The 140,328-nt window shown below is 36.7% G+C and overlaps 18 protein-coding genes, 2 long non-coding RNA genes and 1 other non-coding gene across 28 annotated transcripts in view; 9 read left to right on the top strand and 12 right to left on the bottom strand.

Moving 5' to 3' along the window:
• The window catches only part of LOC125471762 (mannan endo-1,4-beta-mannosidase 4-like), an 8,506-nt gene extending 7,932 nt beyond the window's left edge, over positions 1-574 (top strand). Inside the window, exons 4-5 of the mRNA XM_048572478.1 lie at positions 1-49; positions 223-574. The exon at positions 1-49 is cut by the window's left edge and continues 157 nt beyond it. Of these exons, the coding sequence (XP_048428435.1) occupies positions 1-49; positions 223-574 (401 nt within the window). The remainder of the gene's footprint in view (positions 50-222) is intronic.
• Positions 575-7,201: 6,627 nt separating this feature from the next.
• Positions 7,202-7,942, bottom strand: LOC125471761 (agamous-like MADS-box protein AGL62). Its single transcript, XM_048572477.1, has one exon. The coding sequence runs from the start codon at positions 7,940-7,942 to the stop codon at positions 7,202-7,204; it is 741 nt and encodes a 246-aa protein (XP_048428434.1).
• Positions 7,943-12,599: 4,657 nt separating this feature from the next.
• LOC125471760 (auxin-responsive protein SAUR40-like) lies at positions 12,600-12,908 on the top strand. The gene has a single exon (XM_048572476.1). It carries the CDS (start codon positions 12,600-12,602, stop codon positions 12,906-12,908), a length of 309 nt encoding a protein of 102 aa, XP_048428433.1.
• Positions 12,909-16,812: 3,904 nt separating this feature from the next.
• On the top strand, positions 16,813-17,133 carry LOC125471759 (auxin-responsive protein SAUR72-like). The gene has a single exon (XM_048572475.1). It carries the CDS (start codon positions 16,813-16,815, stop codon positions 17,131-17,133), a length of 321 nt encoding a protein of 106 aa, XP_048428432.1.
• Positions 17,134-17,756: 623 nt separating this feature from the next.
• LOC125471806 lies at positions 17,757-17,858 on the bottom strand. The gene has a single exon (XR_007253887.1). It is a non-coding gene; the product is annotated as a U6 spliceosomal RNA (small nuclear RNA).
• Positions 17,859-19,781: 1,923 nt separating this feature from the next.
• On the bottom strand, positions 19,782-28,900 carry LOC125471772 (homeobox-DDT domain protein RLT3-like). 2 transcript variants are annotated; one of them, XM_048572513.1, is made up of 17 exons: positions 28,564-28,900; positions 27,809-28,171; positions 27,365-27,423; positions 26,886-27,257; positions 26,704-26,766; positions 26,414-26,624; positions 26,199-26,299; positions 25,100-25,186; positions 24,884-25,015; positions 24,278-24,418; positions 23,598-23,720; positions 23,020-23,478; positions 22,158-22,571; positions 21,442-22,053; positions 20,743-20,847; positions 20,436-20,655; positions 19,782-20,255 (listed from the first exon to the last, which is right to left on the bottom strand). In XM_048572513.1, the coding sequence occupies exons 1-17, from the start codon at positions 28,637-28,639 to the stop codon at positions 20,251-20,253; spliced, it is 3,543 nt and encodes a 1,180-aa protein (XP_048428470.1). In that variant the 5' UTR covers positions 28,640-28,900; the 3' UTR covers positions 19,782-20,250. The 2 variants fall into 2 exon arrangements, with proteins under 2 accessions (XP_048428470.1, XP_048428469.1); XM_048572512.1 differs by having other exon boundaries at positions 19,782-20,331; positions 28,564-28,898.
• A 7,598-nt stretch (positions 28,901-36,498) lies between these two features.
• LOC125471774 (tyrosine-sulfated glycopeptide receptor 1-like) lies at positions 36,499-40,803 on the top strand. The gene has a single exon (XM_048572517.1). It carries the CDS (start codon positions 37,427-37,429, stop codon positions 40,643-40,645), a length of 3,219 nt encoding a protein of 1,072 aa, XP_048428474.1. The 5' UTR covers positions 36,499-37,426; the 3' UTR covers positions 40,646-40,803.
• Positions 40,804-42,462: 1,659 nt separating this feature from the next.
• LOC125471758 (uncharacterized protein C630.12) lies at positions 42,463-47,438 on the top strand. The gene is given in 12 exon segments (XM_048572473.1): positions 42,463-42,501; positions 42,503-42,819; positions 43,105-43,240; positions 43,792-43,888; positions 44,519-44,578; positions 44,664-44,764; positions 44,945-44,979; positions 45,093-45,150; positions 45,727-45,801; positions 45,872-46,029; positions 46,124-46,384; positions 46,935-47,438. Coding segments are annotated over 12 exon segments (1,590 nt in total). The 3' UTR covers positions 47,188-47,438.
• A 16,884-nt stretch (positions 47,439-64,322) lies between these two features.
• On the top strand, positions 64,323-70,571 carry LOC125471770 (ATPase 10, plasma membrane-type-like). Its single transcript, XM_048572510.1, has 21 exons — positions 64,323-64,564; positions 65,114-65,197; positions 65,287-65,406; positions 65,501-65,599; positions 65,694-65,831; positions 65,917-66,051; positions 66,177-66,356; positions 66,441-66,647; positions 66,799-66,918; positions 67,037-67,156; positions 67,254-67,376; positions 67,577-67,681; positions 67,785-67,929; positions 68,056-68,217; positions 68,303-68,541; positions 68,639-68,671; positions 68,788-68,869; positions 69,079-69,239; positions 69,364-69,537; positions 69,627-69,809; positions 69,903-70,571. Exons 2-21 carry the CDS (start codon positions 65,132-65,134, stop codon positions 70,161-70,163), a joined length of 2,853 nt encoding a protein of 950 aa, XP_048428467.1. The 5' UTR covers positions 64,323-64,564; positions 65,114-65,131; the 3' UTR covers positions 70,164-70,571.
• Positions 70,409-71,562, bottom strand: LOC125471771. The gene is made up of 2 exons (XR_007253873.1): positions 71,007-71,562; positions 70,409-70,848 (listed from the first exon to the last, which is right to left on the bottom strand). It is a non-coding gene; the product is annotated as an uncharacterized LOC125471771 (long non-coding RNA).
• Positions 71,563-72,956: 1,394 nt separating this feature from the next.
• On the bottom strand, positions 72,957-76,390 carry LOC125471732 (triacylglycerol lipase OBL1). The gene is made up of 5 exons (XM_048572425.1): positions 75,688-76,390; positions 74,884-75,128; positions 74,752-74,785; positions 73,877-74,625; positions 72,957-73,546 (listed from the first exon to the last, which is right to left on the bottom strand). Exons 1-5 carry the CDS (start codon positions 76,052-76,054, stop codon positions 73,289-73,291), a joined length of 1,653 nt encoding a protein of 550 aa, XP_048428382.1. The 5' UTR covers positions 76,055-76,390; the 3' UTR covers positions 72,957-73,288.
• Positions 76,391-85,560: 9,170 nt separating this feature from the next.
• LOC125471781 (protein STRUBBELIG-RECEPTOR FAMILY 6) lies at positions 85,561-92,592 on the top strand. The gene is given in 17 exon segments (XM_048572533.1): positions 85,561-86,089; positions 87,272-87,404; positions 87,497-87,568; positions 87,664-87,729; positions 87,811-87,882; positions 87,973-88,044; positions 88,356-88,427; positions 88,510-88,575; positions 88,678-88,740; positions 88,824-89,119; positions 89,652-89,935; positions 90,381-90,652; positions 90,767-90,860; positions 90,862-90,900; positions 91,527-91,663; positions 91,758-91,914; positions 92,071-92,592. Coding segments are annotated over 17 exon segments (2,145 nt in total). The 5' UTR covers positions 85,561-85,992; the 3' UTR covers positions 92,224-92,592.
• Positions 92,593-93,662: 1,070 nt separating this feature from the next.
• LOC125471782 (26S proteasome regulatory subunit 7) lies at positions 93,663-97,991 on the bottom strand. Its single transcript, XM_048572534.1, has 10 exons — positions 97,830-97,991; positions 97,614-97,695; positions 97,419-97,510; positions 97,253-97,330; positions 97,065-97,126; positions 95,692-95,836; positions 95,346-95,564; positions 94,688-94,869; positions 94,414-94,589; positions 93,663-94,139 (listed from the first exon to the last, which is right to left on the bottom strand). Exons 1-10 carry the CDS (start codon positions 97,911-97,913, stop codon positions 93,982-93,984), a joined length of 1,278 nt encoding a protein of 425 aa, XP_048428491.1. The 5' UTR covers positions 97,914-97,991; the 3' UTR covers positions 93,663-93,981.
• A 777-nt stretch (positions 97,992-98,768) lies between these two features.
• Positions 98,769-102,229, bottom strand: LOC125471783. The gene is made up of 9 exons (XM_048572535.1): positions 102,034-102,229; positions 101,383-101,634; positions 101,209-101,273; positions 101,003-101,101; positions 100,454-100,501; positions 100,185-100,254; positions 99,961-100,032; positions 99,631-99,756; positions 98,769-99,047 (listed from the first exon to the last, which is right to left on the bottom strand). Exons 2-9 carry the CDS (start codon positions 101,602-101,604, stop codon positions 98,904-98,906), a joined length of 846 nt encoding a protein of 281 aa, XP_048428492.1. The 5' UTR covers positions 101,605-101,634; positions 102,034-102,229; the 3' UTR covers positions 98,769-98,903.
• A 1,029-nt stretch (positions 102,230-103,258) lies between these two features.
• On the bottom strand, positions 103,259-106,200 carry LOC125471785 (O-fucosyltransferase 36-like). Its single transcript, XM_048572536.1, has 3 exons — positions 104,680-106,200; positions 103,728-103,977; positions 103,259-103,607 (listed from the first exon to the last, which is right to left on the bottom strand). The coding sequence occupies exons 1-3, from the start codon at positions 106,008-106,010 to the stop codon at positions 103,431-103,433; spliced, it is 1,758 nt and encodes a 585-aa protein (XP_048428493.1). The 5' UTR covers positions 106,011-106,200; the 3' UTR covers positions 103,259-103,430.
• Positions 106,201-109,592: 3,392 nt separating this feature from the next.
• LOC125471777 lies at positions 109,593-111,041 on the top strand. The gene is made up of 2 exons (XR_007253875.1): positions 109,593-109,975; positions 110,773-111,041. It is a non-coding gene; the product is annotated as an uncharacterized LOC125471777 (long non-coding RNA).
• Positions 111,042-111,238: 197 nt separating this feature from the next.
• LOC125471776 lies at positions 111,239-115,559 on the bottom strand. Of its 2 annotated transcripts, none has more exons than XM_048572524.1 (7): positions 115,264-115,559; positions 114,147-114,581; positions 114,003-114,055; positions 113,461-113,498; positions 112,993-113,311; positions 112,464-112,777; positions 111,239-112,335 (listed from the first exon to the last, which is right to left on the bottom strand). In XM_048572524.1, the coding sequence occupies exons 1-7, from the start codon at positions 115,274-115,276 to the stop codon at positions 111,528-111,530; spliced, it is 1,980 nt and encodes a 659-aa protein (XP_048428481.1). In that variant the 5' UTR covers positions 115,277-115,559; the 3' UTR covers positions 111,239-111,527. The 2 variants fall into 2 exon arrangements, with proteins under 2 accessions (XP_048428481.1, XP_048428482.1); XM_048572525.1 differs by having other exon boundaries at positions 114,147-114,578.
• A 6,088-nt stretch (positions 115,560-121,647) lies between these two features.
• Positions 121,648-123,074, top strand: LOC125471731 (RING-H2 finger protein ATL3-like). The gene has a single exon (XM_048572421.1). It carries the CDS (start codon positions 121,715-121,717, stop codon positions 122,657-122,659), a length of 945 nt encoding a protein of 314 aa, XP_048428378.1. The 5' UTR covers positions 121,648-121,714; the 3' UTR covers positions 122,660-123,074.
• Positions 123,075-124,188: 1,114 nt separating this feature from the next.
• LOC125471800 lies at positions 124,189-125,695 on the bottom strand. Of its 2 annotated transcripts, XM_048572570.1 has the most exons (3): positions 125,430-125,695; positions 125,184-125,273; positions 124,189-124,979 (listed from the first exon to the last, which is right to left on the bottom strand). In XM_048572570.1, the coding sequence occupies exons 2-3, from the start codon at positions 125,265-125,267 to the stop codon at positions 124,587-124,589; spliced, it is 477 nt and encodes a 158-aa protein (XP_048428527.1). In that variant the 5' UTR covers positions 125,268-125,273; positions 125,430-125,695; the 3' UTR covers positions 124,189-124,586. The 2 variants fall into 2 exon arrangements, with proteins under 2 accessions (XP_048428527.1, XP_048428528.1); XM_048572571.1 differs by lacking the exon at positions 125,430-125,695 and having other exon boundaries at positions 125,184-125,422.
• Positions 125,696-128,078: 2,383 nt separating this feature from the next.
• Positions 128,079-132,019, bottom strand: LOC125471793 (ubiquitin-conjugating enzyme E2 34-like). Its single transcript, XM_048572557.1, has 10 exons — positions 131,862-132,019; positions 131,316-131,447; positions 130,879-130,933; positions 130,252-130,290; positions 130,025-130,088; positions 129,825-129,886; positions 129,705-129,744; positions 129,529-129,556; positions 129,085-129,176; positions 128,079-128,624 (listed from the first exon to the last, which is right to left on the bottom strand). Exons 2-10 carry the CDS (start codon positions 131,370-131,372, stop codon positions 128,345-128,347), a joined length of 717 nt encoding a protein of 238 aa, XP_048428514.1. The 5' UTR covers positions 131,373-131,447; positions 131,862-132,019; the 3' UTR covers positions 128,079-128,344.
• Positions 132,020-136,962: 4,943 nt separating this feature from the next.
• The window catches only part of LOC125471787 (pumilio homolog 23), a 5,749-nt gene continuing 2,383 nt past the window's right edge, over positions 136,963-140,328 (bottom strand). For all 5 annotated transcript variants that reach the window (XM_048572540.1, XM_048572544.1, XM_048572541.1 and 2 more), the window contains exons 5-11: positions 140,130-140,297; positions 139,664-139,807; positions 139,275-139,394; positions 138,696-138,881; positions 138,145-138,293; positions 137,820-138,002; positions 136,963-137,536 (exon numbers count right to left, since the gene is read on the bottom strand). In XM_048572540.1, the coding sequence (XP_048428497.1) occupies positions 137,107-137,536; positions 137,820-138,002; positions 138,145-138,293; positions 138,696-138,881; positions 139,275-139,394; positions 139,664-139,807; positions 140,130-140,297 (1,380 nt within the window). In that variant the 3' untranslated portion in view covers positions 136,963-137,106. The remainder of the gene's footprint in view (positions 137,537-137,819; positions 138,003-138,144; positions 138,294-138,695; positions 138,882-139,274; positions 139,395-139,663; positions 139,808-140,129; positions 140,298-140,328) is intronic.

Raw genomic sequence — 140,328 nt, 5'->3', positions numbered from 1 at the left:
TGCTTCCCCAGATCGATTTCGCCACTATACATATCTATGCTGAGCAATGGTACGTACAAAATCGCTAAAATGGACAGTTCACGCTTTAAATTATTCAAATTGTTGTGACTCATTCATTGATTCCAATAATGTGGACTGTCAAGTTTATAAAATCTTTTTACGTACCATGCATATATACAATAATATTAAGAGTCACCAACTATACGAGAACCGCAACTGCAGGTTATTGGGGTCAAGCGAAGAGGCTCAAGATGCTTTTGTAGACAAATGGGTGCAGGAACACATTCAAGACTGCAATACAGTAGTTAAGAAACCACTGATTTTGGGAGAATTTGGCAAGTCTTATAAATTACCAGGGTACAGCCTAGAAAAGAGGAACTCCTACTTTGCTAAACTATACAATGACATATACAACAGTGCCAGTACCGGGGGCTCATGTGTGGGTGGGCTTTTCTGGCAGCTGATGGCTCAAGGAATGGAGAATTTTGGGGATGGATACGAAGTCGTTTTGGAGGAGAGCCCTACTACTGCCAATGTCATTGATCAGCAGTCCAGGAAGCTTGGTGGGTTATAGACTAGTATTCTTGCAATTAATGTCTCAATAATTGACATTGTGTATTAATAATCACTATGATTTTAGCTTTCTTAATTAAAGAAGCTTGGATGTAATGGTGGTGGGTTTTTCATCAGCAATATATAAACTGCTTCGTAGATGAGTTAATTTTTAGGTGGTGAAAATGAATAATTTTATTTAGCATGAAAAAGCAATGTTCTAAAAAACGGCCTAGGCGGCCGCCTAGGCGCTAAGTGTAGGTGTGCCGATCCGATTAGGTCCCAATTGTTAAGAAAAATCAGGGAGCTGTTAGGTGTCCGCCTAGGCGCTCGTAGGCGGCTTGGGTGGTCTAGGTGGCTGTTTAGGCGGCGGTCTAGGCAGAGTGAAATGGTTTCCTGGGAAGAAATTCCAAACACATATTCTTGCCACTTCGACTCCCTCTATCTGTGCACCCCGACTTTCTTAACTATTGCAACTCCCTCTCTTTGAAATCCATCGAAGAAGAGGAACTTACAGTGCAAAACAGAAGAAGAGGAAACAAATTACAAAAAGGAGACTTTACAGAAGGAAAATGGTACCAAAAAAAAAAAGAAGAAGAAGAAGAAGAAGAAGAGGAAACGGAAAGAAATCAAAGACGATGAGCAAAAGGAAAGAATGAAAAAGAAGAAAGGTTTCCGGTTTTCAAGGCATGGTGCTTTATGAAATGGGGAAGGAATGATGCATGCACCTCTTCATAATTGTCTCTTTATGATTTCTGGCCTCAACAGGCTCAACTTCCATTGCTATATAAGTTGCTGGCCGGTTTTGGTGCTCCAAAGTTCAAAGTGGGACACCAACTTGTTTCTGAACGAAGTTGTTTCTGAACGAAGTTGTTTCAAAAAATCATATACAACCAAGTTGTTTCAAAAAATATTAACCTATATAGCAATTGCTATATAGGTTTCTGAACGAAGTTAGAATACAATGGTCAATTATTTCATAAATAAAAGAGAGAAGATTTTGGGGATGATACCAATGTGCGTGGTTTGGTTAAGGAATGCCTGACATGGCTTCCTAGTAATTTTATTATGAACCACACAACCCGAACCACCCAACCCACTATGTGGGATTTTTACTTTTGTTTTTCAAAAATTAGATATAATCATTTAAAATGTCTTAAGTTATATGACATATATGTTTAATGTGTTTTTAATTTTGAACTTGTTAGATACTCTTTTTGTAGTTTATCATTCTTTTATTATCTTATTCATGGATTTCATTCAAGTATAATTTTTCACGTGTACTTATTTACAAGATATACAAGAAATTTACCTAAATCTGTCTAGGCCACCTAGGCATCAATGACAATTGATAACATTACTCGGAGAAAATTGTCAAATTTTACACAAGCACTCCAATATTTTTGCCAAGAAATTGTATTAAAACAAAATAAATCTTTTGAGAAATTTTTACATGTATGGGAACTTTCTACTATCATTCATATGTTATAATATAGGTGAAAAACATAGTTAACTTAAAGTATATAATAAAAACTAATAAATATAGAAGCTTTAATTAACACTCTAAAAATTTTATTTTGCACTCCTCACAAGTGTATTTTTCTCTCTAATTATAGAAATTTTGGAATGCAAAATGGATTTTGAGAGTGTTAATAATAATTTTCGTGAAAATTATATGTATCAATATTATTATATCAGTATAATAGTAAAACCAGAGCTTTTATTTTCTATCAAAAAAAAAAAAGTAAAACCACATGTTGACTCTAAAAACTACCAAGCCTACGTAGCCCTCAGGCGCAGTAATTAATGAACTAACTACATCATTTTAGTAGATCTGGGCATGCCAACTTACGACCGAGCTTAGTCGATGAGCAGGATGGTTGTGGTGGTGGTGTCTAATGCACTACTAACTTCTGTACTCGAGCGATCACAATCGAGGAAGGAACGCGTCTCGACCTTAGGTTCTAGAACCTGAAAGCAAGGTTTCTTAAATCACTGCAAAGTTTAGGATCTCCTGCACTAAGTTTGGCTGCCTCTGATATATTCGTGAGAATATAGGTGCGCCAAATTGTTATCAGGCTGTAAGGACACAAGTACTCAAAATACACAATTGTCTTTATGGTAAATTTTGTTTGGTTGTCTGAATACTGAACTCTGAAGTGCAGCTAGGGAAGCTAATTGAAATGGCCTCGTTCGGTGAAAGAATCAAAGACTCATCGTCAGCTGAGACTGGGATAGATGATCAACTGAGTTTGAAGTAGTGATGTTAATCGAAACTAAAGATATTTCGTGATCGCTTGATTCTACGCCTACAGTGTTGTTAGTCTAAACTGAAGATGTCACTGGTTGTCAATGTTGTGTTGTTACCCCAAACTGAAGATGTGTTGACAGAATTAAGGCGGTTGGTAATTTCTCAGAGTGTGAGAAAGGTCCGCGTAGAGCAAGGTTTTATACAGAGCATTTGTGTGTTGAGTTAAATGTCCTCTCCTCGTTGCAGAAGAACTTCTATTTAGAAAGGTGAGTTTCGTGGTGACCAAGCATGCTGAAGTAGAATCCCAACAGAACTATACTTCTTCAATTCTTTCCTGGATATCTACAATATTATCCTTTCATTAAACAAAACCAATCCGCACATGATCTCGGCCACTTGAACCTAGTCCTCTTAGTGTTCGATTCACGTCTTATTTAATCGATCATAAGTCTTGATTCTTGAAATAATTCGAATCTTATCAAAACCTATTCTGATCCTTGGCTATTTCCTTTCAATTAGGACTTAGTCGAATCATTCCTTAATTTGATCTTTAAGAATCTTACCTCTATTGGGACTGAGCCGAATTCTTCCATAGGATGAAAATTATCTATCATGAGATTGCAAGACGAATTATCCATTTCATTGTGCTAAGCTTTCTTGCACGACGAAAACCTTTGTCGCCTAACGTTTTCACTTTTACCGCCCTGACGTTTTCACGTGCCGATACTTTTATTTTGTCGGTCAAAGAACCCTTGAACGATGAAATTGCTTGGTCGTCTAAAGTTTGGTCGCTCAAGTAGTTTTTTTTCTACTAGTGTTTCCTAATAAATTGTCATACGTACGTTGCCTAAAATATAGACACTTTCTTGGTCCCATGATCATCACCTTCATTAATTAATCCTATCTTATCCCCCACAATCCTCCTCTTCTCATTATTTGACTACTCTAGAGAGACCAAGTAGAGCCATTTGTAACTAGGTTTTGAAGATCAAATGGGCATATCTAAGACATTTGCATTTTGCATTGTTCTCTTGTGGTGTGCTCACTCTGCATCGAAATTACGAGTGGCAATTACATCACCTTCCATCCAAGTCTGCCACATGTCCCTTCTTCCTCCCCATATCAGAAGCCATGGCTGCTTCATACCATCATCCTCTTCGTCTTCTCCGAACCTTAGTTAAGATATTACATTTAATTTGGTAAATTACAGTAATAGCGATCTATGTGGCAAACTCCTTATTGTCCTCCTCCACGTCATTTTCATCTTTCTTCTTAGCCAGTGCTCCTCTGTCTGGTGATGCCATAGCCACGGGTATCGGTTTGTCGCAATTCTCCTTCTACTTCTCTTCCTGCTGCTCCTCTTAGAATTGTGGCTCATTGTAGTTTGAGCTTTATTCTCGTTGGCAAAAATTTTGACTTTGACCAAAAGGGGATTGGGATGTTTATAACTAAAAATTTGGTCCAGAGCAGCAGCCTGAGGCGGGACCGGGGAAGAAAAAAGAAAGCCTGAGATGGGACGGGGGAAGAAGAAAGAAACCCTGAGGTGGCTACCGCGGGCAGTCGTTTTTTGGGTTCGGCTGATATTTTTAAATTCATAAAGGTTTTATTTAACTATGATTAAGAAAAAAAACAAGTGGCAGCCTTTTTGTGGGGGTGGGGGGGTGGGGTGGTTCGGGGTGGTTATTTTTAAAATTCATCAAGGTTTTATTTAATTATGATTAAGAAAAAACACAAGTGGGGGGGAGGGGGGGGGGGGGGGTGGCGGGGGTGGTGGTGTTGTGGTGGCGCTGGTTGAGTATCCACCAAAGTTAATTGCTGGTTGAGTATCCACCAAAGTTAATTGTGGTGAATAAAATGCTCCCTTGCATTAGTAATCTAGTGATGGGACGCGACCAACTGCTTGGTTGCAGAGGATCACACTGCATGCCTCCGTTGTCCTACCCTTAGTACAGAGGTTGTGAGGAGAACAGGTGCAGAAGCAGTGGTCGTAAATTAAAATAAGTGTACTCAGATTAGGGCCACCGTTATATATGGAGTAAGCTTACAAGAAAGAGCCAGATAATGGTCTTCTATTTACTCCCATGTTGGAAATATGGTGTAATAAATATGAACAATTCTTTGGTTCTTTGATTTAGTAAATGAAAATTCGTTGTTCTCTCTCAGAAGAGCCATTTGAAGGGATAATACTTGGGACTCACTGCGGAAAACCCAAATTACTAACCAAATTACATGGACCAATAAAAATTTAACATGTGTAATTAAAAACAAAAAAAGTAACCAGACCTACTTCACGCTTAGAAGCTTAGAGGTTAACGGAGTGTTCTGTAGAACTCCAAACGTCTCCCTTCCTCACGCTCATACTACCTCTTGGTCAGACTAGCTCTCCCTCTCCCCCTCCTTCTCGCTCAGACCACCATCACTTAGAGCAGCAACAGCAAACTCTAAGCGACACCGGTGAACTCCGCGCTCATACCACCATCCATTCTGTTGTATTCTTTGATGGTATGTTTTCAGTCTTTGTATATAATATCAGTTTGCATTTAAAATTTTTTTCTTTGTATATAATATCAATTTGCATTTAAAATTTTGGGTGGTTGTTATGTTTGAAAATGTTTGTGGATTTTGATCTGAAAAGGGGAACGAAATGACAACAGGAAAGGGGTTGTTATTTTTGAATAAGTTTGAGTAGGCTCTGTTTGTCTCATATTGAGATGCAACAGAATAAAAGCAAAGAAATAATGGATAGTATATTTTATGTCACTATATTGATATTATGTTGCAGGTTATGGAGAACAAAGAAACTACAAGATTAGATAGCGAGTTACAAGGTGCAAATCGTTCACCTATTCTTTGGAACCTTCTAAGAGCCATGATGGCTTTGAGATTGACATATAGGTGAAGTAAATCATCTTCGTCATTAGATAATGACTCGCTATCTAATCTTGTAGTTCTTGTTCTCCATAACCTGCAACATAATATCAATACAGAGACATGAAATATGATATCCATCATTTCTTTGCTTTTATTTTGTTGCATCTCAATATGAGACAAACATAGCCTACTCAAACTTTTTCAAAAATAACAACCCCTTCCCTGTTGTCATTTCGTTCCCCTTTCAGACCAAAATCCACAAATTTTTTCAAACATAAAAACAACCCAAAATTTTAAATGCAAATTCATATTATATATAAAAACTGAAACCATACCATCAAAGAGAACAGCAGAGAATGGATGGTGGTCTAAGCGTGGAGTTCACCGGTATCGCTCAGAGTTCGCTGTCGCTGCTCTAGGTGATGGTGGTCTGAGCGAGAAGGAGAGGTAGTCTGAGCGAGAAGAAGAGAGACGCTTGGAGTTCTACAGAACATGCCGTTAACGTTTAAGCTTCTAAGCATGAACTAGGTCTGGTTCCTTTTTTCTTTTTTTCTTTTTTAATTAAACATGTTAAATTTTTATCGGTCCATGTAATTTAATCAGTAATTTGGGTACTCCCCAGTGAGTACCCAAGTATTATCCCATTTGAAATTACTTCTCTTTTTTATTTTGATAGGATTTGAGATTGCTTCTCTAAAAAGCACTTTTGCACATAATATTTTTTATAGAACTTAAAGATTTGTTGAAATTTTAATGTGCTACTTGCAAAAGCATATGACAATTGAGTTTTTGGTCAATTTGAGTCAATCAAGTTTTTTTTTCCTTAAATTTTCCTTAAGACAAATATTTAAACTTAAATTTATATAATCAATAATTAACCATGTGCAAATAACTTGGTAAATAATGTAATGTTAGTTAATATGAAAGAAAAAGATCCCCAGTACTAAATGTAGTATGCAATAGATCAGTTGTACGTGTACATGGGTTGTAGGTAAGAATAAGTTTCCTCTTGTAGAATTGTCCATGAAAAAAAATTTGTTCACTTAATTTAAGAAAAATATTAGGTAGACCACATCTGTTAAATCACGTTGTTGTACAATCTGATGTGTCAAAATATGCCCTACCACATGATTTTTGACGCATGATAAATGATATGATTTTAACGCATGATATGATATTTATAAAGAATGATGAAACTCATCATAAACCCTAATCAGCTAAAACCTAATAGAACATGATGAAACTCGTCATAAAAACTAATAGATGAAACTCACACATACCTGTGCACCCTCAAGGCTAGCCCTTACCGTGAGATCATAAGTATTCATAAAAGATTGAGAAACTAAATATATACATTTATTTAAAATAAAATTTCAAGATAAATGAACGAAACAACTATGAGTACATTTGATGAAACTTTTGATTAATGTGTGTGTAACCTGTTCGGTCATGATCCCTAATCAACTAAAACCCTCCACCAAAAGCCATGACTACTAGAGAAGTACATTCTGATACAAGCACTTCTTATCACAAGAAATAATAAAATTCATGTCCCATGCACCCTGTGCACCCTTGACCCTGGCTTAATTTTGGAGGACTCCATGTTTCATCCATAGACAAAAGAGAGGAGAAGTGATCGGAAGGAGTAGTTTCCCGAATCAGCTGATTGGTTCGAACCTCCACATTGTGCTTTAACTTGTACAAGGCTTCCCTGTACTCTTCTAACTCCTCCAAACTACTCATCATTCCAATCGGTCTCTCCCACCACCCATAAGAACAACCTCCTTCATCTTCTTCATTGTTGTTACTATTACTTTTCTTCCCACCCTTCAATATTTTCTCTTCCTTCAAGAGTCTCGAAGCTTTCTCATAATCTTGTATTTGCTTCTTACTACTACTCGTATTAACATTGGAAGAATTAGTAGAACGATGAGTGTTGTTGATTTGAGGATGATAATTATCTGGTTGACCTGCAGATAATGAAGCATTGTGACCAACGTAGCGTTCGATGACGGCGTCAGGGGAGGGACTTCCGAAGCAGAACACCTTGCCACTGTTTGACACAACGATTGCTGCCGTCTCAGCACCGGTCAAAACGCTGAGCTCTGCTGTTTTGTTGAAGAGACCCCTTTTGCGCTTGGAGAAGGTCACGTGACGCTTGTTCTTGTCTTCAACTTTCTTTATTTCAACCCTTCTTCGACTTTTGCTCTCCTTTTTCCCATTCTCAGCATCTTTGTTTGTGATCCTATTATCAGGACTCTTAGCCATTAATTGTTAGTAATAGTACTTGTGATATCAATGGCAACCCAGTGGGAGAAGGGAAATTAATGGCAAACCCTAGAGAGAAGGAAAGTGATGTCAAACCCTGCTAGATGTAAAACTAATGTAAAACCCTAGAATATTGTTAAGCAATCTTGGAGAGAATATGGAAAACCCTAGAGGGAAGGAAAGTGATGGCACACCCTAGAATATTGTTAAGCAATCTTCAAGAGAATGTGGCAAGCTATCTGAATTTTGGTATGCTTTGTTGTGAATAAGGTAACTAGTATTTATAATGGTAAGAACCGGTGACTTGTTTGCGAAGCATAAGATTATTAAGAGGATTCCTATTAAGAGATGTGAATGGGTAGGTAATCTCTAATATGTAGGCTAAAAATATGGACACGGAGATACTACAGATAATTACCTTTTTTTATCTGAATCTACCCCATTAAATCTTAGTCCTTTTCCTATAAATTTCTAAACTTTCTAGCCGATTAACCTAATCCTAATCCGTTTCTTATAATTACAAACTTATACTTTTATTAATTAATTAAAATATTCCAAATTATTACTTGGCGTTTTGAAGGGAGTTTTAACACTCGATTTATTTATGGAGCTTTGAATATCCTTAAATAGAATATTTTTAGCCATGCAAGTTAGGCTAAAAGATGTGCAAGTTAGGCTAAAAGATGCTGATTTAGGAATTCAGAGCTCAAAGATGACGATTGATGAAAACCAGATTCGTGTTTGTTTACATCATCACTTAAAACCAATAACTTCATCACTGGTAACGCCATCGCTAACGTTAGTGATTGAAGAAATTGTTATTAGTACTTCAAAATCCAAATCATCATTTAAGCACAATATCTCTATTAAGCACAATAAAAGAAATTATTATTAGCACTTAAAAACCCAAATGTACACCCAAACTTTCTGTTTTTAGAAATAAAAAAAATTATTGTGGAGATAGTTCTCATTATAAATTTTATTTTTAGTGCACAAATCAAACAGCCACACACATTGAAAGAAACAACACAATTTCACTTTTATAAACTTATCACGGATATAATAAAGTTCTTCATCCTCAAGGGAGGCACACCCAACCAACATGAAATATGATAGTCGTGGGGACTTAAACCTTGTTAAACATAGAACTATTATATAAGTACCACAAGAAAAAGACCGCACTACCGTATGATGAGGTTGTAAAGAAACATTGCTTTAAGAGCCAATTTAAGATTGATTTGATCTAAAAAGAAAAAGCTTATGCTATGTTTTAAGAAAAATTAACTATAGAATAAAGTAATTTAGCGTTTGATAAAATATATATATTTAAAACGTTGTGAGTATAAAAGGCAGTATAAAGTAATATAGTCATGTATAGTCATTCAGTACTACGGTCCAGTAATATTTATCTTAACTTGTAAGTAAGAAGTCTTACGTTCGAATCACTTGGATGTCAATTCGATACCAAATTAGATTGCCCATTGTATGGCTTAGCCGAACTCCCGCCTCCCTCTAATGTAACATATATCATTGTACTCAAAAAAAATATAATCATGTATATATATTTGTAGGGCTGGTAGCAACAATACGGTGATGATGGTGTTAAGAGCTAGCATCTCCACCGGTAGATGGAGGACAATGGCAATTGGAGGGCAAGAACAATGGAAATTGCCCTCACATTCACTCTAAAGAGTAATTGCCTTTGTGCAACTCTACCCATTTGGAATGAGCAAGGGCAAGGGCAATTACTATTCAAAAATATGTTTTTTTTTTTTGACCTTTTTAATGTTTTCTTCATCTTATAATCATCACATATTATTATCGCCTTAGATTTTTGAGTAATTTTAATTGTTTAATTTGCAAGTATGTTGAACTTTGTAAGATTTTTAAAGTGCAAACTTTGTAAGTTTTTAGAATTTTTCAATAATTTTTTAAAATTTTTATGATTTTTTCATTTTTTAGAATGGAATTAATCCTAACTGTTGAATTGGCAATTTTTTGAAATCAGGGGCTCACAACGAACCACATTTCGGGTTGCAACATCAACAGTTTTGCTGGGCTTCACGCGAGGGGTCCACCCCTTGTCCGCTTTCACTGGGGCGCAAGCTCTTGCAATTGTTGAAGGGGCAGCTGCTAGCCTGCAATGACAGCTACCTTTTGGCCAATTGCCTCCCACTTTTTCCACCGGTGGAGCACATTTGTTGGGGCAGATGGTAATTGCATCCAATTAACCTGTGGATTGAAGAGCCGCTGGAGATGCTCTAAGGGTAGTGACAATGGCCGTTTCTTATCCGTGTGTCCCTCGAGGAAGAAGAGAAAAGGAGAGGACAGAGAGGCCGGGGTCCTCACCCGGTGCGCGAGAGAGCTGCAGGAATTAAGAAAAAGGAACGTGGGTCCCTGGTGGCACAAGACCAACATGACAGACAAAACATCCGTGGTGTAAAATTACTAAAATACCCCCACCATTAATGCTCTGCAGAATATTCGTTTGAACTCTAAATTTCATTTTGTCTGTGCTCACGTATTTGTATGGACAAACAGTACAAAACTATAGTAATTAATATGTCATCCATGCCACAGACACCAGGTCAACAAAAGTCAACTTGTATCCTTCTATGGGCATTTGGGTCATTTTACAATAACAAGGGTAATGTACACAAAAATTTTGGGACGGTTCATAACAGCCTTAGTCAACTCCAATAAATTTGGAGTTTCTTCATTATAGTCTTTTGTCATGTGCACAACCATAAGAAGAGCAAATTAGCACCTCTGCTCTGGGTAACAATCCTTTGCTTAAAGATCCGATTTGAGTGCTAAGCCATAACTGCTACAAAGCCTCCACTTAACAGAGCGAATGAGCAACCACATCCACAACCACAAAGACTACTATCTTCGAAACGAAAGAGCAAGATAATTGGGGGATGGAGATGGTTAAAAGATAGAAGAAGCATGAAGGAAAAAAGAAGAAAGAGATCAAGAGAGATTGCCACCGACTCAAAAAATAAAGAAAGATACAATGGGAAAAGATATTTTCTCTATTTTTCTCGAAGTTCTAAATTTATTCCTTATTCTTTGTTCTTCCTTTTATTTGTGGAAAACAGAGGGTAAATGTTTTAAGTTACAACTTCTTGCATTTAGTAAATAGATCAGACCCAGAACGATGACATAAAAAATTTGCATCTTCTCATCTCCCTACCATTTTTAAAAATACAACTCATGAACCTCACTTTTATTTAATTACTATAATTATAAGCAGATCCAAGTTCTCTTAATTCTTCAATGTGGGATTCACAATGTCATTACTCAAAAGTAGTGTAGCCAATGAAAAACTTACACTAATTTCAGAATTTATACGTTGAGGGTCTGCAAGGTTGAATTAACTCTTCATCTTAGGCTTTGTTTGGCACACCGTCTAAAGCATTGGATAGAATTAATAATACGAAGTTGGTTGTTTAGTGCCTTCACCGGATAAATAGTAACCCGATTAATATTGCGGTCATCCTTTTTTAATACAGTCGACACCCGCTGGTTAATACACTCCAAAAGCTTGGTACTAATTAGTCGGGGTTAGAAACGCACTGAGGTTCTTTCTTCTTCGCGCATCTACTCTTATGGCGGATCAATTCATCTTCTTCTTTCTCTGTCCCAAATATCTTTTCTCTTCTCTCTCTTGCTCCCTACCTCCTTCTCTCTCCACGGTCGCTCCCCAGTCGTCAATACATATTCAGCGATATCTCTCATCGACACTTTTACAGTTTCAATCCTGGTGCACCGATGACTTGTAGGAAAAAATAAAATAGAAAAACTCAGATCTATTCTTCTACGATGTTGCTGCAACAAATTAAGGTCCAATGTCACAACTCAAATTCATCAAAAGCTTCATTAATATAATCAATTTCATGGGTTTTGCATCTTTGCATATTGGGGAGCCTAAACCCCAGCTAGCACCCACACCCCAGATCACCACCGACAAAAAATAACATTATACTAAACAAATTTCATATGAAAGTTGAAGATTCTGAGCAGTTTCAACGAAATGAACAGCACTGATGCAGCCACTGGCCCTCCTCTATTATTTTTTTTATTTTATGGTTTTTTTTTATTTTTTTAAATAGTCAGTTTTTTAATTTAGTACATCACCAAACGTCTGACTAATTTAATCAGTACTATCCGATAACTGTTTATCCTACCCTACTAAAATAGCCAGTACAGTCCTAACTGTGAAACGAGACCTTAATGAGTTATATAGGATTGCAGGTAAACCCAAATGACAGATAAGATATTCTAATCTGGTAGATTATAAATATATGTGGCAATTACAGAGTAAAATAATAACACGTCCCTGGAGAAATATAACTATTAAAACTATATTGTTCAACATTGTACGATCACGGCATGTTTTGCCTCCGCATATAAGACAATGAACTCAACTTTGACCAATATATTAAATACAATCAAGATGCATGTCACAATCATCAACTTAAGACCAACGAGATAATGCAGCGAGGACGCAGAACACGACCTTAAATTTGTACTGTTAGAGAGTGTAATGCATAATATATCTGAAATTAATTGATGTACTAATCATAACCAAAAAAGTAAATTGAAGTACTTGTCCGGAACTCAAGATATGAAGAGAGTACTTAGTTATTTGTTAATGGGGATTAGAAACAGCAAGTTGTTAAGCCAGTTGATTGAAGCTCAAGGAGTGAAAAGACTGAGAAGCCCTTCAATGACACCAAAAGGTTATGTGCCTGTTTGTGTTGGTGTAGATGGTGATACGAAGCGTTTCATGGTTCATACCACGTTGCTTCACCATGCGGATTTCTTGGAGCTGTTGCATAAGTCAGCGGAGGAATATGGTTTGTGCAATGACGGGGTTTTGAGGATTCCATATGAAGCCAAGGATTTTGAGGAGCACTGGATGATAAGAAGGTCCAAGATTTACAAGGTTGAAGCAGTTTAATTAATCATGGATTTTTCAGTATATTGTTTGATGTAATCATTGAGAAAATATGCTTTTATTTATTAGTTATGTACTTTCATTGCTAACATACGCCTTAGCTAGGGGATTTAATATGCTGGTGTCAATTTGCAGCGTAATCTTCTGGTTTTTCAAATGAAAATCATGTGCATTGTTTGATGTATCATCGTGTTATTAAGAAGTTTGATAGACAATTGGTAAGTCATGTTTTCTATGGATTAGCGTGCACTTATATGCAAACGCCTTTTGCAGTTTGAGGAATGATCGATACTAATTATATTGTGAGATGTGAATGTAAAAGAGTTATATATCGGTGAATGAGAAACCTTGTATGGGGTTGTACGAGGTCGGACTATTTTCCATATTGCTAATTGATTTTTATAATGGTAGAACCCCAACTTCCTTCATATATATCATGTTTATGCTTGAAGATAGGGAGAACTATTTTTGTTTCAGTTACCAAAGAATCAGTGGCATGATGAAGACACCTATGCTTACCACAAGTGCTCAAGGTTACAAAACCGTAGTGTCACATTTAGGTCAAAATCAGCTATAACAATATTTCTAGTTCAATCTGTTACATCTCTAAAATGTGGCAATGACCATTACATTAAATAGGGATTTCTCAATCGTATGATCATCACCTCTTCCAATATTTGGAGCTATCTGATTTCCCGTAGTCCTTATTATATACCTAATTAGTCGGTAGAGACAAAGTAGATCCATTTGCAATCAATTTGATGTCCATGTCCAAGACATTGACAGTCTGCATTGTTGCTCTCTTGGTGTGCTCACTTTGCTTCGAATCGCGAAAGTCAAATTTCTGAAATATCCACCGCAGAGGTACGACCAGCCGTTTCGCTGTAGGTTTTCACGTTGCATGCCTCCACCATCCAACCCATATAGAAGAGGTTGCGAGAAGAAGGAAAGGTGCGATCAGGTCGTAAATTAAAACAAGCCTTCAGAGGTGGAAAGGTTAAGGGCCACAAGGTGCAATGGAGCTTATTGCAACAAATTCGAGAGAATATCAACTTATATGTTTACCATATAGCTCTTGATCTACCCTATTGCAACATGATGTATTAAATAAGAACAATTCTTTCACGAGGGTTGATCCTAAAAACTACCAAGCATACGTGGCGCGCAGGCCGAGTCATTAATAAGCTAATTACATCCTTTGGTTGTTTGCGAGGCGTGCCAACTCGTCGGCCGAGTTCGGCCGAGGAGTAAAATATGTTGATGTGGCGTTGGGCATGCCACTGACTTCTTGATCTTGCGACTGCGGCTGAGGAAGAACACATCTCGGCCTTCGGGTTTTAGAGCCGGAAGACAAGGCTGCTAGTTCTGCGAAGTTCAATATCAAATTTAGCTTTCAATGTGCCGAATGTAGTAACTTGTAACACCTCACTTCACCGAGAAGGCTAATGAGATGAGCTCTGCCAATAAGAATTCAAAAATCCTTCTCGACCGAGACTTGGATAGATAACTAATCGGCCTTGATGCAGTGCTATTTATCCAAACTAAAGGTGCTCCGCGATCGGCTGATTCTACGGCAACAGTGCTATTTATCCAAACTGAAGATGTCACCGGTTGCCTTCACAGTGCTGTTTATCCAAACTAAAGATGTGTTGATGGAAAAAAAAAAAAAAAATCTCAAGGTTGTCGAGAGGTTTCGCGTAGAGCGAGAGTTTGTGCAAGGCAGTTTGTGTGTTGAATTGGAGGGGGTTTAGAATGATGCACCCCCTTCTTATATATAGCAGCCAATCTCATCATGGCCGAACCAAAACTACACTCAGATTAGGATTCTTTAACCTAATCTAACCAGGTCTCGGCCAATCCTACCTCCATTAGGACTTCAAACCAACCTCTTTATCCGGCCATGTTCACCTCTCGAATCTCAGCATCCTCATTCCATTGAGACTCCTTATTATACTAGGATTCGACTTACCCCATCAATCCGCCTCATGCTAGGACTCGGCCGATCTTAACCAAGCAGCCTATAACAACTAGAATTCGCGATGGTTCTAGAAACATATTGCCGGGCCGAGAACAACTCCTAACTAGGCCCACACCAATATTTTGGGCCCAAACAACGAGTAATGCTATTTATACAATGTTTTTTTACCACAGTTTCATAACATTAGGTGGCATTTGATGTGGACAACCACATCATTTGAATTAATCAAAATTTTAAATTTAGTTTATTATTTAATAAACTAATAATTAAGAAAAACTAGTTAATTAAATAATGATTGTGTTATACGATGAGTCTTTCTTATTCATTTCCTTGGGTTTTACAAATTTTTCAAATAATATAGTTGTCCACATCAGATTATGCCACCTAAGATGGTATAGAAATATGATATAAAAACATTACTCGTCTTTCACTAATAAATATGTTGTCGTTTCTTTTTGTGTGACTAGGTTTTAAGAGGGACAGTACTTGCGTTCAGTCTTTATGAGTGCATTTCCATGTCTACTTATGTATAATTAATTAACCAATATATATTCACTATCTAAATATCAAAATCGAATCGTTTATTTTTTACAATTATCATCTAAAGATCTTTACAAAAGATGCGGTTCTATCGAAGGACACATTATTGACATATACCTTAGAATGGTAAAAAGAAAATGAATATTTCAATTACAATTCCATTCACCCTCGTCTCACCCCCGTCCACCCACCCTCGTCTCACCACCCCGTTCCCCCACCCTCTCCACACCCACCACCACCGTACCCAGCCTCCTACACCCTGTCCACCCACCCTCGGCCCACCCACATCCCCCACCTCCACCGTACCCACGCTTGACTCTTTCGACTGCCTCACTGTTAGCTACTAATTAATATCACCAGAAAAAATTTCACACCTTTTAATGGATAATTAAGTTGGGAATAATATTGATAATGTTAATGGTGAACCATACTGGACCTTTAAACTTTATCATAGTATCAAAGTGGGGATTTACTGAGCTCAAATTTTGTTTCGTAAGTTAAGTTTTTGAAAACGTACGATAGCTCCAACTTAAGAGCACTGAATGAAAGTTTGGGCCTTCATATAGATGAATTGACTCTAGTGAATGAATAATGGCCAGACTGTCGAAATGATTTGTTACCTTAACTAGTTTTTCATATGGGAATTAGTTTCTTGAGTGACATTGTGTGGGGTCACTCGTAACTGGTCAAGTTAGAGATAGAGTCGCACATTAGAAATACAACAAAATAATATATATTATATAATTTATATGTGAAAGGTTACTACTAATATCACCGAACTTTTATGATAAATTTATGCACTTAGTAAAAAGTAAATAAAGAAAAGATTGTTTATATTGGTGATGAGTCATACCAAACCTAATAAAAAAACCTTAAGCTTTGTTGTTTGTACCAAAGCAATTTTCACTCGGTACAAATAAGGTTCAACTTAGCATTCGTGAACTCATTTGTTTAATGTACCCTTATAGTTAGTTTTAGTCACATACATGATGTGACACGTTGGAAAATTATTAGCCTAACTAGCTTTGGAAATTTCCAGATTGAGGGTCGTCACCAAAGTTGAATTAATTGTTATAACCTAATCACAGGCTGCAGTCAACGCCATCGAGGAGATGTGCCTCGACATTTACCAAGTAATTTAAATACATGCATGTCGCAATCATCAAGTTAATGACCAAATTATTATCGTTAATCAGACTTAAATATACTAGCTTGTTACGATATTGTAGCAAGGACGCAGAGTGTGCACGGCCTTAAATTTGTACTGCTAAGGAGTGTACCATTATATATCTGAAATTAATTGAAGTACTAATCACAAGCCAAGAAAAGAAAATTGAAGTAGCAAGTAACCCGAAAAGATAGATGAAAAGAGTACTTTGCTATTTGCTAATGGGGTTGAGAAGCAGCAAGTTGTTGAGCCAGTTGATCGGAGCTCAAGGACTGAAAAGACAGAAAAGCTCACTTTCAATGACACCAAAAGGTTATGTACCTGTTTGTGTTGGTGGAGATGGTAATACAAAGCGTTTCATGGTTCATACGACGTTGCTTCGCCATGCAAAGTTCTTGGAGCTGTTGTATAAGTCGGCGGAGGAATATGGGTTTTCTAATGATGGGGTTTTGAGGATTCCATATGAGGCCAGCGATTTTGAAGAGTATTGGATGATCAAAAGTTCTAAACCCAAGATTTACAAGGTTGAACCGTTTAATTAGTCTTTTTTTTTTTTTTTTTTTCTTTTGGTGAGAATTAGTCGTGCGTTTTTCAATACATTGCTTGATGTAATTATTTAAAAAATTGGTTTTATTTGTTGTTTATTTTCATTGCTAACTAATGTCTTAGTTAAGGGATTTAATATGCTGATGTCCATTTGCATTGTTCTTCTGGGCTTGTGAAATGAAAATTATGCGCATCCTTTTTCATTGTGAGGACTGTTTTGTATTTTAGTTTGTGATTTTTTTAAAAAGTAATACTATTTATAGACACAAAATTGGTCTCACTGTTGACAGACTCTCTAATATAAGTGGGTTGCACATACAATAACAGGGTCCACTTCCATATGACATTACATTTTGATGTACATTACCTAGCTTCTAATTGTATAAAACTGTAGCCAAACCGGATTGATTTTGATTTCCGATTCACTTGTGTTATAGCCTTATCCAAAGATTCATATAACAAGCAAACCAAACCAGTTTGAAAAGAAATAAAATAACTGAACAAGCCAAATTTAAGCATATCTATATTCAGTTCGACTCAACTTGTTTACAGCTCCACCCATAGATTAGTTTCTCTGGGGCTTGGGCATTTCGCCAAGTGCCATGTCTCTTAAGGTACAAGTCATTGTTTATATTTCTCGATTATGCGTGTCATATTTGCTGAAAGACCATGCTAATCTTCTCCGTATCATTCCAGTTTTATAGGATGTCCCGGAAGGGACAAGCCACTATTTATAGATTGTTGACCTGTTTCGCCATGGTCATTAACTATTTCGCTTCCTTAATTTACAACAATACTGCTTTAGCTTTCTCTTTGACTTCCTTTTTAGCCCGTGTATCGTCGGTGGCATGAATTCAACATTTTACAAACGATGCCTGCTTATCACAAATGTTTTTTTCGTAATGCTCACCTTTTGTCGACCCTTCAGACATATTAGCTTCTTAAGTTATAAACCTCGCAATATAAAACTTGCATAACATCTTCCAATATATCCTAATGAATCCACGTTAAGTGATTCATTTATGTACTCTTCCTAAATTGCTTGAAAATATACTATTTACAGTAATATACGCTAACTTGCACAATTATTGAATTTTTGTTTCTGGTTTCCTTGATGTTCATTCACAAAAGAAATGAGCTTTGGAAGACTTCATCATGGACTACTGCAAAGGGTTAAAGATATGTAATTTTTTGGCATTCCACTTCTAAAGTTACCTGATGCACAGACCCTAAGAACCTGTTTTAATATTGTTTGCAATTGTTGGAATGACAACAAGCCTTGCAGGACATGTATTTTTTAGGTTTCATGCACAAACAAAATATATGTGAACTACATGGTGCTTCTGTTTCTGATGCAAAAACACTATATTTTGTCATCGCAACTTTTGTTAACATAAACTTCCAGACACGCTATTCTGATTGTATATTTGCTCTTGATGTCAACTTAATAGAATGTCAATGCAAATTGAACTACTTATTTTATTGCATGGATTCACCTATCTCTTAGTTTTTCATTTGTTTGGAGATGAATGTGTTAATTTGTGGTTTTGTAGGTATTACTTAAATGCAATTGTGTTGTTGTAGTCTTTTAAGTTAATTTTTCTGTGGATATTATTTATGGTTGTTGTCAATTATAGTTTGAAAACCCACAGCACAGCGTGGACAATTATTCTACTATAGTACTAAACTGTATCGAGCGTAAGAACTTAGCAACGTATTTTACTCGTTGGAATACATTCATGAGATGGTCGAAACGTGTGCATGAAAATTATTGTAACAACGATTTGTTGGAACATGATTTTCTACTGTAGAACAGGTAAACATGTAATTGTCTAATGAACTAATTAATTACTGAAAACAAAGTTTCATTTGATTATGGAGGATATGGAGCTTATTAGAACAAAGAGAGGATATCAACTTATATATTTATTATATAGCTCTTGACCTAGCCTATTGTTATTATGATGTAGTAAATAAAAAACAATTCTTTTATTAATAAACTCATTGTTCTTTCTTATGTGTGACGGGTTTTTATGATGGACAATACTTGCGTTCAATTTGTGGATATATGTTTTTGTCCACTCAATTGTGATGAACGTATTTTCGTTGTATAATTGTCATAATCAGGATAGTTGGTTTTAATATTTATCAATTAATCATCATCTATAAAGGATCATTCGAGTTTGAGAAAATTTAGTCATTTATCATATGCAACAAATAAATAAACAGTTCATTCTACGAAGTGAATAGCTAAACGATGTACGATTTTATTGACTTTTTGCTGAAATATATTTTATTATAATAAAAAACAATCCACAATTATGATTACATCATACGGTAAAAATATGTTGATCACAACTAAGCAAACAAGGCGCACCCCTGGATACTTCTCCATGGCATTACCCTTCTACAAATAGTATGCAAAAATGATAAGGATACCATTCAACTACAGTAACCATTGTAACCATTGATCTCTTTCTTCACATTTTATTTTATTTTTACTCAACTCAAGTAAATCCAACAGAAGTATACCGATTCTGATTCGTATTGAACACGATAGACGTGTTAGATCCGATGATCTGAGTATGATCCAAATTCAACAGTTGGACTAGCTATTTACGAGTCTAATCTACACAAATTTCAGTAGACCAACAAGCTTTTGGCAATTGCTGAGGATACTATTCAACTAAAGTATCCATTGATCCGCATACAAAAGAATATCACTAAGCTGACTTTCAACTCTTCTAAACTTCCACCATAAAGTAACAAGTATTTTGTTTCCTTTACAGCAATGTGCATTGGTCACATTTTATTCCTCTTTTCATTAACTAGAACAAGCACGCACAAAGACGGCTGCAACATTCTTCGGAAGAGAGCAGGATGAAGGTTTGCTCTGGAGCAGACTTCCATGATGTAAAAACTCGTATGGATTCAACGTGCAACTTTATGTAATGCTGTACATCTAATCACTCGATATAGCCGTGTATGGCAACAAAAGAGAAGATTTAAAAGCCTAGTTTCGTCCAAAGTACCACGATTTCAAGGCCTGCAACGATTTCACTGGTCTTGCAGTGGCTGTCTTAGGGCAAGTACAATGGATACATAAACGCTCCTCAATCTGTCAAAAAAATGCGGGATTGAATTCGCATTATCTCCTAAAAAAAGGTAGGGCTATTGCTTCGAAGCTTGCTTCCCTGGAGTACAAATAAGCTTCTTAGAGGACGGAAATTTCAATGCATAAACAATTAAGCAGTCATTAACGAGTCAAGCACCAATCTGCTATATATTCATAAGTTACCTCGGATACTAATTTCGTTCCTTTTCTCAGAATGGGCTCTTTCCAAGTACGGAGAAATTAAGGCATCCAGTTTCACCAACCAAAGTGCAACTGAAGATGTTGTGTGGGGAATACATGCAAATGATGCAATGAGTTCTTCAGTAAAATTATAAGAACCATGCACAATATTGCCTTCATACAGACGGTCCTCATTGATGGCGCCAACAAAATCCGCAAGAACCTGCACGTACAAACAATAAAGAAGCTCATGGTTCAGACTAAATAATAGACAAAGATATATAATGTTGAAAAGTGAAGGATACGAAACCTGTAAAAGCTCAGCCAAAGATGAGGTACGTCTAAGCCGTTTCACCCATAGCTTATGAGCAGATTTTTTCCAAGCACCCAACAAAGCATCTTCAGGCATGACTGACTGCACGAAGCAGAGGGAGGTGAAGATCAGCAAAGCATGGAAAATAATTTAAAAGATTTGGGGCGTCTATAAATGTCTTCATTATACAATCCACAAAACATGTTGTGAGCATCAGACAATCAATATTTCAGGGCCAAAACCCACCAAAGAATAACCCCATTATTATTTGTGGGTTAGCTACCAGAGGCCCAAACAAACCAGAGTGGGCAGGAAGATACTATTTGATCATTCCGCTCCATTAGAGTGGTATACATCTTCCTCAGTTGCTTCTCAGTAACGCATGCTAAATTACTATTTTGGACTGTTTCCCTGCCATCCCTTCACATAAAATCTTATTGCACTTTAGCGAAGAAGTAATCAGATTTTGTCTTTTCTTTTCAAAGAAAAGCTATTGGATTAGATTGCACAAAAAATCTGAAGAGTCACATTCTAATTATCCAAGCCATATTCCTCGCTTGACCATCAAATGAAGTCTTATTTTCCTCCTGTCTAGGAATTAGCTTCAAATCTTCTTAACTCAAGGACATTTTCATTTCTCGACTACAACAACCATATATCAGAAAATGCAAAGCTAAAATCCAAATGACAGATTACCTCAATTGCATGCATTGCAGCTTTTAGTGATTGAATCTGTGATGAGAGGACCTTATGCTTAGGAAAAGTATCACTTGCTTCTTTCTCCTTACAAGTGGCTACATGTATGGCATACCTTTCTTCCAGATCAAAATGAAGTTCAAATGTTGTATGGCAAATCCTGCAGTGCTTCTCATCTTTCCAGTACAAATCATGACAACTTTCACATCTATGAAGTGTATCAAAATAGGATCGTTTACCAAGTTTAACAGCATTAAGTTCTAGGTAAAAGAAATTCCATAACCATGAATCAAATGCTTGGATCCGTTTCCATTTCTGTTTCTGTTCTTCTCCCTTTTTTGTAACTTCAAGAACCACAGCTCCAGATGAAGGTGGAGAACCATTCACAGTTCCAGATAAGTTGTCTACTTCAGATACTGGTGAATAAGTGTCTTCTCTAACATTATCCGGCTTAGATTGATCAGACTGTGCTAAGTTGTCAATTCTATCACTAGTTACCATTCTACTTGACATTGCCTGGCAAAGAAACGCTATCCGTTTCTCCACAGATTTGATAAGAAGGGCCTCTCGTTTACCCCTATCATCCAAAACTGACAATAAGGCATACAAAGCCTGCATTCGGTTTAACCAAAAGAAGTAAACATTAGAACTTATACAAGGTCAACCAACATGTACTAAAATCACATTGACCGTATAACAAAAGTTAAGGAGAGTACCTCTTCAGTATCAATAACTTCCCAGTGACCATCTTCTGAAGATTCAAAGTAAACCCTTCTATGGCCTGGGTCATATGCATTACAAGGGCCCAAGAAAAGCCAGTATCTATTGTATCTACGATCAGAACCCAAAAACACAGATTGCATTGGGTGTACGTCAAACTGCACATCTTTTTCTTTCCCATTTTTTCCTTTTGTAGAGAATCTCTCATCAGAAAACTTTGAGATTGTTGCTGAAGAATCTAGCGGGTGAAACTTTAATGTACTATCTTCTTTTGCACCACCCATATGTCCTGCATGGACCCAGGTTGACCTTGGATCACTATGTTGTTTAGCAGATAACCTCTTAATTTTTGCTCCTGAACCACAATGAAGGCTGCTAAGAGTACATTCAGCAACAGCATTTGTAGGATCCTATAAAGAATAAGCACACTATAGTTAGAATACTCGATTAGAAGAAAAATGAGGACAAGATTAATCTGTGGAAAATTACTAAAATGCCCTGCAAAACTATAGTTACAATTGAAGCGTGTTTAAGAACAGAGTGGGGAAACACATGGTACATAACAAAAGCCAAAGACAAAATGAAGCTAGAAATTTCTTTTTTTCTTTTTTTTCTTTTTTTCTTTTTAGGGATAAGCTTAAGAAGCTAGCACTAATGACCCATCAACATTTCTTTCAAAATTCAAATAATATTTATTGTCCAACAACTGTAAATCTACGGTAGTTTCCACCATCAGATAATATAATCTTACGAAGGCCAGCACAAGTTTCATTTAATAGGGTAACTTCATTGCAGGGGGGGAAAGAAATGAAAACAAAGAAAATACTTCAATATCAATTCCAAGATTCTGTACATTACCTCAATCCTGCAACTGGATCCTGCATGAAGAAGATCAATTAAAGCCACAAGTGCGTTCAACTTTTCTTCAATGCTTAAATCTGAATATTCGCCTTCCATCAGTCCTAACAACCATACTTCGCCTGGATGACTCTCATCAATTTCAGTGTGTACTGTCAGCACGTTATCTTTACTTCTACCATTGCTCGTATAAGTCAGTTTCCTAATTCTGGAATTTCTTGAATTCCACCCAGAATCATCATCACTGCTGCATGTACCACTGTCACCAAGCTCATCATCAACTGCTCCAGAGTCTTCAGTATCTGATTGGGATTCCTCAATTTCCTTTTTGGAAGAATTAATACGGACACGATATGTGGATGATGAAATTTTCTCAAATAATGTAATATCACTTGAAAGAGTTGAACAAATCAAAGACTCTAGTTCCTCTATTCCGCTGGAGAGGTTCAATTCAGAAATCTTCAAAACAAAAACAAAGTCCATCAACTAATTCAAGTGGCATGATGTGCTTGCTTGTTATCAACTTAAAGATTAAAACATGAGAGAGGTTAAGATAACAACATGTTTAACAAACTTACCTGTAATGACTTTGCCAAGTCAGAAACTTTCAACCCATGAATTCCTTGCTCTAGCAGAACTCTAAACAATTCGCCCTTCAAAGTACCAGGACGTAAACCATACGTCACCATAAGGCCCATTTCCTAGATAACAGAAGATTAAATTTCAAAATCCTTAGATAACAGAAGATTAAATTTCAAAATCCTTAGATAACAGAAGAATAAATTTCAAAATCCAAATTTCACATGTATAGATAGATTATGGGACAAATGATAAAACTTATTAACAGTATAACATAAAACCAACACATGGAAGAAAATAAAACCTCCATGGCATTTGTAAACATAATAACAAATGCGGAGACAAGAGGAGGCAAATAAAAAATATGCTCAATGAATGTTATTAAGAAGCATACTATAAGAAACTATTTCCTTTTCCATTATTATATGTAAAACCTGAAATTTGGCCCTTCAGTGTGACAATTGACTCTCTAACTAGGACTCTGGGTCAAGGTAAAAGGAAATTTTCTTGGGTAATGACAGATATTAAATGACTATTGCCACTATGGTTTTGAACCCTCAAGGATTTTAGTAATAAACACATATTGTCGCATCCATAGCACCTATCTTGTAGAACATATGTACTCATAATAAATACATATTAGTTAAGTCAACTATGGTAGTTAAATAATTTCAAAAACCTTGCTAAGGGCGTCCCTTCGCATTGCACCTTGCTTTGAACCAAAACCAGCTGCAATTAGTACTTGACGCAGTATTTCTGTCCATGTTAAAGGGTTTAGAGATCTCTTCCAGAATTCCAGAGTGGATTCTTGGTTTTCAACCTGCCAAATCATTTGATAACTATGAGTTGTTGAGTACTTGAATTCCATTAAATTGGAAATAACAATTAGTTTAAGAGATCTAAAGAGCTTGACAAAAATTATCTCTGATATACCACAAAGAGCAGGTGGATCTTCTAAAAGTGCATGTGGCTGGAATATTAATAGTTGATTATGGTTTTGTCCAGAAATTTTATTTTTTAATAGGACGAATAAACGTCTGCTGAAAAGGCAAGTAAATTACAATCAAGGACAGTAGTCCATCTATGCTTAAACATTCATAACAGAAAAAGTACAAGAAAACCAGTATCATGAGGTCCTGCCCTATCATATAACAACTATCATGACAAATTTCACATTGTTGGCATGCGGTGGCATGTACATACCCAAATAAAATGCATATGACATTAACGTAAATCAAATGATACATCTGGAATTTGGACCAATATACTGTTTTTTGTAACTCACTGAGTGCATAAATGCAAGAAAATTGCATGATTTGCCCAAATGAGGTATGGATCCACAGAAAAGCTCCTCTTCAACATTAGTTAGAAAAAGCTTCAGAAGGGCGACATGAATTTTTCCGAGTAGCATAGAATCCTGAAAAGCATGGACGAAAGAAAGAAGTTGAGCAAGTGGAAGACACAATATAAATCTGATGTTAGATCAAAGATCAGATATAACCTTGTCATGAAATGCTTGAGCAAGCTCATCAATAGTGAAGGAGCTTATATCCACCATAACGGCAAAAGTGTAAAGGAAATGGAAAACCTGCCCAAGAAAGTCAATCCAGAATATATATTAGTAAATAATTCATCAAAATCTACTAAACTGAATTCATGGCCCCTGGACTCATCTACTAATAAACCCAACAAAAAACAACAGCAACGAACTAGAGTAGAGCTTTAACACACCAGTTTCCAAAAAGAAAAATAAATTAGCATATCTCCATAATTTAACACAAATTTACTAGTCATGCTGATTACTTGAGAAAAAAATGCTAATTAACCACACTTTTAAGACATCTTATTTCAAAGTGACAAGACTTGCAAATAGAGGTTAAGAAAAGAATAGGAGTCATCCAAGCAGGATGTCTGAAAACATAAGTTGAAAGACAAATTAACCACTCGCTCCAACACATAACAATGGCAGCTTAGTAATATTGTGTTGTGAACTGAATGAAGGGCAACACTCTCTAATAACATTCTTAGATCTTGGCAACCTATAAAGATGGGACGAAAGAGAAAGAATGCTTTAAGACCATATTTATTAGTATTTATCTCAAGCCAAAAGACCAAGAATCCCAAAAACTAAGAAATGGTTATTTGCTATCACAACTTCACTCCAAAGAATATAGGGGAGGTAAATACTGACAAGTCAGAAAATTCTCTCCTTTCTGCCCACCCCAGCCCTTCACAAAGACGTGTTCGCAAGAAGTTTTGTTCACTAGCGCCATAACCAGTATCTAAAAGTCAAATGCACGAAAGATAGATGTTAAATATGTCTCGCTCATTTACATCTAAACCATTTAAACTAAACCTAATTCTCTACAAGCATGATAGAATAAGAGGAAAATCCTTTCACAAAATGATTTAAGTGTTGTTTAGAAATTGTAGAAAACAGACCCCTGAAACATCATTCTGAATAAAAAAGAAACTAAAGTGTGACAACATGCTATAAATTCCAACAGATGAAATGTATGACATCTTTCACATACAATGTAACCTGTGTTTGTGAAAGGACTCAACAGGATCAAGTTGCAAGCAGTTTGCCATTTATGTACCTTGAACAGTTTCTTGACAATCTCTGGAGAAGAATCCCAAGGTTGCATATCAAATGGCAGCTTCATCTTCACAGAATTTGGAGGAAACTTGGCCAGCAAATCTGAAATTACAGAAACTTCTTATTTGCAGCTCAAAATACTATACATGCACACATGTATTATACAGCATTCCATTTTAGAGTGGAAAATTTGTTCAATTTTTCCTTCAAACCAACCTTTGCAAAGTGAACATGCATGATCTCCATCAGTAAAATGATATGAGCACCCCAGTGAATTTGGTCTTGCTTGCAATTCTCTTTGCTCCAGCTCTTCATCATCCACAAGCATTGCAATCTTATCCGAGTGTTCTTGGGAACCTGTTCCTTCCAAAGCAAGTTCACATTTTTCATTGCCTGGAAACTTCTGATTCTCATTGTTAGCTTCCATCTGGCATCCAAAGGAAAAATGGCTGTTATCAAAGCTGCTAACTTGAACCACAGATTTGCAATAACAACTTTTTACTTGCCTCTCTTCTTTTGGCTAAACGCTTCCTCTTTTCTTGTAACTTATTTTGTACCCTTCCCTGTTTCTGAAAAGGCAACAAACTGTCAGAAAACTTTCTATAAGTAACCACTAAGTTCGATCTTTAAGATGATCATTTCAAAATACTTGCTCAAATATCTGCAAGCAACAGACTACATGACTTACACGAACACATTTTTTTGGTTGCAATCTTCTGTTCCGAGTTACTGGTTTTCGCGATACAGAAGTTTGAATTAATGATACACCAGCAACTTCACCATTGGCCAAACCCATTTCAATAGGAAAATCTCTAGCATTAGGATTTGTTGCCTGCCAGACCGTCATCAAACCTTTCCCAACACCATGTTTATGTACTGGAGCACTCTTGTTGCAATCCTGATGATTTGTTATCAAACCTTTCCCAACACCATGTTTTTGTACTGGAGCACTCTTGTTGCAATCCTGATTATTCATCATAAAGCCTTTCCCAACACCATGTTTTTTCACTGGAGCACTCTTGTTGCAATCCTGATGATTAATTACAGCATGCTCGGTAACCTAATAAAAGTTAAAAGGGTAAGAATATATGTGGGACTGGTTATGGTGACTTAAATAGAAACAAGAAATTATGAAAAATAATGGCAGCAAAACAATTTATCCATTACCTTTCTCCTTTTAGTATCTCTGTTGTTCTCTTTGCAAGAAGAAGGAAAATCTGGGGAATCTAAATGAAAATTATACTGTGAGCAAAACCTTCTTATAGTATGTATCACAGTAAGAGAAAAACTCTACAATTAGGAAAATAACATCACAAGGAACAGAGAGGAGAAAAAAATTCAAACGGCTACTGCAACACCAATAAGAATTACTCAGGTGAAAAATAACACAAGCAAACTACGAAAACAGTCTTATTCTGAATGGCATTTCAAATTACTATACAATCATATGTCAAAGAATGTTTTCGTCAATTATCGAAAACACTAAAAACAAAAATTTTGTAACAGATGCATGGTTTACTTTTTAAAGATATGGAAAGTAGAACACATCTCAGATAGAAAAAAATGTGAAACCGAAATTATTCATTTTGCCAATGATTTCTCAGTTCATACCTGTAGAATGGCAAAGTGCCCCAGAGGGAAGAGGGTCAAATTCCACACCAAGCGGAGGACCATCCTTACGGAACACCTTCTTGAGAATGTAGTCTGGAGTTAACAATTCCTGAACATGATTCCATTTCATTCTTTCCTTCTTATTAAACAAACTTGTTTTCATGTATCTCGACAAGGAAGAAGCTTTGGTTTTTGAGCGGCCGTGTTTAACTATCCTTGTATCACCAGCTCCCAACTCACTGGTTCTATTTCCTCGCTTCTCTCTCCTCCTCTTCTCGACAAACCAACCTCGAACCTGCTTGTAAGTCAATCCGAAAGCAGCAGCATGGCATTCCATTGCCGTTCGTGACGGATACTTTTCCTCTGTATAAAAATTAAAATATAAATAAACAAAAAACTACAAGTATCGGGTTTAATTCTCTTGTGGTGAACACTAACAGTGCGCTATCATTCCGCAGAATCTATGGCACACCAACAATCCTAAATTGCTTCAATAATTGCACTGCACAACTACTTACTGATCGGTTTTGAAAATCCACAAACCAAAAGATTGGTAATTGTATGTTCCAAATTTGAAACTCCACATCAATAAACACAATTCTAAAATGCTAATTTCAATTAAACAGTCAATTGGGTAACTCAATTTTGAAACCACTTGAGATACAGAGCAATAATAGCCAAAGCGAGAGAGAGAGAGAGAGAGAGAGAGAGAGAGAGAGGAGAGGGGGGGTGAGAGAGAGAGAGAGTGAGGGTACCGGAGTAGAAGCTCTCGAGGGCTTCAACCTGCAATCGCGTTTTTTTCTTTGTCCTCTCCATCATCTTTCCCTTCATCTCCAGCTTCTCGAAATCGCAGAAAATCACAGAAATTTCGCCACCATTTCCAGAAGCAGCTGAAGTGCAAAAACCAAAAGCAGAAAATGTTTGGGAGTTGTACAAGCTAGCAGAGAGGAACTACCGCCGGCGATGTGGGAGCGAGAGCGGCGGTGCCGGAGTTGCAGAGAAATGGAGTTGGGAGAGTGAGCTCTGGAATCTGCATGCTTTGTCTGTAATTTGTGCCAGAAAAGAGGAGGGGAGAAGCAGCAGATAATGAAACGGGCTAACTAACCACCAAGTAGGGTTTTGGGTTTTACCAAAATAAATATCTTCATCAAATTTCTTAAGCAAAGAATTAATTAATTAATCAACTTAAATATTTCTATCATCATCTTTTTTTTTTTTAAATAAAAATAATTAGTTTTTGAGTCAATGGCCCAACTTCAACTTTGTTTCTTGTAGCTGTTGTAGCCCAATCTGCCCAACCCATATATATGGACTTGAAGCCCATTTTGTATAAGTGTGTCTTGTTTTGGGCTATTGAAGAATTGGACTTTGGGTCTAGCTTGGTTCACTTCACCTCAAGAACTACAATTGAAACAAATAATATAAATGTTATTTAGTACTACTATCTAGCTGCATGGCTCGCTGATTCGAAAGTGCGCTGCACAATTAGTGGCGCGACGTTTTCTGGTGTTGAGTTCTCCGCACATAATTTAGTAAATTTTTTTATTTACTTTCCTTAACCTGGTTCTGGTGCCAATCATGATATATTCTTTTCAATAAGAGGTATTTGTAAGTGTACAACTCTAATGTGAATAGGAAGATAACTAATTACATGTGATTAGATGAGAGTACACATGATTACATATCAATTAGAAATCCTACACAAAATACAAAGTCAACAATATTTTTCTTCGCTTGTAATTAAAAGATCTTTGGTTCAAGTCTCATGATGGATTTGAAACCAAATTTCTTATTCTCATATATCCAACATATGAGAAGTTGTCAACTTGTGTTATTCAAGTGCCACAAAAAGTTGTCACTTAGTACTACGCTCTAGTCGTATTCCTCTTCACTTGTAAGCAAGAGGTCTTAGGTTCAATTCTTGCCAAAAACGAATTTGAATCACATTATTGCTAGCCCATTATGAGGCTAAGTCCACCCCCTTAGTGTAAATAATATCGTTTGTTAAAAAAAATGCCACAAAAAACCTCAAGATGGTCTTTCACTTGAGACAAATTAGGTTACACATGCGAAGGCACTAAATAATGGTGACAATAGTCCCAAAGAACTATTAGGCTTTGTATATGAAACACAGTCATGCGACATTGACATCTTAGTTAAAAATTATAACACGTAGATTTGTTTTATTTTATTTAATATACCTTGAAAGTAAAACGTATAAACCTTATCATCCATCCTTATTATACGTTTCGAATATCCATAAAAATTTCTACCTCTAAACCTTTTCCAAGTTGCAATTTCCGAATGGCTCCTTTTGCAACCCATTGAACATTTCCAAGTCATGTTTTGGTGGGTGTATATGTATATATTGTGTGTGTGTGTAGTGGGTGTATATGTATATATGTGTGTGTACACACACACATTATATAATATAAAGAACCAAAACCCTAATCAATGGAAGGTTGATATCTAATTTTTTTATTAATTCAAGAACAAGGGTTAGTTCACATTAACATCCATGTAATAATCAATTGGAAGTGGCTTTTGTTTAATAGTGGGATCACATTCATTTGCTTATATAATTAAGTTTGACATATGCATTCTTTTTATATATTCCACTAGGCACTAGATTTTTTTTTTCATTTATTTTATTTATATATATTATTGACTTACTTTAATTCCACTAGGCACTAGATTTTTTTTTTTCATTAATGCCTCCAAAGTCCAGCCTGGTGATTTACTTTATCTATATAGAAAGGTTTTGTCTCCTAACATATTTTTTAATTTTTCAAAAATAAAAAATATTCTTTCATTAAATATTTAGGGCAAATGCAGGTCATCAAATGTGGAGTCTTGCACGTAAAATTGTGAGTAGTGCGCACTGATCATAGGATAATGTGAATTGATTATCAAAACTTGGACAAGATTAACTCTCACACCATCTTTTAAAAAAAATTAAAAATGGTTCAGCACCATACATAAAAAAAGTTCAAAGATGCATAGTGTTCCTCTCCACGCTGCAGTCATGTGCTCGTTTAAAAGTGTTTTCTAAAATGGCCGAAAATCCTTTCAAAAAAATAAAAAAAGTTCAAAGATGCATAGTGTTCCTCTCCACGCTGCAGTCATGTGCTCGTTTAAAAGTGTTTTCTAAAATGGCCGAAAATCCTTTCAAAAAAATATTTTTTTTGTTCCAAAACCACTTGCAATGTTTTTTACTAGAAGCATCAATTATGTTTTTCTTCCAAAAAGCACTTTGAGTGCTTTTCCAAAAATATTTTCAACAAAAACGATTTTAGTTATTTTAAAAGTACTTCCAAATAAGTTCGAAGTTATCAAAGGTTCAGTTTGCATTTAAGTTGAATCGTCCTCTTTATAAATTAAAGTTGTTTAAAATATAAAAATAAAATATTATAAATTACGGTAGTTTAAAATACCATACCGTTGAAAACGAAAATATTATTGTTTGAAGATCACAAGCGCAAAAAGTCCACCCCCTCAGTTTTCATGTGGTAATGTTTTTATCCAAGGAATTCTGCACACTTATGTTCTTTCCACACTCAACATTCAACTGTAATTTTCATTTTTATTTTTTTTTATTTTTTGCTATACATGCCTTGATTTTAGTCTCGTTTTTCACTTAAGTATTCGTTCCACGTAATTCGCTTTAAAACTCAATTTTTATCCCACGTTAGTTGAATTTGTCAACTCCATGAAATAGGCCACTTTCTTGATGTATGAGAAAAATCGACTCCCATTTTACAAAATTAGCTTAACTCAGATAATGTGGAATGAAAATCGAATTTAGGAAGTTAATTAGAACAATATGAGTTGCAGAAGAAAAAAGAAAAGAAAAAAAAGGAGACTGAAATCAAATTTCAAGGGCATAACAAAAGAAACCATTTTCATTTAAAACATTGAAAATACAAATATTTGTTGAATTTTAAACAACTGTCGCCATCGATATTAGTTTTGAGTCTTTGAGAAAATCTAACACCCGTGCTAGCGTTCACTTCCCGGCATTGGTGCTGACGTTACACATTACTGCTTCTTGTTTGCAATTTTATTTTATTTAACATTAAATAGTAATAAATAAAAAATTCATTTAAAAAGCTCAATCTAACTCACCCGGTTGAGCTCTTCCTGTCTACGATATGTTTTACATTTCCATTCCAATTCGAGGACCCCATGTGAAATCTTTTTCTTCTTTTTTTTTGGCTTAAAAGTTCAAATTGGTTTAGTTAAAAATCTTTCACTATGACAAAAGACGATTGTTAATTCTAAAAATGCAGAATGATACGATGGAACTTGAACACAACTCGGATGTAAAACGGGTGTTTACTTATATGCTTATACAAAACAATATGATTTTTTTTTTTTGGCAAACGATGGTGGTTAGAGGTGGTCACGGTTTGGTTCGGTGCGATTTTGAGTGAAACTGCAACTTTTTGCGATGCAGTTCAGTGCGGTTTTGAAACCAAAACCGAAATGAAACCAAACTGTTTGGTTAGGTTCAGTGTGGTTTCAAACAGTTTTGGTTTGATTTTTTGAGAAAATACATACAATTTAAAAATTTATACTTATCTACACATACCACGATTTCATTTTCATACAATACATTAATTAACCAACAAAATTCTTTTCTTTACTCTAGCTAGCTAATTGCACAGATGATAGACTGTGTGAGCAGGAAAAAGTACCCAAATGGAGTGTTTCGGCTTATTACTTGATTAGACATTCGGTCCTTGTATCTTTCCTATTGTGACTACTCTTATTTGATGCTCATTGTTTCTTTTTAAGTTTTCATTTGCATTTTTTATTAGTCTATTATATAGGATATCATTCTCCACTTGTAAATTAGGGTTCTGAGGTACTTTTACTGGTAATAAAATTTTCATCTTTTCCTGTAAAGAAACATTGAGCTGCCAAGCTTGATGAGGGATATAATTTGGAAAAAATGATCATTATTATGACATCTGTATGGACTCTAACAAACAACTAATTAAAACATGACATCTAATTTAAGGTGGGGTTTCGGTTTCGGTGCGGTTTTCAAAAGCCAAAACCAAAACCAAAACCAAACCGTTTCCTACAATGCGGTTTGGTTTCAAAACCAAACCGTTCGGTGTGGTTTCAAAACCAAACCGTTCGGTGTGGTTCGATTTGGTTCGTGTTTCGCTTTCGGTTTTCGATTTCAAGTGCCCACCCCTAATGGTGGTTTATTAGCATTTTAAATTTAAAAAAAAAAATTAAAAAGAAAACTTCAAATGGGACATGCTGATTTAAAAAAATTATTTTATGTGTTTCATATTCTTTCATAGTATTCCACGAGTTTCATGGTGCCAGTTTAGTGATTTTTCAATATTTATCAGAATCTAAATATTTTTATGTTAAAATGTTTATAAAATTAAATTAGGTTAGTCTACATAATTTTTTTTAAGTTACTTTAAGAAAAAAAAATTATCATAAATTTATTCTTTAATAATTTCGGGCTAAATTTATTCTGAGTTAAAACCTAAATTTTCTGGGTTAAAAATTTTAAGGGGTGTTTGTTTACCCTTATTAAGTGGGACTGGACTAGACTGGACTAGCTGTTAGTCTAATACCCTGTTTGTTCTATGCTAGGATTAACATTAATAAGACTAAAATGGACTCGCATGGACTAAGAGGTCTTAGCGAGACCCCCCCCCCCCCAAAATAACCATAGGATTGCTAAGACCTCTCTCTGTTACTGCTTGCATTGCTAGCTTTCTGTCCTTACTCCGAAATCACACCACCAGACCACCACATTCTCTCCCTCTTTCCTCGTCCTGCTAGACTATGGGAACCCAGTCACCAACGTCCTGTGAACCTAGTCACCAAAATTCTGCCTTCACACCGACGAACCCACAACCCAACTCCCTACTTACTTCCAGACGAACCCACAACCCAGATTTCCCCTATTTGTTTCACGAAGGAACAGTTGATTCGATATGCAAAATTGGGTTCTCCATTTTCATCAATTGAACTCGAATCAGACCCAGAAAACAAAGATAACAATCTCAACCTCAAGGGCTTAGAATTTGAAAACAATCTCCACAATTTCAGATCCATCCACTATCCCGTAACTCCCGCGGCAAGCTATTTCAGGTGAAACAAAATAAATACAAAGTTTCATAATTTGAAGAAAAGAAGAAAGCCAGAGTAATTTGAAGCCAGTCGGGAGAAAAATGGATAGGAGTAAGGTCATCTCCAACTAAAGGGTACATAAGGCCGAAAATAGCTCGAAACCGAGGGCTAGGCCAGAAGGCTTGCGGGCCCTACAGAATCTGAAAGGGCCAAAGGGCTGGCTCCCAAGCTGGCCAAAAAATCAGAGCAATCATGTCGGATATAACCAACATGAGTATATTTAATATAAATATATCCGACATGATTGCTTAAAGAAAAAATTGAATCCAACGGCAAGCTGACGCCAGTTACCGTTGGATTTTTTTTTTTGGGCCAATTTTTTTTTTTTTAATTCTTAAAAGTTCTTTTTTTCCCTATAAATACCTAAACCATTCATTCACGATTCCTCACAAAATTTTCACCATTCTTACACCATTTCAATTCTCATATTTTCTTTCCTCTTACAAAAATCTATCCTTCAATTTTTTCAATAATTTTCAAATGGCCTCGTCTGCAATGAAAGGTATGGCTTGAAGCCGAAAAGAAGATGAAGCTCTTTGCAAGGCTTATAGATGGGTGTCGGAAGATAGTGTGAGGGGGAATTGTCAAACAAATGACGGTGTCTGGACTCGTGTATCCAAAAAATACTTAGAGTTCCATGAAGGCACCACTCCACTAAATATCCGAAACCACAAGAGTTGTTCTTCAAGATGGAAGAAACATCTTCAGCCAAGTTTGAACAAATGGCATCAAGCATTGTTAGCAACCGCAAGTAAACATGAAAGCGGCACTAATTACTATGACAAAGTAAGTGTTTTCACAATTTATTTTAAATATTTAATTATATTGCATTTAATTTCATAAATTAATTTCCTTTAATTTTTGTAATTATAGTTTCTAGGTACGCCAAGCAGATGAATTGTATATGGAGAGCAGCTCGAAACCCTTTCAGTTTCACAATTGTTGGGAAATTTGTAAAGGGTGGCTGTCATTTGAAGATCCACCTCAACATAGAGCTCTTACGCCAGTGTTCGGAACTGCATCCTCAGCTGCAGATATGGATGAAGATGGATCTCCTACCATTCAACAAACAAGGGTAGAAAATCCGTCTTCGAGTGAAGATTCCATACCTAGGGCTATGGGACGGAACAAGGCGTGAAGGTTGAAGGAAAAGCGCAAGGCAAATGATGATTACGCCGCTCAACACGAAGTGGCGGCCTCATTGCGATTAATGGCAGAGCAAAATGCCCTTCAGGCGGAAGAAAGGAAGTGTAGGCATAAAGAACGGGCCAAACAAATACAAGAAGAGATGGATGATAAAATATGGAAAAAAAAAACTTTGAATTACACTCCAATGAGTAAAGCCTATTTTGATAGGAAAAAATAAATAAATAAAAGGAAATTATGACTCAGCGACAGTTGTTTACCTCTGACTATATTCCTACAATGGCAAATGATGAAGATGATGTTGATTATAGATATTAAATTTAAGTTGTTGTAGTTTTTAAATTTAAGTTAATGTTGTTCTTAAATTTAATTTGTAGTTTTAAATTTAATTTGTAGTTTTTAAATTTAATTTGTCGTTTTTAAATTTAAGTTATAGTTTTTAAATAATAAATTATGTTTGACACTATGGCCCTCAGTTGGATACGGTTTTTGGTGACAGGGCTAAAATGAGCCCTATGAACCTTTGGCCCTCGGTTGAAGACGGAGGCAAATATGGTTAAAACAAGTCATCTGGCCAACCCTCGGTTAGAGATAGCCTAAGTGATTGGAGATGAAACATGATAGAAAAGAGAAAGGGGAAAGAGACAGTGGTACGGAAAATGGCATAGAAAGGGGTGGAGGGAGGGATGTAGTGGCCGGAAAAAAAAAATGAGAAGGAAGATGATTAAGAGTTTGACCAAAATAAAAAGATGGGAAAATGATTCTAGAAAGGAAAAACATAATTTAATAATAAAATATTAGTGTATATATATATATATATTAAATGAATAACAAAATATTGTACATATAGATTAAGTAATATAATATATGAGTTCTGCTTTTTAGTCCGACACAGCACCAAAAAGCTTCACTAAATTAGTTCAATTTAATTTAGTTTAAGCCAGTCTAGCTTAGTTCCCGAATTTAGTTAAGTCCGAGATAGTCCAATGCAATAAACGCACCCTTAGATTTTAGGGAACTTTAATGAAAAGCTTCCGGTACTGTTCACTTTAACGAAAAACCATATTTTTACACTAAAAAGTTAATTTTGATACTATTCACGTTACTCTTTATTTTATCCTTATAGTTAAAATTAAAAGTTTTCAAACCCTTTTCATTAGATTTTTTTAGATTTTAACATAAGAATTAGATGTGGTCTTAATAGAAGCTCTATGTTGAAATTGGTCGAATTATTTTTCTTTTGATAGAGTAAGGATTGGTTGATTGATGAATTTTTTAAGTGTAAATATCTCAAAATTCCACATTTTGCCCCAATTACCTTTCCAAATCCCTAATTTATAACCCACTTGACCGACAGGTTGCCACGTTTTAGCCCCAAAAACAGCGAAGTTGCTACCTTCACTCCCTCTCTCCCTCTAACAATTTTTAAAGATTCCAAATTTCCGAAAACCCATCGTTTACCGAATTGACCAGCCAACCCCAATCTCCAATCCGGCACCCACGAGTGACCTGACTCCAATCCCATTTGCTGGGCTGCTTCCGCGCGCTTCCGCCTTCCCAAATTCATCGTTTTCGTCGAGCAAGTCAAGAAGAAGAAGAAGGCACAGCAGCAATGCCCCATTTTCTCTTTTTCGTTTCATTTTCCGGGAAAAGAAAGAGAATTCTTCGAGAAAATAAAAAGGGAAAAGAAAAACGGATGTACTAGTGCTGAGACGAATATTTGCTAAAAAAAAAAGCTGTGGCCTTTGACGTACATGTGAAATTGTGAATATCCAAGTCCTACTGTACACGCTAACCTCTCTTTCTCTCTTCCTTCGTTGGTGCGGCGGTGGTGAAAGAAAGAGGATCACCATCATGACCATCATCATGATTATCATCACCATCATCATGATTGCAAGATTTGAAAAAGTCCAACAGCACCAACGCCATCGACAGCCATTACCAGCCGCCCACAAAGTAAACGCTTCTTCCCTCCTTTTTTATTTTTATTTTTATTCATTTTCTCCCCCATGTCAACGTCACTTGTCTTAACATATCCATTGCTCTCCCTCTCTCTCTCTCGCTCTCTCTGTCCCCTCTCTCTCTCTGGGTGAATTGCCCAACTGGGTCTTCTTCCTTTGTTTTTCCGCGATCCCCAAAAACCCAAATCCCCCCTCTGCACAATGTACCTATAGGTAGTAGCTCTCTCTGTCGTATTTCTTCAAACACCTGGTGGGTGTTCGAGATTGGTACTGCTTCCGCTGCCGCCTACTATGATTCCAATTGGTTGTGATTGTGATATGATTGAGTGAGAGAGAGAGAATCTTCATGTCTTCTTCTCTTGTTCCGATGAAGCACGACAAGGAGAAGGAGAAGGTGAAGGTCCCAACAATACTAACACTGCCAAGCTTTCGTCTTCTCTGCTATTTGGGTCAATTGGTTTTCGTCCTTCTTCTTCTTCCTTGCTCTGCCTCTGCTGCCTGCGACGGGCTCGATCGCGACGCTCTCTTGTCCTTGGCTTTCAAGGCACCGTTGAATTGGTCTGCTTCCACTGACTGCTGCCTCTGGGATGGAATCACCTGCGACCCGGATGACCAAAGCCACGTTGTCGCGATTTCGCTTCCAAGGAGAGGCTTATCCGGCGTCGTCTCTCCGGCCATCACCAACCTCACCCGGCTCACCCGCCTCGACCTTTCCCACAATTCCATCTTGGGTTCTCTCCCAGACGACTTGCTCTCTGCCCTCCCAAGTCTTGAGTTCGTCGACTTGAGCTTCAATCGTCTCATCGGCCGTTTCCCACAATCCTCCAATCAAAGCAGCCACCTTCAGATTATAAACTTGTCCAGCAACTTCTTCAATGGAACAATCCCGTCTTCGATTCTCGTCCCATCAGTGTCCGTTTTCAATGTCAGCAACAACAGCTTTTCCGGGTTGATACCGGTCAGCAATGGCGGGAATCACACTTCCCTTACCTTCTTGGACTTGTCCTTCAATGAATTCACATACACAATTCCCCTAGGAATCGGATTGTGTTCGAAGCTTCAAACTTTTCGGGCAGGCTTCAATGACCTCAATGGTTCTCTCCCTGACGAAATATCTATGCTTGCTGATCTCAAACAGCTCTCTCTGCCTTTCAATAGTCTCTCTGGACCCCTCATTGATGGCATCATGAACCTCACCAATCTCAGGATCCTTGAGCTTTATTCAAACCAGTTCTTGGGAAGCATCCCGGGCGGTATTGGTAACCTTTTCAGGTTGGAAAAGCTGCTCCTCTACGTCAACAACTTCACAGGTGCCTTGCCTCAGTCTCTTGCCAACTGCAGAAATCTATCAACCTTGAATTTGCGGCTCAACAACTTGACTGGAGAGCTCTCTGCCTTCAATTTTTCGACTCTCCAGGCCCTCACCACTCTGGACCTTAGCAATAACAACTTCAGTGGTGAGTTACCTCAAAGCCTCTACTCATGCAAGTCCTTAACAGCTATTAGACTTGCCAGCAATCAGCTCACAGGCGAGATATCACCTGAAATAGTCGCATTAGAATCGTTGTCTTTCCTGTCTATCTCTACTAACAACCTGACAAATGTCACGGGGGCTTTTAGGATTCTGAAGGTTTGCAAGAATCTGACCACTCTGGTATTGTCCAAGAATTTTTTGAATGAGCCTTTGCCAGATGATAAAAGCCTTGGAGACCCTGTTGGATTCCAAAGTCTTCAGGTTTTTGCTATTGGGGGTTGCCAATTCACAGGTCAAGTACCCAGCTGGCTAGCCAAGGTTATGACTCTTGAAGTCTTGGACTTGTCGTTTAATCTCTTAACTGGTTCTATCCCCGGTTGGATGGGTAGTTTGTCCAACCTTTTCTACGTAGATTTGTCTAATAACCTTCTTGGAGGAGGATTTCCTATTGCGTTCTGTGGGATGCCAGTTTTGACAACCAAAGAGGCCGGTGATATGGTGGACAGAAGTTATCTAGAGTTGCCAGTCTTTGTGATGCCCACCAGCGCTACTAATCAGCAGTACAATCAACTGTCCAATCTCCCCCCGGCTATATATTTCGGTAACAACAGCCTTACTGGCAGTATCCCTTCTGAGATTGGTCGATTGAAGTATATTCATGTGTTGGACCTTAGTTATAACAACTTCACTGGAAGCATCCCGGAACAGATTTCTAACCTCACCAACTTAGAGAAATTGGACCTCTCCCATAACCATCTATCCGGTGGAATCCCTGCTTCTCTCAAAGGCCTGCATTTCTTGTCTTCCTTCAGTGTGGCATACAATGATCTTCAGGGACTTGTACCATCTGGAGGTCAGTTTGATACTTTTACCAACTCCAGCTTTGAAGGGAACGCTGGCCTATGTGGCCCTCCAACTGTGCACAGGACTTGCCCTCAACCTCAACCATTACCACCGGCCGGTCGAAGATCTAACAGAAACCTTCTTATTGGACTCACCTCCGGGATCTGTTTTGGCATTGTATTTATTGTTGTCATGCTAGTAGTGTGGATGTTGTCTAAGAGAAGAATCATCCCTGGAGGAGGGATGGATTTCGAGACCATGTCTAGCCATTCTACTGCTGTTGCTCCTGAGCTTGACAAGGATACCAGCTTAGTCATAGTGTTCCCAGCCAACACCAATGAAATCAAGGATCTTAGTATAACTGAAATCTTGAGGGCAACTGACAATTTCGATCAAGCAAACATCATCGGCTGTGGAGGTTTTGGTCTGGTTTACAGAGCAACTTTGGCGAATGGGACCAGGCTTGCTGTTAAGAAACTATCAGGAGACTTGGGTCTGATGGAAAGGGAATTCAAAGCAGAAGTTGAGGCGCTGTCCACTGCCCAACATGAGAATCTGGTTTCCCTGCAAGGTTATTGCGTGCATGATGGCGTTCGCCTGTTAATGTATTCATATATGGAGAATGGAAGTCTGGATTACTGGTTACATGAGAAAGCAGATGGTCCTTCCCAATTAGATTGGCCAATTCGACTGAATATTTTGAGAGGAGCAGGCTGTGGGTTGGCTTACATGCACCAAATATGTGAGCCGCATATTGTGCATCGTGATATCAAGTCAAGCAACATCCTCCTTGACGATAAATTTCAAGCACATGTTGCTGATTTTGGATTGTCCCGGTTGATTCTTCCATACCAGACTCATGTTACAACCGAGCTTGTTGGTACCCTTGGTTACATTCCTCCAGAGTATGGACAAGCATGGGTGGCCACTTTGAGAGGAGACATATACAGTTTTGGGGTTGTCATGCTTGAGCTGCTAACTGGAGTAAGGCCTTTCGAGGTAAGCAAGCCAAGGGCATCAAGAGAGTTGGTTGGCTGGGTGCAGCAAATGAGGAGAGAGGGCAAACCAGAGGAAGTTTTCGATCCTCTCCTGAGAAGAAAGGGCTTTGAAGATGAGATGCTCCAGGTTCTTGATGTGGCTTACTTGTGTGTCAACCAGAACCCTCTTAAGAGACCGACGATCAAGGAAGTTGTTAATTGGCTGAAAGATGTAGGGACATCCCAGCAACACCAAGATAAAGACCAGTAAATTTTTTTTTTTTTTTTTTTACCTTTCACACTTGTTAAGAAAGTATTTATACGCATACTTGCACATAAATATTTTGGGTATTGTTGCAGAATTTCGCCACGTTACTTGTGTAAATAATATTGCTTTAAAGATCTATGAGGCAGCTATAGTATTGTGTATATCTCTGAGGATCGACATAGCCAACTCTTTTATTACAGAAAACATAAATTTTTGCATGAAAGCAATCTTTCTATCTTAGCTTTCGACCCTTCTCTGAACCGAAATCACACAAAAGAACCTGCTCGTGTTGTTCGTAAATCAGATTGATCGCAATTGATTTCACAAAGTCATTCTAAATTTTGAGACACCTGCTGATGCACATATCACTACTTCTGTGAATCTGCCAATCTGGTGTGAGAATTATGCAGATCTTTGACAATGCAGAACTTGCCGATGTCACTGAAGATTTCGGTATGATTGTGTAATTGGTTTTGCTCATTTCATCGCTTGTCAAGATCTAAAAATCCTAATAACTCATCCCTGATATGAACAAAATGCAAGAGTATCCCTGCCATGACACATATAGTTTCTATTTTTTTCCTCAAAATCAAAAGAAAGACGATGTTGTTGATACTGAACATCAAGTACGATGAGAATCACGAAGGAGAACATCGTGAATACAGTCAGGAGGAACGTCACTCCCCACTATCGCGCCGTAGAGTCTTGGATTTGGATGTGAAAGGGAAAAATCTCAAAAGAGTGATGTCTGCATAATTGCCCCTTCATGAGGTAGACATCACTAAGACTATGGGGTTCTTTGCCTAATTAAGCACTCATATCTGGATTCTGGAGGTTCAAAAACTCTTGGTGCACAACTTCTGTGGGAAAATGCTTTGGTGAGTCATTGATTCTGCATAAAATATGCACAATTTTTGCAGATTTGACAGCATGATGTTTGGTTGTTTGATTTTATAATTTCTCCACTTAATGTGGCTACAAAAAACAATTTTAGAAACAGCAAATTACAGATGGAGAAAAAGTTACGAATTGGGAAAGTGATTTTCATACTCTCAATTTCCGAGTTTTTTGTTCTTGCCCTCATCTCTTATTTGTAGTTTTTAGATTAAATAAATCAAAAGAAAATCAACGAACTATTAAAACAAAGGGAGGAGTGCTGAAGGAAACGACAGGGAGTGTGAAAAATGGATTTTAATTGAGTTGTAATTTGTGTTTGAAGAGAGGATGTGGAAATATTTTCTTGTCCAAGTAAATTTTTAGTAGTTTTGAACTTTTGAGTCATTGTCGAAGCGGATTTTAGCAGTTTTGTCAAACTAATAATATGATCTGGCAAGTAAGAAATTAATAGTAAAAAGTATTTTCGAGTCGGTGGAATTATCACAAGTCTACTAGCGATATTAATGGCTACTCAACACTCTTTCTTGTTTTTTTATTTTTATTTTTTTTACCAAAACGTTCTTCCTTGTTAGATTCGAAGTTTCTTTTGCCCAAAAAATACCAAAAGATACTAAAAATTGATATTAGCAATAACTAAATTAGCTAAGAAAATGTGTTACTGTAGTATAAATTAGAACATTACTTAAATCAGTATAAAGTTTTTTTTTTTTTAATAATTTCGAATTACTGTTTGGTTTCGTTTTGTTTAGATGAAGGTTTGACTTTCTTGACTTCATTTATTGAATTTTTTGGGTCAATTCTGTAATTTGCACTATTCACCGTATAGATCGGAATCTAAAACCCCGAAACGGAAGTGTCTGAATCTTCTTCTACGACCGAAATCCGAAAAAGAACCGGAAAAACAGGACGGAAACAGATGAAGCATGGCGGAGCTCACGGCGCTGCTCTGCCTGATATGGGCAGGCGACTCTCCTCTACGGCGAGATGTTCGCCTACTGGAGGCCCTCTCTCTCGTCCTGCTCGTGGCCGCAACTCAATCGCACTTCTTCCTCCACAGCCGACCCCGATTATGTCAAAGTGGCAGTCATCACCGACCCGCAGCTCATGGACCGGACCTCCCTCCCTCTTCCGCCCAAATCACTCGCTCTCGAATTGGCGCAGTTCTTCACCGACCTGTACATGCGCAGAGCCTTTCACCAATCTGTACTTCCTCTCCGGCCCGATGTTATTTTCTTCTTAGGTGACTATTTCGATGGCGGTCCTTATCTTTCGGATGAAGAGTAAGTAAGCCCCTGCAAATTTGAAATTTTGAATGCAAAATCTAACTTGGGTTTTTGCTGTTTCAGTAAAATGTGCCATCTTTGTTGATGTCTTAGTAGATTTGATTGCTGCAGCGTTTGATTTGATCTCGAAATTAGCTCCGAATTGTTGGGTTTTCTTTAAAAATTGTTGCTTGACATGCTAAAGTTAGGTTCTTTCTTGTTATAATGTTGGATTGGGAGGCTTTTGATGCAACGTGTTTGCTGTATTCTGTGAAATGGCATTGACTTTGTTTGCGTGATTAGGTGGAGCGAATCGTTGAGCCGTCTCAGACATATTTTTTCGCTGAGGTTGCGAGATAGATATTTAAATATCCCAGTTTACTATCTTCCTGGAAATCATGACATTGGCTATGGAAGTCTCCACTCTCGCAAGGCACAGGTATTTTTTTATGTTGCCATTAAATGGTACCTAAATTTTTTTTCTAGAACTACTCTGAGAGTTATTTGTTTGTCTTGTACATTGCTTAAAAACACCTATGCATTGTGTCTGTGTATTCGGAAATAAGTATCACACTCGCATACTATTGAAACAAAGATTTAGAGAGGGAGAAGAAGACCATATGTCTGTGACTTTAGTGAGTAATTTTCATAGTGTTATAGAAAAACCATACACGAAAGATAAACAAACATTTTAGAAACTAACCCTCAGAGTCATAATGGCTCAGCAAACATTCAACTATCATTCTAGAAACCATACACGAAAGATCATCAAACATTCAACAAACACTCTCCGTGTTTTCCAAATTCCAAATTGAACACCAGATAGCTGGTTGATGATTTTTTGAGTTTTACCTATTTCTTTCGTAAATTTGGTGTAATAAAATCTTGTCATGGAGCTCATTTTTATTGACATCCATTCTGCAATTTTGTTATCTCTTAATCAAATATACATGCTTTTTAGCTAAAAAGATTCTTTTATGGTTGTACCAGGCAATTAGACGATATGAAAAGGAATTTGGTAGCAGAAACTATCGATTTACAGTTGGAAAAGTGGAGTTCATTGCCATTGATGCTCAAACTATTGATGGTATGCATGGAAACAATGTTATGCAGTTATTTTATTTATATATGTATCCTTTTGCTGTTTTATTCCGGTAAATTTGTGTATTACATAACAATATTATCTTAGTACCGCTACTGTGCATGTGGAAGAAGAAATTGAGAGTAAAACAAGGAATCATTTAGATGACCATGTAATTAACATACTATCCTTGGTTTTCAAATTTTGATTAAAATCACTTGAAATAATAGGGGCTGTATTTGAAACAGCCTATATGACGAAGGACAAAGAGCCCTTTTAATAGCAGCATAGGTGGTACCAGGATGTTTTCTTGAAGAGACTTTCTTGTCATACGGACTCATAAGTTATTTAACTAAAACTTTGAGATAAATAATTTTTGTTCTCTTAATTGGCATCTGTGTGAAAATGCATTTAGTGCATACGTTTGTGTCTCTGGTTATGACCTTTGAAATGGAAAGTTAAAATCATGCTGGATTTCGTTAAATTGTAAATCTCTAATGGGGAATTGGACTGTGCAGCTGCAACTTCTTTTCTGCATGATTGTGATTACAATAGCATTTGGATGGGTTCATATTGATTGTTATTATTTGTACTGTTTTTCATCAAAAATAATTATCTCATGTATATATCATGCAGGAAATCCTCAAGGAGTTCTTGCTTCCTCTACTCGTGATTTTATCAAGAATGTCTCCATGGGTATATGATATATGCTTATTCTATGTTGTTAACTTTGAACTTTAGTATGTTGAAATTAATTCATCTACTTATTACATTGTTGTAGATGTTCAAGTGTATCCAAGGGTTTTGTTGACCCATATTCCATTGTATCGACGGGATTGGACAGATTGTGGCCCCAACCGTAACTCAGAAATTATCAACCAGGTATTGTTTTAACTTTTATGGAGGTAAAACTTAAGCAAAGTATATTTTTGTACATTTAATTAGTAGCATTATACTTTATAGTGCTTTTCACTATATTGTACTGGAATCCGAATTTCAGGTGTCAAGTTTCCTCACAGTATAGATTTTTTTTTTTTTATCTTTTTGTGTTAAAATCTTTAGCGGATTCTGCGATCTGCTGGCAGTCAAGAAGTATTGTAAGCTTTTCTCCTCTTGTGTTTTGGGCAATTGAAATCATAAAACTACATTAACTTGCAAGTTTGGTTGGTAGCAATCAAGGATTTGGTTTGACCGTTATACAATTGTACAGGTATCAGAATTACATTACAGAGGAATCATCAAACTACTTATTGGATTCAATCAAACCGGTTAGTGATCTTTCCTCTCCATGGTGTATCTTGTCTATGAGAGCCCTATTAATTGATTCAGACATGTGACAAAGATCGCAAACTTTCTGGATATGTTGGCACCTTTATGATGAATTATGATTCCCCAATACTTGTCCTTTTGGGAAAAGGTAAAGTGAAGCTCGTTAAGCACTTAACCACTCCGGATAAACTATTTCGACGTGGTCATGACTCTAATACCCATGTGACACATTTATCCTTGTCTCCGAACCACAGGCTATTGCAAAGCAACACTATGAGGCCCATATTATTTGTATCCTATATTGAGTCGTAGGTTGTGAGTGATGTGTGTTTCTAGTTTCTACACCTCTGCTTGGCTTATGCATCTTTGCCCATTGACTGTTCAGTGCACATTCAAACTGTAGGATCTACCTTATTTGTATCCTATATTGAGTCGTAGGTTGTGAGTGATGTGTGTTTCTAGTTTCTACACCTCTGCTTGGCTTATGCATCTTTGCCCATTGACTGTTCAGTGCACATTCAAACTGTAGGATCTACCTTCAACTTGCAATAATAACTTTTAAGTGCTTTTTGTAGGTACTTGTTTTATCCGGTCATGATCATGATCAGTGCCATGTGATCCATAAGTCAAAAAAGGGGCCTGTAGGGGAGGTAAGCACCCTATGCGTTGGCATGTATAATTCTTACCAGGGCATGATATATTATTGATAATACCTTTCAGTACACTGTAGGGACAGTAAGTTGGCAGCAGGGAAACTTGTATCCGTCTTTCATGTTATTGTCTACCAGTAATTTTGTACCATCAAATGCATCCAGTTCTGAAGAGGCAATCTTAACTCATTTGTGCTTTCTTCCTATGCAAACACACATTTATTTATGGTAACTCTTCATGTTGATGTGTGTTGATTTATGTGACTAAGCTTTTCAGTTGGCTTTGTTTCTGCCTCTTACCTATCTTTTCTCAAATTTCCAGGTATCTCTCGCTATTTGTTTTTACCCTCGTTTCCCTCCTGCTTTGGCCGTCTAGTGGTGTGAGTGTTTGGCATCATTGTAGTGATTTTATGGGGATTGTAAAACAAGTAATCGGTAACATCAGAAGTAGAACAAAAGAGAAAATTGAAGATCTAAACTGTGAATATGAGATGATTTGGGATGCAGAAGGATCAATGCATCTTGTCAAGAAAGCCTTGGGCACTCCTATGGCACATTCAAGCGAGAGAAACTCAGTTGAAAGGTTTGTTTCTGTGCTACATTTTCATACCCTACTTGTATGCGGCTGTGTATGTACATATTGAGTCCACATCACCTTTTTATTGTCGTATAAGCTATTATGGGGAGCCCCTCATAGTTATTAGTCTTTTGGGAATATTGTGCCAATGCAAGAAGTGCGTTCTTAAGATGGTGAGTGGTGAAATGGTATAGTCATGTAGGGGCCACTGCAGCTCGCTTTGAGCGTTGAAGAAAGTGGACCTAGGATGCCAAGGAGTTGATTGTGAATCTTGATTAGGAGGCAATGAATTCTACAGATAACTTTAGTACCACAGTACTGTTTCTATGTGAGTGTCTGAGTGTGTGCTGAGCATTTTGTTAATTTGTGCGTTAATATACTGTATACGTGAGTATGGCTGCTCCATTAGTTGCTAGTTACTTTGGAACATAACATGCACGTCATTTTCTTTTACTAGAGATCTATTTTTCCCCCAATAGGACTTCGGCAGTTATTTATATTACTGTTATCTCCATTGATATATATTACGTTTGCTTTACATTCTTTTCTCTTCTAGCAGAGGTAATGCTGTGATGCGGCCCACAGCTAGAAAGAATACTTCCCAGGACATAGAGGCTTCTGTGAATGGAGACACTGATGCTGATTCTGTGGTTGATCCTATGGCAAAATTACTGCCTAGAGCAAGCAGATCATTGACAAAGACGATGATCCGAAGATTGGTACGGACACTTCGAATGGTCATGATTATCGCTGCAGTAAATATACCCCTCTATGTGATGTTACTTTTCAAGGATTGGATTGACCAATGACATCATTTGCACATATATTGCGATCTGCATAAACAAAAAAGGAACACCGTGTCAACGTATAGCTCGCATATGGAAGTTCATCAGGTGAATCCTATCGCTTTAATCTGAAAACATCCATGACGGAATCCCATGCTTTTGTACTTTGAGTAGCTGCTGAAAGTGTTCCTTTATTGATTGAAAGCGATGTAAACTGGATCAGTATCTTATTTTTCACTATGTTATATAAAGAACCTCAGTCACTTTTATCATCATATCCTTTTGAACAAGTGTAGCAAATTTTGGCTGATGGCATGTGGAAATATTAAAACAGTTACGGGCGACGGAAGCGGTAGATTAAGCACAAGATTAGTCACACCGAAGTTGGTTTTAAGACACGATTAATGGTTTCAAGTTTGAAAACATGATTGGTGGTAGAGATTTAGATTATTAGGCAGGACAGAAAAATCCTTGTTTCGATTTTCTCTATATATTGTCGGGCATTATTTGATCATTCATTTGATGAATCTACAAATCCCCCAAACTTGACAGCATATCCATGGTGAGACCACAAGGTTGGATGTGGAATTTGCTGTTTGTAGTGGAATTTCACACCTAGTGTGTGAGGGTGGGGGTGCAATGAGGATGTGGAACTTACTGTGTTTGGTGGATTTCGTACTGATTGTTTTTGGAGAGTGACTTGCCTGCAACCAATTCATCGTTGTCTCAACATCTCTCATCACATGATTAGTCATGTTATGAGAGATACAAAGAGAAACAGAGAGGGCGATACATCAGTTGTAGGTAAGTTTTATGTTTTTTTAGGGTCACAGAATCTTTCCTAATCCAATCACAAAGTTAGTCACATTTGAATCCAAAGGACAATCATTGCACAACCCATAATTTCAAACTCATAATCTTTATTTGGCCAATCCAAGATCTTGGCAACTAGAAATTATTACATATCAAGTGCTCCATTACTCTTTCAACATCCCCTACAAACCCATGAAAATATTTTCTCCCCTAAAACTCCAAAGAAATTAGGGGAAAAGGAAAAAGGGAGAAAAACACAGAAAATTCACACACACAAAAAAAAAAAAAAAAAGAAAGAAAGAAAGAAAAAAAAAGCATACACCAGTTGCAGTAGTAAATATTGACCCTTGAAGCAGCAATGAGTCAATCAAACAGGTCTTTCAGATACAGAGATTCCTCCATGTCATATCAGTGTCCATGCTTTGAAGGTCCGGCTAGTTAAAAACCAAGTCTGTGGGCATAAATTTTAACCTCTCCTTTGCTCCAAAAACCTAAAATTGGGTTGGCCCAAAATTAGGTCAAAAAACTGAGTGGTGGCACTCCAGAGCAAGGAGAAGATAACCCACACAACAATTGAAACCAAACCAGACCAGCAGAAACAAGCATCGTCCATGGAGTAGTGTAGTGTAGGTACAAGGAAAAAAAGTTAAAGTAAGACCGGACGGTGAGGTTGAGTGAGTACTGAGCCCGTCGTACATGTGTGACCTCTCTCTGACAACATGCATGCGAGTTATCATTTGAAGTGATGGATCTCGTAAACATGTTAGAGGAGGAGAAGTCAAGAATGACGGGCTCAGATAATAAGTTTTGTTGGATACGGTGTAAAGAAGAGAAGGAAACTAGCTAGTCATCTCCTTGGATGTACCAGCAAAGGAGCATGGTGGCGCAGCGGCGTAGGATGTAAATACGGGCACGTTGCTCCTTCACCAAGGCAGCGCATTTCCGGCTAAAACCGTTCCCGGTTCGCTTCGAGTGAGCCTTAGCTGTGGCTGATCTACCCTGGTTGCATTGTACTTGAACCATATCCATGACCGATGATGGCAAGGGTAGCTGAAAGATGATGTTTGAAAAGAGAAATAGAAAAAATAATGGAAAAAATAAAGAAACAAAGCTCAGGAGAGCTTGAGGAGTAGAGTGTAGGGCAAGATGGTGGAAGTATATATACAGTTTTCAAAGCATGGAGTTGACTGAAGTTTGAAGCAAGGAAGTGAACATGGTCAGGCTCGGAAACTGAGGGATATGCATGCCTCAGCAGCATAGTTTTCTATGAAGAAGGGGGAGTGAACGTGGGGTTCAATGTAATAAAAATTTGGAAATTACTTGCATCCACCTTGTTGTTCCCTTGTCATATAATATATTTTAATCGCACAAATATCATAATCTAAACGATTTATTTTCCTAATCATCGTCTAAACATCACCTCCGCATAAAAATTCATATAATTGGAGATCCTTTGATCATTTATATGTGTAAAATAGGTCATGATTTTGGTAATAATTAATATTTTTATGACGAACTGTTTATTTGTTTGAAGTATCTGGATGTTTAAAAGATCACTGATTTAATTATTATTATTATTATTATTATTTTGTAGATATATCTTTAAATGTTTATTAAGAAATGGATTGCTCGGATTATAATAGTTGTACACTTAAATTACATCAATCACAACAAGTGTATAAGAAAGTGTATTCGTGTACTGAGTAATTGTCCTAAGAAATTATACATGGACTCGTTTTATTGAAAAAGGGGTTGCTAGCGAAGCTTTAGGCTAGACTTTCCCATTTTATCAATGTTGTAAGATGATCTGAACTATCTACTTTCTATTCCATCTAAATTTTAACTTTGCAAAAAATCAACCAAATAAAAAATTGTTTAACTGTTCAACTAACATTGTTAAAATTTTAGTGTTTAACAAAAAAATGATACATAATTTGTTTATTTATTAGATAATCATTAAACGAGTAAACGATCTCAAAATTATTTAATTTTGTGCAAAGATGATAAATGGATGTGACCTAGACAATGGGGACGGATTATGGTGCAACTCTACAAAATGAAAAGAAGAGTAAATAAGGTAAAACGAAAGAGCCCATGGTATTACTAGCATTTTAAAAGAGAAAAAAAACTGTAACGTACATTGGGTGGAGTGTGGGGTTCAAGTGAGTCGTTGAGTAGAAAAGTGGCAAAGGTGGGCATGAAAACTTGAAAAGAGGAGGGTTGCTTAATCGAGACAAGGCAAGAGGGATGTTGTATGGCTCATGGGAACCAGGAACCGACAATCTGACCTCATTTCTGATTTCTCAGGTACGTTGGTTTGGTTGGATTCTAGTATTCTGGTGATCTGCCATTAGTCCTCACAAATGCCAATAGCCTAATAAACTATCAAATTTAATTTAGCTCAAGTGAAGTGACATTCTTTATATTAGTTTGCTGAGTAGAGATATTATTATAAATATCGTTACGTAATATAATCAGTTTATTCATGTTATAATATAGAACAATACGTAGCTATTTAAAAATAAGTAGAAACTTCTACTTAAATTTTTTTTTTTAAAATTGTTCGATATTAATTTATAGAACTTCATGTTTATAATCAGAACCGTTCATGTTATAATCCACCCTATAAAGATTGCATATACAAAAAATCAATTAAAACTAAGGTCATTTAGTCATTAAACTATTTAAAAACAAATGAACGGTATTGGTAAAAGCATTATGAACCGTCTATATATTTGCCACAATAAATTTACTAAATGACCTTAGTTTTAATTTGTTTTTTGCAGAGATGATCTTTACAGTGTGATTCATAGTATGAACGGTTCTGATTATAAGTACAAAGTTCTATGATTAAAATACTAAGAGTTTCGAGTAGGAGTTTCTACTCATCTTTAAGTAGCCAAGTATTGTTATATAATATATTGCTTTTAATATTATATCTAAGAGTATAATTTCGTTATTTACAAATACCATAATACGTGGATATGTTCTAATAGCTTGCAATAATTTTTCGATGGGTACATCTGATTGTTCACTAAATTTTATTAATCAAGTACCGGGAACAATATTAGATTGAATTAACTCTGCGTTCACTTTAGTCATATTCTCACTAAGTTATACGGTAACACATAATTTAGTAAACTTTGTAAAAGGGTTGTAACTCAATTGATTAAGAGTACGTTTATCTTGCATTTGAGATTTTGAATTTAACTTATTGCTCTCTAATATCGATTGTCATAAAAAATGGTAAACCTCTATGACTAGTATTAGTTTAATTATACATCTTAGGTCAAGGGGGTTAATTATTTTATGGCTAGCTGTATACGTCGTTGCCAACTGTTCATCAATGAGGAAATGTGTTTATATATAACATGATCCAATTCAGTCATATGTGTCTATATATAATTATATATAGTGCTGCCGTTGCATATATGTAAACATCAAGAACATATCTTAGAGGATGCGATATGTGCGGGCTACTGACTAGTAAAAATACATGGGAGGCTTCATGGACTTTGCAATTAAATAAGGTTCAAATAATTTTGAAATGGGAATCATATTTTACAATCGTTGGTTCAGTTGAAGTGACAAATCTACCTTAATTAGGTGATTTTTTCGATTTGGTATTTGGATTCATATTCTCTCAAAATATCACAATTGGGCAGTTGAGTTAGCTGGCCAATGCAAACAACCCCATCTCTCTATGGATACGTAATGGTAGTTCAACGATCTAGTAAATATATGATGCTCAAGCCTTAAAATATTATGATTCAACTTAAAGTATGTGTATATAGTGTAATTTTGTGTTGTGATACTATGCATCGTGACCCTTAACCAGATTAGGGTTATTGACACCTCACAATTTGTTGAGCACCTTACTTATCAAATTATTAATATTGCATGACTTATATATGAAATGATTTTGTGGACCTGTTAGTTTTTAGGTAAAGTCTTGTTTTATGAATACTACTCCAAGATCAACTTGAGATACAACTTGGATCTCGGAATTTTTCTCTTCAAGCTCTAAGACTTACTCTCCATTGTTGAACAAAGTAAACCCTAACGATAGTCAGGAGGCTCCACATGAAGTATGACTTCATTTTATTTTTTTCATCTTGCATCAATTTGAATGATGTCATCTGAAATTGTGAAGATATTTCAGTGCATTTACCGAAACAAGTGAATACATTTTGGTAGAACACTACCGAAAAAATGGAGATATTTCGTTTTGGTATATGTACTGATGTTTTAAAACAATTTTGATAAGCACTTGTTGAAACACTAATTTGGCAGATTCCTGCTGAAAAAAATAAAAAAAAATCGTGCTAAAAATTTACGCACTTTCGGTTTAAGCTACGTACTAACTTTGGTAGATTCTTGCTAAAAATTTAAAACATTTTGTTAGCTCTAAGGGTTTTTTTTCAAATTAAGAAACGAATCATGTTGTTGCTTCATAATTAACCTAACTTCGAATCAAATCTACAAGGCTTCGATTTGGTTCACAAATTTGCAGAAAATTCGTACGTTGACCTAACAGATTGTTTGGGCGTATTACAAATAACATGAAAATCTTTACCGAGTTCCCACAAAGATGGAGGAGTAGCTTAGTTTCGAAATTTGATGGAACATGGACGAAGAACAGAAGAAGATCCAATGGGGCTTGACTGTTCCTTTGAGGAACATGCCTTCTTAACTTCGGAAGGGGATATCCTCTTTATCGATCTAATGCCATGGATATTAATCATCCTCATGCAATGTACATCCTAGAGTAGTAAAGTATGTTCCAAGTAACCACCATCCCCAGCCTGTAAACTTAATCTTGTACCAAGACCCGTACACATGAAAATATAATTATGATTAACTAATTAGATTTGTTCCTTAAGCACCGTTGTTAATGAGATAGGTTCTTTGTATTCTAGTACAAAGCTGTGTACACTTGAAACAAAATAATCATCAACCTAGCTAATTTAATGGCACCGTAACACAAATTTATATTATCCAAGAAAAGAAAAACATATCGTTCCACCTCATTGAGAGGATGTCTTGGCTTAAGCTAATAGGTTAGATTTTACTCCAAATACAGTACATGAGTTGTACAATTTGAAAATGTCTTAGGCGCTTTAATTAATAATTGCTATCATTACTTATTTACACAAGGGCGTGTGTGATTAGTTAGTCCCGGTAGCCCTCACACGATGGATTTTTTTTCAAAACGAGGTCTCTGTAATGTGACATAAAAACTCCTTGTTTTGTAATGAAATTTCATAAACCATGACAATCGTTATTGAGTGCCAGTTGATTAAAGATTGTTATTAAAAATAAGATGTTGGAATTTAGGATTATTTTCAATATTTGAAAAAGAAGCACTACTAGAGTGAGTACCAGTTGATTATCATGCCAATAACTTGCTACTAATTAGTGAAATCTTCATTTTGATCATATATACTTTCAATTTTTGGATTGTTATAGGATAGTACTACACACCCTTGTTAATTTTGGTCATTGATCTTCTTCGATTTATTCGATCCGATAGTCAAAAATTAAGAGGGTTGTGTGAGAAGTAAAAGATCGGTGTGTAGATAGCACTGCCCTATTTAGAATAATTAAGGGCATTACTAATTAGGGACAGTTACATTTTGTACCTTTGCCCTTTCAAGCTTGTAACAATTTGGTCCCTAAGTGAGATTTTGGATTCACAAATAATGATTGTTTTGTTTGTATTTTGCGTAAGTTTTAGAAGAAGAATTTTCAGAGTACTTTGCAGAAAAGTGACAGCAAAAGAGCTAAACATTGCAGCTCATTCCTCTTCTATTTATATTAGATTCAAGTAGGGTTTTGGTCCCAACACCACCCTTACACTCACCTGCAATTATTAACTACTGGAAATAAAGACCTCCAGGGCTCCAGCTAGCTAGTACAATCTCATTCATCCAAAAGATCTTCAAGCTTCCAGCTAGCTAACTAGTACAATCAGAACCTTACACATGTTTACCAAACCAGCATTTTAAAACTAGCTGTTACAAACTCTAATTTAAATTAACTAGTCGTTGATTGCAGATCAAGTAACTATCAGAACCTGAAACTAGTTTAGGATTTAACACCCCGTACCGTTTGTTTAAAAAAGCCACCCCATATTTAAAATTTCCGAAACCATCATAAAGTTACAAAATGTTACACCAGTCACCGTTCTCTCCACCTGCCAAACTGTCCTATTAATTGCCATTTTCTTATGTGGCACTTAGAATGCCAATTTTTACTTGCATGAATATATTGGTGTTACGTGGGTCATTTTTCATTTTTACCATATTTAATGGATCAAGATCTTTTTGAAAGGTTAGTCTACAATAATCTTAAAAAAATGGTACTGATATCCTTTAATTTGAACTACAATTTTGTATACATGAGCATACATTGATAGTGTAATAAGACAATTGACCAAAAAAAAAAAAGAAGTAATAAGACTTCCACAAACATGAACACCAACCTTGTTACAATAATAACGATGTCATTTTTGTTGTTAACTATAACTTTACCATTATTATGTAACTTTGGATTGTAAACTTTGACGATTATAGTTTTCAACTGTCGATTTTCCCTCTGAACTTTCACTTAGATTTCGATTTCCCCTTTAAACTTTTCAATTGGAAAATTAAGGACTCAAACTAAATTTTTTGGCCGATTTCCCCCTGCTGTTAATTTTTCATTCATTCCATCCAATTTATGTTCAGTGGAAGCATGTGCACAACATGTGAGAGTAGTTCGGTCGCTTCATTCTTTAAAATAATTGAAAACCCTATATTTCTAAAATGTTGACCTATGCACATATATGTGATTCTATAATTTTTGTGTCTGAAGGTCTAGCGAAGTTACAATTTTATCCTCAAAGTAGAGTCACGTGGTGTGCACGTGATAAGAGTTAAAGTTAATTTGGATGGAATCTATGGAAAACTAAAGGTAGGGGGAAATCGGCCAAAAAAAATATAGTTTAAGTCCTTGATTTTCCAATTAAAAAGTTAAGGTTGGAAATTGAAAACTAATTGAAAGTTCATAGAGAAATCAGCAGTTTACCTTATAGTTTATTACTTTTCTTGTAAATTAAATGCTGAATGTTAAAATCATGTTGTAACATCATTGAACGTGAATGTAAAAAATATAAAATTGAATAACAATGGGTCCGCATTCCATGACTTCTAGTAATAATACTATTAAAACAAAGAATACTAGTAATAATTTTTATTAAACGTTAAATGTTAAAATTATATTGTCACGAGTCTATCGTACTGTGTAGTAAAAGGTAAAAAAACTGAATGCTACTTAGAGAAAAAAATAAGTAATTTGACCATCAAATGATGAAAGAGTCAAAAGTTTCATAGGTTACATTTTGTCCGTATCAAATGACAAGGACCAATGGCTAATTGACTCCAAACTAGATGGGTCCAAAATGTAATTACCCCTATTAACTAACAACAGTTTAGAAAGGATAAACCCTCGTTTCCATTCAGAATGTCACCCAATGAAGCAAAGCCGGTCCATTTGATCGAGCTCAATCCCAATATGCAAAGCATTTGTAGCCTGTTGCCATGTAACTTACTTTGCCTCCGTCCCGAAATAGCCCATTACCGGAAAACAGCATTCCCCTTCATACTGAATGCTATCCAGTGGGTTTGGTTTATGCTCAATACTCACCTGCAATTATTTGTTTATTTATTATTATTTTGATCCATCTTGATCACTAAGTCAACGCTTTTGATGGTTGTGGTTAGAGGTGGCAGATTAAATCATTCAATTGTTAATGAATACTCGTTAAGACCCGTTTAATTTGATATCATCATCATAATATAAAGGTGAGATGGATAGTGATGATGATGATGTAAAGCGAAATCAAACCAGATAAGTTGTAATAGGTATCTATTAACAACTCAATGAGTTAATTTTGATAAACCATGTCAGCAGCAGTCCAATCCACCTCAGCAATCCAGTCAGCCAAACTTGATAACAGCAACACCATTTCCCGCGTATAACATTCAAACCTACAAGTAGAGTTTGGATAAACATCAACCTCTTCTCTATCAAGTCTGTTGCACAGTTTTGATCATGTTAATTATCCAATATGTTTATCTTGTAAATGTTTTGATATAGGAGATAAATCTCCTTGTAACTGAATACCTTGTAATCTCTATAAATGGAATACGTTGGCATCACTCATGGTTAACTGAGTTGAGCCTACAAACTGCACTGTGTTCAAGCATTCTTATTTTCCAAGTTGATATCTTTTAAATTTGACAGCTCTAGTTGTGGTAATGAATTGTTTCTCTGGTTCGTAATTCTATGAAGATTTAAGGGTAAAAACTGATTTCGTATCCCATGCGATCTTGTACCCTAGACATTTTCATGTTTTCTTCATTGAATTATACGGTCATCATTGGACGTCCATAAAAAATTACAATGCAAATCTGAGAGAGATACAGCATGTGCATGCTGAATCTGAAGCCACGTTATTATTCAAAACCTGAATTACTACTCCCATGCATGTTATTATTTCAATTTGGGTTTTTTTATTCACACCCCACGATTTGATGAAACACCACTCGGTCAAAATTTCTCCCTACAGTTTCAGCTTTACCCTTCCTCTTGTTGAATCCACCCACTTCCCCAAACCAAATAATCTCACAGCCACCCCCACCCTTAATTTTCCGGTGACTAATCCATTCATTCTGCCCAAAACACAATTGAAATTTCATGGAGTTGGCTATACAATTTATAAATCCAAACAATCTATCACAAGAATGATGGAAAAGGATCTTTGACAACTTTCTAGGCTGCATTTTTATCAGTAATCGCAGTAGCCCACAATTCTACATCAAATGCCAAACAAAAAGCATAACTATGAAAAGGAAACTGTGAGATATACTAACTTACAGTTAATAGAATTAATAAGTTTGTCCAAAGTTAGAGGGTGTAGTCAAACTTGGATTTGAAAGGATTTTAAAAGATTTTAAAATTCTAGTGTAGTCAACCAACAGATTTTAATGGATTTTTAGAATCCATGTAAATCTAGGTGTAGTCAATAGAGATATAACCAAAACCAAATAGAATCCCACCTCACACCATAGGATTTCAAATCCAGAGACCTAGTTGAACGACTCCTCTTCTTCTCATTGCCAGCCACTTTCTTTGCTTTGTCTTCCTTTATTTTTGCAATTTTTTCTTCAATTTTTGTTGTTGGGTTGTATCATTTAATGCGATTTTTTCTTCAATTTTTTGTTGCCGGGTCGCAATTTTTTCTTCATGTCTGCAATTTTTTCGTTGCTGCTGGGCCTCCTGCTAATTGCTGTTGTTTGTGCGGCATGGGTTCATGTGTTGAGATCATGTCTGCTTCTTTATGCTTGTTCTTTTTTGTACCATGAATGAATTTGTTTCATTAATAAATATTAAAAGTAATCCTGGATAACTAAATCAAGCCCTTGTATACCTGAATACATAAGGTGACAACGAAAAGGATAAGAACAAGGTGAGGGAGGAAGTAGGATTGGAAAGGGTGCACTGGGGATCTTTGAGGAGTTTGGTTTATGTGATGATCTTGACTTTTTTTTCGGCTCCAAGAGATGCAGCTCCAGAGTATAAACAACTTCATTTGATTAGATTTATGACCTAGATACATTTATCACCATTTGATTTAATTGATAGTTAAGATTCAACACTACAAAATCTTTCAAAATCCATAGAAATATGTTTTATGAATCTTCTCAAATCTTCCAAAATCTATATGGATTTTTTGTAGAAGTCTATATAATCCTATGAAATTCATCACGTATCAAAATCTATTAAAATCCTCTCAAATTCAAGTCTGACTACAACCTTAATGATTTTTTATTTTTCTCAGACTCTGTGAATCATTATCTTGAGAGGACACATCTTTAAATTGGTAATTTAAGTCTCGTGTGGCGTGGGCGAGTAGTGCAGTAACTGTAACTAAGAGTGAATAAGAAGGGAAATTAAGTTTTGTGGTTAAGAGAGACCGAGATCGAATGGAGTCACATGGCGACGGTTACGGGGTGGGAATTTTCTTTTTTGTGGTGGTGAGGTGGAATTGTAAGAAATTTTTTTGAATGTGAAGTGTTTTCAACAAAGGGTTTTATCACAAATGATTCCTAAAATTAACTCTCACCATTAAGATGATCTCTGAAATAAAAAATCAATCAATGTAATCCCTAAAAATAGGTGTCACAAATCAATGTGGTCATTCCGTCACAATTTTGTTAAAAATTATGTTAAATGCTAATGTGACACATAAATGAATCCCACAAGATTTACGCGCTTTATTACAAATGATCCCTAAAATTGAAAATCAATCAATGCAGTCCTTGAAAATAGGTGTCGCAAATTAAAATGATACTTCCGCTATAATTCTGTAAAAAAAATTGTTATGTGCTAGAGTGGGTTTAATAATTAATTTAAAAAGTTGTCTAAATACCTTTTAGCGCAACGGATTTTATTTTTTTTTTATAGTAGGGCTTACTCCGAAGACAGACCTCTTCCATAAATTCTCAAAGGTATAAGGCTTAACCAAGGCCTAAGAGGGGGTATGGAAATAGTTTTCAACCAACAATGGCCGCACCTCAGTTATAACCTCATTATATTAAGGCAAACCTCGTCGTTCTTTACATCACTAGATCACCAGGGAAGCTCCAAACAAGCTCTCCAAGATTAAGGTTGTGAGGATGTTGATCGCCTAAATGTTAACGGTGATGTCTCAAAAGTCGTTGCCAATGGGCCAAGCCATCAAAGATAGGTGTATTGAGATTTTTTTAGAGAATAGAGAGTGAATGAGGTATAGAAATGTGGACTGGGATCGAAGGTGATTGTAGGACTGGATTTTGGGTTGACAATTTTTTTTATTAACTATTAAATTATTAAGCCCATTTGTAATCTTTTTTAATTTAATTAGACTTGCATGAACTATTTATGTGGCACATTAGCACATAACAGAATTTTTTACAGAAGTATGACGGAAGGATTACATTGATTTGAAACACTTCCTTGCGGGACTACATTGATCAATTCAATTTCAGTAACCATTTTGATGTTGCGGGTCAATTTTAGGGATCATTTTGATGTCGTGGGTCAATTTTAAGAATCATTTGTGAGGGAAAAAAAAAAAAAAAGACTTATGGGCCCCATTTATGTGCTACATCAGTACTTAACAGAATTTTTAACAGAATTATAACGGAATGACGACGTTGATTTGCAACATCTATTTTCAGGGACTATGATAAGGAATTTACTACACACGCAAACGGGCTAAAAACTCCAATAATACTTGCAAGAATGACAAGGTTATTGTAGTTTAAACGGATCTCGCAATGTCGTTCTCCACAGGGATTATTAAATAATTCGAAACAAAACAAATTTCAACTAATTATTGTAAAATAGAAATTTGAGATAATTGCTTTTTATGACCTAATTTAATAAAACGAATTTAATTAATAAAAATAAAACAATATGCAATATTCAAGCTAAAAGAAAAGGAAAAATTTTGGAGAAATCAAATTAAGAAAACACTAGAGTTCCACCATCACCTAGCAATCCTATGAACTTTTACCAATTACTTATGATCTACACATGCCATTTTGAAGGTTAGGTTTCCTAATTTATATTCTACTTGGAACCTCCAACATAAAATGTATATCTAGCATGCAACCCGTCCGGACGTTCGGATCAAATCTGAACATGAGAGACTCATTATGCTTATGAAAGCCCTTTGAAAAACCATGCAACCCTTAAGACGTGGTGTTCGTCTTAAGTGAAATTACAATTATTAATTACATGAAGCCAGTGCCAATTTCAGGGAACATTCCGACCAAAATTGCATCAAATTACTTTTCTAAAGATCCTAATGGTGATCAGACATTAAGACAATTAGATAGTTTTAATCATGGTGTTTAATAATTCAAAGTATGCATGCAATTAATCATAAGCAATTAAATAAAAATTACATATTCATGCTAAGGCTCAAGGCTTCGCCCTAGCAAATGGAATTAGTTACGCATATTATTAAAAAAATGATTGAAAACACCTTAAAGTAGAAAATCTCCAAGAACCCTAGCAATTCTCTCTATCTCCAAAGTTGCATAAAAGAAAGCGTCGCCAAGACTAAGAACGGAAAAGCAATATATATGCTAAGCCATCGCACAAACTCTAAATCATAGGTCTCTTATTCCAACTAGGAAACTAAATAATAATAAAATATCTTAGAAAATAAAGTCCTAATTAAACTTGGAGAATCTATCAAGTACTTGTCCAACCACGTTTTAGCCTCAAATCTCTTCCAAATTCGACACAAGATAGCTTGTTTTAAAGATCAGGACGTTCTGAACACATCTCCAGAAGGCCACGAAACCATCCGAGGTCATCTTGGGCTCCAAAAACGCAAGTCAAGCCCAAAACGTCACTATTCCAGCAACGTGCATCGCTCCTTTATTTTATCGCCAAAAAATAACCGATTGGTGAAAAAATCTGATATTTTGATACTATTAAGTTAACTGACTCACAAACGTCCTCCACTTTGAATCACTCCAAAATTCATCCGTTTGGTCATGTTTTGCTCCAGATGAAGTCGGATGTCCTATATTGAAAATATAAATTAAAGTATCAAAATTCTACCAAAATAATTACCAAAACATACTAAGAATAGGGTAAAATATATAAAATGAAATTGACTCATCAAACTACATTGATTGATTTTCAATTTCAAGAACTATGTGAGGATCAATTTCAAAGATCATTTGTGACAAAAACCCTCTCAACAAACTATGAGGCTCGATTAAAACAACCCTTTCAATTTTTTTTTTGGTTAATCCCATCTTTTCCGGACAAAGAAAAACGCCCTGGAACTCCAAAACTTAGTAAGTACGAGTGTGTATGCTAGACACAGTAAATCTGTCACGTGTTTGTAGGCGGCTAATTTACTTGGAGAAGTTTTTATTGTACACGGAATCAGAGCCGTATGCAAGCGGGTTCCCTTGGGTCCCAGAACCCTTAAGGAAGTCGGGATATATGGGGAAAGATTGTTGGAGGACCCTATGACCATCTGGTATATATAGGACATGAAAATGCCCACAAATTGTTCAATGAATGTAGGTATATATGAAATGAAAATGCCCACAAATTGTTCAATGAATGTTGCTACGGTAGAATTTGGTAGGTGATGCTCGACTCGTATCGGCATCAAGCCTTGAGAGCTATCGATAGGTCTAAGCCTAACGGGATGCTTACCAAGTGTTCAAACTAAATGACTCAAAGAAGAAACTAAAAAATAAAATTTGATGCACTCGCACATGAATCTTTTATATCAGAATCCTATAAGAATGAAGTCCAAGATCCGCCGCTACCTGAAACCAAATATGGTACCAATATGATAAACTACGTGTTATTAAAAAAATTCTATGGGAGCTATCTAGGAAGTTCAAACATGGACGGCCGTATGAAACTAGCATGCATGATCTTTACCCAAAGACTTTTATAGAGTTCCAACAATTTCTTCCGCTCTTCAAAAATAATTTTTATTGTTGTTGGTTCCCATTTCCATTTAGAAATATAAGTGACTGATATATCATACTTTGAGCTATATTTCTCAATATCTTTGCATTCGTATTATGATATATGATATACTTAAAAAAAATCTTTTTGTTTTAGGAGAAGATGGTAATAGTCACATGCTACTTTTAAATGCTCTCGATCCTCTTTCAGCTGGAATTAGTGCGGGAAAAAAACAAGAATATTGTATTAAATGTGCATACCTGAGATAAATTATTGGCAAAAAACAATATATTCAGTGACTAGTGAGATTTGTTGTTGTCTACATAAAATAAAATAAGGCAACTTTAACGAAAAGTTTCGGTATTATTTATTTTAACAAAAAAAAAAAAATCATATTTTTACACTAAAAAGTCAATCTTGGTACTATTTACTTTACCATTTATTTTATCTTTATCATTAAAACTCAAAGTTTTCAAACTCTTTTCATTAGTTTTCCTTAAAATAAATGAAAACAAAAATAGCGCTTGATCAACCACCAGGGGTGATTTAGTGGTTGCGGACGAATTTTAAACTCGTATTTCACATAGCACGTCCTGGGTTTGATTCATAGTGCTCGTCAAACACACGATACTAGCTAAGGGGAGGCTGAAATGTCTCTGTGAGTCTCCCTGGTCCCCAAAAAAGTGGATTATCATAATGAAACTACCAGTTGGTTCTTTTTTATATTAAAAAGAAAAGAAAAAAGAAATAGCGCTTGATCAGATTGAAAGGCGTGCTATTTGATTTTGTGCATGCCACGTAACTAGAAATGTTGACTCATGGAAGGAAGGAACCTAACAAATCATGAAAAGCCTCCTTCAAAGTTGAATGGCATAAAAGTAAATTTCAAAAAATGGCAATAAAAATAGTAAGACCAAATAAAATTGGTGGGGCAATGGTCTTGCATTAGCTCTAATTGTGCAAGGAAAAAGTTGCAATTGCACTTTCCTTATTTGGGGGATTCTTATTTTATGATGTTATTGATTGCTAATATGGTTGGAAAGTCTAAGAAAGGCCATGGAAAGTATATTTTCTTTGAGAAATTATATTCACATACTTTAAATTATTTCTTTCACATTTTTTTAATATTTTCTACACACCACTAACACTTGATAGAAAAATATTAAAAAATTAAAAAGATGTGGGCGAAGTAATTTGGGATGTGAAATTACAATCTTCCATTTTCTTTCATGTGAATAGATTTGGACCCCCACAACTTTCTAACTATCCTGTGACAGCACTTGATGGAGTGTCCTTACAATACTTGATGAATGATGACAATGTGTGATATGGATAATTTTCATGTGGATAGTCTTGAAGTGATAACTTAAAAAATAGACAGTTCAGATTATTTAATTACATTACGAATGTTGGAATATTTACACAATTTTTCAACATGGACTTTCACTTGAGAAATTGATTAATCGTAAGCATGACTTAAAAGAATAACAAATTAGATCTTGATTTAGTAATATTTTTCTTCAATGTTGAAAGATGTACTAAATTCGAATCATCTCCATGCATTGACCAAAACCAAAAAGACATCTTGGATGACCCCAGAAAAAAAAAATGAAACACTAAGAGGTCGTTTGAAAACGCTTGTGTATGTATGAAAGACTTCTACGCATAACTGTTTTGGTTGGAACATTTTTTTCTTTTTTGAACAAACGATATTATCTACACTAAATGAGAGGGGATGTGCTTAGCCTCACCTTGAGATGAATAAATCAAAGCAGAGGTGTGGAGCAGAAGAAAAGAGGTTTGCAAAAAATCATTTCTCTTTATTAAAAATGTAGTCTACTTTGTCGAAATCACTAGAAAGTGCTTTTATAATGCATATGTAAGACTCGTTTGAAAATACTTTTAAAATAATTAAAACCACTTTTGGTGAAAATATTTTGAAACCAATCGTTAGTTAAAATTTAAGTGAATTCTAGAAAAGCACATAACTGGTACTTCATGTACTTCAAAAGTTTTTGGACCCAACAATATTTTCTCTAAAATCGATTTTAATCATTTTAAAAGCTAAATGAGCTTGTATCTTAAGTTTTTCATTCAATTGTCATAAACTTATCTTAAACAATAATACTATTAATTTGACACACAAAATTGTTACACTTAGCTAACATGCGTTTCAATTTTGTGTTATTAAAACACTTTCAACCCTCACACTTTGATTTTTTTTTTTTTTTTAAGATCTGAAGTTTGAAGATTTGAGGCGCATGTAATTTTGATTTGTCATGTCGCTATCAGCCTATCCCACATAGGAGGAAGTCATCTATGCAGACCACGTATTTGTATTTGTATTTGTTAAGTTGCAACTGGCAAGCACGTTAACGGAATTGGATCTCTCCTGAGCTCAGGGTGGGGATCCTCATGAGCAATCCATCCGGCTCATTCAAATTTGATCTAACGGTTATAATTATTATAACTTTTAAAAAACCTTCTATTTGAAACCTTTGGATCAAATTTTAACGGTCTTGATGGACTGCTGAGGAGGATCCTCATCCTGAGCGCTCAGGAGAGGATCCAGTTCCCACGTTAACGACCCCGTCATAGTATTTGACAATTTGGAGGGAGAGATGGTTAGGTCGGACGAGTAAGTTTTGAAAGGTAGTTAAACCCAACGGCTCTTCCTCCCTCCCTTCCTTCCTCTTCCTACCCAGTTCTTCCATCTCTCTCTCTCTCTCTCTCTCAATAACCAATCAAGGGGAAATGGCGCGGCTAGAATTAAGCCAACATGCGGAAAGCAGATCATCCTCTTCCGCTTTTCACTCAACAAACAGTCAGCTACCAAATCAATTAATTAGATGGAGGAAGATTTGTCAAAAGGAAACACTTAGTCATCACTTCTTTCCTTTTATTATAACAGCATATAGCTTCTGCTTCCTCACTCTTGTCTGTACCCACTTCAGCAGAGCAAGAGGAGGAGCATAAAAGCCTCATCTCTTCTGCTCTTCCCCAAGTGCTCACTCGGGTACTTCTCGATTTCGCCGTCTTTCAATCATCAGTAAGTACAATTGTCAAGTTCCAACTAAGTTGTGAATCCCAGTTGTGGGTTGCATTTATATTCTTGTTTGTCTTTGTTGGTTCTGTGCATGATGCCAATTAATGATTTGGGCAGATGGGGTTTGTTCTTAATGGTGATTAAGGGTCTTAGTTATTTGGTTAATGATGATAGCTCTAACCTAACTGCTCGACATTGACGTTAATGTGAAATTCTTGTCAGTTTGTGGAAGTGATGCAGAAGTTAGACATGGGTTTTGAATTCTGTGTTTGCACAAACTGATTGACATAGTGAATTCACTCATATGCCGCTTATATCAGAAATTTTCAAAACTTTCAATATCGAAACTAGTTAGAATTCGGTATGATCATTAGGGAATGCAGTGATTGGTTTTCGTTTTTTTTTTTTTTTTCGATTGGTAAGATTTGAACCTAAGGCCTATTCTGTTTAATGGTTTTTCTGTTTTCTATAAATCATGATGCCAATTTTGTACCTACTTAATTGTGGCATCGTTGCCTGGCTAATGTCGCAACGCACATTTGATCAATTCAGGATTTGAAAGCTTCAATCATGGCTGAAGATCTGAATAAACCATTGTTGGATCCTGAAAATTTCAACCGGGAGGGTATCGATTTGGTAGGTTATGCATTTCTAACACTACAACAACCACCACATTTTGGAATCATTTCTTGCAATAGCATTTTATGACACTTCCAATATAACAGGAACGCTTACCATTGGGAGAAGTTTTCGAACAACTGAGGACATCGCCACAAGGTCTTTCAACCGAAGATGCTGAAATCAGATTGCAGATTTTTGGATTTAACAAGCTTGAAGAGAAGACGGTAAGCACCGCAGTTCCTAAACATGCTTTCTTTAGATTCATCACTTAAGTTGTTCCTAGCATAATTAAATGCTCGTCTATTAATTTCAATGCAGGAGAACAAATTTTTGAAGTTCCTTAGTTTTATGTGGAACCCCTTGTCATGGGTCATGGAAGCTGCAGCTGTAATGGCGCTTGTCCTCGCTAATGGTGGAGTAAGTAGACTCTTAAACTGAGTATTCATTTTCGATTCAGGGCAATGTAAATTCCGATTTATAACCTTGTACTGTAATGAAATGTTATTTCCAGGGTGAGGGTCCTGATTGGCAGGACTTTGTAGGTATTATTATCCTGCTAATCATCAACTCAACGATTAGTTTCATAGAGGAGAATAATGCAGGGAATGCTGCATCAGCTCTAATGGATCGCTTAGCTCCAAAGACAAGGGTATGCTGGTTTACTTGATGCCTTTGGCTCAGAGAATATCGTCTTCAGGCAGAGGATAGCTTATTAGCTCACGTCTTTTATGCAGGTTCTTAGAGATGGGCGCTGGACAGAGCAAGATGCATCTATTTTAGTACCAGGTGACATAATTAGCATTAAGCTCGGGGACATAATTCCGGCTGATGCTCGTCTGCTTGAAGGAGATGCCCTGAAAGTTGACCAGGCAAGTGCTTGAAAAGCCAGCTTTTGTTGATAAATGGATATCTGATTGATATGCTTGTAATTTTTTGATATAAATTTATTATGAATCCGGAAATGAAGTAGTATTTTTGAATTTGTTTCTGGCAGTCAGCTCTTACAGGAGAGTCTCTAGCTGTCACCAAGAAGACAGGTGATCAAGTATTTTCTGGTTCAACGTGTAAGCATGGAGAGATTGAAGCTGTTGTGATCGCAACCGGAGTTAACTCCTTTTTCGGAAGGGCAGCACATTTGGTGGACTCCACTGAAGTTGTTGGACATTTCCAGCAGGTAATTAAATAGCCTAGCATGCACCTCATCATGGTTCAAAAGTTGAAATCGTGATTTTACACCAGTAACGTGATTTTTCTGCAGGTACTTACCGCCATTGGGAATTTCTGCATTTGCTCTATTGCTGTGGGAATGATTCTTGAAATCATTGTCATGTTCCCAGTACAGCACCGCTCTTACAGGGATGGAATCAACAACCTTCTTGTTCTCTTAATTGGAGGAATTCCAATCGCTATGCCAACGGTGTTATCTGTCACACTTGCCATTGGTTCTCATCGACTTTCTCAACAGGTGCATCTCTTAATAGCTTCAAGTCCATGATATTGTGGAACCTTCAAGAAATTTTATGCTTCTAAAGAAATCTATCAACTTATATAGCATAATCTGAAATCTTCACACTGACATTGTTTGCATACCTTTTGTCTTTTATTTTGCAACTTAGGGTGCCATTACGAAAAGGATGACAGCAATTGAAGAGATGGCAGGAATGGATGTCCTCTGCAGTGACAAAACCGGAACTCTCACTCTGAATCGCCTCACTGTTGATAGAAACCTAGTCGAGGTATGAAAGCTGACTCCGTAATAATTACTTAATTCTAACCATGGAGGCAAATTTTAATATTAAGTGTCCTTGATATGGCATGTTTGGTATAGATACATAAAAAACATATTATTTGCAGGTTTTCAACAAAGATCTAGATAAAGACGCGGTTATCATGTTTGCAGCCAGAGCAGCTAGACTGGAGAACCAGGACGCTATTGATGCAGCCATCGTCAATATGCTTGCTGATCCAAAGGAGGTAGGGATATAGGATTACACTTGAACCCCGGTGTTTTGTTTGTTTTCTGTTCTATGCTGCTGGTTACTTATGCATAAAAGTACCGCTTCATCTATAGGCACGAGCAGGCATTACTGAAGTGCATTTTCTGCCCTTCAATCCGGTGGACAAGCGTACTGCTATTACATACATTGATATGGAAGGTAAATGGTATCGGGCTAGCAAAGGAGCTCCGGAACAGGTACTGATGTGTTCAGAGAACAAGAACCCTAAACTTAACTTGTTTCTCAAGTATTCTTCCCTTTAATATATAGACTTCTAATGTTGTAGTTAGGAAAGTACTGAAAACACAATTAGGTTTACAATTTATAAGTTATAGCTGTAGCAGTGCAGAAAACGTGAATTCTATGTTTTTTGTTTTAATTGTCATCCTCAAATCAGATTCTAGATCTATGCCCGGAGAAAGACAAGATTGCTGGAAGGGTGCATTCGATTATTGACAAATTCGCTGAAAGGGGATTGCGGTCTCTTGGAGTTGCTTATCAGGTATGCCAGACAACCTATGTTCTAAATTTGGGTAACAACAGTTTTTTCAAGCACCGGTTGAAATTTCTGACATTTTACAACTCCCAAATTGTGCTACTGCCAGGAAGTTCCCGAAAAAACTAAGGATAGCCCTGGAGGTCCATGGATATTTGCTGGGTTGTTGCCCTTGTTTGATCCTCCAAGGCATGACAGTGCTGAGACCATCCGTAGAGCGCTTAACCTCGGAGTCTGTGTGAAAATGATTACAGGTACATTTTTATGCATCATCTTGGCCTCACATACAATTGTGATTGTCGTCTTTTTGATTGAAATCGAAAACCCTTGAGCATAAATGTCAAAGATAGATACTGATTCTTGAGTTGTTCTCACATTAGGTGATCAGTTGGCAATTGCAAAGGAAACAGGGCGGCGACTTGGTATGGGAACAAACATGTACCCCTCCTCTTCGTTATTAGGCCGTCATGTAGAAGAACATGAAGCTCTTCCGGTGGAAGATTTGATTGAGAAGGCTGATGGCTTTGCTGGTGTCTTCCCTGGTAATTAACTGAACTCCTATCTCACGAATTAAGTACATTCTCTCTGAATCACTCAATTAGCTTATCCTTGCTGTGCAACTTTCAGAACACAAGTACGAAATTGTAAAGATTTTACAAGAAAAGAAGCACGTCGTTGGGATGACTGGAGACGGAGTAAACGATGCTCCTGCTTTAAAGAAAGCAGACATTGGTATAGCAGTGGCAGATTCCACAGATGCTGCAAGAAGTGCTTCTGATATAGTCTTAACTGAGCCTGGATTGAGTGTTATAGTCAGTGCTGTCCTCACCAGTCGCGCTATATTCCAAAGAATGAAGAATTACACGGTTGAGTAGCAATCTTTTTCTTCTTTGTTTGTTTGCCTTTGTTCTTTGTTTCTGCATTAGTTCGATAGTAAACTGATTAGTTTGTGTGCATACGCAGATATATGCTGTCTCCATAACCATTAGGATTGTGGTATGTTTTCTATTTATGTCTCAATCTTCAATTAATTTTTTAGACTTGAAGCTAAGTCTTTCAAGATTGGTTACGTTTCAGCTTTCCATAATGTTTTCAACTTCATCCTTCTGCAGCTTGGTTTCGTGCTTCTTGCATTGATCTGGGAATATGACTTCCCACCTTTCATGGTTCTGATAATAGCCATACTGAATGACGGTAATATATTGAACTGCGTTAGCGTTAATATTGATTCCTTTTATTCTAATAGGATCAAGCAACATTCGAAAAGAAATTTAAGATCATGTAGAAGAATATTAAGAAAAATATAACAGATGCAAACGAATTTGGACATCATTTATGTTCAGATATTCACAGACAATTATCGAAAATGAGTACTAGACAGTGTATTTAAATTTTAAATGCAGGAACCATCATGACAATTTCGCAGGATCGCGTAAAGCCCTCCCCAAAGCCTGATAGTTGGAAGCTGAAAGAGATATTTGCTACTGGCATTGTCATTGGCACATACCTTGCTTTAGTTACGGTATTATTCTACTGGGTTGTTATTGACACTGACTTCTTTGAGGTATGAAACACAGAAACGCTGCTTCCTGACTTTGTTTTCTAAGATCCTCTGAAAAAATAAGCAGCAGAAGATACATTAACTCGGTTTACCTCTACGATGCTTACTGATTTTACATCGCTTACAGAGCACCTTCAATTTAAGAGATTTATCGAGCAATAGCGAGGAAGTTTCATCTGCTGTATATCTGCAAGTCAGTATCATCAGCCAGGCTCTCATATTTGTGACAAGAAGCCAGGGGTGGTCATTTCTTGAGAGGCCCGGAACTATGTTGATGTGCGCTTTTGTGTTGGCTCAACTGGTATGCCTATTTCGATTGCCTATAAGAAAATTTCCGCACAATATGAGTTACATTTCAGGAATTGAAAATTTGTTTCTATCAAATATCAGGTGGCAACTGTGATTGCTGTATATGCAAAAATCAGCTTTGCATATATCAGCGGCATTGGATGGGGATGGGCCGGTGTCATCTGGTTGTACAGTCTGATTTTCTACATTCCTTTGGACATCATTAAATTCATAATTCGCTATGCATTGACCGGAGATGCCTGGAATCTGTTATTCGAAAGAAAGGTTTGTGCAATGTTCGAAGTTGCATTGAAATTTTCTAGCATTCAGCTTTAAATGCTAACTTCTGATTTCTATGTTGCTTTTGATCTTCAACAGACAGCTTTCTCTAGTAAGAAAGACTATGGGAAGGAAGATCGGGCAGCTAAATGGATACTTTCTCAGAAGAGCTTACAAGGGTTGCAAGACTTTGAGATCAACAGGTCCGGCAAGCGTTCTTCTTTGATTGCAGAACAGGCCAGGCGGCGCGCTGAAATTGCCAGGCTCGGGGAGATACACACTCTGAAAGGACATGTAGAATCTGTACTGAGGCTCAAGAATTTGGACCTGAGTGTCATGCAATCAGCCCATACAGTCTGAAGAAAATACACGGATATCTGCAAAACGTATCAATGCGTCATCGATACACAGAAGGCAAATTCAGCAGCATTTGCTCACATGCTTGATGCTGGGTATCTGCAAAAGAGATTGACATTTGGGTTTTTGGTGATGGTCAATTATATGGGTGCCAAAAGGTCAGAAAATCCATTAGCTTTTGTTGCAATTTTTATGTGTAATAAAATTAGGAAACTGCATACTAATAAACCACCTGACATGCAGGGGAATTTTCTGTTTACTGCATCTGCTGTATTATTACATATGGTTTGTTCTTTGTATAAGAGTAATATACACATCGAATTTTTGTAGTTATTCAAAAGAAGATTGTTGCGACTGTGCCAAAGACTGAACTTGACGATGAATTGGAATATGAATGGCTTTTTGAGGTGATATTTTAGGCAAGAAGAGATTCTAGTTTAATCAATTTTTCTCTGGATAGGACGTTCGTTTTTTACTAAAAGACGGACTGTCAATATGATGTTGATAAGCCATTGATAACATTAGTAATTAACATGTCGGTAGCAAAATGTATCAACATGTTATTGATACATTTTTTACAATATTATAGCCCATTGCTAAGCTTCTTATGAGCTCCCAAACAGCGTTCAGATATTGGTATTAGGTATCTCATTCCAAAGTAATTGTTGCTTGGCTCATCCTCCAATCTCTTCAAAAATGCATGTCAAAGAAGAAAATAAGTAAGTACTAGAAGATAAGAAATTTAAATTATATACGAGAGAAGGATGCAGAATGACTATTTTGAAGTGCTAATAACAATTTCTTAAACGGAATGTAAAATCAAAGGCTTGAATAGTGAAGACTTACATGTTCGATGTAACAACTGTCGTAGTGAAGGCACACCTCGAAATGCTTAAACATGAAGTTTTCGTAATCATAAGGCAACCGGGGCAGAAGATCATTACAGTAGAGTTTTCCCACAGATATAAATTGCCTTCCAATTGTCTACCACAACTTTTCTAATGACTTGGTCATTCTCATATGCTAACTTGGAAGCCATAATGCAAAGGTCCATAAGAGTCGGACTCCCGATTTCACGCTTGTTTCTTCAGAAATGGGAGCGGCTATGTCTTTTGCTAAGTTTTCACCCTTGCAGAGGTCTACCCTCCCATCTAAGTGACCAAATATACTTATGAAAGTCTCTGCGTCCCTTTGTGGCACCATCACTTTTCCAGCTTCCCCAATCACCATTAAAGCATATGTGTAGGAAGGCACAAATTATGAATAGAAAGATATGTACAAAAATTCCAAGAGCATTAATTCTGCATATATGACTATACTTTTCTCCCTTGCATACAAAAATTTCCAGTCGCCATGAAGTGAATCCCAAAGCGTCCTGTCAACGCGTTGAGATAATCTAAATTCTACTACATTTTCTTTAACTTCAATCCCTTTTATCGACATGATTGATTATTATAAAGTGCGAATCAATCATTTAGAACTAAGACTTTAAACCTAAAATTGAAGTTCTAAAGGATTGTATGCCCTAACTAAATAACCAATCATGTTAATAAATAAGGGGACATTGAAGAAAACGGAAAAGAAATGAGATTTTCTCAACAAGTTACGTATTTAAGAAAGATAGAGCAAGTGTGGCCATTGGGCTGCCCAACACGTGAATAGTCAGATAACATGTTAAAATGTGAACATTCAACCTCAACCTCAAGTTATTGCTCTATTCTAAACTTGGAATGTGGTTTAGTTCCAAAATTGCCGTTATTTTTATTTTTATTTATAATGTAAATATGGACTGCAGTGTGGGTTTGGACCCTACATGGGCTTTGGTGTGGATTTGCACGTTTGGTCTTGTGGTGTTGTAAAAATGTCTTTACTCGTTTAGACAATACTAGACTTGACACAATTAGTTATAACTTATTTACATATGCAAGCACACTTAGTTGTATTGTTGTTAAAAACAAATGTGTTCATTTTTTAATATTGCTTTATTCATTTTAAAGAGAGAATAAACAAGATTTCTCTATTCATTTTGTAACGTGTGTTTGTAACTAATGATAAGTACGAGAATTGTAATGTTGGACACGTAAAGAGATACATCAATGGGGTTGTTTATGTATTTGATACTTTTTGGAAAGAAAACAAAAAGATGACAAAAGGTTGGCAAAGGCTCTTATGTGTCAAGCTGTCAGTGCGCACAATTGCATACAGCAGTAAGGTGCACGATGCAATCACCAAAAGTGCTGTGCTATGCTTCTTTGTACGTGTATTTTGCAGGTAGGGTTTAATCATGGTGTCCACATTTCTTCTAGATATTAGAGCAAAAAATTACCTAAATCCCCCAATTACCCTTTCATAGAAAAACGAGAACTATACGTGTCAGCAATATTCAAGCTCAACACATTTTCCAACGTTTGCAAAGTATATGCCACCAGAAAGTAAGAGAGGCATGGATGGGTTCCAGTCGGAAAAGAGCAAATTCTTTCAAGTTCCAAAAGACCCAGAACCATTTTCCCTAAGGATAAAGCCAAGAATGATGGGTCCATAGTCTGGGGATTTGGATCCTCTCGAGGCAACTAGTCAGAATTTTTTAATCAGTGTTAGTAAGCTATTGAATTTTTATTCGACGATTATAAACAGAGAGTCTTTTAAAAATTATAATCATTGTAGCCATTAGATAAAAATTCAACAGTCCACTCACACTGATTAGAAGGATCCCGACCAATTACCTTTAAGAGGATCCAAATCCATAGTACGAGGGACTAAATTGAATTTGAGTATACAGATGGATATAAGCATGTGTACAAGTTGTGTCTTTTTTATTCCATCAATGTATAATACACTCTGCCTAAATTCAAATTTGGTTCGCGGACAACGATGGAGAATTTGACAGCATGATCCAACTGGATTTTGTGCTAAGGAATTTGACAACGCAAAACAGCATGAAAATGCACATTATTTGTACACTTAAGAAAGCCATCTCCTTTTCCATCTTACATTTGACCAGAATCCTTACTATCATTTGCAAGATAAAGTGAACTGGCTTGGCACGGGATTGTACCGAGCCACTGTGCCCATCTCACATGAGAAGAGAGAAGGGCACAATAACCCTGTGTCAAGTAAGTTTTCTCTGCTTAAAAAGAGGACATCTGAATAACACGGTTCTTTCCAAGCCTCACGGAATTGATGTAATTTGTGGGGGAATGTGCAGAGAGACCAGGAGCCACAAGTCCTATGATCCTTAGCAAAATGGAGAACCAACCCTCTCTGTACTCGGGTCCACATGTGTAGCCCATTGTTAAGCCTCTTATTAGCTCCCAAACAGCATTGAGATATACTGGTATCAGATATCTCATTCCAAAGTAGTTACGGTTTGGCTCCTCCTCCACTCTCTTCAAATATGCACACATCAAAGACGAAGAAAATCATTCAGTAAAAGAAAAGGATGAAACATAAAACTACGTCCCCAATGAATCGAGTTTAGAGTTTGAAAGATTGAGAAAATTAATTAACCAAACAGAAACTTGCTATTGTGCCGATTTTAATAAGCATGCCGCAATGTGTAAACAAGGAACTGCAGCGTAAAATGCTTTATATTGCCTACGTATGATTCGGCCTGCTAGTTTACTGGACGATAAGTTAACAGGAACGAATTCAAGGACAATTAACAGTAATGCAAAAACCAAAACAGAAAAAGTGTACGTGAAGGATTGAGTACGTACTTGTTCATTGTATAGGCTGTCATAGTAAAGGCACACCCCAAAGTGCTTAAACAAGAAAGTTTTGTCATCGTAAGGCAACCGGGGCACAAGATCGTTGCAGTAGACAACCCTGAAGTACTTTGGCACCGGATTATTTAAATGGGCTTCCATGTACCTCCCCAGTTTCCTATTACCAACCCTGGGCTGCCCAAATGTGTACACACCAAGCAACCTCTGCATCACCTCCATCTCCTCATGCAACACCAGCACTGATGGGAACAGTATGGCAAGCGCGCCGCCTAGGCTATGTCCGGTAACCACGAATTTTGCATTTTTGTGCTCCTTTAGTAAGCTTTTGAGCTTTCTTCTTACAGCATAGTATGCAGACTTCTTCACCATGTCCGGTGGAACTACCTTGTCATATGGATCACGTCCACCTTGTTCCATGATATCTGAGGGCAATGCTTGGGTACCTTCGGAAGATCTTTTGCTACCATCAACACCACTTTCAGGAGTGAATTTGTTGGGTATCGCTATCAGTTGATTGTAGAAGGTTGCAGCATTCGTTCTATCGCCCAAGCCTAAGGCTTCTAAGAATCCCATGTGCACTTTCCCCAACTTAGGAATTTCATACCAAGAGTAGTCAAAATCGGTACTCCAATCATCGGCATCAAAAGGTTCTGTGCCTCTGAAGCTGATCAATATCAAGTTTGCATCTTTAGGCTTGTCACAAAGTATGAACACTTGGGTGGACATCTGCTTTTGGAAATCTATCATTCATCATCCGATAAAGGAGAAGAAATATTCAATTGACCTATTAAACTTATAACTTACAAATTCGAAAGTATTGATGACCAAATTCAAAAGTCATTCAAGAATCAAAATATACTCCTTACCATTCCAGCAATTGTAGAAATCCACAAAATGCATCTGCTTTCGTTGTCAAAATTAAACTAGTTAGTATATATTACGATTAACTAGCCACGAATGTACCAAAGAGAGAGCTGGACTGAACAAGAATAGCTTGCCTTCCAATGATCAACCACAATATATCTAACAACTTGGGCATTCTCGTACGCTAACTTGGCAGCCATCATACAGAGATCCATGAGACCCCGGTTATCCAGTTCAGCTTTTATACCGCTTCCTTCAGAAAGAGAAGCAACTACATTTTCTGCTAAGTTTTCGCCACTGTAGAGGTCTATCCTCCCATCTAAATGTCCAGTTGTGCTTATGAAAGTCTCTGTGCCCCTCTGTGGCACCACCACCGTTCCTGCTTCCCCAATCACGAATATTTATAGTTACTAATTACACATCGAGGATTAATATGGAGAAACAATCTGCAGTACATTCTTCCAATTAAGAAGACAAAAAATGGTAAAATTGTAAACTTCCGTTTACCATGAAGACAATGCTAGCAAGTTAAAACGAACACATCTATTAGTGAAAATGGCCTCGAATGTTTTCACCAAGTAATTTTGCAAAAACGTAAAGACATATTGGCACGCCTAAATAATCATCGCGAATTCCACTCTTTTGAAGAAAAACATATAAGGGAGGACCATGTGATGTATAGTTTAGGAAAGAAACTTCACAAGAGCTAGGACACCTCTCACATGAAAGGGAACCAACAGAGTTAAGGTGGGACCAAATTACACAAGGATATCATTCAAATCACGTAGTTAGAGTGTCTCTATCCAAAATTTTCTCCTAATTTAGAGTGCAAATAACAAGTCCTCAGAAATCCAAACACCATTAAAACACACACAATTGACATATAATACTAACAAATGGGTTACAAATATTTAATATAAAAGACACAGTGTTTTTACCACGAAGCGGTGCAGTGAGCAAGCCAAAGACGCCGCCATTGAGAGACAAGAGGTTGAGGATGAAGTCCACAACGTAGCCAGTCCACTCCATCGGCTTCCCAAAAAACCCAATTATTTTCCGAGCAATTATCGACACCACAATGACCCATCTGTGAACCTCTGCAACTCCACCCACCGCCTCTTCGTCTGAGCTTTCCAGAAACCGGGCCCCACTATCCACGTCCGCCAACACCGAGTACCTGAACAAGTCCCTCACCCCTCCCTTCTCCGGCCGTACGATCAGGTACCTGAACTCATCATCACCGCCGTCGTGATCATCAACTCCGAAACGGCTCCGGTTATTCTCTTGGTACTGGGTTTTTTCCATTAGAATTTGGAATTAAAGTGCTTTTTTTTTTTTTTTTTTTATGGAAAAGATTGAAACTTTTATGATGGGTTGATTGGAAGAGGGAAATAATAAAAGGGATATTTATAATTTTAACATATCAGGATTTGGGAAGGAGAAAGCAAGAGAAAGATCGGAATAAGGATAGATGTTTACGTGTGCATAGCATAGCAAGTAGCTGCAGAATCGTCCAAATGTTTTTGGTTTCGAATTGGCAGCTTTTGTTTGCTTCTACCAAAGTGTATACATGTATATATATTATATACGTACACTTTTTGTCTTCTTCTTCCTGCTTTTGTCGTTAAACTGGAAATAGGGTCGTATTATTCATCGCCATTGTGTCTCTGGTGTTCTGGAAAGAGCTCCAAGTTGCCTACATCTGTGCAATAATAAAATAAAATAACGTTACCTACATCCATTCAATGGGAAAAAAAAAAAATAAATAAAGTTACCTGCATCTACATGCCCTAAATACAAAAGCAAAAAGAAATTGTATTTGATCCCACTTTTATTTCTTTGCACTTGACTTAAAATTGAAATGTAAATTTTCTGCACTGTGATACAATTACCGTTAAGAATAATTTTTTTTTTTTTAACAAATGATATTACTAACACTAAAGGATGAGAGAATAGGTTAAGGCTTACAATTAGTTAGCAGTAATGTAGTTCAAATTTACATTTAATGAGAATCGATAATACTACTAAATCGTAGTACTAAATGACCCGTTAAGTACAAATTATATAAAACAAAAAGTAAAAGTTTATAAATAGACCCAACACCATCATTAACCAAAAATTAGATTACAGTCAAATTTTAATGCAATTATTTTGGTTGATTTTCATGATGGTCTAATTTCTCCAGAAGTTTAATGGATTCAATCTGGGTTTATTTTGAGAGAGATTGTGTGATGAATTGGGTTGTTCTTGTTGTTGGTGGTGCATTGAAAGCCTATGCAATGGCCAATAGGGGGGAGCTGGCGGTTCTTCTCCTCATCATCTTTCTACATAAAATTCACTCTGTTTTTGTTATATTTCTCTTGTTCGACCGAGAGCTTGTTTGTGTGGGAGGGAGGGTCGACGGATCTTGTGAGGTTTCATTTAGAATTTTGTTTCTATTTATTATATTAATCGATTGGTTTATTGGGTGTAAAGAGAATTTTAGATAGTAAGGGTATTTACAAGTGAGGAAATTTTAGGTGTGTTCTAAACATCGACACGTGATGTTATTATTCTAATCAAATTATAAAATGTATATTTACTTTAGTATATTTAAAAGTGAGACATATAAACCCTATAGTTCAATCATATTATATACCATGTGAAATGATAACACCACGTGTGAATTTTCTCAGTACATTCACAAACTTCTCCAAATATTCATTTCGTTTACATACTATCTTTTTCCGGCCAACACCAAATATATAATTTCTTAAAGAATGAGAATAACCTAGGCTTCAATGCAAAAAGAATCTACTATTTGATGTTCATGATTAAGTGCATCAACATAGAAAAACTTGGACAATGAGCGTCCGAACCCATCATCTCTAGGATATTTCTCACCAAAGTACCAGATTTTTTTTTTATATTTTGATTCCACACAACCTTTCAGTCTCATTCAGTGTAAGAGTTGTCATCTACCGAAAGTTACACATTATACTTTCTCTTTCAGATCCTACATTTATTTGTTCAAATCCTACGCATGTGATACACACAAGGCAATTGGTTGGGGCTCGATTATATGGCCATCCGACCCATCCCTCCCTTTTCTGGCTTTTAAACCGAAAAAACAACCGGTATGGAAGAGGTATAACCGTATGAGGGGATGATGTGTAAGTAAGTAGAAGTAGCTTTTCTTCTTTTTGTTGTTGATAAGGTATGGCATTTTCCCTTTTTGTTAATTGTTGTCTCTACGTAACCTTCTTAACCGGAAAAAGGAACACTATCGTTTCTTTGGGGGAAAAAAAAGGGAAAATGGAAAAAGAGAGAGAGATACACTTTATATTTCCAACAACTGACAATGTGAGTTTTGCTGCCAAGCAAAAGTGATGTGCAGGCATTTGGATTGTGACTGGACCCAATTCTGATCGATAAAATTCATGCCAGATAGGAAAAAGACTAGGGTTTTGAGAATCCGTGAAACCTTTTCGGAAAAATAACTATGTCACGAGTCAAGCTTATTGATTTGTTATGATATATAATAGATTTTGGTCATCGAGAGTCGTTTCAATTTCTAAAATAGTATTTAAAGCTTCATAATAAAAATTGAACATTTCGGTTTTCATCGATTAACGTTTAATTAATGTTGTTTTAATTATTAAAAGTCCTTTGAGTTGTTTCAAGCGGTTGTAATATTTATTTAAGTCATCCGTATGCATTGAAATATTGTATACATTCAATCATTAACCAATTCAACCCTTTAAGATTTCTTTTAGTTTGCTGATGGATTACAGACTCGTTCTTCAGGGAATTACGTTGATAACCTTTTTGATTACTTCGTGCCAAAGTCATGGGTTAAAAACTTTACAGGTGTCATGTGTTGCTCTTGTTGATCAGGCCATCGGGTTATAATTTTGTCTCTCACAAGGTGCATTGTCGGGTGTTGTGCAACATCGACCTTTGCTATTTCTTCCCAAATCTCTTCATAAAGTTGATTCCAAAACTACACCTTGTTAAAAGAAAAAAAGAGATGCAAATTATTTGACTTTACAAAAGGGTATTCTTACAAAACTAGCCGTTGGGTTGGGCCAAGCCCACTTTCTCAATCATTCAAATTGGGTCAATCAAATAAAGTTGGAGTGGGGAAAATGCCACTTGTATTGTTTTTTTTTTTCTTTATAACAAACGATATTATGTACATTAGGAAGATGGGGTAGGCTTAGCATCATAAGCATTAATGTGTTTCAATTCTTCTTTGATGATAATCGAATTTAAAACCTCTTACTTATAAATGAATAATAATACTACTAGACATAGTACTAAGTGGTAATGCCACTTGGATTGTTTAAACCGTCTTAATTAAATCCAAACATTATTTCTCAATCAGAGATTCATTCAACAAAATTCAAGGGACAACGTATATATAACTAGCATACAGACATGGCGACACTTATGCAAATATAACGTGAGTAATTAATAATTTTTACTTCCAACAATAACACGCAAATACAGAAAAAGGATCTCAATAGTCTATGATTAATAGTTTATACTTCGACTTACATTCAAAGTAAAATCGATCCAAAACTAGACCGGTGTTAATAGTTAATTTGGTTCAATTTTGGTTTGAGTTGATAGTATGAGTATATATATATGAAGCGGGAAACCAGATTCTGACCGCGCAATGAAGAACTTTCAAGATTTCGAATAGTCATCCCGAGTTCAAGTTGATATGTTTCGCCTCTTCCTCGGAGAAAGACGATCGAACAATTCTCAATTTAGGAGGCTTGGGTCAAACTAAAGCCCAATAAACATCAACCCAAAGGAAAAAAAAAAAAAGAACCCTAAAGCCCAAGAAACCTTCAGCATGGTTCCAAAATCCAAAGTAGAGAGCTGCTGAGTCAAGAAAAATGCCACCGACAACCGACACGACTAAAAATGAAAGAAAAACCAGAAGAGAAGAGGGGGCCAACAACATCGACGTCGACGTCCATGTGGATGTGGGTCTCCAAGCGAACGTGGTGTTTTCTCATTTTGCACGGCACAAAGCCGTGTCCTCCACCCATTAGCCAGCTGCTGCCGATCGATGGTGATTAAACATTACTTATAAGATGATCCACCACTTTCAACTTTCAACTTCCAATACAAAAATCAAAACCCTAGCTAGGGTTTCTTTTTCTCTTTTCTTTAAAAATTCCATCTTTTTCGTTGGTATTTGAAAATTAATTTGTATTATGCGTATATTAGCAGTATTCGGTGGAATTAGATTAGGACTAGTATTCTCTTCCCTTCTCTTTCCATCTCCTTTTATTCCCTCATCTCACATTTTCTATTTTATCTTTTTCTTTTCTATAAAAATTAATATAAGATGTTGACGTGGTTTAAACGTGATCGTTCAAATAGGAGGGAAGGGAAGAGGAGGAAAAAAAAAAAAAGAGTTTTAACGAAAAACCTATTGTACTATTTACTTTAACGAAAAATCATATTTGTATATTAAAAAGTCAAATCTGGTACTATTCACTTTACCATTTTATTTTGTCGTTATCATTAAAACTCAAAAATTTTAAACTATTTTCATTAATTTTTTTTTAAAAAAAAAAGATAATCTACTCCATTAGATTAATGGTATGCTTGTCATTCAACAGAAATGCAAAGAATTGACACATGCCCCACCTGTGTAAACACTTGTCAGCCATTTTCATTCTTTATTGTTGTTCATATTTCCACTAATTTATGTCCAAAATACTGTTTGCTCTTTGCCACGATCATGATTAGTGGAATTAATTAAAAACTAGGGATTTGGATCCTCTCCTGAGTTCAAAGAGAGGATTTTCCTAACTAAGAATTGTGGGTCGTTTGATAAAAATCTACCGGCTACAAATATGAGAGTTCCTTTAAAGTTATAATAATTATAGTTGTTGAATGAAAATCCAACGGCTCACACTTCTTGATCAAGAGGATCATCTCCTTGGGCTTAGGAGAGGATCCAAATCCAAAAACTATATGTTATTCCATGTTTGGTAATGATGTTTGGCTGGGAAAAAAGATAAAGAAAATTAGAGAGTATTAGTGTATGAAATTTTCCAATTAGAATTTTGGTCTTTGAACTAAAAAATACGAATATTAATTCTTAGATTTGTTAAAAAATAAAGACATAGTCTTTTTGGGTAATACTGTTAGAATATTCATCAGAAATAAATAAAGAGTTTAAGGAGAAAAATAAGGGACATTCTAGCATTAGTTATCCAAGATAATCATTGTTCCACATAATGTCAAGTTCAGGGATCATATTTACGAATTTTTAGTACAAATACAAAAGTTTCAATTCAATTAAAGTTCATATACCGATGCTCATTTTCTCGTTGGGATGAATGAAATGAAACAAAAATCAACTAAGTTATGGTGTTCCTAATTGAAATCAAGTTTTTGAGCACATGTCAAGTGTTCGATGCTCAAAAAGTTGAGAATGAGTTTCAAGTCAGTTTTTGGTGCACAAATTTTGCGCTTGGACTATTAGGTAACAGGTCACAAGTTTTATATTCGAGTTCAATGTTTGCGAGGAATAAGAATGAAAATCACTGAAAAATAATTTTAGGGCAACGTCCATTTCTTTTTTAGACTTATTCCAATCAACCAACCAAACACCAACTTAGTCCAACTAACATGGTATTAATTTCTTTTACTCACAAATTACAAATTAATATTTCACAAGTTCAATTAATATGGCAAATAATTTTCATTGAATAATAGAGACATAAAACCGAGTATGATAAATATGGTTTATGTTGATTTCACACTCCAAAAACGACACTTGCCCCTATATGTTTTTAATAGAAGAAGGAAAATTATATTGCAACAAACCAACCTAAAAGTTGCATTTGTTTAAAGGGAACGTCACCATTTATGCGTTATCCACATGTGTATGTTAGGCTGGATTTCGTTCATACATTAACATGTATGCTGTGTAGAGTGTGTATGGTGTGCCTTACCAAAAGATATATATATATTTAGAAATCAATTTGTTCAAAGATGTCACGATGTTCTAGCCAATTGATTATGTAATAAGACTTGAGTAGTGTTACACTTACTATCTATTTGTATCATCATTTGTATTATCTTTCTATAGATGTAGGATCTGCTAACACATATGTGTCTCATCTCTATTAGATGGTAGTACAAATAAACGGTAAAGATAACATATCTGATTTCTTTCTCATATATTTTAAATATATTTAGCCATCATGATTTGCATCATTAAAGTAAAGAAAGAAAAAAGAAATGAAAGATTCGTTGAGATTTGACTTACTGTGTTTATTCATTTTACCTACCACCCAAATCCAAAATAGTGATTAAAAGAAAATCTAAAACTTAAGAACAATATATGTTTGGAAATAAAAAAATTGGAACAAAATATTTTCATGATGGATGATATGATACTATATTTCATAGTTCATTTGGTGTTACAAGCTGCTGGCAATAATCATTTTTGGATTCCCTTATTTTGGTATACCGAGAATTTCTTTCAAAATCTTAACAATAAAAAACTTCGATATGTCTACAAAGAAAAAATTTAGAATGGATCGTCAGGATCGACTATTAAGATTTCTAAGTCTAGATTTATTTGGGCTCTTGCTTTTAGGCCCCTTTTTTTAACCAAAATAAAAAAAATGATTATTATAAATACAATCAAATATTAACAAATGAAACGAGTTGAGAACCTGAGATATGCCATTACAACTTTTATATTCATTTTTGTTAGGGTATACACGTTCTCGTTCGGTTCGTTTTCCTCCTAAAACAAGTGTGGATGGACGTTGAGAGACCGTAAAGGAGATAACGGAGGTTGAAATTGTGTGATCAAGGAATGTGAGACCTTGAGGGAGTAGAGGGTGTCTATGATTAAGGTTGTAAATCTAAAAGAATAATTAGTTATATATGGTTTAAAGATCATATAACTAGCCTGGTTTGGTTCATAAGTGGCACTGAAATGACTCAATCTTAATACCAGCTTTTTTTTTTGAATTTGGTCCGCTTCTGTTCATCGATTCACATCCACACTTCTAATCTTTGCACACATCTTCTTAAGTTTATTTTTGGTAATTTAGACTACCAAGTAGTTTGATTTTTAAATATTCTTCACCCTTCATTTTCTAAAGTCATGCAGACTACTGAAGAGAAATTGCACCCTCTCATTTTAAAAACTCAACTTAAAATGGATTTTGGTTGATTTGATGGACTGTATTATTTTGGGAACATAATGAAACTACAAGCCAAAAATGAAAGAAAGGAGAATTACAAAAGGAAAGTAAAAGTGTAAGTGAAATTACAGAAGTTTATAAGTTGGAATTGGCGAAGTGTCAACTGTCAAGCATATTTTATCTCATTTACTATTACTTGGACTCGTATGCCTGCATAATCATGTACGTGGATTCAAAATACAAGAACATGAAAAGTGGAAGTAAAAACAGAGACTACAGCTACTTCGTGGTCCAAAACGTCACTATTCAATTCCCACCGTCTCCTCTGTTGCTTTCGCTGCTGACAGCTGATTCGGTCATTTAGACTTAGTCCTCCGTTTATGATGATTGTGTTGGTTGCCATCTAATCAAAAGACTAAATCTAATTTTTCACCAACATTGGTAACAACTAACATGGTAAGGTATGCTATAAGGAAAAGGATTCTCTCCCATTTTTTCCTCCTTTTCCTTATCCTTCTATTTGAACGGTCACTGTTAAATCACATCAACATCTTATATTAATTTTTTATAGAAAGAGAAAGATAAAATAGATAATGTGAGAGGAGGGGATTGAAGAGGATGGAAAAATGAGAGAAGAGAATCTTAGTCCATGCTATTATCGTGTCATTACGTGCTAATAATACAAAAATTTATACATGACCTTGTATCAGGTCTAGTGTTGAGATTTTAGAGGCCCTGTGTGAAGCTCAAATAGAGATCCTTATCAGTACCAGTGCTTGACAACTCTGCCAAGAAAACATTGTGATATATATGTTGGAAATTATATATTATAATATTTAATTTTTGTATGAATGAAAAGTAAGAGTCATGTGTCATAGTTGAATTCAAATTCATGAGTTGTATCTGTTCGCTAGAACTTTAGGCAACAATCATAATGTTTCAAAAATGGTGGCTTGAGTTCTATATAAACTCAAGCATCCCGCTTGTCTAACAAAATTAAAAGAGAAGAGTTTTCTCCAATGTCTTAATAAAAATCCGAGTCATGTCTTGAGAGTACATAATATATGAAATTCGCCAGAGTCTGAAGATTGAAATGCTTTGACTTATAGATTGTTGAATCCTAAGAGACGGACGCCTACCGAACTACAAGCACAAGAGTAGGGGTGAAATTCTGTCTTTAGAACATTGCATTTATGCAAGCCTCAATCTCCAAGTTTGTCAGTTTTTCTAACTTTCTCTCTAGTTGTTTATATTAATCTCATACATAAATTGATGTTGTGAATTTCTTTGTGATTATTATTAATGGAATTCTTGTGTTATTTTCATATTTTATAATATTGCTTCAAGAATATATATATATATATATATAAAGGTTTTTAGAATTTGAGGGCCCCAAAAATTCGGAGCCCTATGCGGACGCACACTTTGCACCCCTCACGGCGCGGCCTGCCTTGTATCATTGACATAAAACGTTATTGTATTAGTATAACTGTACTAAATAAGTTGCTCTCGTATCATAGACGAGCAAAATTAGAGGTGCACATTTTAGTGGGTATACCGACCAACCAACAAACCAACCGATATAAATTGGGTCGAGTTGGTTTGGGTTGGGTGATTCTAAACATTAGAACTTGTTTTCGAGTAAAAACATGACTCACTAGAATCACTATAATTTTTAAACTTACTAGTATATTGAATAGATATATTCACAAAATTTAGTAACTTTTAAATGCACTTGTATATTAATACTTGCTTTGACTAGTGAAATTTATTATTAACATACAGTGATTCTAAACACTGAATTCACATGATTTGGGCCAAATTGACGTAATTGTTGATTATTTGTCACTCAAACTCATATTAGAGCATATCCGATCATGCTAAAAAGACTATAAAGATATTTTAGAAGCTCCCTAAAAAAATACTCCAATCATACTCTCTAATTTAGGGAATCATTTTTTATTGTTTAAGATTTAGGAGCTCCTAGGACAATTCAGAATTCCTATCTTTGGATAGTGAGTGTGATTGAAGATAAACTTTTTTTTCAAATCCTCTCTGAAATTTAGCTACAAGCTGATTTAGGAAGCTCATTAGAGATGCTCTTATGCATAAGAAAGAAACCAATTAAGCTCAACCAGCGAAACACATCAAACCCAAAACCGCCAAACAATGGCTTGCCCATTTTATCATGTAGCAATGAGTTTGAAGAATTCCAATCCGAACCTATTGAGTTGGCGGATGGGTTGAAGTTCAACCCGACCAATCCAACCTGTTAACCATCCTTAAGGAGAATTTCAAAAGGTACAAACAGAAACAAAAAAACAAAAAAAAAAATGGAAAAAAAAGAAAAGAAAAAGAAATGGTTTCCCTTACGAGAATCTCGTGACTCCTCATTGAAAAATGGAAAGGTGACAATCTCAGTAAAAACTTGAAACTTGAAAGTAAATCCAGCATGGGTTGTACTTTTTTTTAATGGACTTTTATTATGGTTTTTTTTTTTTGGTCGAGTTTTTGAAGTATTGGGTGGCCACGCAGTCTTGAAATGAAGGCCACTACTGATGAAACCGTGTGATGCTTGCTGGTGAATGCTCTGACTTTAAAACCTGATTTGGTAAATAAATTAGGAGAGAGAAAGAGAGAAAGATGAGAGAGACAGTGTGTGCGAAGATGATAGAGCATAATTATACAGAAGGAACGGAGCTACATACACACCAACCAAGAGTGTATTGAATATTTTCCTCCTCACACCTAAAAACTAAAAAGAAAGGAAAAGACTGAAAATTTGCAATAAAACCAAGAGGAGAGAGAGAGAGAGAGAGAGAGAGAGAGTAAAAATAAAAGGGTTTTCTTTTCTGTGGCTTTGGATTCTTCTGGCAAATCGTGCCTGCCAGCTTTGCTTGGGCGAATGCCTACTTGAATAAAATATTTACAAATCTGCTGTTTGGGAAAACAAAATCAATTCAATTCACCCCAAAAGGGGCATGCTTTGATTACCATTGTGTTTGAGAAGGAGGAGGCATTGAGTGTTGAGCAGGAGAGAGAGAGAGAGAGAGAGAGAGAGAGAGAGAGATGGTGGAGACTTGGAGGTGGGTTTTGCTGGTTTTCTGCATCTGCATTCTGGGGTGGAGTCCAAGCTCCATCAATGCTGCCACAGATCCAACAGATGGTCAGTTGCCTCACCCAACTCTTTTTCTCTGTAATTTTCTGCTGTTTATTTGAATTAGTATCGGTTTATCTGGGCTCCCATGAGTTAATTTTTGCTAAATCTGCATAAAGTTAGAAACTTTAGTTTTTCTCGTTTGTGTTAAATACTAAACCCACTGAATGTATTTTGGATTTGACTTTCTTTAGTATTTCAGAAGTGGTTCTTGAACTGCTTATTGGGAGTCAGATTTGTGCCTATCTTGTTAATTTTCGTTTTTTTAATTTAATTATATTTTTGGTGTGAAGATTTGTTTCCATAGACAAAATGAAAGGACCATCTGAGGAACTGTTGCTTTGCCTCACTAATTAAAAAGCAATTCTGGGGTTTGATGTGATTGCTGTTTGCCATTCATGTAATTTGTGCTTCCGAAAAGAGAATAAATTGAGTCTTTTTCTTTATCAAAGTGATAATTAGATGTCGCTTTATGACCATCATTGCCACTTTGAGAGTTTTATAAGTGTTTAATTCCCACTTTGAGTGATGATGAAATTGCAATTGCTACATTTCTGTCATTAACAATTCGCACTTTGCGTTTAGGATAGGTAATTAGGGAGTTGAAAGTACCAGCGGATTTCAAAAGGATGCGATTTAAAAAATTTGATTCGAAGTTACAGGATTTAAGTGTCAGTTTGGCTAACCCATTCAGTTACATTCTTATTTCCCTTAGGTGCATCAATTTGTGAATGAGGAATTGAAGTATAGTTTTGATGTTTTGAAAATTTCATCATCTAAAACACATCAACTATATTTAAATACTATTTTATCATCGAACAAAACGCATTTATAAAACATTCAACGTGAGAGTAGTTCATCGACTTGATTGACTCAAACGAATGGTTATCTTGCTCCTCTAGATCTAGCTTGGTTTACGAAATCTCTGAATGACACACCATCCCAAACTTCTGAGCATCTTTTAGACTAAATCAGTTGGTTTGCATCCTTGTACCATTACTGTTTGCGAGTTTAATCTTTTCGTAATATCAGTTGTAGATGCTCTCCTTCAGACTTAGGAATATTTTACTTCTCTTCCAGTTTCATTGTTCTGCAAGAAAGTAGAGTGTTGCAACTACATAAAATTAATTTTCATGGTCCATATCTTGCTTTTCTTATATTGAATTTTCTTTTGGCATGTTAAATGCACAGTTAGTGCTCTGAAGGTCTTGTATGGTAGCTTAAATTCCCCACCTCAGCTAACCCAATGGAGTCAAAATGGCGATGATCCATGTGGCCAGTCGTGGAAAGGTGTTAAGTGCTCGGGCTCACGAGTAACAGAAATGTGATTCCCTACTTCTGCATTCATTTGCCCAGATATTATCACATTTATGCAAATTTCTGATAGCTATTCTGTGATTACTTCTTTTTTATCAGTGATTTATCAGGTCTTCAACTTTCTGGGACGCTAGGGTATCAGCTTCAGAGTTTGACAGCACTAACCAACCTGTAAGATCAATGGTCACGTGTGTCAAGTTGATCGATCCATTTTATTTTACTGATTAGTTTGATCTCATGATTTGAGTATTTGACAAATTTTGCAGAGACATGAGCAATAATAATCTTGCAGGCTCCATACCTTATACACTTCCTCCGAACATGACACGATTGTATGATTCATAACCACATTTATCTACTGTTCTGTTGTGTATTGTTCCACTTCTATAACATTAGCCATCTTTTCTATGCAGAAACCTTGGTCATAATAACTTCAATCAAGACATCCCCTATTCCATCTCTATGATAACGACTCTTAAATACCTGTAAGTAAATCTTAATAACTTTTGTCACAATACTCACAACTTATCGAAAATGTTTGAAATAAACCAGTTTCATTCTTTTGGGGACTGCAGGAACATAAGTCACAATCAGCTTCAGAACCAGTTGAATGACATTTTTGGAAAGCTTTCTTCTCTATCCATCTTGTGAGTTCTTCCATCTGTGTTGTACATAAGAAGTAGCTTGAAATGTTGTCCATTTTGGCACGAGTGCCTAGTTTGCAACTCAGCCACTCCCTTCTCAAAAAGAAGAAAAAAAAGTAATGTTACTAGCAATAACATTGTACCATATTGCATAATCAGTCAATGACTCAATATGTACAATCTTCAAAAAGAATTATGCTTTCGTTCTGCTATGAAATTCTGCAAGTGTCAATCATCTCCTTTGAAAGTTGCTAAAGAATTTATGTTGGTTTTACTAAAGGATGAAATGACGATAATTCTTTTCTTCGTTTCAGGGATCTATCTTTCAATTCTCTGCCAGGCAACCTTCCTGAGAGTTTTAGCTCCCTCTCAAGTATGAAAACAATGTAAGTATTGAGAATTTTATTATTATGGTATGCTTTTCTAGTTTGTAGTCTTGACCCATCCCTGGAATTTGTCTTCTTTCAGGTTCTTGCAGAATAACCAGTTAACAGGGACTATTGACGTCCTTGCCAATCTCCCCCTTGATAATCTGTGAGATATCCATACAACTTAGCGGGATGCTCATTAGCACTCCCCACTCTCCTGGCTTTCAGGCTTTCAACCCACTAAAGTACTTTTGTTTGTGTTTCTTAGGAATATTGAAAATAACCGTTTCACCGGCTGGATTCCAGAGCAGTTGAAAAACATTAATCTGGAGTAAGCATTCTATAATGAGCTACTGTTGTTTCCAATCTGGGGAGAATATGTTTACAATATGGTTCTAAGAAATCTCTTTACAGGAAGGATGGAAACATGTGGAACTCAGGTCCTGCACCCCCACCCCCACCTGGTACACCTCCAGCCAAGCACAACGGAAATCACAAGTCTGGCGGCGACAACTCATCATCAAATGGTGGGTCAGGTGGCAAGAAATCAGGAATAGGGGGTGGTGCCATAGCAGGAATAGTGATATCTCTTCTTGTAGTTACAGCGATTGTAGCATTCTTTCTCATAAAGAAAAGGTCAAAGAAGTCATCTTCAGATGTGGAAAAGTTTGAAAGTCGGCCCTTTGCTCCCCTTGCAAGTGAAGTGCAAGGTACCGACAATTTGTATACATTTTACATTCAGTTGAGCATTATCTGAAATTACCTTGTCATTTCCATTGGTTTGCTTTTCATGCTATTCGGTTTGACTTCCCTAGACTGAATATGACTATATTTTCTGCAATATTCCTGCCAGTTTTTTGTGTGATACTGGTTTCTTTGTTTATCAGTTGGATTGAGTTTATTAGTTGATTTCGCAAATCATTGAATTGAAATTAAAAGATCAAGATCTATAGCGTTATAAAATAAAAAGTATTCTAAATGGCGAGGAATTGCTCAAATTTGCAGTTTACTGAATAAATGTCTCTTGATGTCTGTAGATTTGGTTTATTCACTATTTTTTTTTTCTTTCTGTTTCTCAAATTTATTTTAGAAAATTATGTTCCTTGCCTGAGGCCAACTGATGCCATTTTGAAATTAGTTATGCAAATAGGATACATTAACATTTCAATTATGTTTGTTCAGATTCTAGAAGTTTTTTGTTGAACCAATGTTAACTGCTTTGTCTCCGGCACTCCAATGCAGAAATGAAGTCTGTACAAACCCCTGCCCCGTTGGACTTCAAGACCTTTGATACTCCTGCCACAATAAATCTTAGACCCCCACCAGTTGATCGCAATAAATCATTTGATGACGATGAATTCACTAAGAAACCCATTGTTGTCAAGAAAACCATCACAGCTCCTTTAAATGTGACCTCATATTCAATAGCAGACCTGCAGATGGCTACTGGCAGCTTTAGCATTGACAACCTTCTTGGTGAGGGGTCTTTTGGACGTGTTTATCGGGCTCAATTTGATGATGGGAAGGTATACTGTTTACCTAATAAATCTATATGCCATGCCATTGATGTTGGAAAGGTTTAATCTCTTTAAATCCAGTGACATGTCCCTTTTCATTGATGTCAAAGGATTAGTGCTTTTTCTTCTTCATATCCTGCCTGAAGATGACTGACTTGCTTGTTTACTTTCATATTAATTCGATCATTTAATTGATTTTTCAGTTGAAATCTTCTGTTCTCTCTCTCTCTCTCTCTCATGCACGGGCTATGGATACCCTTGCACACACACACACACACAGAGTGAATACTCTGGAGAACCAGTATGAAATCCTGCATGCATATATGGTTGGTTAAGCATTTGTTAGTTTTTAATTTATTATTGTTATATTTATTTGTCAAATGCTTCAATTCCATTGTTCCAAAGACTGAAGACAGTATAATAATTTGTTACTTACTTTTAACAATGTTAATAGGTTCTTGCTGTGAAGAAATTAGATTCATCTGTCCTTCCTAGTGAGTTGTCCGAAGAATTCACCGAGATTGTTTCAAGCATCTCCCAGTTGCATCACCCAAATGTAACAGAGCTGGTGGGTTATTGTTCAGAGCATGGACAGCACCTGCTAGTCTATGAATTCCATAAAAATGGTTCGCTGCATGACTTCCTGCACCTATCAGATGAATACAACAAGCCATTGACATGGAACTCTCGTGTCAAGATTGCTTTGGGGACTGCACGTGCATTAGAGTAAGTTTCTTAGTGGACGTCCATCCTTTGGCTTACAAATTTGAGCTTGCAATCATTTTGATACCTCGACGACTGGACAAATGTGCCGCGGGTACTCACAATGCTTTCTTTTAGGTACTTGCATGAAGTTTGTTCACCATCTATTATTCACAAAAATATAAAGTCAACCAACATATTATTGGATGTGGAGCTCAACCCTCATCTTTCAGGACGCTGGCCTTGCAAGCTCTATCCCCAATGCTGATCAGGTTAAATTTGGGATATCATACTTTGAACTTTTATATCTTTTTCATATCCATACAACATGAACTGATAACTCCATTATCTGAAATTGTGTCCTAGCTGAATAGCTGTATTTATACGTGGATGATTATAATTACCAGGATTTATGAAAACCCAGAACTCATATGCACCAGTCTCAGAATCAGACATAATGAGTTGGAATAGACTATCGTAGTCAAATTTCTATTGTCTTATGATTGTAAACGATAATAAGGTTCTATATGTCTTAACATTTACATAAATGGACCTAGAGAAATAAGGTAGGAGCAGACTTTAGAACGCTTACAAGGGTACTTCCTGTTCAGATCTCCTGTAATCGTGGAACACATTCCATGACCCAAGAGCATCTGTACTTGTTAGGAAGAAAAAATTATTGTGTGAAACCCCTTGGTTAAACGACCATTTCATGCCCCCAAAAGTGCTGAGACTTCATTGACTCAAGTGTTACCCATTTATGATTGTCGGAAAATTATACGACTGGATGGGTGTTCTTGTTTAAGTGGTAGCAGAACGCGTGCATACTTGTTGCATCAGTCAAATTGATCATTATTTTTCTGGGAAAGTGCTGATGGTTTAAGTTTCACATGTGCAGGCATTGGACCATAATGCAGGATCTGGGTACAGCGCACCAGAGGTTGCCATGTCTGGCCAATATACTCTAAAGAGTGACGTCTATGGTTTTGGAGTGGTTATGCTGGAGCTTCTTAGTGGGCGGAAAGCATTTGATAAGTAAATAATTACATAAATTAGTCTGACTATTATATTTATGTTATTACCATTTAAAAAGATTGGTGAAATTAATTGTATGAAAATTCCTTGACAGCTCGAAGCCTAGGTCTGAACAATCTCTGGTTCGATGGGCAACACCCCAGCTCCATGATATCGATGCCCTTTCGAAAATGGTAGATCCAGAACTCAAGGGGCTCTATCCAGTTAAATCTCTGTCACGGTTTGCTGATGTGATAGCGCTCTGTGTCCAGGTAAGTTTACACTAAACTGAACTACTCGTTAGGGGATGAAAGACGACTGTTACCTAGTTTCTAGTTGAAATATAGGATGTGGGGTTCATGTTTTGCAATTCCATAAGAATGCACTGAGGTGAAAATCTGACCCTTGAGCTCCACATTTTGGTGCAGCCGGAGCCTGAGTTTCGACCTCCCATGTCAGAAGTGGTTCAGGCATTGGTTCGGCTAGTGCAGCGAGCCAACATGAGCAGGAGAACAGTTGGAAATGATCAAGGATCGTCCCATGGAGGTGGTAATGCCGATGCACAGGACGACCTGTCTTGAGTAAAGCTTGAGGTGACAATGCTGATGACACACACGGGGACACACCTCAAGAAAACCACGTACATTTTGAGTACATTTGCCCTGGCTACACCACATGCTACCGAGCGGTAGTATACGCCTGTTAATATTTTTACGTAGTTGAGGTAGTTCTTTCGTTGCTGAATACTTTTCCAAATTGAACTGGGTGAATTTGGAGCTTGTTTCAAATGAGTTATTTAAGTCACCTTATGTATACATTAAAACGCAGTGCATGTACGGTGCAGCTATCAGTGATCAGTTTGCAGTGCAGAAACTATGGACCTCTTCACGCACTTGATTTCTCTTGTAGCTCTACAATATTTAAGTAAATAAATTAAAACTTAAAATTCATTTTTTCATTCGGTCGCGTTCGGTGGCCACGAAATTCAAGGTACGTTGAAGGAATAAATAGATGTCGAGTTTAGCAATTTTGTCGAAGTTGAATGTAGAAGATAGATTGGTTGTAAAGATTAATTGAAGGGAAAAAAATATTTCTGACTAATTCATCAAATTTCTTCAATTTGAACAAATTTAGTAGATTTTTCATTGCTTTAAACGTTGTTGAATGTAGGTTAATATATTAATGTCGTTTATAATACATTTATCGAAGTGGTGGATTTGCCGGTGAATAGAGTTTTGCTTTTCAACCTATTGCGTTTCGGTTTCAAATTCTTCTTCCTTCCTGTTTGTTTAGTTTAGAGTAGTAATAATTGTTTACAAATAAATAAAAGAACCATTCAAATAATTTTCGAAAAAAAAGAGCAAGTCAAGTCAGCTCCTGCATTTTGTGCCAAATTCGACGAAGAAGAAATGATGAACAGTTAATTGCTGGTGAGCTACAGCCGGGGCAGAGACACCATTGTTGGTATTTGGTGAGTCCCTTCTCGCTCCCTACAAGTTGTGCATTTGCGAATGATCCTATTCTTCTGTTTCAAGTTCTGCATTTGCTCTTAAAGATTGCAATTTCTGCTTAGGATTTGTGTCGATTCAGTCCCTTCTCCGAAAACTCGCCTCTCTCCGTGTCCAAGGGGGTGCAGTTTGACACCCGAGGAGTGCCAGGCTTGCTCCCAGCACCTCACTTCCGAGAGCTCTTCAACTTCCACAACGTGCAATATCTATTATCTAAGATCCCTCACTAAAGGGGCAACAGAGACTTCAAATTAAAAAGATCCCTAACTCCGAACGAGAAACCCTAGACCCTTGTCCCGGCCATTGAAGCACGTGTTTTGCCCGGGGCATAAGGGACGCGGTGGCTTTACGCCATCCTCACCTTCCTCCGGCATACCATCTGCATTCTGCTGAGAGTTCCAAAACTCTAACTGATATAGCCTACGAGGATTCTATTGCAGTTACCAAATATACCTCAAAAACAAACCAAACTGGGTCATTATAATTGGCATAAGCTGCTTCAACACAATAAATGTAAACATCCACCATCACCACTACTTGGAATAACTGCAAATGTAGCTGTCTAGCAATTGGAGTGGCAAGAAAAACAAGTGTATAAAGCAATCGGATCGTTTTTCCGATGGAGCAGATCCAAGTTCAGAACCACCAGCTTAGCGAACAATAAATTTTACGAGATTGGTTTATAAAACAGGAAAGATACCAAGTTTAAACAACAGACGTGAAAGTCGCCAAGGTGACCCTAAAAAGGAACACTGCATATCCTCCTCCCTCCATTAGAGAATGCATCGCTTCTTGATGGGTTCTGCAAACACGATACACTATCTCCTCTGCTCAATTGTAAACCATGTATTTTGGTGTCGCACTGAACTTCTGATACCCCTTTATGACTTTGTTGACTGCGTCGAGGAAGTCCTTCTCTGTTGCTGTCTTCCTTCGAGCTCTTATGGCATACATCCCAGCTTCCGTGCACACACTCCTAATATCAGCTCCTGTGAAAGAGAACCATGTCACAAAATTGAAGTCCAGTAATACAAAGTCATGATAAGAGGCATGTAGCAGGTCAGATCACAAACAGGTAGACCATAGGAGCACAATCAAACATAGCAATGAAGATGCAAATCACAACATTCTCACCTTAGGTTACCGTAATAAAGCTGAGGATGCAAATGATAGCAACATCAGATCAAACTAACAATAAGAATCAGGAGGACGACTAGGTAACAATGGCAATTTGCTTATCAGTGGTACAGAAAGCATCCTTACCCGTTGAATTTGGGCATAGACGAGCCAACAGTTCGAACCGAATGTCCCTTTCACAATTCATCGTTCTTGTATGGATCTTGAAGATCTGCGTCCTACTCTCCAAGTCAGGGAGGCCGAACTCGACCTTCCTATCCAACCGTCCTGGCCGCAGTAGCGCTGGGTCCAGTGTGTCAGGCCTGAAAAAAAGATCCAATAAAGCCCATGAGGTGTTAATATAATAAAAAAGAAACCAAATATAGACCGCTTAAACTGCAAAACAAATACACGAACAAACCTGTTTGTCGCCATCAAGACTTTAATGTTCCCACGAGCATCGAAGCCATCCAACTGATTCACAATTTCCAGCATAGTCCGCTGAACTTCATTATCTCCACCCACACCATCGTCAAACCTCGCTCCTCCAATCGCATCTACTTCATCAAAAAAGACAATACAGGCCTTCTTTGAGCGTGCCATCTAAAAACAAAACAGACATGGTTAGAAGATAGAGTAACAGAAAAACAGTACTCCAAATAAGGCTTTCTAGCCAAAATGGTCCCTAAAATTTGTTGAACTCTTCATTTTGGTCCTTGAGATTTGAAATCAATAGAAGTGGTCCCTGAGATTATCCACCATCAATCATTTTGGTGAATAATTATGTTAAATAAGGATCAACGTGACAAAATTACCCTCAATATAATAAACAATAGGCTAAAACAATTTTGAAAAAAATTGAGGGTATTTCTGTTGTTTTATCCTTATTTTATGGAAATTTTTCACAGAATGACCAAAATAATTGATTATGGACAAACTCAAGGACCAATTCTATTGATTTCAAATCTCAGGTACCACAATGAGGAGTTATGCAAATCTCAAGGACCATTTTGGCTAAAAAGCCCTCCAAATAATTCCAAGTTAAATCAATATGGGTAAACCATGCAATTATTTCTAACCTGGAACAGCTCTCTGACCATCCGAGCCCCCTCACCAACGTATTTTTGAACAAGCTCACTCCCAATCACACGAATGAAGCAAGCATCAGTTCTATTCGCAACAGCCCTGGCCAGAAGAGTTTTGCCAGTTCCTGGAGGACCATAACAGAGGACGCCCTTAGGCGGATCGATCCCAAGCTTCACAAATTTCTCGGGGTGAAGCATAGGCAGCTCAACAACCTAAGACAAATGATCAAGTATATATGCACACTGTTAAGTTTATCCTAATACCAAAACGGTAGATATTCATACATACCATAGGAGACAAATGAACAGCGTAAAGAGAAATGGTTAAATCTATACGTACTTCTCGCATCTTTTCAATCTGCTCCTTACATCCACCCACATCATTATATGTCACATCTGGCTTCTCTTCCACAGTCATCATGGTCACACTTGGATCAATTTTTGGAGGCAAAGGAATCTGAATTTGATACTTGTTCCTATCAACCCTGCAGTGACAAACAAAAGGTTAACTAGAAAGACACTAAATTGTAAACACACACAAGCCTCCAACAATAATCACTAAAAACTTGCTAAAGACATGAGCACGTGATAAAACACAGCACTAATTGCAATCCTAAGAGACTTAACATATTCATCACTGCAAACCAATGTTTTAAAAGGCTCGCCTCAGGGCACGCCTAGGCGTCCTCTGAGGCTGGGCGTGAGGGTTGCCGCCTCTGTTTTGAGGGAGTGGGCAGAAGGCTTTGCCGGAGCCACCTAGGCACGCCTCATGGGTGATTTTGGGTAGGGTTTTAACTGCCTCATACCTCTTCCTTGCACTATCGTCTCTTTGCTTTTTTTTCTGATTTTATATAATGGATGTGTGTGCTGTCTGCATGCATTGTTATATGTGTGCTCATTGAACTTTTCATCCTCTATTATATATATATATAATATAATATAATATAATATAATACATGTATATATATGTGTGTGTATATATTTATAATACATGTGTGTGCTCAGGATGATTATTGATTAATAATCTTTTTTTTTTTTTAATATAATATATGTGTATGCTCAATGTATATATTAAAAAATTTAGGTCCTGTGAGGCCTCGGACGCCTCGCCCACTCCTCACGCTTTTAATACATTGCTGCAAACACAAATATGGAATACAATAGCACAACATAATAAAACATGGTGCTGCAAAGAGCTGAGATGCGAGCATGCACAATTGTAAACACACAAATTTGATAATGTTCCTATCAAACTCTGCAGTGGCCAACTAATGGATAACCAGAAAGACACTACAATTGTAAACATACACAAGCCTCCAAATATACTATAATCTTGCTAAAGACATGAGCACGTGATTAAACACAGCACTAATTGCAATCCTAAGAGAACTAACATATCCATCACTGCAAACACAAATATGGAATGCTATAGCATAATATAATTAAACAAGGTGACAAGCAAATAGCTGATATGCAATTATGCAATGAAGGTCCAAATCTGCATCACTGTAATAAATTACTATCCCCATTTCTTAAAAACTTCACTACTGCAGAAAATTCTTTTAAGATGTTTTTGGTGGTGCGTGGCTTACCAACTATTATCAAGCATAACATTACGTACTGCATCCTAAACCAGCGATGCTCATGGAAATAATCCAATAAGAGTTAACAAAAATGGAAATCTATCAGAGTTCAAAAAATAGGAGGGCCTACCCCACACGCATGCCTTCTTCTATATCCGTTGGGGAAACCTTGTCACCCAGACCCACAACAAACTGCAATGAAATTATCCAAAGCATTAAGAATGGAACAAGAAAATCAACAGATCAAAGATTGAAAAACGGAGCAAAAGTAAAAACAAATAGCTGTATGAAAAAAATTGATGAAAAAAGAGGCTAGACCTTTGCAATTTGTTTGACATTAATGACATATTTAGCATCCTCGGAATTGGGATTGATAATCTTCGTACATCTAGCCACCTGGTTTCAAGAAATCAATCAAAACCTATCACATTATAACACAAATCAATGAGTGTATAGTTGCGCGTGTAACCAAACTGAACCGAACCTGAAGAGGCTGTTCCTCCTGCATCATCTGCTTGTCCGAAACGAGATCATACTGACTGGGTGCAGCTAACCCAGTATCGGATTCCTTAATACCTGTATAAGCAATCAAATTTAACCCAACCCATCCACAAAGCTAACAACCCACAACAACAACTTTCGAAATTGGGGTCACACATCGAGCAAAGAAGCTACATACCGCGCAAATCATTGACCTTTTTAGCCAGATCCTTTACTTCTTTCTCTGCTTGTTTAATATGCTTTGAATACGGTCCTAACCCCTGCATATTCCATTATATCCCCACAACCATTATTCACTAAATCAATAAAAAAAAAAATTTAGGGTTTTGGGTGAATATGAAATCGGTGGTGGGATTTAGGGTTTGTGGAAAAAGAATTCAGTTGAAGAACTCACATAGGTCTTCATGATGACGATGTCATCCTCGTCGAGGGGTCTAGGGTTCTTCTCATCCTTGATGTCTTCTGGTTCTGGCGCCATCGGGGAGTTTAGACAGAGAAAGTAGAGAGAGGAGTAGAAGTTGGGATTTGGGACTGTGCTCTGGTAAAATACATATAGAGGCTGGTCTATGTATAAAGCCAGAATTTGTACATTGCTCTTATTCCGTTTTCTTTTTTCTTTTTCTTTTTTTTTTTATTTATTTTGTTTTCCAGTACAATTTTTTTGTTAAGTTATCATTTTTTACCTGTTTGTCTTTGTTTTTTTTTAATATTTTGGATTTTGATTGTGAAGAAAATAAAAAGGCATTTTCGACCTTTTAGAAAACTTCATTTATTTAGACTTATCATTTTATTTACTTAGGTATCAACCCTTTATATAAAGGAATCTTCATTTTTTGAAAAAATAACAATTAGGTATCGGGTTCACAATTTCAAAGATATAAACAATGCATTTTGTAAGTCTCGATTAAGTTATGATCTTTTACCGTCCATTCAACACTGTTACGAGGAAAATGCCCCGTTTGGATCGCATACTCCACCATCTTCTCGAACTCTCTCTCGCAGCTCCTCCGTTGTTCCCCGTTTGGCTGGCTTTCAGAAACTAAAGCACCGCTGCCATTCTTCTTGCTCAAAAACAAGAGATCACAATTCCATATTTCTTTCCGCCAGCTTTCGAGCTTTGCATTCACGAAATCCGTTTCGGAGTGCCCCATTCCTAAGTATTGTTTTAAACTCCCACAATACAATAACAACAACAAAATCTTATCGCGCTAAGGAGGATCGATGGTTTAAACTCACAATAAGTAAACAAAAGCCTCTTATTTCGGATTTCAAATTTTATACCAGAAAAAATGATTGACATTATATAAGACCAGTAAAACAATCATAGCCAAGATTTCCATCCTCAAAATTCAAAATTTACTCGGACTTGGGCCAAATGTTCAACAAATGTTGAAAGAAAACGATGAAACTACTTTCTCCAATAGAATGTGAGTTGCATTTCATATGGAAAACAAAAGCAACAACGTAACTACGTCGAGCCCCTGTACTTTAAAACATCATTCGTGTTCAAATCGAAGGTTTTGCAGATATCTAATATCGCACATTCTTTGAGACCCTCACGCTCGCCTCCATAACGAAGAAGTTCCTCAAGCGCTTTCGATGGCTGCAAAACCTATTTTCATTGAGGAACCAAACAAGAAATTAGTAAAATGGCAGAAAACTGAATGCCAGTATGTTTGACAGGGATCAATGTGCGTGATATTAGATATTATATGCATTTGCAAAAATGGTGTGTTTGTGTGTGTAAAAGCAAAGGTTGCATCTGCCTCCGGGACCGGGAGAGTCTGAACATGCGTATCCTCACATTTGACATACCAAGTGTCAATTAGATCTCGTACGGACAGGGTACCCAAAACTTACAAGTAATGGTTTGACAGCATTTTGTGATTAAACCAGTAAAACTTACTAGACTCGTACAACTAATCAAAAACCGGAAGATGGCTCAAGTTGTCATCCACAACAAAAGTAGGTTACAGAAGACGAAACCCTAAAAAGTTTCAATTGTGCAAACGTGATAAACGCTCTTGGAAATTAGGTTTATCCAACACAAACAACTACTTACTTAAACGGATGCAGTAAAACAAAGAAAATTGCAATAATATATTCCAGTACGGAATTCTTTTAGGACTGCTGTCACAGACCATTGAAAATCAATCCCGTTGTCTCTAATTGCAGAACATCATAAAATAACTTACGTAAGGAGAATCGAATATCTCTTTGCTTCCATGCTGACAGTCAATATGCTCATTTTCATTTCCATCAGTAGTGGAACTTGGTGTCACAGAGCTATCTGAGACTAGCTGAAGGAGTTTCTCGCTTCCCTAAAACATCAACATAAACAAAAACAATAAAGAACATTAACATATCGCATATTGAAATATTAGCAAATACATAATGGAACAACCAGGACATAAGTGGTAGATACAAATTTCTTCCGCTGAGTGTTAACTCGTTTGCTAATTTATTTTACATAAGAAATCAGACTACAAATAGTTTCATCTTTGAAAACACTGTATGGAACGAACCTTGAGGGCTCGCCAATGAGAATAAGTACGGAATAAACACCAGAAGAAGGGAATATTAGGCAAAGGCAAAACCTGCATAGAATTCAAATAAATCAAGAATGTGAATTTTGTTGATCTGGCAAAAGGAAATGTATATTGAGAAGTGCAAAAGAATTAAAGGATCCACATATTGAACAAATTCAGAGTAAAATCAGAGTTGAAAACTAGAGTTAACATATACGTACAGTAAATGCAGATGTCAGAGGAAGCAACGTAACTGAACCATATAAATACTTTTTGTGTATGACAGATCCCCTGATAATCAGATAAAACTTCATATCAGTAAAGTTTGATCTCATAACAAGCACCAAATGTACCACAACATAAAGGAGCTTTAGGTGACTATGTTCCGTAAGGTTTATCATTCAACACAAATTTCATATTACTCGCTCAATGTTACATCATGCAAAGAAACACAAACTTCTGTTTCTTCAAAATCTAGGCAAGAGAATACCTCATGGCAATATGCCGTAGCCTCCTACGCACAAGTCGTGCATTTAAGCTGCAAAACCCTAACATATGATCAGCACACCAAAACTTAAGAATATCACAGAAAGAAAAGTATAAATAAAACTAGAAGATCAAATGTTTATTCTTGTTCACACTTCCACATCCACCGAGAACAACATGTTTCAATTGAACATTACTTAGTGTGCATTGTCCAGACTCTCCAGAGTTGTGATTGGGAATAGGTTCTAAGTTGAAATGCTAAGTATTTATTCCCATAAGCCTATCTAATAGAGAAAGCACCGCATAACTTCTGTTAAGTCCTCTCTATCAACTTTACTTGAAACAAAATTTCAGACCATCGTGGGCTGTAGCATTTGCTGTTAAAATTAAATTGTTATCTTTCCAAATAGCAATGAATGAATAAACCGAGCTGTTCTATATATTTGACTACTGGTTTTGTTTTCTGTACAAATCCAACAGAAGTGGAGGAAGAAGTTAAAAACGATAGCCATTTTAAAAAGCACATTTGCAAGTGAAAGAAACAGGAGGAAACCTGGACGGGTATTTAACTTCAACACCTGTGACCTCAGTAGAGATCGATTTCAGGAAAATCTCAGACGGCTTAACACGAGCCAACAGCTTCAATCCCAATCTACACCATTAAAAAATTGCTCAAGTTAAAAACACAGGAACAACTTCGAGTGGTGATATGAAATGAAACCGCCAAAATGTGTTGAGTGAGTTTATGGTTTCATTTACCCATGAAGCTTGTTCTTAAAACTTCCCTGAGGCGACTTCTCCAGACCGATCCAAGCTCGGTTCATCTACTTGCAGAAAAAAAAAAAAACCATTACTTCCAAACAGATACAAGACAACCCAAGTCAAAAATAAAGCAGCAAGATTAACAATAGGAAAATAGGTTTTGCTATGGACCTTGGTAGAGACGAAATCGATGAGGAGCTCAGCGTTGGCAGCTAAAGGATTGGCAATGGCCTTGTCATTGGCATTGGACTTGTACTTTTTCCAGAGGTCTTTGAGAGTTGAAGGAGTTTGAGAGGCAGAGGCAGATGCAGAGTCTGAAACCAAAGGCTCAATGGATCTGCTGAAGCACCAGTTCCTCCCTTTTACCGGAAAAACTATCACTCTCGCTCTCATCCTTCCCAATTCCCACAAAGAATATGAACCCTAATTTTTATACAGATTTTGTTTTGGTGATCATTCAGCACACAAAAATTACCAACAAGAGTTTTTTTTTTTTCCTTAATTAACAATAAAAAAATTGAATCTTTGATTTGGGTTTTTGTTTTTGATTAAAATAAATCAATGGAATTGGTATATTCCAAGAAGGAGACGAAGAATCATTGAATCTTCATTTTCCACAGGTTTTTAATACTAAAATTAACCAAAATTTTGTTTCAATCACAGACTAAATCAACGGAGTGGAGGAACAGAAATACAAATATTTCAAATGAGATCGACAAATTAAATAAATATATTTGATGACGATGACACAATTCTGCAATGTAAGAGTTTTAGGATTGAAGGTTTTGAGAAAAAAACGAAAGGAAAAGCTAAACAACTAACCAGCTGGGAAGTGACGAACACCAAATACTGAGTCACGAGTTACGAGTCACGAGTCACGGAGAGTGAAGGAAAGAGTACGGACGGTACCGGGAAGAGGAGAAGAGGTGCCATGGCTGCGTGTGTGTTCGTGAAGTTTGTAGATTTTGTGATTGTGAGGGAGAAGCAAGTTGAAATTGAAGGTGACTCAGCTCTCCTCCGCCTCGTCTTTCCACGTGCGCTATAAACTGTGAAATCTCTAGTTGAAATTAACTTTTGAACTTCGTAAAAAAAAAGAAAAAAATTGTTATTAGCATTTTAAAAATCTAATTTTACGTTCTAAACTTTCTATATTAGAAAAGAAAAATATAATTATGAGAAGTATATAATGAGATTTTTGAAGTGTCAATAACACTTCCCAAAAAAAAAAAAAACCTTACTTTTGAATTATTTTTCAGATTAGCTTTTTAACCAAAATAGTTCTTAAAATTGGTATAACTCCTCACTTTGGTCTCTAAAATTTTAAATCAATAGAATTGGTTTCTGAGTTTTTCCACAATCAATCGTTTTGGTCATTTTATGAAAAATCTCCATAAAATAATAGTAAATGCTAATCATAGCCATATTCTTCATTGATTTATAACTTTTCTCGTCCTAAGTAAATATACATGTCATGCTTTTGTTTGCTTACCAAAGGTTGGAGCGGTGAGTGACGGATTTGGCTGGTGACTAAATTACCACCTCACTCCAATATCCCTGCTTTTATTTTCTTATCCAATTTGGCAGCTGCTTGGATTCCAATTCCAATTCCAAATTCTAATTCGAGTGTTCCAATTTTGTTTAATCTCAAATTGAACTGGCATCCATGATTTTGATACGAAACTGCTGCTATGTCATAATTAATCACATCTTTTTTGCTGTCACAAGTTTCTTTTAAGCCAAGTTAATGACGAAAATTCGACAAATTAGTCATTGCAGTGTGCCTGTTATACTCTGGAGAAATACCAACACTAGGACATAAATAAAAGTGGGTGTGTTTGACAACCCCCAACAGTTTCAAGCGTTTTTCGCATCAATGGACGGTTAGATCTAGACGAAACCATTGTACATGACGGTCCAAAGGATTCTACAGCACAATGTATGCAAATACAATGATGCATCGTAGAGTTTTTGCAGTTTCAACACTTTATACGCAAGCACCGTGTGCATACATCTACTCATTTATCATTGAGCAAAAAGAGAAAGAAAATGAGGTAGGCAAAACAAATCTCATTTTCTAAATGCAGATGCCGATATCATACACTAATATACATGTCAATTAATTTCAGGGTAAACCTACAACTAATCAGAAAGCATACGACGTACGCAGGTTTAACCACAAAGAATAACAACAATCATCAAACAATGAATATACTATTTCTTCATTCGTTCTCTGCTATAAAGTTCGGATCTTCACCTTGGCAGAGGTATTCATCACACAATGATGCTGATCCCCAATCCTTCCGGAGCCTCAAGATATCCTCCGTGAAGGTGGATCCAGATGCTCCAATGAAAACACTTGACATTGCACATATCGTCTTATCCAGCATAGCTTCTACCTGCAAAACATGATCAAAGGCATATAAGCTACATGGATCTTAAGCAGTGGCGATACACTGTATACTAACCGAATGCACCCTAATTCAACCATAGAATGTTAAAATGATAGCATAATCTACCTGAGCATCCCCCTCGATACCGTGTCTGTATAATAAAGCATCCCATTTTTCAGCTGAATTTCGTGCAGGCCGTTTAACAAGTGGTACAGTCTTTCCATTCACCACAACTAGTGACTGCAACAAACCAGTTTCACTTTCAGCCGCGTCTGTCGAAAGATATATGACTGCTGGATTTGCCCTTTGTGCCACCCGAGTGATGCAATCCGCAGCTTGGGGAATGGGGTAAAAGCAACTTGGCTGTTTATTATTGCTGGAAAATAAGGAAGGAATTTAGAGGCAATAAACAAATACATCCCAACAAAAAATTCTACTAGCGTGCACCCAATCTTTTAATGCCACAATTCACAAGACACAGATTATGAAAAGCACACCGTAATTGGACTATATACTAATGCATTGATATCACACTCTGAATTAACAAGTGACAACCAAAGCCCTCACATTGATCTCCCTAAAAAGACCAACTGTTTCAACGTTAAGTCCAGTAAAGTTGGGTAATTTATAGCCAATGGTTTTGCACTTTTGATGCCTAGAGATCACATCATTTAAAGTTGGAAGCATGTTCAGATTTATCCATTCCAGAAGAGTCTAGGAATGTTTATGCAATATCACAGCTACCTCTAAGTAAACCAAAATGCTCGATTATCTATGTACTCTAAGGCCTCGTTTGTTAGAGAGGATTGGCTTGAGTAGGACTATTCACTATATTAAAGTTATTTTAAAGGCACAAATTCCTTAGTTTGTCCAAGTTGAAAGTTAGTCATGAAGAATAGTTGTCCCTTTTAATCCTACCATTGGACACATAAGGAAGTTATCATCTATTTCTTCCTTTAAAATGCTTCCAATATGGTGAATAGTCCTACCAAAGCCAATCCTCTCTATCAAACGAGGCCTAAGTTTCTACTCTATCTACATTTATGGTTGAAAAACAATCAGGTGCAAGAGAATGTACCAGAACTTCAAAAACCCATGTCGCCGAAAATGAAGCGCTACAAAGTTCTTCCCAAGGAATGTCTGAATAAAACGCTGGGCAGTAAGCATTATTAGCCTACTCGGTTCGATCAGAGTCTTGCATTTGTGAGCAAGAGGACCTCCGGGCTGCATCACCCACTCCTGCTCCAAATCAGCAAAGAAAACATCCCCAATTGCAATAACATCATCATTGCTCGAAAATTTCGACTGAACATCTTGCACAGTCCTCTTGGTTGGCTTCTTCACGTCTTCAGCCCAAGCCGACTCGAGCTTATTCATCGAGACCCCAGCTCCCTTCAGCTTCTTCACATGCTCATTGTCAACATAGCAAGGCTTCGGATGCGCAAAATAGCAGATAAACTTATCAATATGGATGTGATTCTTCTTCTTCTCAGCGAATTCTTCAAATGTAACCACAACCGTTCTGCCCAAGCATTTGTTAATGTGCTCAATGTCCAGCACCCTGCTGAACTGGTAATCCACTTTGTGGCTGGGAATCACCAGGACCCGGTTCAGCAATGCGGCGAAGAACATGTGCTTCTCCAAGCAGATCAAATGGTTCGACATTTGACCGGAAACGCAAATGGCGAAAAGATACTTGTTGGAATTGGGTTTCCATTCAATTGTTCTTCTCTGGGAGAATTGTTGGTCCACAGCTCGACAGCGATCGCCGAGAGTCGGGTTTTCAAAATCTCCGAAATCCCGGAAATCCGGCTCCGTGGAGTTTCCGGTGCGGTGGGCAGATAGGAGGACTTGCTGGATGTCTCTGTTGATTGAAATCTGACGGAGGACGGCGGATTTGAGATCGTCAAGGAGCGGGATTTGGGCGGAATCGGAGTGATTGGAAGTGGAATTAGTAGAATTAGTGGGATTGGGGAGTGTTTGATTCCAGAGATTGAAGAGGCTTACCTGCTGCTGCTTAAGCAAGTAGAGGGCGCGGAGCTCGGACTCCCGGAGCTTACCGGAGGCGGAGTCATAGGGGGAGGAGGAGAAGTTTCCGGCGGTGAAGAGGAGGGCTTTTATGTCGGTAACGAAGAAGAGGATGATGACGAAGGTAGGGACGAAGATGGCGAGGACGACGAAGGATCGCTTGTTGAAGAGGTCGCCGAGCTTGAGGGACGAGAAGCGGCGTCGTAATTGGTGGTGGTTGTAGCTGCGATTGTTGCTGTTGCTGTCGATGTCGTCGTAGTCGTCGGCGATGTGGAAAGCGGCGGCGGCGGTGGATCGAGGCGTGGGGAGCTTTCTGTCGTTTTGGTCAATTAGGTTTTGGCGATCATCGTCGTCCTCGGACGACGAGGATAGTCTGTTCATTTTGGGAGGTGCTTTTGGCTTTTCGGGGAAGCGGCAATGTGGAATGTCTGTGGCGGTGTGACAGTTGGACTGGCGGTTGGAAAAAGCGCTTTCTTGTTGGTGTTTTGAGCTGTGTCTGTGAGACTATCGGATGAGGGAGGGACTGGGATGTGGGAGGAAATTGATGGAGTGAGTGAAACACGGAGGAGAGGGGGAAGCCGGAGGCCCAGTGGTGGAGGAATGTGGGGTGGAGCTGTCAATGGAGAGTGTCGGTAGACGAAAGTGACAACTTACCGGCCCACTAAGGAGGTTGATGTTGGTTTGTCTAAAGCCCATTCAACAAGCCCACTATTTGTGTGCGATTTGGTGGTAGTTTGGTAGGGGAATGTTTATTTGCAAAAAGAAATTGGTAGGAGAATATTTGAAATTACTTTTAAAAGAGGTTTAAAAAAAAAAAAAGAGCTAGAGATTTCAATGTAAAACTAATGCGTAATATGAGGAGTAACTGAAGCATGTCCAAGAAAGATAGTAATTGGGTCGCAAACTAAAGATAGTAATTTGTTATGTCATGTCCAAGAGGGTAACCTAATTACTAAATTAAAGAATTAAAAATAATTTTGTAAATATACAAGGTAAGTTGCTACTTTTTAAAATTAACAAATTGAGTTTTGCAATATATATCTTATTTGCTAGCAAAAAAAATATATATATATTATTCGAAATATATATCTTATTTGCTAGCAATATATATCTTATTGTTTAGTAAAGCGTTTAAAAATAAAATTTAGGCTTCAAAAGATAAGATGAAGTTAAAATATTAATAATATTTAAGCAAGTGGTCATTTATCATAGTTGTGGAAAAATGTTGAGTTCTTGCATAACAGCTTGGGTTCAAACTCAGTTAGTGACTAATTTAACATCTAATATAACAAAATATATCGTTTGACAAAAAAAAAAAAGATATTGATATTTTAAAGTGAAAGAGTTAGCTGAAGAGTGGATTGGAGTGCCCCCATTTTAAAGTAGCACAAAAGTGTCAAATGAGTTAGCAAAGGACACGTTTTAAAAAAAAAAAGTTTTGGTAACTTTTTTGAAGATGCTCTAACCTCTAATCAATGTGATATTCATTCTCAACATGCTCCCTCCTATGTGACAAATTTTCAAGCATAACATGTGGACAACATAAACGGAGTGTCATAGAGCACACGTGTCTATTGGGCTTCACACGTGAGGCAACTTGCTCTGAAGAAGTTGAGATTCCACCATAAAACCAATTGGCAATATGAAGAGTAACTCAACTTATATAAGTCTGTGCAAAATTTCTTCCTCATCAATATGAAATAAATTCTCAACAAAAACACATTTTAATAGGGAAACGTTTAAGAAACACATATCAGGTAATTCTTCAAAAAATACTTTCAATTGCCTCTCTAAAAATCACTTGAATTCTAAATTTCTAATAAAAGAAATTCATGCGTTTATAATAAAGGAGTGTTTCATACGCATGCAATTCCAACTATCCCCACATTTTTTTAATGCAATTTACAACAATAATTATTATTGATCATCTTAAAAAGTAGGGAAGTACCCCAAAACGAGACAATTTCTTAATCTTGTGATAGAAATAGGACATTTCAAATATGCACACAACATATGCACACGCCATTCACAAAAATCAGACAGAAATAGGATTTTTCCTACACCTTGAAATGATCAAATTGTCCTCCCATATAAATGAGTTATCCAAAAATTTGATACTTCATTTCTCATTTTGTAGAGAGAGAAACAGAGATGAGAGAGTTCTCTCGCCCAATTCCAATTCAAAGAACCCTAACTCACCCATCTTCTTCATCCAAGCTTTCTCTCTCTCTCTCTCTCTCTCTCTCCTTCCCTCTCTCTCTCTCTCTCCTCGCTCTACATTTCGAATATGCACAAGAGCTCTCTCTAACCCCCCATCTTCTTTGATTTTTACCTTTTCATTTGTGGTTTTGTGAACTGGGTTTGCTTAATTTTGCTTTTTGATTGATGGATTTTTGGAGTTGAAGTGATTGGTTTGGTGTTTCTTGGAGGAGACCTAAATACTTCAATTTTGATATTTTATTTTTTTATCTTTTCTCTGATTTATATGTGGGTTTTCATTTCTTCTGTATTCTCCCTCCCTCCGCTTCCTCTCGATCCAAATTTACAAGCACTAAAATAGGGTTTGGCTTTTGCTGCAATTAAATGAAAAAACATATTAAAGGTCAGTTGCCTTTTGGAGGAGAGATAAATTTGAGGGAAAAGAGAGAAATTAGAGTGGAAAAAAGGAATAGCGAAGGACATGGACGAAATTATTTCACGTACTCGTTCGCTCTCTTCGTATTAAGCTTGCTTATAAACTGTATGTATATGACATGTACACGACTTGCACATGACATGCATATGTTTGCTCATAGATATGAGCTAAACAAAAAAAATTTGTGAAATTGTGAAATTTTTTCCGTAATATGCATGTGTTTTGCATATGATGTGCATGGTTACATCTTAATATGAGAAGCAGGAATGTTCACTAGTTATGATGTATGTATGTTGTGCCCTGAAATTTAGCAAGCATGACCACAACCTAGTTGGCCTCGGCCAAAAAATAAATTAAGAAAAAGCTTAGAGAACGTTAAGGATCATGCGTGTCCATGAAATAATGACAACGAGTATCATATTTTCCATGTGCACCGTTAAGTGGTGATGTACGTAACAAGACTTTTCAAACTACTATTGTAACCTTATATACGTAACAATTGTGTTTTAATTGTATCCATTATACCAATAGGTTGTCGTTAAAGTTTCTCATTAATACGAAAAACAGCTCATTGCTTTACAGTTTTGTGCATATCATGTGCATGTATTGTACATATCATGTGAAAGTAGTGCGCATATAGTGTATATGGTGGTGACATCACCGGTGTTGATGTTATTTTTCTGATTTTGAAAAGAGAGCTATGAGATCTGGATTTTTGGCTTGGCTTAGATCTGTGAGCATATTATGTGAATGTCGAGTACAAAGAATGAGTAAATCCTAAAAAATTCATCCAACAAAACACCAACATTTAATGATTGGGCTTTGTTCCCACCATCGATGCGAGTCCAGTGGTGGTGATCTCGAGCCTCGGTTGTTTGCAGTTTTGTCGAAAAATGGCCGCAAAACTCTCGACCTAGTTGAGTTTTGATCCCAAAGATCGAGGATGAGATTCGTGACAAGGCTAGGTGTTTTGAACTCACAAGGACGAGATGAAATTGATGGTGGCTTTGATTTGGATGGTGTTGGTCGAGCTGACAATACACCATGTCTGCACAGTAAGAAGGGGAGAAATATTGCGTGAGGGAGAAAGTGAAAGAAGAGAGAGACAAGGAAAGAGAGAGGAGAGAAAAATCAGAAAATGAGATAAAATAATTCATTTATATATAGATATTTTAATAATTTCAATTTTATGTATGACTGATTTATTTTTTTTTATTTCAATATTAAGAAATTATCTCATTTGGAGATATTTCCTTAAAAGTATCCTCCAACACTTTGTATTCACGTAAAAGAAATTCTGGATAGCAGGAAATAGCGAGTTCCAGCATTTTCTCCACGTTTCAATAATTTCAAACAGTGTGACACGTTTCACTAGAGGAAATGTGGCGGCCAAGGTGAATGACATGTGTCAAATGCTCCCATTTGTTCATGACTCGTGGTTTCTTAGATTTCCAGTTTCTACCAGAAGAATGAATAGTTGAGAAAAAGGACCTAGCATTAGCAAAGCAAAGGATTTTTGTAGAAAACAATGAAGCAGCACCAGGGAAGGCTAGTGTTTGGATAGTGGTCAAGAGCCGGAGGCATTACTAGCACTACTGCACAAGGTTGGCCAAACACGGCGGAGCTGCTGCCGTTGCGTTTTATGACAGCCAAAGCGCCCAACCGCGCCGCCGTTCATGGACATAGGCTGCCCATCCCTCGTGTTGTTGATGTACGTTATGCTACGTTTCTTGTTCCTAATCTAACGGGCAACCGTTCTTTAATGCACATGATTGTTCTTTAGTAATGAGCCGACTTCCTGCACATAATTTCTCTTTCATTGTTTGTTTTCTTGACCGCTTGAGGGCTTGCTATATGTACCTTGCCCTTGGCAAATTTAGCCCTGATTTAATTTAGATTCTTTTTGGCCCTTGGTTGGAGATAAATTTTGCACAAATTCGGGCTAAATATGGCCTACAGTCCTAAGTTGGAGATGACCTTATAAGTCCTTGAGGTTAACTTTTAATGTGGACAAGCCTTCATATTTTCACACTTATTATTGTGTCGGTAAATTTTAAGGTTAATACGTCAACAATTGAGTGACGTGAAGTTCGTAGTTGGCCTTCACATATAGGTTAGTCAACTCTTAGAGAAAGTTGAGAAAGTTGGAGTTTTCATCTGAAAAATTGAAGTTTAGAAAGTTTGAGTTTTCATCTCAAAAACAGGTGAAGTTTGGAAAGTTGGAAGTTCCATCCCAAAATCAATTAGCAGTGCGACAATACGTAGCTCAACTCCTTATAATCACATCCAAGATTCTTTTGACTCTCAAATCTTTCAACAATCCTTCATATCCTCATATGTTTACAGATATTTTATAGCATGAGCCATGACATGAAGGTTTTGATGGTCATAACAGCATATGTATGCACCTCTATCATAGCTGAGAAGGTGAAAAGCTTTAAATGTTTTGAGAATCCCCAGTCTTTGATGTTTGATGTCTGATGGGGGTCTCTGTTTGTGATTGTGTAGGAGGAAGAAGTAGAGAAGGTGATAGAGAAAGGGAAAGAGGAGAAAGAAGAAAAGAGGCAGGAGGTGGAGAAGGCCGTCGACTCCAAAATCAACCGCAGCCGCTCCGAAGGTGACACCTGCCCTCCTGAGACTACTGCTTCTAGTTAGTTAATCTTCCATCACAATCATAAACCATTTGTGTTTTTTGTTGTAATTTACTCGTGCTTTTATTTGTGTGTTTGCACAATTTATGATCCAACATAATGCGCCAAAGAAAAGAGCTTGCTGTCTATGATTATGTTTGGCAACTCGGATTGGATTAAGACGTATGATAAGGAATTGGATAGGATTAGGAATTTAGGAGGTAGGATTAGAATGCATTGGATGATGATCACTTGGATTGGAGAGGCTAGCGTTAACCTAGCCTTTCCAATCCAATTGTATTTCGTGCTCACAATCTGAGTGTTGAAAAATTGGGGCCATTCACTATTTGGTAAAACTAATTTACTTTCAGTATAATGGTGCTGAGAATTGAGAGAGAAGCCCCCAGAAACTCTAATACAGTACTTCTTTCAGTATTATATATAACAATCATTGTCGACGAGTAAGTATTAGCTCTATGTGAGAACAGCAGTAGCCAAATTTGATGACTCGACGGATGAACACAGCAACTGCTGTTTGGTGGAAGCCGATATGACCAAAGACATCATCTCAAAACTTGAGAATCTTGAGGGAGAACAGCTGCAGTACAGTATGTACTGTTTCCTTTCTTAGCATTAAGCTGCTTCTCCTACCTCAACAAGCCTCCCGCGAATCCACCTTTTAGTAGCGCCGGTCACTGGTTTGCAAGGTGTTTCCTCTTCTCTGGATTGAACTTTCGTCCCATTGAGTTGAAGGTTCTTGCTGCGCTCACCGTCCCCATTTGGTTCTAACTGGTTGGGTTCATTTCTCAAATCCGATTGCTTTATTAGCTCCTCAAAACCAAACGGAGGCAAACCATAGCCACTGGTGCTCGGTCGGGAAAGGTCCTCTTCACTATTTAGCATATCCTCCAACGGGGCAGGGTCCTCGAGAACGTTAAGCATGTCCTGCAATGGGGAAAGGTCCTCTTCGGCATCTACCATATACTCCGATGTGAAGTTGCCGAAGCTGGAGTCCTCGTTTGTACTCGATAAGGTTTTCGTGCCATTTGTCTTTACATTACCCGCTTCAATCTGACCTGCAACCGTGGTGCATGGTTCTTCCTCACCCTTAGTAATCATTTCATATGATGCAAATATGGGGTCTTCATTCTCATGGGGGGACAAAGCTCGGATGCCATTTGCCCTTCCACTGTCTACTTCTGTCAGTTCCTCAACCCCAGTATGTGCCTCCTTTTCGTCCTGAGTAATCGCTTCATTTGATGCAACTGAAGGGTCTTCATTCTCGAACGAAGAAATCTTTGCCGTCTCAACAGATTCAAGGAACTGAATTGCCTCAGCTATAAGCTGTCGGGTTTCAACGAGGGAAGCTCGAGCAACAGCGCTCTTTGTTGCAGCAACCTCAATGGCCATAGCTGCCTTCTCAGCTTCCGCAATCAATAACCTGCAAAGTACCACCACAACTGATGAAACCGCCACCAAACAAGGGGAGATATGATTTTGCAGGCTAGTGAATTCCATGCAAGGAGTGCATAGAGTTTTCAAACCAATCAGTACACAAAATAAGCTTACCTAGCTCTTTCTATGGCTTCAGTTTTTTCGGTTTCAGCAGCTGCTCTTTGTGCTCTGATATTCTTTATCATCTCCATCTTAGAACTCGCGAGAGGATCCTTGTACATGGGTGCGTTACCTCTCAACCTCAGTCGTTGCTTTTGGATTTTAATCTCGCCACTAGAGATACTGTTTTTCTCACTAACCTTTTTCTTTGCAGGTACCCTTCTCGCGGACTCTGTACTACCACTTGGCTTCTTCGTTGGCTTTCTTTCGGGTCCATATGATGCATCATAATATTTAGCCAAGGCAGAGCAAACACGGCTGCGATAATTCTGATGCACAAATTACATGAGGAAAATACAGCTTAAAGAAAACAAGGCTCAGGTTCATACTACTCTTACTAAACATGTAATAACATAGGTCATTTAGGCACTTATGTACACCATTGAACACAATTTATATAGCGATGAAAACTCTATCGGAACCAAAGCCGATGATTTGATTAATAACGATAAGACCTCTCCAAGATTACCATATTTGCACTTACAGGGTCGTTCCATTTTGCAGAGATTGCTTGTGAAATCTTCCTTCTTTGCTCAAGAGACTTGGGTGCTCTCTTGCTTCCTTTTGGCCTACGCATAATTTTCCTTTGCTCAACCCTCTCTATATACTCCTCTGTAAGCTTTTCATCTAAGATCTTGTAGATATCCCATTGCAGTTCCTCTTCACCGTCGTATCCTTGTCTAGAGGCTTCAGCAATTAAGTTCTGCCAGTCATAGCAGCAATGTTCCTGCAATGAAAGCTTCTCACGCCGTTTTTGCCACCCGATTCGCACTCCAAGCCCGATTTTAACTCTCGTCTCTTCACTACATGGTCAATGAAAAGAAAATATGTAACTGAAACTTATAATCTCAGGCTTCTGGTTTAGTATGTAGAACGCTGGAAACCAAGTAGAAAAAAGGCTATCCGGAAACGGTACTTAAAGTCCTTATAAACAGAACAATGCAATACCCACCTTTGAGCATGTCCAAGGTTCACCAACTTCATTTTGACCTGCATAGCCAAATATTGTTACCTCCATCTCATAAAAACACATAACCTGTGCATCCTCATAAACCAAACATTGTTGGCAATACGCCAATAACATATCCTTTCGATTGGATACAAATTTACGAGTATATGCTTTAAATTAGGTACCCGGTCAAGCATTAGCAAGGTGATCCTTCAGTTAACAAGACAATTAGTTTGGACACAGACCAGCTAACCTGCCCATTTGAAAGCAGAAGAGCTGCAAGATATTTATGTACTTGGGGAAGAGTTATCAGATTCAACTACTTAGCACTATTATTTCCATTACAACGAAAAACTAAGATCAGCGGTAAATAGAGCCGAATTAGGAAGAAGCTCAAGAGATGCATCTTCGTCATTTCATAATGAACTGACTGAAGATAATGCCGAAGTTTCGAATGTAGCTCTAGCTGCTCTAATGTAAATGTTATTCTACAGGCATTAAGATCATTCTATGAGAACATGCAAATTCTTCTTACATGACATCACCTTAGGATTCTGCATTGCAAACCTTGTTCTCTCTTTGATCAGCTGAAGGGTTTCTGCAATATTTGTACTAATATTTAGTGTACGGTAAGCAAAATGGATACAGATAGGTAAAGCAAAAGGCAGACTGGATAGGCATATCAGTACCAGGACTGTGCTTTCGGCCTTTGTTCCATGGCGTGCTCCCTTTATTAGCATTAGAAATCCTCAATCGCCTTAACTTCTCCCTATCATCCAGTTCTTCGGAATCATCACTGGAAGGCTCGAGCTGACCTGCGCAGCGACTGGACTCCCTGCCCAGCTCTGAACCGTCGTAACCCATGTTTGCATTCTCATTCTGAACCAAACTTCTGGATTCAAGAGTAGCAACTGCCATGATCCGGAGACTACCCTTTGGGACGTTAATGCGCCCCAAGTTGAAGTTCAATTTTATCGATATATGAGAGAGTTTCCAAGCAGATGACAGTTTCTTGTCATTTCCAAAGGCGAATGGACTTGAAATTACATTACCATAAACAGGGGTTTGAGCCCTGAGTGTACGGAGATGATTTTGGAAGGCAGGCTGTGCAGCAGCAATCTCTGCTGAAAAGTACAGGCATATATGAGATATCCTCAAAGCTTCAACAACAATTATCAGCAAGAGGATCATTCCTTCAACAATTCGACATTTTTTATACACACACATAAGTCCGAATTCTTTAACGAAAACCTTGTTTGGTGTCCAGGATTGGATGATAGACATATGTTGAAGGAAGAAAAGATGTCAAGTTCCAAACTTTTTCTAAGTTGAAGGTAAAAGATGGATTGGATTAGTCATGGAGGAAACTTGTCCCTCCTTATCCAACCATTCATCTGGGCATTGGAAGGGATTAGATTCCTTCATTACTACTCCATCTTCTACCATTTCTGACAGAAAATAAAGTATCTTCTACCTTCTGCTTGGACAAAATTTGAAATTGTCATCCATTTCTTCATTCGACATACACTCAAACCAGTGAGCAATCAAATCAAATCCAATCACTGACACCAAACGAGGCCAAAGGGTTGTTGGGCAACTCATGAAACTAAAGTCCACATATTACCAAGTCTATGCATGAAGTTCAGTCCCTTGACAATTGAACACCCAACACACACACATATTGAAAAAGTTGTATGGAGGTCCTTGAACTTAAAACAATGGGTTTTCTAAAACTACTTAAAACATACTAAAAAAAAAGAAAAAAACAAAAAACACAAAAAGAAAAAAGAGATTAAATTTGATTACCAAGTGAAGGCATGGAAGCTCATCCAGCCAATTTCAAACTCAGCAGCAACAGTTCAGCAGAGACAGACAGCACAGCCAGCATTTGAGGAAGAACTTACCGAACCAGAAAAGCAGAAATCCCGAAAATCATAAAATCAGAAGCAGAAAAGTGAGGTGGGGTTTTGGGAAGGAGAAACACAGACTCTGCCACTGCGAGAGCCACACAGAGACGCACGCAAAGATACCACGCTCTGATAACGGTGGCAGCAGAGATGGATAACGATGGGGTTTCAAACTTAAATGCAGCCCACTTTGATATTTTTTGATGTGGAGATTTCCCTGAGGCCTTTAGGCTTCTGGGTTCTCATATTTTTACGTGGGCTTTGTAATTTTATACGAAAGCGGGCTTTTGTGTTTATTGACAATGTTAGAGGACTTGTTGATTTCTCCCGAACTTGCGAGGAGTTGCAAATTTCCTTCTTAAATCTTAATTTTAGTCATTTATCTCTTTGAATTTTTACAATTAGTCAATTTTTCTGATGACTTTAAATTTTAGAATTTTCCACCCAATTTTCTATTCATTTTGGTCACATGACAAACGTTTGAGGGCATTAAATTATTATTACTAATGTGGATAGTAGGTTGCTTTTTCTTCTTCCTCTTCTGCTAGTTTACTCCGTACATTTTCTGTTTGAATTAGCTATGAGAGTCCAATTAGCAGCTGCAAAGTATTGACTTTACGCCCAATTTACCAAAAATAAAAATATCTTTTTGTCCTCATACAATTGCCATGGATGGAAATCTTTAAAATCTAACAATTGGGGGAAATTAGCCATTTACATAAGTTAAGGGTTAATCGGCTAAAATTAAAGTTTAGATGGAAATTTGATAGCTCCATACAAGTTCGGAAAGTAAATCGACAAATATGTCATAATGTTATCACCCAATAGAATTGCCAAATTTTCAATTCAGGCCTCCTAAAGTGATAAGTTTTGCTCAATTATTAGTTTGAACCAAAGAGGATTCTGGATTGGCTGAATTGTTAGAATAGTATACCAAATATGGTTAGCATGGAATTACGTTGCTTCCCACTTTATTTGTAATAGTTGAACTACTGAAAAAATTAATGTATATAACTATAACACCACGTGACATGTCGATTTTGTGTTACTAACTCACCCAAGTTATACTTCATGGGGTGTAATTTAGAATTATTATTAATGAATGAACATACGTAATTATTGGCAATGCCGCATTAGGGCCAATGTATGTAGTTGCCCCTACCTTTTTATTGCTACACACAAAATTGCCCAGTTTTTTTTAGAGTGGTGCTATCCACACACATAACTTTACTATTATTCTTTTAATGTTAGTAACTTTAACGAAAAGTTTCCGGTACTGTTCACTTTAACAAAAAACAACATTTTTACGCTAAAAAGTCAATTCTGGTACTATTCATTTTACCCTTTATTTTGTCCTTATCGTTAAAACTCAAAGTTTTCAAGTCATTTCCATTAGTTTTTCTTTTAATGTTCTCCTTGATTATGGTTACCCCTGTACCCTATATATGATAAAACACTCTAAAGAGGCAAAGGCAAGGTATGAAGCAAAAGACAACCTGTCAAAATGACGTGTGTGGTTCATCTTGCTCATGGGAAGAGAAAATAATCACAAATTCGCCATAGCATATTATCATTTGCTTAAATTAGTAATATTGTTGTCCAAGCAAATAATAAGATGCGATGTCGAATTCATGAATACAATCTTAAACCAAAGAAAGCAACATCTTGCATTGTAGTTGTTAAACTAGTCTTTAGAAATGAAATTTTGACTTTTGACTTTAGATTGTTGTAGGTGTAGTATTTGATATTGACCTCCCACCAATATTCTTTTCAACTTGTCTAGCTTTTCTATCACATGAATGTTTTATTCAACAAATCGTCTATTTTTAAAGAAAACTAACGAAAAGTTAAAAAAAAAACTTCAGTTTTAATGAAAAAGAATAAATAATGGTGTAGTGAATAATACCAGGATAAGGTAAAAATATGTTTTTTCGTTAAAGATGAATAATACCGGGAATGTTTCGTTAAAATTCAATTTTTTTAATGGAATACATTAATACAAGCATACCACTTTTTTTTGTCTTTTAAAAAAAAAAGAACTAGCTGGTGGGTTAGCCATAACAGTTCATTCTTCTAGAAACTAAGAAGACTCACAGAAACATTTTAACTTCTTCCTAATCATGATCGTGTGATTCACAAGTACATCACTTAATTAGAAATGTATTGTATTGCATCGTTTCGTATTGTATTGTATTATAAACGTGACTCAAATATATATGTTTGAATTGGTCGGTTTGCTTAGCCGCCTTCATGGGTTCTTCATTTTATTTTGATTACACGCATGCATTCTATGTTCTTCCAACAAGTTGAAGCTTCACGCATTCATTATTTTGATTAATTTAAGTTATAACTTTGAATCATTGACCATCTGATTAGTTTCCCAAGCCGCAGCCCCTCCTGGAATCTTCCAGCCTCCTCCTACCAATTCCCAGAAGTCAAAACCCTAACAGGTCCTCCTTGTTGCTTAATCTGCTTACCAGTCAACTTCAACATTCCTGAGCACAAATGCTGTTCCAAATTAAACTTCCTCTGTCAAAGCCATCAACGATAAAGAAAGCTTGATGATCATAGATAGTGCGTTCTTTATCCATATGCACTCCGAACTGATTATTTTCTAATTTTTTATGCACTCGCGTACGAATAACAGCAGGGAGCTTAAAAGGTGTTAATTAAATTCACTAGCCAAGTTTAACCATGGCGTGTATGGTTTCTTACAAACTATTTCTGAACTCTGAGATTATGCAGACATTCCAAAGCATATGCTTTACATAGGGGTAAATCTATTTCTTCACATTTCCTGCTGGTGAAAAAGTTCCTAAGACATTACTCGGTACACCCCAATTAAAATTTGCACAACTTTTTCTCTAACAAGACAGACACATAAGTCAACAAGGAGATATGGTTGCTGCATGGGGAAAAAAATATGATATCTCTATCTTTAGAGTCTAGGGAGCGGTAAAGTTGGAGCGTCCGTTTGATAGCTATTTTGCTTTTTGTTTAGGTTTTTATTTTTAGTTTTAAAGGCAGAAATAACGTATATGAAACAAAATCTTAAAAGTGAAAACAAGAACGTATATGAAACAAAAACTTGAAAGTGAAAACAACTGAAACTTGTTATCTTACATTTAATGAATCATTCCATATACATCTAAACTAGAGGTAAAGTTTGATCTCTACCAAACAACGTTGAATCAAACTTGTTTTAAAGTGCATTGATCTCAACCCTTGTTCACTTCATCGCCCCTCCTTTTTCTTTTATATTTATCAAATGATCCCCATTTTCCTTTTAGCCTTTTCAGTAATATGTAAAGCTATGGCCCTCAAGCTATCAAATAAAGCCTTGCGGCCCGGTGTCAAAATGGCACGGCCTCTTTCATATTGATAGAGATGTACCCGCAACTTTCTTCAGTAATCTTTAACTTTTTAACCAAAATAGTTTCTGATATTAATATAACTCTTCATTTTGTTCTTTGATAATGAAGATCAGTAGGAGTGGTACTTAAGTTTGTTCATTGTAAATTATTATGGTCATGTCTTGAAAAATCTGTCAAAATCTTCATTAAGTAGAGAAGTTGGTTTGACAAAAATACCCTTAAAAATATGGTCACGTAGTCGTTCGCGTGACAATTGATAAAAAGATACTGACAGACTTTTCACGAAAGACCAAAATGATTTACGGTGGACAAATTCAAGAACCACTTTTATCAATTTTCATTATCAAGGATTAGTAAAGTGATGAGTTATGTCAAGTTTTAAGGATCATTTTAGTTAAAAGGCCGGAAACCTTTTAGATAAGTTATAAATTTGTAAACAAAGTTATAAAATTTGGTACTCATTTCTGTGTGTGTTTCTGCTTTTACCAATGGATGACATGAATGGCTATAACTACTGAGCAACAAAAATCATTTCAATTCAATTATTATGTCCATCCCATTTATTTCTTGCTCAAGTGTTCATCATTATTATATTCTAAATGTTAAATTAAAGCCCAAAATCATGGAAAATTGCAGGACCCAAATTGGAGGAGAGCTCATAAAATATAATATTGCTTCCACTGTTGAGTTTTTGATACCAAGATTATAGCTCTAAGTAGTTAAAAATTACATCAAAGAAAGATACAGATCTCAATGTAATCGTAAAAACAACAACCTTTAATAGTAAAAGGTAGCCGATTTTCACACCTCCTATGTGGTCTTACACATGCATTTCTTATTTCTAATCATTAGATTGAATAAATCAGATGAGAATAAACAGACATGATCAAATAAAACGTGTAAAAGAAGAAAAAAAAGAGTTTGTTTTATCATATCCAGTACTAAAATCTAGCATAACTTGTATTCGAGCTCACATGGCCGAAAACAATCAAACCCTGAATCATAACTACCACCAAGAATCAAAGCCGCTCGGCCATATGATTCATACCGCATCTAGTAAAAAAAAAAAATCTGTTAGAACTAATGAGAGGAGTGTACTCAAAATTTTTTGTTAACGGTTCAGATCAGTGCAGGGATTCCATCTGGGAGTTCACATCACTTTGTTACATGCACGAGTGCATAATGTATTGACAAACTTTTATAAACAAATTGAGCACATATTATACCAGTCATGACAAGCTCAACTGCATCCTGCAACTTACCCAAGAACATTGCGAGTCTTCTCTTTTATCTCGTACTTAAACACCAATTAGGACGACTAATTAGTTATTTAATTTAATGGTATTTTTCTTTTTAATGTTAGAAAATATCGCCGCTCACTACTCATCTTAAACAAAAGCATAACCTACAACGAAAGAGAAAAAAAGGGAACAAAGTAGAAAAATATTTGACTCCGACAACAAAAGCAGCTGGGAATCAGCTAACTTTCCGGATTAGAGATTAGGGTTTAGGTGTAATTAGCTGCTTTGCGATTTGCTTTAAGACCTACAACAGTGCTTGAAAACAGAACATAACATAAATCGTGTGAAATGCTGGGAAGACCCCACACCTGTATTTTTCCCGATAATCTAATAATTCAAAAAATAGACACGTGTTGACATTTGAATCGAAAATGAACTAGTGTAGTGTATACTCTAGGCGCGTTATAATATTGTCTCGAAGATTAACTTTTTTATTTGGTGATTTATAATTGTTCGGGACTACCGATACAGTTGAACTAGTTTTGTATTGTATTTTCTTCTCTCTTGCTAGTTGCTATTAAATAATGTCATATCAAGTTCTTCATTCCAATAAGGTGGTGTTGAACTGACAAACGTAAACCACCAAAGTTGAACATTGTGGTTCAAGTGCTGCTTTGGACGTTTAATTTACACTAACCACCAACTTAGCCACTTTTGTAGCATTGGCCTATTTTACTTCTCAAATGTTCTTCATCAAATTCAAATCTACAAGCACAAGCTTAAGTGGTCAAGTTAATTATTACTGCTACTTACTCATGAGATAAAAACTTAAACTTCAATGTCATGGATGTCGTCTTAGTGTACAATCTAAAAAGTTAATACTCGTCGTGAATGTGAAGAAAGTGCTCAACTACAAATCTGACATCATGTTAATTCATTACCGCTAAAAAACACAAGGAGTGTGATATTAGAACCAAGTTTTCTAATAGTAATTAAAGAAGAAGCTTATGTAACATTGAAATGTCAATGTAACGATATTCCAATTGTATGAAAATTATATCTTATTAAAAAAGGACTGTAACTGGTAAAAATGACTTTGAAAATAAGTACAAGGAAATCAGGAATTATATATTTTAACCTGAAAGTGAAAAAATGAAGTCTCAAAAGTGATAAAATGCCAGAATTGGGGTCAAAGAGGTGGAAAGCACTGAGAAATGGACATTGAGTTGAGAGGTGGGGTTTGAACTTTGAACTCGAAGTCCTTTGTTTCTTCCTTCTGCCCTCGTATTTGGACCCAATTAGTAGATTGCCGTCTTCTTCCACCATATTTTGATTTTCTCTCCCTCGACCACAAAAAAGTCGTGTCTTTTGACTCCTCCTATAACCTAAAAAGTAGAGGTGCAAATTACAAATACAACTCTCTCTCTCTCTGCACTTACGTCCCTTTCTCTTTCTCAAGCTTCAGGACAAAGACTTTTCTCCCTTCCTAATCCGCCCAAAGAACAAATCCAACTTCCTTCCCACTTCACCTGTCCCTCTCTCTCTCTCTCTCTCTCTCTCTCTCTCTCCACATATATATTTATGCCTCTAATTCATCCAGAAAAATTGATTTCCAAGCAAAACACAAGCATTTCTCATTTGGGTTCTCCTAATTTCCTCAAAATCTCAATACCCTTCATCCATTTTTTGGATTTTTGAGGTAAAGCTCTCACCTTTACTTCGAACAACAGCAACAATGGGAGACTCCTCCACTTTCCGTCGAACACTCGACGACTCGAGCGCCGTACAACTCACCGGAAAAATCATGATGATCGCCGTGCTCGTCCTCTTCCTGGTAGTCGTCTTCGTCCTCTGCCTCCACCTCTACGCCAAATATTACTTGTGGCGGGCAAACGACGACCTCACCTCCTCGGTTCCCGGTCAGTCACGGCGGCGGCGGCGGCGATTCGTTTTCGCTCCCGGGCAGGACCCAGTTGCCACGATGCGACGAGGGCTCGACCCTTTAGTCCTCAGATCCTTGCCAGTAGTAGTATTTCCTTCCGATGACTTCAAAGACGGTCTCGAATGCGCGGTTTGTCTCTCTGAGCTCGTCCATGGCGAGAAAGCAAGGCTGCTTCCGAAATGCAGCCATGGATTCCATGTTGATTGTATCGATATGTGGTTTCAGTATCACTCCACATGTCCGCTCTGTAGAAACCCTGTTGCTCCTGGGAGCTCTGCTGATTCCAGTGCTTCTGCATTGGAAGAGAATGTAAGTGATCAGATACTATCACCAGCTGAGAACTTGGTATCTGAGATTTCGGTTGAGACTCCGAATTTCCCAACAAATGTGTTGTTTTGGGGGAACCAAACTCAGGTGAGCTCCGGACCCGGTTCGGGTTTGGAGGAAGAAGGCCCTTCATCACAACCCGTTTGCCCATCTTCTTCATCTTTGTCATCTGCAAGTAATAGGCGCGATGGGATGTTGGTCATTGAGATACCAAGCGAGACTCCATTTGTTTCGGCTCCGCCTTCGCCTTCGCCTTCCAGTAACAGGTTCGCCGGAGAGGACTTGAAGTCTCCGGTGCCGACACGGTTGAGGTCACTGAAGAGGTTGTTGAGCAGGGATAGGAGGATTAGTATCTGCAGTCCTGGTTCTGTGGATGTTGAACAAGGAGAGAGAGGAGGAGGACAGAGTTAGAAAAAAAGCTAGAATGTTTGCACATAATTTGGTAAGGGAAGATTAATTTTGGTGAATTGTTGTTTGAGGAGGATCTGATAGATGTGCAATGGTTTGCATCCCTGAGAATTTTGGATTAGGGTTCTTATGGAGATGACAATATAAGCATTGTCTATGGGGATTTTAATTTGGTAAATTGTTCTTTTATTCTTGAAGAGATGGATCTTGAGATGTCAAGAAAGTTGTAATATATTTATGTATCTCTTTACTTTGAAACAAAATTCAAACAAATTGTTTGAAATGAATGTATATTTTGTAAGCAAAATGTAGGCTCAGTTTTCTTAATTATGGGTTTGATGCCTTAAACCCTTTGTTTTGGTTAACCTATGATTCTATGAAGAAGAAAGGAAACGAAATGGTAATTGAAGTTTTTTAAGTTTTTCTTGTTTGGTTATTCCCAAGGGAAAGGACTTATCTACACTTGGTGCCACTGAGAATAATGTCATATGTTTTAACTTTCTCCTGCAGTGTTTTGAAGTTGTATGTATGAAAGTCTCTCATTTGTGAACAGGAAATTTCTCTTTTGACTCCAAAAATGTTGTTCCAGATTAGTGAGCATCCAATATGCGCAATCATCTCTCTTGTCTATGTTGGATGTTGGTGGTTATGTCTTCTGCCTTTGCTGGAAGTGATTTTCACACAGTATTTTATCATCGCACCCCTCTTTATTTAAGGTCATCAAATTGAATAAATCAAACGGAACCAATAAACCAAATTAAACAGAGGTGTGTAAGCTGCTAAAAATAATATGGGAAAATCACTACTGAGGCTTCTTTGATCTTTAAACAACATTTTGTGTTGTTATTATTCTATCAGTTTCAGAGAAAAAAAATGCTAGAATGGCAAGAGGAATACGTTTTTGGATAGAGTAACTAATCGTATATTCTCTTGTGTCTCTCTCACTTATCACGTGATAAATCAAATTAAATGGTTGTCGCGAGAGAATCGGCCTTGTAACCGCTCATATCTCTCCCTAGTGATATCTCTTTGTGCCCATCTCCCCATCACGTAAAGAAGATATACAACCAAGCCGCAATGACCATACCATTTCTCCCCAGTTTTTGGGACAATGAGGATCTCTCAGAAAGCTTCTACCAAATTATAAACAGCTGCACATGTATGAAGTAAGCACCATTTCAGATATATTAACAGTCCTCAATTGCCATAAAATGTCTCTGTCACATAAAGGCAAGTTGAACGATCTCAGCCATTCCATCTCCTTTAGCAGAAGCAGAATACATGAAGCTTTCCTGGGAAAGTGTAGTACGAACTTTTTCTTTTAACTATAATTTGGCTTTCCTGCATATAAATTATGAGGATGCAGTTGAAGATTGAGTGAAATAGAACAAAAAAAATGTAGTCCAGAGCGAGAGAAACTTATTTGTAACCGGGTGCCTATCCCCTTGTGCCTATCTCTCTCCTAACCTCAAATGACACATGACATGAGGCGAGAGATAAGCACAAGGTGCGAGAGCAAAAATCATCAAATGTCACTTCTTAATTGCAATTCCTTTTATTACTTACAAACCCTAAGAGAAGGCTATATTGACTTGGTTGTCAAGCAATTTAAGTTCAATTTTACAGCATACTGAGAAATGAAACACAATAACAGTACACCTAAAGAACAATTTCACAGCATCCTTTTCCATCCTCGGATGATTCGAATCAACCAAGACGGCTTGAATTCCCGGCTTTCTTCCATTCGATGATCCAACTGCATTCCCATCACAGCCAATGCACAATCAATAAGTTCATTGTACTTCATCAAAATTTTCAGGTTAGGCTAGGATCTTCTTGCCACCACAGTTCCATCAATCAGTTCAAATCCTTCATGGAGCAGAAAGGTTAATAATTTCAATTCTCTATTCCCCAACTACTTCATGAAAATTTATGTCACCAAATAGACTGGCCCATAAGTTTTTCCAACTTGAGGGCTTCCATTCTTGTTGATGCACATATAAGGCATTGCATTGTCTGCTCTCTTTGTGGGGTTGAAAAGGCTGGCAATAGGCCCTGACATTTGACGCCGGTGCTTGCCATCGGTAGCCTTGCCGGTGCCATACACCGGACCGGAAACATTAGTCCTCTTCGTATTAGAAACATGAGATGTGGTTGCTGGTTTTGTAGTAGTTTTGTTCAGTTTCTCTCCTTTCAACCATGGAAATAGTAACTTTTTCCATGATTTCTTCTTCTTTTCTTGTCCCAATCTTCTCTCTCTACCTTCTTCTGATGATGCCTGGACGTCTCCCTCTACTGAATAGTGTTTGGCTTCTTCCAAAAACTGATTGAATTTAAAAATTAAAACCAGATGAAATTAACTAATAGAATATTTTTTTGCATTGACTACAAAATTGTTTTCAAGCACGAAGGTGACAAATATTATAGTGGTTTATATGTCCTTTAAAAGAAAGAATGCCCAAAATATTATAATCTCTTTAACATTACGAGACTCAACGCTTCAGCGTTAACTAATTAAAAACCTAACCTGATAAAAGTCGGTATGAGGATCAAATCCATTGCTATGATCATGATCCATCTCGTATTTTGGATGCACAGGAGATTTCTTCATGCACGTCTAAATTAAGGAAAAACAAGAAGATGGTTAGAAAGCGTTTACTCTTGCAGCCGAGGTCTTGGGTTGGAATTTCCCTTCCCAAATATCGCTTTGCATAATTTTTTTATTTATTATAAAGATAAGAAGATGAAATGAAATTCTTAGCTACTTCTCTACCTTTCAGATGAAGAAGAGCAATCAATCAAGCAGAAAGCTCTGGAACTAAATTATAGTGGTCCATTTCTACTAGCCATTGATCAGAAAAGGCAAAAGCCAACCACCCTTTTACAGAAAAACCCACATCAAAACATTCCTAGTTTAAAAAAAAACCCACAAAAATCTGAAACGGTGGTTGGAATGGCAGTTGAAATGGCAGTGTTCATACTTGAGAAAGCAGCACAGAGTGCAATGAGCAAAAGATACTTAAAACGGCTCACTTGACAAGTCAAAACGTGTGAAACGGAAAATCACTTGAAGGGCAAAGTTAAGCTGGAAACATTAATTAGTGGTAACCACTGTTTAATGACTTTTACAGTGCTCCTAATCGATGGTCCCCTGTCATCACAAATTAAGAGTAATGCCAGCGAGACTAATGATTCGTTTAGATATCCTTTTAAAATAATTGAAAACGTTTTTAAATAAAATATTTTTGGGTTCCATTAAATAAAATGTAGACAAAATTTTGTAATCTAAATAATATAAAAGTTGATCATTAAATTTTGACTTAAGCGTTGATAAATGTGCTCATTCCTCTTGCTGACACATCATTTAGTTTGCAAATTTTGTATATAAATAGTCTCCCTAGCATTACTCCCTTTAATCAATCCTCAACCCCTTCAAGTGATGTATTGCCTTGTACTTAGCACATTCCTCTTCAATCAACTGCATTTTGAGTTCAAACATTTCTCCTCCATTAGTTTAGATTATGATAGTAATATCAGTTGTAATAAAAAATAAAAAAACTGTCAAAAAATTAAGGGTTAAGGACGTATGACTACCAAACTTTAGGGGTGATTCCAAATTGGTCATAACCTTTTAAAACATTCCAAAAAACTACCTAATGTTTTAAAAGTTAGACATATGTTAGGTTACAAACGTCAAGTGACTACGGTATCAGTGTTAAGTGATAATGACATTAATGTTAAATGATAAACATGGACAAAAATGAAGTTGATTTTTACCAATCCTTATCTTTGGAGCTCAAAATCCTTAAATCGTGACATTTAGCAAAAAAAACAAAAACACTAAATTTGCTTGGCTAAAAAAGGTCGATTTGGGAATTCAAATCTTCACATATGACTTGAGAGTTCGAATATATTTCAATATTTATTCACATCATCATTTAACGCTAGTGACCTAATAAATGTTTATTTTTTAAAATGTTGAGTCGTTATTTGAAATATTTAAAAAAACTAGGACTAATTATTTTTTAGTACAACGATATATTTTACACTAAAGATAGAGAAGAGTTTAGGATTAATTGATTAATTTTGAATCGCCCTTAAAGATTTGACAGTTATTTATACTTAACCCAAAAATTAAGGGCAGTGAAAGATACATTTTGTCATGTGGACTGGGTCATGCACGAGTGCCGACGAATGCGGAGCATGTTTTGGCGGGTTTGAGGATTTCTTTTGGAAGGTGGATTGTTTGTCTTTTCATTTTCATATATTTTTTATGTTTTTTTGGTTTGTATGGTAACGGTTAAGCCACGTTAATATTTTATATTCCTATTACTTTTTGTTTTATTATTTCTATAAAAAATTAATATAAAATATTAACATGGCTTAACCATGATCACACATCACATGAAGGTATGAGAATAGTGTGGATATGGAGGGTAGACATTTCTTTTGGGCAAAAATTTTAAAGGGAAAAGGTAATGTCTGTTTCTCCTTCTTCCTCCATTTCTGGCGTCAATCAGAACATAACCAATTAAAAAGCAAGATAGAGAGAAATAGAAACTTGCTTCACTGTACAATGACGTTTTATCAAGTTTATTATAAATTTATTATTTTTACATCAATGTGAGTTGAACTTGAAATCTTTTCAAGTCAAGTAAAGACAGGACATCACTAGATTAATAGGTCAAGATGACAATTTATTGTATTGTTTATAATATTTCGACTTATTATGATTTATTTATTGTGTTCTTGTTCACTTGTAATAAGAGGTCTTAAAGTTGACTTTCGTGTATAATGAGTTCGATATCAAAATATTATGACTGGCCTATTGTGCGGCTTTGCCAAAATTCCTCACCCCTTAATGTAATTTATATTGTTCTGTTAAACTTTTGTGCCAAAAATCCTATATGCTTCCCCGTTTTCCATCTCGCAGAGAAACTACCAAAAGGTTGGGGTTGGCAACAACCTCCTTACTCTTCATCTTTTCCTTCTCCTCTCAAGTAATTACATGCATGGTCCTGCCCTTTCACTGCTTATAGTTGCCGGATTCTGAGGTCACGACGTTTATTCTCTGTGTCGTTCGCCATTTTCCGGTGTTTTTCACCGTATTTTGCACTTGCAATCTTATCCATCCTACCACACTTCTTTTGTGAAGACCCGAATTTTGAAAAGTGTATATACTACTGTATGTGTATTTTGATTTTCATAAATTATCATATATTAACTTCTCATATAGGTTTGTAAATATATTTGCATGCCTGGGAACCTCCATACGTGCATTACTTGGAACTTCAGTTCATTATCCTATCATTTTCTAAGCTGTGCATGTCCAATGTAAACCGAAATCCGAACCGGAAACTTGTGCGTGCAAGGGAGGGTTGTATTGTGCGTGATTGCAGGCGAGAGAGAGTAGCAACCAAAAGACCAAACAGAAACTCCACTCAAGTCGAAATAACACAACGAGCAGTGTCATGTTTGAACACTAGCAGGCAAACGAGGACCAAACATTGACATAGAAGGAAAAACATCGGCCACGAGAGTCGACTGACCTTAGCATCAACCTCCTATACAAAATTATATTAGATACAGAGATAAAACCTAAATCGAGTATTTGGAACAAGTACCTCGACTCGCAACAGCTTTTATGTCCACGGGCCCAAATAAATTTTCTACTTGGGATGTACGATATTAAAGTTGAAGTAGAGGCAGCGCCATTACAACACCGAAGACGGAAATCAGCAAAACCATCATCCAGGTTGGGACTGACTGCCTTTTCTTTTTTCCCGCCTCGGCATCTACTCCTTTTATACCTCCTGTTGAATCATCAACCTTTTCCAACAAGGGCCTCAAATTTCCTTGAGATGGATCGGATGACACATGCTCTGGAGTAAGCTGTTCGGAAAGCTGCTGCTGCTGCTGCTGGTTATACTTCTCCACATACTCGGGGAACATTTTCCGGAATGTTGCACTGTTTCAATATAAAATTGTCAGACAGCACGATAAAGATTAAAACTCGTCACGTAGAAAACCAGAAACGAGCCAAAGGGGGAGTAATCCACACGGGACCCCTAATCAGGAATACCCTTGATGGAAATGAAAGGGCAGGGTGTCCGAACAGTTTTTTTCCTCGAAAAAATATCCAATGGGGTCTATTGGAATGATATATAAATTCTATACAAAAATCAGCTGTCTGAGCAAACTGATTTGACGCCTAGTACTCTCAACTCACCTAATTCAAGCAAATTTTGAACAGACACAAGCAGCACAATTGGCAATTGGAATTGGTTAATGCAAATGCAGATGAATGGAAGAAGAGCATGGGCCACTCAACCACAACCATATTCAAACATTATGTTACTTTAGCCATCGGTGTGGCTTAAATAATCTAAAATAGAGGAAACAAGCTGTGGATGACCCAGTGAACTTACTTCTTAGAGTTAAATGCAAGAGAAGCTTTTGCCAGACGTTTCTTCTCAGCAACAGTAGTGTTCACACTGCCGGTAGTAGGACTGGTGTCCATCTACGTGAGAAAATATGTATTGAAGCCTTAGAGATGTTTCAAAAGTAACAAAAGGATGTAACATTTCCAACCAAAGGAATAGATTTTGAAAAAAATTAAATAAACCATGTTCAACATAAAATGATTTGCCTGAACTACTGAACACAGCATCAGGGATACAAATCAGCACATCTCATTATACAAAAGATACGGCTGCCTGTACTTCCAAACAAGTTAAGATTCATTAAGCAACTTATTCGTTAGGAGAATCTGATATAACATTATAAAAACAGTTCGCAGTAGAAAATAAAATTGCAAAAAGAAACCAAAGTGAAAGAGAAATCAGCATGTCAAAGGGCCAAAATGGACTCACCATGAATGAAAGTAGCCCCGTGAGTATGCTGCATATTTGAAGAACGGATGTTAGTAAAATTACAACTTACCACAAGTATTATAAGTAATAGGGAATTGCTAACAAAGAGAAAGCGTAGAAAAACAATTAACATAACATAACAAAACAAGTTCTTAATTAACCCAGATGTGTCTAACCTTGACACGGACCACATTGGATTCCAACTTTCAGGATGAACTGCAAATGTACCACATGAAGTTAGTTACTGAAAAACACACAAGAAATATTCTCTTTAAAAAGAAATTCACAAAACTTACAATCACTCATAGATAAACAAATTTTCTTCTGAGTCATGAATCTTCCATTTGGAGTAGTCATGCTACAGACAGCATGGAAAGAGTAAGTAGCAATTAGAATCAACAAAGTAATTTATGAAGTAAACAATTGCATGACGAAATATTCATAAATATTTGCAAATAACTTTTCTGGAGAAGTTTGGCATCCAGAAAGTAGATACCTGATTCCTGGTGGTTTAAATGGGTACTCTGGAGGAAACTTGATCTTTCCGTAGTAATATCCACCTACAATGAGTAGAGAAAATTAAAAAAATACACAAGCATTGAAATCAAACCCAGATAATCATAAGAACAGTGCAAAAAATGACTAATTTATCATATAGATTATTTATGCTAAGAACCCAATACACGTATCAAAATACAATGGCAGTCGGGGGAAAAGACAAACCTGCAAAAGGTGTTCCTTCACTTCCCTCCAGCACGTAGTCTGAAGCATCAGATATAAACAATAAGCAAAAATATCCTCAACTAAAGAGAAATAATTTACAGTATCATATAGATAACCCTGCCGACGCAGTTAGAAATAATATAGAAGCAAAGGACTATGCAAAGGAGTATTCTGCACTTCCGGAAATGACAACACAACTATGAGTATGGTGTCACATTAACATCCCATGGTGATAGTCACTCATGGACTCAGCATACTCAAAAAAAAAAAAAAAAAAAACCTAACAATATGAAAACTGTGTTTGGCAAGCTATTTATATGTTTCTAAAAGAAACTGTTTGAGAAGAGTGTCTAACTTACAGAGTTCCTTATGACAATTCCCTTATTTCACAATGTTAACAACAAAACCGTTGTTTCATGCCTTGCCCCAATTTCACTAAAATTTGCAAATTGATGTAAAATTAACCTATACCACTGCTCTAGCATATAATGCTCGTTCAACTATCGAAAAGACCAAAAACTCTCACACAACATAAAAATTATAGGGTGGACAAACCACATTGAATAAGTACCTAGATAGCCAAACAAATATATTCAAATTTAAAGGATCAGATGCAAATAAACTTACGCCATTCAAGAATATCGTTTGGGTGAGGACGAGCCACAATATGAGAAACTGGTTCCTACGCACAGAAAATAAAACTATTAACACCATCCAGAGTAAAATAATAAAGTTCCAAGATAGCAAAAAGGAGACATCATTTATTTAACTAGCGCACATATATTTGCCACAGTTATCAAATTTAGCAAGAATAACCACATTATTCAATCTTTTCACGAATACAACATGACATCGAGAGAAGCCAAAGCCCTTAACACAATAAGACCCAAAAACTACCCACATACTGACATTGGAATGAAACATCAAACTTTGTAAACTAGTCAAACAAACCAGATAGAACCACAAAGAACACATGAAAGAGAACAAAAGATAACATTCAGGGTGCAAGAACCGCCTACAAACGGATGCCAAAAACAAGTTCCGATGAACAAAAGAAGTCATACTTTGCAGAGTGCTCTATATTCTTTCTGGAGGCGCTTGATACATGATTTCTCCGCCATCTCACGAAAAACGTAATAAATAAAGCACTATTCAGTACTTAGCTCCTTTGGTTCCAAATAATTATTACCAGTCCTCTGATAAAATAGATGAAAGTAACACAGATAGTTAGATTCTTGTAAACAATCAAAATATTACATATTAAATTAACAATGTATTAAATTAGAACAATTGCCAGAAAGAAGAACACATAAAAATTACTAAATTAGTTAAATCAACAAGTTTGTTAATTCACCCAATGTAGGGTTTTAAACAAAAATCCCAACAAAAATTCACCAACTTCAATTGCAATCTCATCCTCTGTTAGTAATTATACGAACAACAAACCTAACCCTAATTTCAACTGCCAAACTTTAAACCTTCAAATTGAACCAAAAAAAAATTATGCATTTAAAATTCGAAAAAGTGAAATTAAAAATTAAAAACAGATAAGCACGATACGATTGAAGAACACAGATCGGAATCAGAAACGATCAAATTCTGGGGCAAACCTGAGGAGATCGGCGATTGGGGGATAAGCAGGAGACCTCGATCGCACATCCAATGACAATTGCTGCTTGTGTTTACGAATTGCAGCTGAGAGCCCACCTACGACGTCGTATCCAGCGAGTATCAATTTAAACGGTGTTTATAAAGTCGTTATTTGTTGAGTCAGTCCCCGCAGTCACATCTCCCACCCGATCAGTTCAATTGACTACTATACCCTGGTATTCTCCTATTGCGAATGAGGTCGGCTACTCGGTTGGTTGCTTTTTAAGGGTAGTTTTGTAAAACCAGATGCGATGCGCTTGGTATTTTTTTTTTATCAAATGTTAAAAAATAACAATAAATTGCAGGTACAAAAAAGTTTGAGAATATTCAAAAACATATAAATTATATGAATTTTTAAATTATATTTCGAATTTTCTGAAATTACTTTAATTCTAAAAATTTCAAAATTAAAAAATGTGATATGATCCGGTTCGACTTCGAGATTATAGAACGAAAATTAAAAACGTTATTTTTAATACTATCGGTCCGAAATCACCCCTAATTTTATACATTTGTCATATCTTATTAACCTACTTGGTTTTGTTAATTCTCATTTATTTTGTGAGCACTTATTTTGTTTTATTGTTTTGGCTTATTTTTAGTTACGTCCCTTGCTTGATTGGTCCAAAAATCACCCCTGCTTGATTGGAGGTTCGTATGACATTTGAGTTTCGAGACTTAGTTGGTCTTGCATGTGATTTTTGGGCCTTGGATACCAAAATACAAACGTGCCAAATTCTTCTGAAACTAATCTCTACCACAAGTAAAAATAGAGTAATGCTAAGGAGACCAAGTTTTTTAAACCAAATTAGGTGTCACAAATAAGAAATAAGCACGTTAATCGACATTTAATTAATAATCCAATTATCTAAACCATATTATTTAGATCCTCTCCGGATCTCCTCACTGGGGATCCGAGGAATCAATTAATACCAACCGTTCATTAAAGATCTTGCGGCCACAATTAAATGCTTTTTATATTTTCAAAGGTAAAGCAACCTCATTTTCATGAAAAATATATATAAAAAAAAAAAATTGTGGCCACACGATCTTTGATGACGGATGTTATTAATTGATCATCGGGATCCCTAGTGACGGGACCCGGAGATGATCTAATTCCTAGTTTACAAATTTGGTTTAAAAAATTTGGTCTATCTAGCATTATTCCTAAAAATATCCAAAATTCTTCAAAACTTAAAATTTCCTCCACCTCTTACTCCAAAAAATTTCATTATGAGAACTAACAAATATGAGACAAAATCCAAACAAAACTCGAACATAATTGTAAAATACGAGCCAAAAGTGGAAATTAGCATTTTACCAAAGTCTTGAACATCAAACTCTACGTTATGACAAATGCAGAATGAACAAGTATTGCCTTAAAAGACAACCAAAAGGATTTTGTATACAAACTCTAAACTCCCAAAATTATTCCTCCCGTCGAGATCTTCAAATATCAAATTTCGCCGACGACACAAAAAAAAAAAACGCCATTTGTTTTTAGTTTACCACATGAAGATCAATTAAATTAGAAATTATTTAACCGCTTGATTAATGTCAAAATTTATGTGTTTAATTAAATAACATGATTCATCTATTTATTAATAATTGCTAAATAATTTTGAATTTAGTTGATTTTAAGCATAATTGATTTATAAATTGTGACTTAGAAAACAATTCAAATCATTATGCAACATTGCTATCAATTCATATAAGAAAAAATCAAAATAAAAAGACAAAAGCCAGTAGTTGCCACAAGATCCAAGAGCTTATCAAAGAGTACAAAAAAGGTGCCAGCTTTTCATGGTTTTGAACTCTGCTTTTGTAAGTGTCAGCCATGCATAGCTCAAGAAGGTGCAGACTGGGACACTCCAATCCCACGGCTTTGTGTGTATGGCACCAACTACTTCACTCTTCAGTCAGCTTATATATCATATTGTTTCCACATTTTTTTTTTAGAGATATTTCAGTGTAATCACAACATAAAATAATATAATAATGATCATGTAATGTATCATTTTATGTTCTGATCACGTTGAAAAATCTCTACACATTAGATCCACCACTGTCCCATTTCCAGTACCACTGCCTTATCACTAATAACATATAATAACCACCCTTTCAGCTTACCAAAACACCATAAATATTATTATTAATATTAAAATCACGTGCCCCATCACCTCATCAACATTGCCAATTACAAATACATCACCAATTCATCATCCCTTCACACCAAAATCTGCACGTGCATCGGTCAAAGTTTGAGCACATGATCCCACCGATATCAGATCCCAATTTAGATTTTTTTTTTCTCTTCTTACGCTCATTTTTAATCATATTGGTATTTTTGTATTGTTTATTTAATCTGATAGTCAGAAATAAAAAAGAATGCGTGAGAGTTCTCTTTTTTTTTTTTGTTTCAAAACAAAATTTGGTATAAATCAAACATTTATCATGCCATCTAACGATAAGCTTCTTCAGAGTACCCATCTTCACTCACTCTAAAAGCTATCAAAAATATGAAGCGGTGGTCTAGAATTCTGGCTGCTTTGGCCCTTGCAATTTCCATGATATTTTCAACATGGCCTAATATTGCAACAGCAGAAGCACGGCCGTTGGCTTCTGCTTCTGCAGCAGCATCAAAAGCAGCATTTTCAACTTTATCACAGGTTCTTAAAGATTTGGAGGCAGGCAAGAAGAACCCAAATAAGCAAATAGGCTCAAGCTTTAGAAGGATTCCTCCAAGCACTTCAAATCCCACCCAGAACAGGTAAAGTAAAACTACTTTCTACTGCTTTCAGCTTTTTAATCTCTCTCTCTCTCTCTCTCTCTCTCTCTCTCTCTCTCTCTCTCTCTCTGACCTCAATTGCCATGTTTTTGTTTGCCAGGTATAATCCACCATGAAATTGTTGAAAGAGGCTCATTCATTTTTAGACGACTTGTAATGCAAGTACAATTTTGCTACCTGAGGTTTTGTTACCTCTAATTTTGGCTGTAGATTTCTAGTCTTCTTTTAATGTATATATAGGATGAGATCTTTATATCTATTGATGCAAAAAGGGAGTATGTTTTCTCCTCAAACTTAATTAAGTTTGTATCAGGGGCATAGAGTAGACGATCTGGTCTAGGTTAGTACTAGCCTATGTGGTTAATCAAATCGATTATCTTGGCAATAATTTTAACGAGCGCGACTGCGTATACTCACCTGTCTTATTTTCTCACCACATTATATTGACTTGAGTTTTGTTTCCTATCTTTTAGTTATGAAGCCGGCGAAAAATATAACAGTTGGATCGGTATAGCAACATTCGTTTTTATTAATAATCCAAGCAAATTGGAGGAAATACACAGTAATGCTCAAGTTCATCCAAATCAGTATCAGACTACCAGTATAGTAAGCTTCTCATCAACTGTTCCATCTCCACGTTATCATGTTGTGGATAGAAAGAAACCACTACCTAGTGACTCACTAACAACACTGTTATCACGTGCCTCATCACATGTGCCCTGTTGAAAGTATATTAAAGTTCTAGCCAAAAGTCCACAGCTCACGGTTTATGTGACACATAGTTTAGCACATTATCCGTTTATTATATCAGATCCAAATATTTTTCCTATTTTTGCAACAGGAATTTAGGTCTAAAACAACGGCTAGATAGGCATCATAATCGTCAAGAGTTAACTTTCCTTTGTTTCTTTTGGGTGAGAACAAACTTATCAGAAATCTTGACCTTGTAACCAAGTCACGTGATGAGTGGGAGAGATAAGAGTGCACGGAGGATACCATGGATTCTCTCCGGGTCTAAACTTCTAACTGCTCTTGCACTGTCATGACACTATCAGCCAGCCCTAAAAGATTTACATGCAACTACAAAGACAGCAAATCTACTATGCTCACTGTATAAGAGGTACTGGAGTTCTTAGCCGTTAGATCTTGGCAGCAAACAGCTGCTATAACTATTCTTCAACACCTCTTGACGAAAATGTGAAGTTTAGTCGATCAGTATTATATTTTTGTAGTTCCACTAACAGTTTCTTATAATTTATTCAATCATATGTCCATCAACGAGTGACCGGCCCAAAAGCCTCCGACTCCCTTCCGGTTTTGAGCAAGTGGCATTGGGTAGGAAACAGGAAATCTCAAGTGCATAATAGAAATACTACAAGATCCATGAGCTTTTAGAAAGACAAAGATTGAAAGCTTTTGAGTGGTTTTTTAAATGAGCTTAACACATTGCCAGCTATGAGTAGGTAAGATCCAACACTTCCTAGTCACTAATACGTAATTAACACTATGATTAACAAACAGATTAAGCATATGCGCAGGTCACTGTTGCTACTTGCATCACGTAAAATATATAGTTTAGCACATGATCCCCCTGTTATCATATCCATATTGTTTGAAGCTGGTACTTAGGTATAAATCAAAGGACTACGCATCATTGACTTCATACTAATTGTCATTCCTCGATCCACATCCACGAAAGGCGACGGAGAGGAAATGAAGGCCTGGTGTAGAGCTCTGATTGCTCCGGCTCTGGCTTTCGCTGTGATACTAGCAGCCCGGTCTAATGGAGCAACTGCGGATGCTCATTCCCTGAGTTCCGTTGCATCAGTCACGGCTTCATCATCACAAGCTCTCAGAGATTTGCAGACAACCATAAAGACACTATAAAGCAGGCTGGCTCGTCCTTACTATGGGATCAGTACCGGAAACCGCCAATTCACGGCGATCCATAAGATGGCCAAGAGGAGGAAACGCAGAACCTAAATAAACAGAACCCAACACGGTCTAGTTTCCATTGGGAAGCAGGATACGTAGCTTTCGTTAGAGCTATATCCCGCTTCGCATGCTGCAACTGCAGGTGGTACAATTCGTAATGCAATTACAACTTTGACATCTAAGGTTCTTAACTCTGGCTATTGGAAATGAAAGGGAACTTTAACGAAAAGCTTCCGATACCGTTCACTTTAACGAAAAACCATATTTTTACACTAAAAAGTCAATCCTAATACTATTTACTTTACCTTTTATTTTGTCCTTATCGTTAAAACTCAAGATTTTCAAGTCTCTTTCATTAGTTTTCCTATAAAATTACTCATAGTTTTCTCGGATGTATATGCAGAACAATGCCATTCTGTTACATCCTCTGCAGCGCTGAACAAAAGTTACAAAACACAAAGAGAAGCAGATGATGCACCATATCATGCTTTAGACTTCTTAGAGGATTTTGACTCAACATCCTCTCTGTGCCGTTTCTTCTCTTTCTTGGAAGTGGATTTGGATGCTCCCTCATCTGTGACTATTTTCTTCGACTTGTTTTTCTTTCCTTTAGAAACATTCTCGGCTGCTGAAAACTTTACAAATTTCTTGCTGTTCCGTTCTGTTTTCTTTGGTTTGTGTTTGATGCCTGATGTACTCAGAAATGGTGCAGGAGATTCCTGCAGATGTGCAATCTCTTCACTCATTTGCTTTACTTTATTCGGTCGCGATGTGTTCTTAAAATCGTCTGAAAGAAAGCTGCCGCTCTTTGATGGCTTGGTCTCACTAGAGCCAAATGTAGAAATAAATTCATTGACAGTTGATTGTTTCGATTCTTGCCTGGACCTCCACTGATCAGGTCTAGCAGCAAATCTGTCAATTACAAAAGGGTTAACTACATATACAGCAAAAATTCAACTCCCAACAAATAATGCTACAACATTGTATGCCAAACGACAAACAATTAGCATTTCCAATTATGTGTGTGGGGAACTGTGGGGCAGAAGCTACCCAGCATGTGGTAATTACTTGAATTATTTCAGATACAAGTGCAAGCTTTCCTTAACAGAGAGAAAGGATTTGACACACATCTTGACTAACATCGAAGCACATTCAAAACTTGATATTCTGAAATAGAACATGGCAAATAGCTTACCCATCAACATCTAGTTTCCGCATGAGATGAGGGCCATGCTTCTTGTTCCAAAGCTCATTTTGCACAGCTACCAACTCAGTTACTATGGCCTCTCTCAGTGCGATGTTACCCGCAGTAAAACACTTTTCAACAGTAAAAGAGCCTGATGATTGCAATGAAAGCTCTCCAAAATGTCCACGAAGCCTTCAAAGTATGCAACAGAAGATCAAATTGAATCAAGCTTAATTGCTTGGAACCATAAGACAAATATAGGGGCATCATGATACATACATACATACACAAACTATGTAAGCAAGCAATCTATAAATTAAGTTATAGGGCATACTTCATGATTAACCGGCGCTTCAGTTTTGCAGAAGCATCAGAACTTAGAAAAGCTTCAATTACATGAGCACCTTTGGAATCTTTAGCAATTTCAAGTATGTTATCAGCATTGAGGCACGTAATGCTTGTAATAAAAGGATGTATGAATTCCTGCATGGTGAAATGCATTAGACAATAGATCAGTGTAAAGAAATACAAGATTTCAATACAAGAACAGTGGCATCTATCATAATTGCACAATTTTATTTCTTGAATGTCCTAATTAGAATATATGAGTATATGTATACGAGGACCAAGGTCCATAGATATTCATTTATGGAGACTGAATTTTACAGACAAAAGGCAGCGATGATTTTCTTTGAAACAATAATGGAGAGAGTCAAAGTGCAACAATGGAAATGCTGTAACTCTTTATTTCAACGATCTTAAAATGGGCATCACAATATGCTAAAAGTATACCGGTCAACTTATGGCTACTAACTATATATGGAAGCACCCAATACTATAGTTGGGAGCTCTGATTTGAGTAAAACTATGAGAAAGGTTACATACATTTTGAAATTGAAAAACTCTTTGGAGAATCAAAGAACCCATGACATGCATTCTACCACCGGCTGGCCAATTCCAGTTGGACTTATCTTCACAGTAGAAGTAGCTGTCAATAAACAGTAATCGGGGAACAATGCATGTAGAGTCTTCATTGCTTGAATGTACCGCAGTAGCAAGGGCCTCACAACACTGTCAAACGAGTAATGGAAACATAGGTATATGATTAGAATGAATATCTGGACTCACAACCAGAACAAAAGTCTTGTATACAAATAAATACCATACACTATCCATCTACTTTATTCATCAGTAACATTGTAATTGAACTGATTGGCCGGAGAAAACACTATATAATTTGGCAAAGGGGTGTGCTATCCACACCCCTTTTTACTTCTCACACACCCCTAGTTAATTTTTGTACTTTGATCTTCTTCAATTCATCTGATCCAATGGCCGAAAATTAAAAGGGTGTGTGGATAGCACACCCCTTTGGCAAAATATTTCGAATTCCAAATACATAAAACACTAAGGTGGAAATAAAGAAATCATGTAAAATAGGAATGACACAAATTCGTTATCAACCTTATGCTCATAAGTATGCAGCCTTTGACTTGCAGCAATCAGCGAAGAAATAACTCCTGATTTTCCCGTTTTGAGCAGATCCTTAAATTTAGAACCAAGTTCCTCCCAAATCAACTCCATCTAATGGGCAAATTGACAATAAGGTGTTATGACAGAATGAAGAGTTTTACAAGAAGATATTAGACATGTACTTTTGAGAAACAAATATGCCAAAGTAGCTAAAACAGTAAACAAATTGTGGGAAAAGTAAATGGAAGCGACTAATTTAAAGTAGAACACTTAATAAACAAAAAACCCACAACAGAAATGCTAATACTAGAATAACAGGAGAGGGGAGAAGCGTGATAAGGAGTAAACAACTCAAAAAGCAGCATTGCCACAAAACATACTTGATCTTTATGCCGTGCTTGAGAAATCAAGGCTTGAATAACAAAGTTCCCACAATGATGAGATGAAAGCTCAAATAATGAGTTTCCAAAAACTTTTGTGAACATTTCATTGTACAAGACTTCGGGAGCCACTCCCAAAACAACCTGCATTATTCACAAAATATAATTAAACAAACCAAAGCTACAATCAAGGAGAAAAACATAGCAGAAGATAAATAGATTCGAATGTGAAAGCTACTGTGAAAATATTATTTTAATCCAAGAGTGCCTACAGGGAGTTGAAATGTAACTGTTGGACTACCGTCTCAAAGAAGTTATCATTATAGAAAAGGGTACAAGATAGTACAACCATAAAAACTTGGTCACAGTAGACGATTAATAGATGAACATCACAACTTATCCTTCTGTAATGTTTTTGTGCAGGCATAAGTGTTATTAGTGCAAACATTATGAATAGACCGTTTACCTCAATTAAATGGCTATATGCTGTTTCTTTCATGAGATGTAAAATGCCTCTCACTTTAGTCGTTTGGATGGATTTTCCTTCTAAAATATCTTCCCTAGTACATCCAATAAGAATGGGGATCAATTGCAAAAGCTTTTCTTCATCTCCTGCTAACAACTGCAAAGCTGTCTGCCAAGAAAAAAATAAAAGTTATAGCACA

The sequence above is a fragment of a genome, unplaced genomic scaffold (assembly GCF_019419815.1).
Source record: "Pyrus x bretschneideri cultivar Hongxiangsu unplaced genomic scaffold, Pyrus_bretschneideri_v1 Contig61, whole genome shotgun sequence".
NCBI lineage: Eukaryota > Viridiplantae > Streptophyta > Magnoliopsida > Rosales > Rosaceae > Pyrus > Pyrus x bretschneideri.
This window is presented reverse-complemented; position numbering and strand designations above follow the sequence as displayed.

Excerpts from the sequence above, each read along its gene's own strand:
- LOC125471761 (XM_048572477.1), bottom strand. The coding sequence starts at position 7,942 with ATGGCTAAGAGTCCTGATAATAGGATCACAAACAAAGATGCTGAGAAT.
- LOC125471760 (XM_048572476.1), top strand. The coding sequence starts at position 12,600 with ATGGGGATTAGAAACAGCAAGTTGTTAAGCCAGTTGATTGAAGCTCAA.
- LOC125471759 (XM_048572475.1), top strand. The coding sequence starts at position 16,813 with ATGGGGTTGAGAAGCAGCAAGTTGTTGAGCCAGTTGATCGGAGCTCAA.
- LOC125471772 (XM_048572512.1), bottom strand. The coding sequence starts at position 28,639 with ATGAAGGGAAAGATGATGGAGAGGACAAAGAAAAAAACGCGATTGCAG. Across the intron at positions 28,172-28,563 it reads CCTCGAGAGCTTCTACTCCG|AGGAAAAGTATCCGTCACGA; the intron begins GTACCCTCACTC and ends ATTTTTATACAG. Across the intron at positions 22,054-22,157 it reads AAGTTATTGATACTGAAGAG|GCTTTGTATGCCTTATTGTC; the intron begins GTACTCTCCTTA and ends AACCGAATGCAG.
- LOC125471774 (XM_048572517.1), top strand. The coding sequence starts at position 37,427 with ATGTCTTCTTCTCTTGTTCCGATGAAGCACGACAAGGAGAAGGAGAAG.
- LOC125471770 (XM_048572510.1), top strand. The coding sequence starts at position 65,132 with ATGGCTGAAGATCTGAATAAACCATTGTTGGATCCTGAAAATTTCAAC. Across the intron at positions 65,832-65,916 it reads GCTTAGCTCCAAAGACAAGG|GTTCTTAGAGATGGGCGCTG; the intron begins GTATGCTGGTTT and ends TCTTTTATGCAG. Across the intron at positions 66,648-66,798 it reads CTCATCGACTTTCTCAACAG|GGTGCCATTACGAAAAGGAT; the intron begins GTGCATCTCTTA and ends TTTGCAACTTAG.
- LOC125471732 (XM_048572425.1), bottom strand. The coding sequence starts at position 76,054 with ATGGAAAAAACCCAGTACCAAGAGAATAACCGGAGCCGTTTCGGAGTT. Across the intron at positions 75,129-75,687 it reads GCTCACTGCACCGCTTCGTG|GAACGGTGGTGGTGCCACAG; the intron begins GTAAAAACACTG and ends TTGGGGAAGCAG. Across the intron at positions 73,547-73,876 it reads ACAGCCTATACAATGAACAA|AGAGTGGAGGAGGAGCCAAA; the intron begins GTACGTACTCAA and ends GCATATTTGAAG.
- LOC125471782 (XM_048572534.1), bottom strand. The coding sequence starts at position 97,913 with ATGGCGCCAGAACCAGAAGACATCAAGGATGAGAAGAACCCTAGACCC. Across the intron at positions 97,127-97,252 it reads ATGTCAAACAAATTGCAAAG|TTTGTTGTGGGTCTGGGTGA; the intron begins GTCTAGCCTCTT and ends ATTTCATTGCAG. Across the intron at positions 94,140-94,413 it reads TCTATGCCCAAATTCAACGG|GAGCTGATATTAGGAGTGTG; the intron begins GTAAGGATGCTT and ends TCTCTTTCACAG.
- LOC125471783 (XM_048572535.1), bottom strand. The coding sequence starts at position 101,604 with ATGAGAGCGAGAGTGATAGTTTTTCCGGTAAAAGGGAGGAACTGGTGC. Across the intron at positions 100,033-100,184 it reads CTCTGACATCTGCATTTACT|GTTTTGCCTTTGCCTAATAT; the intron begins GTACGTATATGT and ends AATTCTATGCAG. Across the intron at positions 99,048-99,630 it reads AGATATTCGATTCTCCTTAC|GTTTTGCAGCCATCGAAAGC; the intron begins GTAAGTTATTTT and ends CAATGAAAATAG.
- LOC125471785 (XM_048572536.1), bottom strand. The coding sequence starts at position 106,010 with ATGAACAGACTATCCTCGTCGTCCGAGGACGACGATGATCGCCAAAAC. Across the intron at positions 103,978-104,679 it reads CATGGGTTTTTGAAGTTCTG|CAATAATAAACAGCCAAGTT; the intron begins GTACATTCTCTT and ends CTTATTTTCCAG. Across the intron at positions 103,608-103,727 it reads GTATCGAGGGGGATGCTCAG|GTAGAAGCTATGCTGGATAA; the intron begins GTAGATTATGCT and ends CATGTTTTGCAG.
- LOC125471776 (XM_048572524.1), bottom strand. Across the intron at positions 114,056-114,146 it reads AGGCCGAAAGCACAGTCCTG|AAACCCTTCAGCTGATCAAA; the intron begins GTACTGATATGC and ends CAAATATTGCAG. Across the intron at positions 113,312-113,460 it reads AACCTTGGACATGCTCAAAG|TGAAGAGACGAGAGTTAAAA; the intron begins GTGGGTATTGCA and ends TTGACCATGTAG.
- LOC125471731 (XM_048572421.1), top strand. The coding sequence starts at position 121,715 with ATGGGAGACTCCTCCACTTTCCGTCGAACACTCGACGACTCGAGCGCC.
- LOC125471800 (XM_048572570.1), bottom strand. The coding sequence starts at position 125,267 with ATGAAGAAATCTCCTGTGCATCCAAAATACGAGATGGATCATGATCAT. Across the intron at positions 124,980-125,183 it reads CTCATACCGACTTTTATCAG|TTTTTGGAAGAAGCCAAACA; the intron begins GTTAGGTTTTTA and ends AAATTCAATCAG.
- LOC125471793 (XM_048572557.1), bottom strand. The coding sequence starts at position 131,372 with ATGGCGGAGAAATCATGTATCAAGCGCCTCCAGAAAGAATATAGAGCA. Across the intron at positions 130,089-130,251 it reads TGAAGGAACACCTTTTGCAG|GTGGATATTACTACGGAAAG; the intron begins GTTTGTCTTTTC and ends TACTCATTGTAG. Across the intron at positions 129,887-130,024 it reads TTTAAACCACCAGGAATCAG|CATGACTACTCCAAATGGAA; the intron begins GTATCTACTTTC and ends TGCTGTCTGTAG.